Genomic DNA, 122747 nt, shown 5'->3' on the forward strand with positions numbered 1-122747 from the left:
CTTGATTTTCTCTGTTAGAATAAATACAGTGAGTGTGTCTGTTGTGAAATCAACCTACTGGACCTGAGACGAACAAAGAAGGGCTACTTGTGTAAATGAACACACTTTTCAGAAATCTGACAAGTCTGTTTAAAGCATATTTTTAAGTGATCTTATGCAATATACTAATTTTCTGAGGCTGAATTTTGTGGTTGTTTTCTGTAAGCCTTAATAAGCATCAAACTTACAAGAAATAAATGTTTTAGATAGTTTATGTATGGTTTAATTACCACAATAAATGGCCACTTTTACAACGCTACTAAACACCTCCTAACAAAACATGCCAGGTCCCACCCGCTCTAACTCAATAAAAAAAGAAAGAAAGGAAGAAAAAAAACAACAATAACAAAACTTTGCTGGCCAGCACATACTATCTTAGCGTGGGAGAAGTAGACCAACAAGCGCTATAGGTATGAGGATCTGTTTCACTGCTGCTGAGCCTGGACTATTCCAGTTGCAAGGGTGCTGAGCCTCGGGCTGGACAGAAATGCTTTCAAACTGAGCGAAGACCAGAACAGTGCAACGTTGATGTGAGTAATACCTTTCGTGAAGAAACGGATGGTCTGGTGCGATGATCTAAACCCCACTAAAACAGGGGCTGGAGGGGCGCATCTTAAGTCAGTCACAGACGGACTTCCTCATGTGTCTCCAGTGGCTGTTTATGGACTTTAGTTAGCTGCTGCGCCTGGGAGTCTCTGAAGGCTCTTCTCACAGAGCTGTTGAGACTGGCTGAAACGGCGCAGTCATGCTGGCCCTGTTCTGCTTAATGGACTAAAGACCTCCACAGATGTTCCCAAAATGTGTCGGAGAGGGAGGGAAGCATGGTTGCTTCAACCTGTACATCATTTTATTTGAGGAATCATCTGTTTTATACCCTGGGACTCCAATAAAAAGAAAGGTAACGTCCGCGGACTGTCACTAATTTACAATGAATTGTGGTGTTGAGGACAAGACGTCGTTACGTTCAGTTCGCAGCTGCGGTTCTAGTATATTTTAAGGGACCCTGGTTAGCTGTTGTCCGATGCGCTACATGTTTTATGTTGCGGACTTCGGTATGGGTCATACGTGTGGACTTTTTTCAAGGAAATTCTGAAATATTTTTATGTCAACTGAGAAAATATTTCCACCAACGTTGTGTTAACGTAGAAGGCCTGCCCGTTGGTTCAGGCTTATGCTGTGCCAACGTAGCGTAGTTAGCATAGAGGTTAGCTAACGCACAACGGTCTTCTCGTATTTTCCTCCTTTTTATTATTGCAGACTAATATTAGTATATCACACAGACATAGTAACAATGGACAGAGCGAGACACGACACTTGAAATAAGTGTCTTTGTTATGACTTAAAAATAACTGCTTGGTTTTGTTAGACCGTAAAGTAAGTTCCCGTTATGTTTGCTTGTGCTAACGGACTCGGAATGTTTTTGTCAGGTAAATGGCTGAGACTTCGTTATGACTTAAACTGTAAAGTTTCAGAAGACCCAAACATTGTGTGGGAACTGTCATTGAGGTTAAACTGAACAACGATGTGGCTGTTTTTCGATAAATCTTTAAATTTTTTCCTTCGTTCCTTCTGACATCACCTCATAAACGGGACATTTAAGTGTTCTTTACAAGAAAAGGGTACGTTAAAAGAAACATTATACATTGCCTATAAAAAACAGCAAAATGCTTTTTCTTTTATTACTGACCCAAGAGTTGATAACTATATTTTCAGTTTCTGTGGATCTCATTTTTGTATTTGTGTTGTTTGAACAGCGGATGGGCATAGAACCTAAATGTTATCTCCACTGAACATGGAGTACAAAGGTCTCTGACCCCAATGTTTTAGATCAAAGGTTCTCAAACTTTTCAGATTTTCTGTATTTACAAAAGGTTTAAAACAAAAAATGTTTTAACACTTGGCTAAACGTGAGTTATGACGTTTAGCTAAGTCATACAATTTCCTGTTGATACTAAAATAATATAAAATGGTTACAATTATGTTTATAGTTTTTTTTTTTTTTTTACTGAATCAGGAAATTTGATCTTATGAGGAATATTTCGTTCATTAGGTAACTATGTAAACTGGTTGGTAGAGCTTCATTCAGCTCCCTAACAGACACATTTTCTGCTGCTTTGTGAATGTTCTGCCTTTTAGTGTAGTAAGTTACTTTCCCTTGTAATATTCGTTTTAAGTCATGTTTGTGACTTTAGAATACATCCTTACCCCTATGACAGCTTCAAAGAATATTGAGCTTGGATTATTTTCAAATAAAACAAGTGAAATCCTGAATAAACTATAAACAAATAAATTATGTGAACTGGACTGTCAGATTAAGCATGCTTGCAAATCAGATGAGTTATTTCTTGTTCAATAGGTGCATTCAAGACACATTAGTAGACCATTTGGGCAATGCAAAAAGTTCTACTTCTCTTTAGGTAAATTAAGCATGACATCATTGGATTAAAACATTTTCAATGGATACCAACTAAAGGGGAAAAACTAGCTAAGGCCTGATATTCAGGGTATGTATTTGACGTTGTTAACCTGGGAAAATCTTGAAAGTTTTACCAAAGGGAGAGAGCAGGTTGTTGCATAATCACTACTGGAGCCAAAGACTCACTGATGATTTAAAGTTATGTAATGGTAATAGGGGTCTGGGTTATTGTTTTTCAGTCAGGGCTGTCATTTTTCTGGTGGCTAATCCTGAAAAAGCAATTATGTCTTCCTGCTCATAGTGGGAGCAGGAGGAGCTAGTTGCAAGTCTTAGAGCAGCAGGTGTTTCAGTCATAATGGATCTGTTCTTCGATTTGATCTTCATGTGAGAGAATGCAGACTCTCACATGTGAGTGCATCCAAAAAAGAAAAAAAGTTGCAAAGTTTGAAGCCCAATTTCTGAGTGTATTTTTCTAACAGCTTCCAGAGGCGTTGGCTCAGACCAGATGTGCTGGATTTGATTTAGTCATTTGTGAGTGTTGGCATCTTATTTTCAACAGCAGACCTGTCCAGGTTGAGAAGCGTTGTTATTTTGGAGCTGATCTTATCAACATCAATATTGTTGCTCTGCTGTGCAACAATATTAAATATAAATCTATTATTTTTTTAAGTTTCTTTGTCAGCCTGCTGCTTATTATTATTTTTTTATTTAATGAAATTTCAGATTTTTGTGTAATTTTTGTCCAGGTTGAAATAAAAAAACTTGCTTTTTTTGTTGCAGGTTAATTTTCTAAGCTACATAAAAGTAATTAGAAATGCACAGATATGGAAATTTCGGTCAGTATTGATACTGCTGCTATGGCAGAATTTACCAATATTTTACATATATATATTTTTAAATTTACTTACTCGATTTAATCGTATAAACGATTAAGGCCCTGTGGTCATATGGTGGGATGGGTCTGCAGGTGATGTCTGTGGTGATCGCTATGTGAGTTCTGTTCATGTTTAATTCAATTTAGTGTAGAACTTCATCTGAAGCAAAGTCTGACGGAGGGATAAAAATATTTATTGGGGCCCGCAAGGCAGTCACTGCCTCCCGTCTAATGCATGGCAGGCACCTATTGTTCTACACCTAATAGAACGTTTCTTTCTTTATTTTTATTCCGTCACCGTTAATGCGGCTCGTACCGCTGCGTGCATCCCCACAAAAGTATCAAAACATGTGGCTTGATCTCGAGAAGGGAGCTATTATTTTTATTGGGATTCGGAGTTACCATGGCGACGTAATTTGCGAAAAAAACGACACCCCAAAATCCCATTAAAGTCAATGGAGCAAGGAAAAATAAAAAACTTAAAATACCCTATTTTGAGGAATTTCTGTGTCGTCATAAATTGACGTAGAAATGCCATTTAAATTTCAGTTTGTAGATGCGTCCGTGATCTCTTCTAAAGTGATGACGGTACGTCAATACCAGTTACGGTTTGTCAACAACTTTTCTCCAAGCGACCCAAACTTTTTGATTTTTCATAAAAATAGAGTGTAACTGAAACCAACTGCCCCTCCGCTAGAGTGAGAAAAAGAGTGAATTTCTGACCCCAAAATAATTTTTAAATTGCCGCCACAGGTATCGCTCTATCAGTATCAAAGTCAGTCATGACATTGATACGCATGCCTGCTCCCGTAAAATGTTTTCGAAATTTCTCTAAGGCTTATTTTTTTGTTTCAAGGTTCTTTAGTGCAAAGTCATGGGACAGGGTAATCTGACTCTCTCAAGTGTTTTCCATACATTTCTGAAAAATTTCAGAGCTCAGTGCACACTATATTTCTCTCATCGCTGTTATTACTGTGAGTGAGATAGAGATATGAATCGCGAGACTATTTGAGATGACAAATGGCCCTCTCATACTCTTCAAACGGTTTTCAAATACATATTTAGGCCTGTCACGATAACAAATTTTGCTGAGCGATTAATTGTCTAAAAAAGTATTGCGATAAACGATAATATTGTTTCAACACCTTTTGACATCGATTTAACTGAAATGACATAATAATGCATGCTATTTCCTGCCATAGATAGATGCACTTTATTTTCAAAAGAACACATAACACTGGAACTGATCAACTAAATAAACAACACAACCAAAAGCAAAAATAAAATGGATTTTCAGTCTCCATTAACAAAAAACGTACTTGAATAAAAACTAAACAACATAAAGCCAAAGTGGAAATGAATACTGCATTCAACTAAAAGAGTGCAGACAGGCCTATTTATACCAAATAGTTGTTTTACTCTTGAGTAAAAAATAGCTTTCCAAGAAATTAAGTAAAAATTGAAGTAGAGCTACTCTTGAGTACAAGTTTTGACTTTTCTGTGCTCCTCTGCCTATGATGCATCCCTTGCTTGTTATTTGAAACCACAAATAAACCCAATCCTCTTTTCTTGCTGTATAGAAGTTGTGTTCACTTTTGTGTTTCACATATATTAAAATAATTATTTGTCACAATAGACAAATAATTATTTGTTTTAATTATTTCTTTGTCTATTTTGACACTGAATCATGTCTAATTCAGTGTAGACATGATGCCAGAGGCCAGCAGCTGGGATGATGATGCAGGCTTTTATCAGTTAAGGAGAAATTATAACTTGCTGAGAAAAAAATGTTGCACGGAGAAATAGGGCAGGAATCAGGACAGGGTTTTTAGAGATTTCAGAATCACTCTCAGTTGCACTCCAAAATATTTTTGTTTGCACAGGCAGCAAATTGCTTCCTTTGCATAGACTTTATTTTTCCACCCATCACTGTCTGAATTTTGAATTTATAGAAACAGACTTCAGAGATTGGAAACATTATATTCTTAGGGATGGGAAGTATTCTTCATCACTAGACTGTTGTCTGTCATTTTGACTGAAGGCCTCAAAAATGTAGTGTCTTATTTTAACCTGTCAATTTTCTAATAATATTGGCATTGGCTATTCAGTTGCATATAATTTTCATGTGGTTTACTTAATATTTCGCAAATTGAACCGAGAATCCAGATCCCATCACACAGATAAACGCATCTATTTTTTTTCTCTGCAGTGATTAAAAACCACTGACAGAACAATGACAGGGTCTCTCCCAGAAATCTGCTGAGCCCTCTGGTTGGTGCGTTAGGGCAGTCCAGCAGCGGTCCACATGTAACATTTTGGTGTTGAATGTTTAAAAGTTACAAAAATTCAGACATAAAACAATCCAACCGGATCCAGACGGAGACATTGTGTCTGAGCCTGATCCGGTCTTACTAATTCGTTTTAATTAGAGGTCCCAGGCCGAATTAATCCTGGCATGTAATTTTAAGATTTTACTGCTTTTGTTTCTAGATCACAATTTGAGTATGCAGTGCAACGTCCTTTGTTGCTTGTTGTTACAGCAGGGTGTGTCAAGCGTAAATCTTTTATAATATGTGGTTGAAAAGATCCTAGCTCACTTATTACTTTCTGTAACAAGGTAGACGGTCTGTTCCTCCATTTAAGCAATGACAAGATTAGCTCAACTTAACGTTCTCTTTAGTTTTCTCTCTTCTGTATCTACTGTTGGCTTGTTAAATGCGCCACTTCAGCCAAAGTTTTAAATCCGTTTTTGAACCAGGTGCGCTCCACAGTGTCCTACCTCTAACTCTACCTGCTGTCAGCAAGATGCATTTAGTTCAGTGTCCATGTCAGAGTTGATATTTTATACTGTTTGATTCAGTTACCTCTAAGATTACCATTCACGTATGTATGCAAGTAATCCTCTCCCACCATTTCTACTGTTTCAGGAAGCAGTGATATTGTAGGTATTCTTACATAATAAACTTATCATAATATCCTCACCTTCCTAAAATATATATTTTTTGACAAGAAAAGGACTTTGGCCATAATTTTAGGTAGGTGATGGTATATTTCCTTACCTTGATAGTATCTGAAATAACTGTATCAGCAGTTTTTTTGTGTTTTCACTTTTTCTCTACATCTGCCCTGCAGTCGTTGGCATTGTGCGTGTTTTTGTCTTCCCATTGCTGATGTCTGCTATTAAAACTCGTTTCTTTTCTGCTTGTCAGTACAGGTGATGACCTTGATGGTGCCATGTGAATGACCTTAGACCATGAAGCCCACACACAAGCTGCTGTTTATCCTGTGTGCCTTGCTGGTGCTGGGCTTTATTTACTACTCTTCTTGGAAGCTACATCTATACGTATGGGGACAGAAGCCTCGTAAGTCGCTCCTTCAATCTAACATTGAACGTTAATACTCACAAATTCACCCATCTTTCTTTGTAATTTTTTTGTAAAACTTTGCACCGTCTGTTTGAGTGTGAGTGTCTGTTTTGATGTGTGCAATCACTTGTTCTGTTTCACAAAAGCTTGGGGTGTCTTGTTAAATGTCTCAAACACAGTGTAGGTTTTCTTTCTTTCAGCTGGTCAGAGCTGTGGATGTTGCTTTGAGAGGATTGTAATCAGATTTACCCAGAAGGCCTGTGTTAAAGCTATGTGCATGTTACTCACTTTCTACACTGACAGATACTGACATCCACTCCTTCTGAAAGAAGGTGGAGATGACATTCGCAGATTTTCACTCTGGCATAGTCACCGTTATTAATGTAACTGCCGTTAAACTGTATGGAAAGGCTTCCCCTTCCTGCTGAAACACCACAGATTGTTGCTTTTTAAACAACAATTTGTGGGCAAAGTTTTGTGACACATTAACACTGAAATAAAGAGAAACTGGATTTAGCTAAAATCACACTATGGACATTTTACCCCCTCCTGCCATCTAACTTCTCCCCTCTTCTAATATTTTTTATTTTTTTCCCCCAAAGGATCTGCTAATAACTTAACCTATTGTGCTAATAACCAGGTGGTATTACCACAGCCACTTGGTATGAAATGTGGTTTAGCCTTTGAGTTGCAGCCAAAGAGGAAAATCCAGCAGATGGTGGTATCAGTCTGGAGTATGTCTTGCCTTTAGAAGTAACTAACGCCGGTACCTGGTCCATTTACCAATATAGGTATTGGTAAATGGACCTATTAATAGTGTCTTGTGTCTTGAGTATTGTGAGGAAAAAAAGACAAGTCAACTATTAGGTTTTTTTTTCACATTTAGAGCAGTGAAAATTATGCTAACCATTGCATAAAAAACAGTTTTACGCAGGTGTTACAAGGATAACAGGAAGTCTGTTTAGATTACGCCACATTTCATAATTTTATGCTAGAGTTTAAACAACTGATGTTCGTCATGAGAACTCTAACTGCTAGTAAAGCAGTTTAAAAATGTTCTTGATTTTTCATCACTAAACTCCTGTTTTATGAAGCTGGTTCACACATCAGGTTCCCTCAGTGGAACGCTGTCCTGTTGGTGAATCATTGGCAGTTAACAGTAGACAAGCTTGTTCTATTCTTATGTTACAAAATAAATTAGTAATTGAACATAACAGATTTTCAGATTGGTTTGCCAATATTTTACAGCTCAGCACAGTAGCAGCTTTAGGATTGTGAAACTTTCACAAATTCTAATTAAACTACGCTCTAAACTTCAGTATGGTGAAATATTTACTATCGACAAAAGAGTAGTTTCTAAATATTTAATCAGATGAGGTTTGGTCAGTTTGGCTGATTTCCCAGTGCATTTAGAATCTTTAGGTGCATCATGTCCAGACTAAATATAAACTGCCACTCTTGGCTTTATTGTAGAGGAAAAGCAGGTTGAAATATGAAGCACAACTTCAGAAAACAACATTCTTTCTAAAAAACATTAGCCAGACAACTTATGGAACAATGAGATGTTTGCTGCCTTTTTTTGATGCTGTTAAAGTTTGGATTAGACAAATGGGAAACATTAGTGAGGTTTTATTTTTATCCTACATGGCTAAACATAAGTCGATAGACCAGGCTTGCTGTAGGTAACAGCAGACCTATGTACTGTTTTCTGACCTTCTCATTGAATTGTTATGGATTCTTTAGAAATTGTTGAGGTTTCTTTGCTCTTTGGTCCCAAAAACTCCCCAAGCTGTAGATGTTTTGGTCAAATTTACCTGTAAGTTCTCTGTGCTCTAATTATTCCCAGACATGCAGCGTCATGTTCTATTCCAGTGGAAACCTCTGTAGTCAGGCAGCTTCCAGAAGCCTTTGTTGCCTTGTAATTTGATTAGTTTTGAAAGGTTTTTATTTACTTTTTTTTTTTTTACAAACCTTGGTGGTGTTCCTTCTTCAGTCCAATAGAGGGAGCTAGAAGATTGCTCTGTAACTTTATTGGCTTGACCTGCTGCAGACATCATTATGTGAAGAAACATTATAGTCAGAAACAAAGCAGATCATATTTTGATACATCCTTCCATGTAGAAGGTCATCCTGTATGCGTTTCTGGTTGAATTTTGTTTCACATCAGGTAATTTTTAACAATTGAGTTATTCTAAAAAACTAAAGTCAGCCAACATAAATTTTTTTTAACATTGTTTTGGTGGGACAGCTTTTTCTTCTATATATTTTAAATAACATATGACTTCTTTTCTATTTTTTATTATTTATTTTTCCGCCCATCTATTATCTTACAACCATAGTGGGGCTGCCAAGGATGCTGGTGCCTATCCCAGCAGTCAACGGGTTAGAGATCGATCGCCTGTCCGTCAAAGTCATGTAAATAATCATGCATGCACCCACCCGCATCAAAGGAGAATTTAGAGAGACCAATCAACCTGACAGTCATGTTTTTGGATTGTGGGAGGAAGCCGGAGTACCCAGAAAAACCCACACATGCACAGGGAGAACATGCAAAAAAACCCAAAAACCAGGCTGGGATTCAAACCCAGGAGCTTCTTACTGCCAGGCAACAGTGCTACCAACTGCATCATTGTGCATCCCTTATTTATTTTTATTTCTGTTTTTCATGTAACTTTTTCTGTAGACTACATCTCAGCCATTAGATAGCTGCTGAATGCAAAACAGAAAAGTTCAACTGCATGCAAAATAAGTTGAGAAGTCCCAGAATAATGGAGTAAACAACAACAAAAATGCTGGAACTTATCTGTTGAGATTGCAGGAGCTTATTACCTTGTAAAGGGCACCATAAAATGGGCATCTGTACCCACTTTTTTAGTTTTTCTTTTGTAATAGTTCCAAGGAGACCACCTTCGATTAAACCCTGGATCAATACAAGACTTTAATTTGAACCTCATACCAGCTCTTTGTCAAAATAAACTTTATGTGGAATTCAGTCATAGAATTTTAATATTTGTCAAAAATATTTGGCTATTTATCTCCTTTGATTATTTGTTTGTAAACATAGCAGATATGTGCGTGAGTTGGTTGCAGCAAGAGCTGGGCTGGCCTTTAAATGCTCACTTGTTACCATGGTTACCCATATTTATCTCACTGTTTTAACATTATCTAGCTTGTTGTCAGTGTTGTACAACTGTTTATCACAGCATGATAAAATAAGTTATGCTACTAAATTGACCTTAGTGAATGAGATTCGTTTTGATAACCCATAAGCATTGAATGTGGGTGAGCGATAAACGATGAGAGAAAATAGCCCAAACATTGAATATTACTTACTAGCGATATTAAAGCAATTTAACGGTAAACTCATCAGCTCTCAATGAGATTTGTCAAGTCCCGCTATATAAGACAAGCATGGTAAACAATAAAGGCACCAGAATATGATTGTCATTGGCAGTTTATACAAGCAATGAGAATATGAAGGCCTGTCACAATAACACATTTTGCTGGATGATAAATTGTCTTAGAAGTTATTGCAATAAATTATATATTGCTTTGAGACCATTTCCAAGGAATCTAATGGTAATGTCATAAGGCAAGAACACATTCTCAAAGATCAATAAACTTTAAATTCTAATGAACATTTAGCACTGGAACTGGAAGACATTTTAAATATCCAAAATAAACATACAGAAACAAACAAATAAAATGAATTGGTAAGTTTCTATAAAAAAACTTGTCCTTCAAAAAAAGGTACTAGGTGAAACCAAAACACCAAACTGGAGACTTTTGTCATTCAGTCTTTGGTAGAATGAGTGAGAGAAACGCTAAATCGTGCAAATGGAAATTACTGAGCTCATTTTAATTCTTCATGCGATTAACTGATTTACTGCTTATTGCAACAGACCTAATGAACATTAACAGTAGTAAGAAGTGTTCTTTGCTCATAAAATATGAGATATTCTGAATAAGGCATTTCTATTAAAAGAAAATAACATTAATATTATCTAGCTTGTTGTCAGTGTTATACAACCTAGTTTGTTGTCAGTGTTGTACAACTGTTAACTTAAGCCTCCCTGGTAAGGTCTATTCAGGGGTCCTGGAGAGGAGGGTCCATCGGATAGTTGAACCTCGGATTCGGGAAGAGCAGTGTGGTTTTCGTCCTGGTGGTGGAACACTGGCTGTACCCACTTTTTTAGTTTTTCTTTTAGGCTGAAGGGGCTGTGAGGAGGAGTAGTGCTTTCTGTGACAGAAGCTCAGAGACATGGAAACTGCATCTCCGAGGAGGAGCTGTCTCATAGCTGGTACTAGGTCCACCCAGGCGTTTTACAGTCAAATATGCATGAAAGAATCGAGGCAACACTCCAGGTTTGTTTTTGATGAGGAAATAACATTATAACATGATGTAAACCTCAGGGTTTTATGTACTACTGCCCCTTTAATAGTAAATGCGCATTTGTGCATTTTTTTGGTAGAGCTGTGTTTAAACATGGCCAAACTGTTTATTGTCCTATTGTATTGTTGAGATGCAGATAAAAAACAGAGGTCAGAGATCTGGTGGACCGCTTTTGTGAGGATGTGATCATCTCATCTGCAGTGTGAACAAAATGAAGGAGATGACTGAACTTTTCCTGTTTGTCTTGAAATTCACAAACCCTGTTTCCGTCGTGGGAGAAGATGTGGAAGTGGTGGAGTATTGATGTCTCCATAAACACCTGGACAGCACAACAGACTTCCACAACAGCAAAGTTGTCAGAGCGGACTTTACATCTTGAAGAGCCTTAGTTTTACAGTGTTTTCAGTAAGATGCTGCAGATCTTCTCCAAGTCTGTTGTGGAGAGTGTAATGTCTTCTGCCATTATCAGCAGCACCAGAACCAGGAACTTAAGGAAACTAAACAATCTGATAAAGAAGGCTGGCTCTTCTTTATCAGAAGAAGAACCAGTGATCAATGGTTCTGGTGGTCACTGGTTCTGGTGGTCCAGAACCAGTGATGTTCCGGTGATCATTCATCACCAGAACGTAATTGTTCTGGTGGTGAATGATGATCTTCTTCACAACATAGCAACACCACCAGTGTCTTCAGTCAGAGGCGTCTTTAAAGTCGCTATAAGACAGGATGCTACAGGAGAGCCCTCCTGTCTGCAGTCCCTAGCTTCAACAACAACTCATTGAAGAAACTTTGATTGAAGAAACTTTAAATGATCATGTAGTTTGAATAACATCATAATTTAATTACCCTTTTGGAAGTGATGAAATGCTTGAGATTTTTTTGTAAAATTTTGTGTGCCTTGAAGGCTTGATGCAGAATCGGCATCTCGTGGCGATGAAGGCGTCTGGCTCACTGGATTTTTTTTTATTTATTTATTTATTTTTTTTGACTGATGGCTACAGCTTCCCAGTTATATCATTTTTGTGACGGATGCTAAAAAGCATAAAAAAAAGTACCTTCTCTAGATTAGCACAGTGATGGTCATGCATGTATGAACTACTCAAGACCTGGGGCCACATGCTTATTATGCAGCCCTCTAGACTCCAGAGGCACACAGAAATAGAACCTCCACTTTTTGTGAAATTTCCACAAAACCAACAATTTTGAGGCAATTTTTCATAATTGTGAGTTCATTTAAAATTTTTCACTAGAATGGGTCAAAAATATACGGCTGCACAGTGGCGCAGTTGGTAGAGCTGTTGCCTTGCAGCAAGAAGGTTCTGGGTTCGATTCCCGGCCCCGGTCTTTCTGCATGGAGTTTGCATGTTCTCCCTGTGCATTCGTGGGTTTTCGCCGGGTACTCCGGTTTCCTCCCACAGTCCAAAAACATGACTGTCAGGTTGATTGGCCTCTCCAAATTGTCCCTAGGTGTGAGTGTGTGTGTGCATGGCTGTGATGCTCTGCGACAGACTGGCGACCTGTCCAGGGTGACCCCGCCTCTCGCCCGGAATGTTAGCTGGAGATAGGCACCAGCAACCCTCCCGACCCCACTGAGGGACAAGAGTGTAAAGAAAATGGATGGATGGGGTCAAAAATATTGAATTTAAGTGACTAACTCCCACCTGCAGGTGGCAGTATTTCATACTCAGCCTTACTTTATGCCCAGTGGTTCCCAAACTTTTTCTGGTTTCTGGGCCCCCCCTATCAATTACAGTAGGGAGAGATCCTTTGAGACTCCCTGTTATACTCTTCCATCCACTCAACACCCCCCCACCTCATTGTTGTGTGTTTTTTATTTTTATTTTTTTCATTCATCCATACCGCTCCCCCCCGGTAGGCGCGCCCCACAGTTTGGGAACCTCTGATGTAGCCCATGATTGAAACAGCAAGCAACAAAAAGTCACATTTACTATAATACATGATGTAAGATAAATATAGCAAAATTTCTTGCAAATATTTCTAAATTAGCTACACAAAATCAGCGATTTTGATTACAAAGAAAAAACAAAAAACTGTGAAATCCTGGTGGGACTGATCAGTAAAAACATGGTCCATATTTAATTTTAAAAAGCACTTATCAAATGCAGATACATTTATTTGAAGAGTTTTTAATGGGTTTTATATTTTTTGTGCATTGTGGCATAACCTGCCCTTTCATTCATAATGTTGATTTGGCCCAAAATTAAAATGAGCTTGACATGAGCTTGAGCCTTAAACAATCTGTTTATTGATATGGATGTTTACAGCTGTTTTACCACAACAATTTATTTAACATTTTCCTTTTATTGTTGTTAAAAAACACATTTAGGGATTTTTCTGAGGAAATGGAAACAAGTAAAAAAAAAAAAAAAAAAAAAAAACCCCAAAAAACATAAAAGCTAGTCTTTCCACAGCAGTGTCCTTTAGAGGCAGCCTTTCTTATGTGATTTATTGTATTTAAACTTGAGACACTGTACAGTAGGGAAAATATAAATGCCTGTTCCCATTAATCAGAAAAACATAACCTTTTGAAAAAGTTTACTTCAAGTCTAGACCAGTTGTTGAGGCAATCTGTCGTAGGTCACACTAATATTGCTCTACCGTTAGTACGTATGCTTTTCCAGCCCTCTGCTCTGAATCTCATTAGCATTGAGCTCAGCAGCTGCACAAGGAGCCAGCCATAAATATTCTTGACCCCAGCTCGGTTTTCAACATCAGGGATCGCCTTTTCTCCTCTCTAAGGTAGTGATCCACCTATACAGTTTCAGCCGGACCCGTTGAAGTTTACTAATTGGGGGGAATTGGATCTTCCTGGGCTCTCACGGGGAGGAGGTCACGTGGTGATCGTAATTTTTTATAAAAGAATACATGTCTATAGTTTACAAAAATCTATGCTGATTTTTTTTTTCCACTCAGATTTTATGTTGCCAGACTAATCATTGACATGTGGATGAAATGACATTCCAGCTGTTCTTTGGTTATTTTGACTGAAGTGGGGTGTTTATATTTGTCTTTTTTTTGTGGGGAAGCTAGCTCATTAGCAGATTAGCTTTTGCTCTTTCATGTGAAGCTAATGAAGTTATATGAACTGAAACTAAATTGAAGTTTGGACTCCTTGCCAAATTCTTAAAAACATAAATGGTCCTTTCACACATGATGATCATGTTGCCAACATAAAAATGAGCCTTGCAGGATCTTGGTGAGGCCTTCTGGAGTGCATTAAGAATGCAGTGGGCTGTCCATGAAGCATGATGCTCCACCACAGTCCGATGGATTTCAGCATGCCCAAAGCTTCCAAAGTACAATCATTGTGTTTTATTATTGTTGTGTTAGATTATTGGAGTAGTTGGGTGGAGTGTTGGGTAGTATTGGTGGTTTGTTGGCTCTGTATGCATTGTCTCATTCCTGTCCTCACCACCTTGATTGGACCATGAATGCTCTGCTCACATCAACAGCTATGTAATAAATACTGCAGAATGCATACGCCCCTTTACACATGGAGAACGGCGTGCGATTGCTGCCGAGTTTGGATTCAGATGAGAAGCTAACACATCTTGATATGGCGCTGAGGCTAGGCTGTGCTGGTGCTGAAGCCTCACCTATTACCTCCAGGTTTACCACCAACGGGGGGAATATCGGCGCAGGGGTTTAATGTTGGATTTCTCTGATGTGTTCCTAAACAATGGTTTCCAAGTTTAATCTAGCACAAATTAGCACAAAATTGCAAATTTGTATTTATTATTCATTCAAAAATGGGCAAGAGTATCCTTCAGAGCCTTGTTAACAGCACTGGTTCTATCACCAGTGTGTTGGCCAACAGTTGGTCAACCCGGGCCCTGTCCACATGGTACATTTTTGTTGATGATTAAGAAATGATGTACATATGCAGGACAGGACGCAGCACTATTGAAAATGTTGTAATAGGTATGCCAGGCCAAGTGGTGGCACTGCAACTTTACTACATGACTACGCAACACACACCGGAACAACATTTGACAGCGCTCAGGTTTATTTGAGAGCGAGGCACATGGAGGTATGCCATCATTGGTTTCTTAAAAAGACCTGGCCTGTATTACCACAGGGAAACATTATTTTTGAATGCTGAACCTGCAAAATAAAAGCTAAACAGTAACGTGTCTTTTTTTTTTCATAAACCATTTTGTGCTGTAGGATTTGCTTATTTTGTGTAAAGTCATGAGTGTAACTAACATGAGGTATGCTTGGGGCATGTCCCCTGCTTTTTCTTTAGCTGTTACTTTATCTGTGGCATGCAGATAATGTTACCTAAATGATTGGTTCATCTATGCCAGTATAAGAATACAGAATACAGAGGTTGTTGTTTCCTGTTTTATACCCCTTGCTAGTTAGTTAATGCCAGGAATAAACCCACTCTATCCTCTTTAATTCCTTTACAGAACTTCTGCTCAGTGTTGTTTTCCACATATTTAAAATAAATCTTTATCGTCACAGTAATAACAAAGAGTCAGGGAGGACCATTCAGACCAATGGCCCCGATCAGGAAAAAGGCCAAAGCAGGTAAGGAGGGATTAGAACTTGATGAGGAAAAGAGAAGAAAAGGGAAGGTTATGTGTAGCAGTTTCAGCGGTTTTATAAGACCACGTTATGGCAAAAGTAAACCTCAAGAAAATGTGCAACTTTGACAGCAGCTTTTTGAAACAACCGCAACAACCACAAAAATTGCAACATCCTAGAGGGTCGCTTTGCTTTACTACCTACCAGTTAAGAGATAACAACTTACTTTAATGTGGTACACACACTTTACCAGTACAGTCCCCTTAATAATAACCAGCTGTTTTTGGTCTGCCTCCATGGTCAAAACAGTTTTGTTGTTTTCTGGAAAGAAAAGTTAGATGCTCTTCCCAAAGATCACCTGTTTGCAGTTTAAAGAAAGTTTGTCCCAGCTTTGTTAACATTTGGAAGAAAATGTCTTAAGCTCATGCAAGCAAAACCCAGTCTTTCTCCTTCCTCCTGTACCTAGTTTGCTTTGACCACATACCTTCAGACGACTTGTTACATTCAATCGATACCCTTAGGTGATCTCACATTGACTTTATAAACCCAGCCACATTTGAAAATGAAAACAATAAAGGTTTACAAGCTTACCACGTGAAAATGGGTTGTAGTGACATTGCTATGACTGTCAGTGGTCTTAGCAATTTTATAGTACAACATGATCTTCTAGTGCAGAGGTGTCTAACTCTGTTCTGGGGGCTTCACATTGACCTGTTTGGTGAGCAACATAGTATTGCCTTTGCACTGACAGGTTTGTTCCAACTCCCAGGATCCCAGGCTCATTCTAATTTGTGGCGTAGTGGTGCTATTGGTTTCTAATTCTGTCTGAAGAGGTCTTAAGACTGCACCAATACCTAGAAAACTCCTATTATTTCTGTTTGTTACTGTGTCTTCTTTCCTTGTCTGCATTTGTTGTTATGAAGCTACTGTCTGTGTTTTTGCTAAAGTTGTTCATTTGAAGTCCTTTGCATTACTGTGGTGTTGGTCAATGGTTGTTGAGATGACGGTTGCTGTCCAGTCCCAATGGTCTTACTCTAGTGTTAACCCCTTTTGTTTACAGAGAAAGATGCAGAGGAGACGTCTGTAGCGCTGACTAAAGGTGCTGAAGTGAAAAGAATTGCAGGTAGAGGAACTGGGAGCATTTATTCTGCGTGACTGTTTTCAATCGAGTGACTTGACTAATAAGATCCTCTAATATTTGTTTTCATGTTGTCTGAACTTTAAATGCAACAGTTTGTTGTCTAAAATTTCTCATTCTCTCATTTGTTCATTTATGGTGCATCATAATTTACCGTTGTCATAGCAATCAAATGGGCACTAATTGGGTTTCTTGCAGTTAATTTTCCACCTCAATGGAGCTTCTAAGACTTTGCATAAGTTTGACACTCTGAAATCTAATTCACTTTTCTGGGACTGAAGCCACTAACCCTTTATCCTCCTCCACCTTTTGGTTCTGTAATATGGAATAATTGCAGTTTGCCTCATTTTTACAAGTCCAATTTTGCCTCTTCTTACTGAACTCAAATGCTGCTCAATGACCCTTTTCTGTTTCAGAGCTGAAAAATGACATCAACGTTGGACGAATAGTAAGCTCAGGTACATGTGCTGCCATGCAAGCCAAAGCCTCCACCTCCTTGCTCTCTGTGCTCTGCTAGAAAGGAAATGACAAACTCCCACAAAACTCTGGAATAGATACGCAGCCCCATTTGTGGTCAGAGACTAGTTTGTTTTTTATTAGAAATTAGGAAGCTTTGTCAGTGAAAGCTTTGTATTGAAATAGTTTCACAGTTGGTGATGAATCAGACAGACAACCCTGCCCTCTGTTTCCGATTGATAACAAATGCCAGCAGTTTTTCTAAAAAAACATTTTTTCTTATATGTGATTTAATATCTTCCATGTTGCCTCGTCTTTCACCACGGCTGTGTGATGCTTCTCAGTGTAAATTTCAACATAAATGCCCTCACCTTGCTTGTTGTCAGCGACCACGCTCCCTCGGCAGTGCTTCGATTCTTCCTCAAATACTTGCCAAGCATTCCCATTGTCCTTTTCTTCATCTCTGTTTGCCATCTTCTCTTTGAAGGCAAGACTCACACACAGACACACCCTCAGGAGTAATTCTGCGCTATGTTTTACTTCGACTAATGTCACATCTGTTACATGCGAAGGACATCACATTATTTCACTGATAGAAATAATGTGAACTGTCATCATTTTCAATGGAAGGCTGCAGTGAACACTGAAATCTCCCAAATCCAACTAAACTTTTCATTTCACCTCAATATGTTTTTCTTCTGGTTTCTGTGCTCTTCTGTCTACCTCAGTTCTTCAAAACACCTACTGGATACCCATAGGTGATCTCAAACTGTTTTTCTAATGTTTCTTTATTTATTGTTTTATCTCAACAGATGGTTTTTGGCTGGCCTCTGCCTAACCTTGCTTGTTTGTGTTGATTCCTTAATCCAGATGCTTTTACTTTTCCATATGTTGCATTGTTCTCCCTGTGGAAGCCACACATGTCGTTTAAGCTACTGTTACTGAGCTGATAGTTGAAATAATGTAGAATGGATGTCCACAAAACGTCCCCAGCAAAGATGAGCCATTTCAAACACATGTGCTTCACAGACTCATAGACCTTTTTGTTTGTCTTCACTTTGCAGGGTACGATAAGCAGGGCTTTCTGCTGCAGCTGGAAACGAAACTGTGAGTATATTTCGTTCTCATAAATGGTTATTAATTCAACAGGTTCATGGATTCTCCATGTGCTGCATGGGAGATGAGTGATTCAACATCTGGCTTTAAAAAAAAAAAATGGAATCATAACTCTTGGAGGGACCAAAAGAAATCATGTACTGTTTTCCAGCCTTCTGGGTTTGTAGAACATCCATCTATTCAGCTTTTTCATGTAACATTCTTATCTGATGGACTTTAATAACAAAGGGAGGAGGGACAGAAAGCAAAACATCATAGAAGGTAAACAATCTTTAATTTCTTTGTGACCTGAAAATGACAATAGATATGAAAAGAATAATAAAATGTGAGAATCTTAATGATGAAGAATAAAGTCCAACATGCTGATTTACTCTACTGCATTCCCAGCCCATTTGGGTCCAAATAAACAGTCTCTGCTGCAGTGATCAGTATAATGCAACGACACATGGAGTAAAAAAGGAACAAATAATGAATAAATATGTTCTATTCATCTACTTCTATAACCACTTAATGTGGGCTCTCTGTTAATAAATGAGCTGCTATTACTTAATGTGTGCAAATTAAATAATAACAAACTCTGACAAGCAAACTCTCAACTTGTCAGAGTTCTTGGCAGGATTGTGGTGCCATACAGGGTTTCGGTTGCGTTACTTTGACAGAGGCTGCCAGGTGTATCTGTCTGTTATGGATCTAAAATGATCCTGGCATACCCACAACAGGCCAAATGCTACAGCAAAGTAACAGCTAGCTTGTTAGCTTTCTACCGATGTGAGGATGTATTTACTTTTCCATAAGGTAAAAGGAATGGAATTTTATAAAACTTTAGAGAACCTCACTTTAAAAAACCTTTAGGCTCTGCATGCTCACCGCCCCCAGAAATGTGCAAATAATTGGGAGTGCATCTTTGTTTCTATTGCAAACCAATGCAGCTGATTCAACACCAAAGGCAGTGATTTCATATTTGTTGGCAGGCATTGTACATTCATTTCTTGAAATGATTTTATTAAATTTTTTTGTTAATGACAAAATGTGATGCATTGTCATAAATATGGCAAATGCAAACTCATAGTAAATGGGTTGAGTAATCATTTTAGTATTTTGTGTGAAGTGACATATTGCTTGTCAGTGAGGATGTGTTTTAATAGATCATTATTCTGCTGTCACTTTGTCAGCACATCAGTGGATGCGAGTACAGTGCTCTGAATTTGTTTGACTTAATCACTCCAAACTGCAATGGTCAGATCTCCATTACGCTGCTTTTAACTTACTGACCTTCAAGGCGTCTGTCCTCACACACACACACACACACACACACACACACACACACACGCACACACACACACCGTCTAAGCAGTCTGTCAACACACAGTTTAAGGTGGATTTTATGAGTTCAGTTTGTATAAAACAGTAACTTTATGTCTGTACTCTCATTAATTATATAGTGATGCACAACAATCTATTATTCATGAAAAAGCTGTTAATTAGTTTGTAACATGGATCATTTATTTAAGGTTAGTAGCATGGGTGAGGCTTAGAAGATTTCATCCCCACCGATTTATGTATTTTCCAATAAAATTCCAACTGTAAATAACCTTAAACAGAATAGAAATCTTGTCAAGGAAAAAATAAGAGCTGTAAATGATGTGCAAATGAGGCCTAGGTGAACCATTTCTGCTGACATTTCTGACTTTGGACCTCACAACGAGCTCAGACCTTGTCTCTTTTTTTTTTTTTTTCCCCCCTCCCTGTTTATTTGAACTAAAATCACAGCGCACATCAGATTATTAATGATGGTAGTAGTAATCGGGAGGTTCTAGACTTGGCACCACTGGTTTGATTATTTAAACAAGGGTCTCACTGTTTTGTCTCGCCACACACAGATAAGACGAAAAGTTGTCACTGACTTATTCAAGTTCCTAAGCAATCGACAGCTCTGACTCTCCTTGACAGTATTTGACAAGCTCAGTTTTGAAGGTTTAAATGTGTTTCTATTACTGCTAATGAGTTATCATGGTGTGTCTGAATGTTTCCCTGCGTTCTGTTAATGTATAGGCCACCGGAGTTGGCATACAAGTATGGCAACCTCAGTGAAGGGGTGTGTAAACCAGGATATGCAGCAGCCAAGATGACATCCATCTACCCTAAGTGAGTAGTCTGCTTTATCACTGTTCTTTTTATATATGAAACAGATTGCACAAAGGACAGATCCTAAGATTTCTTTATGGATTTGTATCTAGATGTTAATAGGAGATGAGCTCCTTGTTGGGCATACCGAGATGCATGATGTCACCCCCAAAGCCAGTCGGGCCTAAAGGCCTTTTCGTCCGACATAGAAAAGCCTCCACATTCCTGTCCAATCTGATCCTACTATCAATCGTGTTTTTATCGTCTACTTCCCCACAACAAAAACTCAACTGTGTTCTTGTATTCCCCTGGCACACAATAGAACATTTGTCACCCAAACACAAGGTCTCCCATCTTTCCTCTGTCATATCGTAGAGCCTTTAAAGACTTCTCTATGGGCGACACAAACTTCCTGTCCTGATTCACCACAAGCTTTCCCCCAACCAACCCACATGCTCCACACAGTCCTCCAGAGCCTGATGTCATTTGTTCTTTTGATTTTTTTTTCTTTATTCCCTTTGGGCGTCTATTTTCTGTACAGCATCTCAGCTTGATCTATAGGACATTGTTCTATTAGCATTCTATGAGCCAAGCATGGGCAATTTTCCACACTGATGAATAAGAGCCAGTGGCATCACAAAGGAGTACTGACCTAATTAGGGGACAAATTCACTATCCCTATTTTGTGTGTTTTTATTTATTTTTTTACAGAACATTTAAACATTGTCCCTTGAAGGTAGAAACTTTTTAAGATGAGACTCGTAGAAGTCAAACTGCCAAAGAACCCTGCTTTTACAGAGGTTTATAGATTCACTTTTGCAGCTGATCAAGTTTATTTTATTTAATGATTCAAACAACATTCATTTCTTCCACACCTAGTTAGATTTTGTTAAATAAAACAGGCTGTGTTATCCACCTCTGTTTCTTGGTAAAGTCAAGATAATTCTTGTAGATTAAAATATGTTGAAAAGGAAAAGATACTTGTTTTTCACCATGATTTGGTTTTAAATATTGCCATAAAAACCACACAAAGTTATTTGCTTTCATTTTTGCTAGAAAAGAAAGTGTTTTTGGACAACGTTGACGAAGCTTCCCAGAGCAAGCCCCCACCCCTCACCCGACCCCCAAACCTGACTGTACGTGAGCGGCTACGCGTTAATGACTTCATCTAATCAGCTGCACATGTCTGATCAAAGTTCTGTACAGCTTGGAGCCCACTGATTATTACTACCTTCACTACGGTCACACAGGTCAATCAGCAGAATTGATGTTCTGGCTAGTGGAGGCTTAGAAGATGAAGAGTTAGGTGTGGGCTATATTTGTGCAATTTTTTTTTTAATGGACTAAACCAATTAAATGTTTTCTCATTAGTTTTTGTTCCAGTTTGAGAGGAAAATCATTCTTGAACGTTGATCTGTTCTCAATCGTGCTATCCTAACGGTTGTGACCGACAGTGCAGCGCTTGGAGAAAGCTGCTTAACCTCTGGCACTGAGGTCTTGTGGTTCCCCTTCTAATCATCTCCTGCTTCCTCCTTGTTTGTCTTCTCTGAAGCCCCTTGCCCTGCAGAGTCCAATTTATTTTAAAAAGCCTCCCTTTCCCCTCAGCTTCACCCAAAACTGTTTGTGTTGGAGCCCTAAATCAAGTGTTGGCTGTGAACTTCAAGTGGCACGGTTATGAAAATATTGCATGTGAGAGATGGACCCTGCAGAGGAAATGAGCACAATGCATCCCTGCCTTCTGTCTGAGTTGGGAACCCTCACATTTTATTTGACATCAAGCAGCCCCTTGTCCGTCTGCATTGTCAGGATGTCAGTGACTGACTGTTGGTCACGGCTCGGTGACTCATAATAAGTCTTTGTTATTTATTGCCCCATCTGGCCTCACAAGTCTTAAGTTTAACGAATATCCTTTTGCTTTGGCAGGACAGATGTATGTGTGTGTGTATGTGTGTGTGCGTGTTCTTGTCAGGTGATGTGAGGACATGTAAAAGCCAATCTGGGTGCTTCGTCCTTTTCTGGCTATGCTCTCCTCGTTTTTAAAGTTTGGGATTAATTGCAGAAGTCGCCTGCGATGCTGGGAAGAAGTTGAACTTAACTGGAAGGTCTCCCTATAATGTCGGCCTTTATTTAGTTATTGCGTTTCAGAGATCCATGTTTATCACACTGGTCTGTCGCAGTGTTATAACACAGGGATTCCGGTAGAGACATTTGCCGTCTCTACTTTCGATTTCCCAGTTCCAAAAGTCTGCTAGTTAGTTTTGTCTGGAAGTTAAAGGTTGTCGAGAACGTGTGTATTTACGACTCCAAGTGCCAGACATCAGGCCATCAGTGGGATTCGAAAAATGCATCGCTGGTGGTCTGGTTCTGAGAAGAGAACTACACTTCAGTCCTATTAATCAATCTCTGCATACCTTCGGTCATACGCAAACCAATGGATCATCCTTTTAGAGCTCTGTGAAGCTCTAAAAGGATACTTTTTAGAGCTTCACCAAATGTAGTGCATATCTACCAAATGTAGATATGCACCAATTATAACATGTAATTATGGAGTTCTTGTGAAGCCATTTTTCCCCAGACAGGTCAGAACCTTCTGAAATAAATAATGGAATCAGAACCTTCTGAGTTAGAAAGTTCTGATTTCAGAAGGTCCATTGCAGACCTTTCTGCAGTCCTGTATTTCTGTTATGAATGACTAGAATTTTATATAAGAAGCAGAAGAGACATCACACCAGTGTGTGTGTTTGTAATACTACAAGGTAAATACAATTTAGCTAATATTTCTAAGCAGTTAAAATTATTACAGCGAAATTTAAAAAGGTTTTGAACATGCATATATTCATATTGACATTCAGCACTGCTATTTACTGCCAGAAACATTTGTCTATGTAGTCTGTCAATTTAGCTGACGTAAACTGGAAGATTTACAAAACATTGCAAACATTTCCTTGTCTACCTCAGACTAGGATGTTTATAAACCTTCAGAGGAATAAAGCAGAGGAACTTTACTGTAATAAGTTAATCTTTCTGCTGAAAGTGTCACCATCTGAATAAATGCCTGACAAGCCTTCATAGAAAATAATTTAGATTTATATTTTAGAATATGAAAATGGCTCATTTGGTAACAACTTTTGCTCCAGTGAGTGGTGAAGTTAAAACTTCCGTTAGCTCTCGGGTATAGGGTGTTCACAGATTTAAAAGACAAAAAAACACTCAGCCAGTAGCTGTGAGAGGAGATGGAAACACATTTACAGAATAAGTTCTGACATAGCAACGCTCCTTTGCACTGATGAGTCTGTGCCTAACAAAAGTCTGATGAATTTCTGAGGTTCAAACATCCAGCTCAGAAGGAAGGAAACGCTCTACTTTTCTACACTCTACTGGTCTAATATGTGACTCATGTCATATTACAACTTTTACATCTCGTTTATTACAGCCATACATAGGGTCAACGTTTGACAAAAGTACACTTTGCACAGCCTGGTTGATTTGCTCCAGCCAGTAGATGTAAACATGCCTAATTAGCATTTTCTCTTTTTCTCTCTTTTGCAGCATTTAAAGGTTTCACTTAACAATTGGATGGAAGCATAACTAATGAAGCATACAATCAGTTGATTGCGGTCAACAGCCAGTTTCTCAATGCATCCCTACTATAAATTCTGTTTGTAAACCCAAGAATAAAAACACAACAAAATTTGAGCATATTCCCTCCTGTTCACTCTTCTGACAAACTTCCGGTCCTCATAGCAGGTCATAAACACACATCCATCTTGAAGTCACACTTGTAGAAGTGACACACAGTCCAGCATTTGGGTCACAAGCGAAACTGGGAGGAAATTGATTCTTTTGATTTTGAAGCGACTGTTTAAAAAGAAATGCCATAAAGGCAAGGGGTAAGGAAGAGGTTTTTCTTGAAGAAGTTAGTTCTGGAACATCAAAATCACTGGTGGCAAATGGACTTTTAAAATTCACTGAGATTATTTTTAATTGATTTGGTTTCTGTATGAAGTTAAAAACCATTTTACCTCCTAGTCTAATTTAAGATTAAGAAGGTTGTGGATTGGTGGCTGAGTCCAAGGTACTCTGAATTTGCTGCCACACTATCGCAAGACAACAAAGGTCCTGCTGTACTTTTCTGTTTATAAGCGTCATGTTTTATAATGGGAATGAATCAGGATGAGAATATCTCAACATAATTTTGAATATAATGGTATCACAGCTAACACCAAAACTAAAAACTAATCTAATTGCTTATTAAATCTGTTTCCCTACATTTATAACAGAAAGGCAACAGTTGATTATATTGCTTCTAAAATAATGGGATTCATAATGTATCCTAGTTTAAATTTAGTACAAGACAATTGTTATCTTAGAAGTATTTTGCTTGTCTTTATATTAGAAACGGCCCACTTTCTTTGCACCATTTTCCATAGAAGAAAATGTGAAAATGTATCTATGCTCTTTTCTGGCAGATGTTTTTTTTTTTAGCAGCTCTAAATGAATTTTATTTAACTGGACTGTACAAATTGCTCTTTGGATTGTAAAGGTTGCAGACCTTTACCTTAATGTTCCCAAAACAGGAGACTTCAGGGGTAGTGATTAATGCTACTTTTATATATTGCTTGACAAAAATAACATTAATGAAAGCATCTGTACATAGCTTCACACAAAAGCATTCTGCATGGGTGCAGGAATGCTGTATTCCTTGACTGTATGTATGTTGAACTGAAATTTTATCTGGTACTTTATGAATCCCACCTTTTGTGATTAACACCCCTCTGTACGTGTTGTACAGATAAAACAAAAAAAAACTTTAGTGAGGGTGCACAACAGACTTATTATTCTTAAGGTTTTCTGAGTTTGTATTTTAAAATGTCATTATTTGTAGTTTATATCTATAGTAATGGGGTTTTCCTCCTTTTTTTCCTTGCAGGTTTGTGAGAAAAGCACCCATGTTCCTTGACCGGAACTTCAAACAACACACAAAAATCAAAAACTACCTGCCGCCATTTGGCATCAAAACTCAAGGTAAAATATTTTTCTATCTTCCATTCATGTTGATATGCACTGTACTGAGAGCCTCTTACATTGTTTCACTTTTGTTATAGAATGTTCGATGCTCCTCAGACTCTAAAACAATATTGTTTTTTCAGTTTAAGTTTAGTTCTGCCTTCTTTTGTTGACTTGCACATTTAGCAGGAAATGTTTTGCTGCCATGGTTTCAAGCCTTGTCCTAAGATGTGTTAAAAATGAAATGCATTCCTGTAACCCACTTGTACATTTTCCATGGTTTTGTGATCATCAGACCGTAATGACAGCAGAGTGCTTATACATTCCTTTGATTGGTTTATTGATGGACTGTTAGAAATGCCAGGTCTTTTTAAAACAAGAATTTACCTCAATGTCACACGCTCAGTTATTGTTTGACTTTTGGGTCTGTTCCAGTGACTGGCTTCTTTTGGATCTGAACAGAAGTCACAATAAAAAGCACATTTTTGTCTAGTCAGTAAGTCAGAAAACGTCTTATCAGAGCTTGTATCAACAGGGAGCGATTCAAACATAAAGGCTCTTAATTTGAGCAAGTTTCCACATTCATCACGGCACAGTGAGCTCCTGGCAGAGGGGATGACCCTGAATGCACAGTGGTTTTGAGGAGATGTTTGACTGTTGTCCGGTCAGTGTGGTCTGTCAAAAAGCCTCATCACAATGTTGATGACTATGGACACTTTGAAAAGACCTTCTTACAGCTTTTTTCACTCATGCCTTTTTATGGCCACACTGCCAGATTTATGGTGAACGTAACGTTTCTGTTGACACATTCCCCCACCTGAACTGTGGACCTCTGCAACTCCTCCAGAATTATCATCGCCTTAATGTTTGCAGTTGTTCCGAACAGAGCTCTGTGAAATCTCAGGATATTGTTTAATAATCTAACCCTGCTTGGTCTATCGTGTAAAATCCAAATCAAATACACCAATGCTCATTGTTAAAGCAATAAAATGTTACATAATTTAACACATCAAAAGGATAAAAGAATAAAAATACTTCAGCTGCAGTATTTTTGACGGATATAGGAAGCAAGAGAAGGGAATATTGAACAGAGCTGTGATTGTGTTTCCATGTTGTTTTTGCCAGTGTAGTCATGGCTGCTACTGGATCTAGTCAAGCTAATCTCTGTGTGGAAGCAGCACACCTAGCTGCGGCTGATAGGCAGCTCTATTTACAAAAGTTGGAAATGGCTAGAACTCGACCCATACCGTCCCTCCTGGCGTGTTTGTTGATTTGGCCAAATCACAGACTTTGCCTGAATTCATGTCGCATGATTTTAAACCACTGTCATAAATGTTATTTTCCCTTAAACCAGAACAAACTTAAAACCCAGTTTTAACTATTGTTTTTTTTTTTTTTTTGTATATGGTGGTGGGGAATCTTTACCATTGTTGCCAATGATTGGATGTGTACTAGAGATGTGCCGATCAGGTTTTTTCCTGCCGATACCGATCATCCATGAGGGCCGATCACTGATACCAATCACATAATTATTATTATTATTTTTTTATCATAAACGCTACGGGTTACATTATGTGGAAAAAGGAACCATGAATTCACCTTAATTTAGACAAAAACTTGTTTTTAATAACTTTTTCCAAGAAGAAAACTAAACAAAACAGGCATTCTGCAAATTGTACTATTGATAATACTATCTTTAACAGACTGAAAACATATGAAGGCTCTGAAGAAGTTAAATAACGCAAAGAGCCAAAATAAAACCTCTCAACATTGCCCCAAAAAATTCAAGTATAAAACTTAACATTCAAAGGCAAATACAGGTTTCAATACAATAAACAATCCAGAGTTACTGAATGAAAACTTCCTGATAGCATGGCGGCTAGCTGGTGACTGCTAGTTCTGAGTGGCTGTTTCTGACTGAGCGGAGTAATTATGCAGAGCAGGGAGGAGATCGATTATTTTTTTTTAGAGATTATCTGTCTCATGTTAGGACAGAGAAAGTTTTAATACGTATGTAAAATGTATTTTTTTAGGTTAGATGCTGCAGCTTTAAGCAGAGGTTCGGTGTGAGAGTCACTACCAGGTGGAGCAGAAGCAGCGCTCCGTCTGTGAAATATTACTACCTGTAGTGCGTAGCAGCGGTTCAACAGCGAGAGCAGAACCAGCGTCTTACATCGCAGCTCGAAGACTTAAATAATTTTGCGGGTTATTTGTTTAGCTTTCTGACCGTCATGCTAATCCGGGTGAGTGTTTGTAGCTGTGCGCTGCTTTACCTGCTATCTGATCCTCCATATGTCTTTTTTACTGCAGTGAGTCTCGATGTAGCCAAACTCCTCAAGTATGGGATTGTTTTTATGTCGCATTAGCTTTGTTGTGTTGATGCATTTTGACGTGCTTCAATTTTCCACCGCAACACGCAAACTTCCCCATTCACTCAGTGCATTATAGTTCCACATCGCTTAGGATTTGTTGCTGCGCGTTTGCGCAGTGTGAAGGAAAGAGGAGACCAGCTGCACAGGCAGGCTGCGAAATGAGATGCAGGTGATCGGTATCGGCAACAAGAGCCAATGATCGCCGATCACTGATCATGCACTTTTTCACGAAAATCGGCTGATTATGATCGGTGACCGATCGATCGGCACACCTCTAATGTGTACTTTTTCCATAGTGCAGTTAGTGCAGTATTTGATAGCATCATGCTAATCTTACTCATGAAGTATATGAACGTTACTCTTCTTGCCTTGTAAACAACATTCGCTGCAAATCCACAAGTACCCAGAATGCTGCTGGGCTGCTCTCCATCTGTCCTCTTTGCTCATCAGAAGGTTTACAATACAATAAGTTTGGTTTGCCTCTTTGTCTGTGCTGCTAATCAGCAGCATCCTGTGGCAATTTTTACTTTAAATTTAACATAATAAAGACAATATTAAGTCACCAGCTGTGTGTTTTTTGACAAACTTTGACACGCTCATAAGTTGTTTTGATGTCTGTCATTGTGGAGTGAGGCGCTTTCTGAAGAGAGTGTTGTCACATTGCAAACACTCAGTTGGTGTTGCCATCTATTTTAAATAAACAGTGGGACCCTGTTATCCACTTGAGCTGTAAAATTTAAGCTAGTTACTGACAAACCATGTTGCTTATATTACAAGTTATCATACCATGAAAATTTCATAGCACCTACTTCTGCTATCATTGTCAAGCTTCATTGAGCATAGTTGTTAAGTAGCAGACAGTGTAGGTGTCATCTTGTCTTGTTAGCTACTGCCACATGAGTTTGGCTCTTTCCGGACCCAGTTCTTGCATCAGTCGATGTCTAATCTTTTTTCCCCTCAGCAGAGTGCACAGCAAGCTTCTGTTTGTCAGAACTTTTTTAGGCAGTATTTTCAGGATAATTACTTTAGCTGGCAACTTGCTGTTCTTCAACATCCTAGCTGTAATGCTTTAGCCTGAAGAGATTGTTCTTGCACGTTGATCTTAATACACTGCACCACTTCAGATATCTTGCCAGTAGACACCACCATGGGAACTGAGAAGATAACATTAATCTCTTTCACATGTTTCCAATACTTCCTTGCAGAAGGCACCATGAATGTTACCTTTGTGCTCAGGCGAGTTCTTTGCTGTCACTTAAACACTGAAATACACACATTCTTACACACAGCTATTATGAAAAGAGCACTCCCTGTGTGAGTGTTACACCTGGTTTCTGTTTTCTCCACGGACTGTGATGGCAGTGGCTTTTCCCTTTGAGTTGTACTCATGTGGAGAGATGATACGTGTGGATCTTGAATAGAATGCCACAAAGGATTCCAAATTGAGAACATGGAGTGGTGATGGTGGGCGGGAGTTTATTTTTACTACTTATTGTGCCAAGAGGTATCTTTGCCACACGTCCGACGCAGCCTGAGAACAGATTTTCTGTTGCAGTGATTTAGGTTCATTTTAAAATGTATCCAATTTTTTTAATTTGCCCTTTTTTGGGAAAGGTTTCGCTTATCAAATATCCAGCATCATTACTTTTTTATGTTGATAAACTGTTGTGGTGCAAGGCTTAATTTCTTTTTGTTGTTGTTGATTTCCTATAAAAATCTAAAAGTGTAATCGCTCCATTTTGCAAACAAAATGCTGTATCAATATCACTGTCACATGACCAAGCAGAGGTCACACGACCATCCTGCTCCAGAAACATGAACGACAAGATGGAGATGATTATCGGTTGTTAATGTCAGTCCAGTTTTGCTCATCAGACCAATACTCCTATTGAAAAAATGACTAACATTAGCCGATGCCATGTTAGTGCTGATATGCTGTGCATCCCTAATTGACAGTTCTGTTAAAAATGTAGAAAGAAGTATTACAGACTAAAAAATATTCACTGTGGGTAAAGTCAGCAACAAAAATATTATTAGTGTTACCATGTTTAGTATATCACATTTGACCAGTCCTAGTCAAATGATGTTCCAGAAAAATGTATTCGGACACACAGAAAGTTCTACCTCTGTTCATCTGGAGCATTGATGCTTTTAATGTTCAATCAAGAATTAATTCAGAACATTCCTGATTGTTTTGGAAGTATGTAGTAGAGCAATAAGAAATCACTTTCCTTCAGTGCTGGTAAACAATGAATTCTGAAAAGCTAGCAACAAGTTGACAAATATTATTAACCACAGAACATCACCGGACGTTTTGTCATTGTTGTTATCACAAATAATTATAGTACGCTGGCATAAAAGCCACTTCAAAAGACCTTAAAGGGTAAGTTCAGATTTTTTGATGGGAGGTTCTGTGAAGTCATTATTGGTAATAGTTTCCTTGCAGGTAAATAGTAGTGAATGTCACTCAGCTTGTTAAAAATGTAAACAGATATACGGCACCTATTTAGTTGGTTTCAGAAATTTAAAAACGTCAAACTACAAAATTTCTGTTTTAGTGTGATATAATGTTAGTGGATATGACGAGGTTACAGTTTACCAACAGAAATTTTTTTTTTAATTTTCAGCCAAGCAGTATTTTTGTTTCTATGTGAAGTTGCCTTGGTTGAGACTACCATTTGTGTCAGTGCAATTATTATCCACCATTCAATCATCAAACAATGGAACCTTCTTTATATTGTTTAGGACACTCTTTCTAACCCTGTATGTTATTTAAAGCTTCTAGAGTTCTTCTCTTTTACTGTCGAAGAGGTTTGTTTTTTTTTTTCCCCAATCTGCGACCAACGTCTGGACCAGCAGCCATTCGTCTTTGACTCCATCGTGAGATATGCTTGTCTGAAATGTTTAGCTCATACATAAAACAATTAGCCTCTATGTTGTTGTCTGGAGCAGAGTGTGGCCCACTGTGATTTTTCACTCTTAGGCCTGCCTGGATCCAGGTGTGGTCCTCTTGCTTGTGTTTATGCTGCTTGGGGTGATGCTTGACAGCAGACATCGACACCACATCCAAACAGCAAGCTGTGGCTCGGCAGGTTAATCAAGAGGACCTTCGGTTGTGGTGGAGGGGCTGTAATGTCCTACAAACAGCCTTCAGCCTCCTCCCTCTGCCTCTTACAGCCACCTCTATTGTTTGTTTTGGCTCCTCTCTTTAGACTGTGTCGTTCGGGGTCATCGAAATACGCGGTGCAAAAAAAAAAAAATCCAATGTAAATGTTTTATTTTATTTTTGTCTTTTGGGTGGAAAAATAGATTGATAATGAGCAGCAGTTGAATCAGTCGGCCTTCTTTAGTAACTGGAAGTTTATTATGAGTAGCCGGCCTTTACTAATTATTTTTTTTATACTATATTATTTTATATTATCGATTCAATTTTAATACCAGACAGATTATTAGAGTGGGCTTAAAATTTAGTTTTCATGAGGGAGGTATTTCATTAAGGGAAAAGTGCTGTTCAAACCAACCTCCACTCTTCTTTATAGAATTATTTTCATTTGGCCACAATGTAAGGTTTTTGAGCAAAATTTAAGCCTGGCTTTTGACTAGGCCATTTCAAATCTTACTTTTTTTTAAATTATTATTATTTTGAGTCCTTCAGACCTGTACTTGCTGGTTTGAATCAGTAGTTATGTTTTCATCCAATTGTCACGTCTCAAAAACAGAAAATTAGGATTAAGCACATTTCCATGTTCTGCTTTGGAGTGAATCAAAGAGGCTGTGAAAAGCAGAGTTTTGTTAGATGTCAATGTTTGGCATTGCTGTAAAAAACAGGAAGTAGTAGAAGTGGTTGCAAACCAGCATGGGCCATACATCTCAGAAAAATGGTGAGAGGTTTTCAGGAATGCGTTATACTGTAATGTCAACCAGCATTGGCAATGTTGCATTATGTCCAGAGATGCCAGAAACAGCTGATCAAATAACTGAAGAAGTTATTTTGAATTTTGCTGTTTCCATCAACCTTTTTTAGTGTGATTCACACACAGAGCCAAGTTGGTGTGGATTGCTTTTTACTTTATTTAATATAATTATCATGCAAAAACAATTTGTTTTTGTTTTTGCATTATGGGATTTTTAGTTTGGTTGAATTTAAATAGTTTTGAGCTAAAACATTGAAGTGTGCCAGATGACAAACATCTGCATCTTTTCACAGCATCTGTTGAGTTTATCTGTAATGGAATCTGCACTCTGAATTGTTGTGGAAGATGAATTGTAGATTAGACGACCCTAAAAATACAGGCGCAAAAGAATTAAATAACTATCTAATACTGGAAGCATGACTCCAGCAGAATGTCTTGTTGAACATGACAGCTATGTGTGCTATGGCCAAACATCCTCCTTCCTCAGAGCCACGCATGGAGACGAGCTCACCATCACAGGCTGAACCTGGAGAATGTTCTTGTTTAAAAGTAGCATTCCTCCCTTTTATAGGGAGGTCTTACATACACACACATTCCAGCCTAAAGCATCCATGTCTGCTTTGTTCAGGTTTATTCCTCTTTAGAATTTCTATACCTTACTGATCGTTGATTGGACCAGTATCAAAATGAATGAAGTGTCCTCTCCTCTAGTCTTTAGAACCATGTGGTTGGAGATATCGCCATGATTTTGATCCTCCTTGGCATGTTCTCATCCGTTAAAGGAGTAATTTTCACACTTTTTAAACATTTCTTCATCTTGATTTTAGAACATCTGCTTATCTTTTATGTTAAACTAAGATGCTCCATGTACTGCACTGAGCAAAAGATTTATTTCTTGTCTCTAAATGTGCAATGCAATGAGTCGAGGAGTTTAACACTAATGTAGTTGGTTCATTTATCTCTCAAAGATATGTATTTATATACAAACTGAACTGGATAAAAACATACCTAATGTATTTTTAGCTCATATGTTCTTGTTTGAATTCCTAAAATGTTTGTTTTGCAGCGTAGGAAAGTTCTCCATGTCTCCATGTCATTGACTTTTTCTGTCCTTGTTTTGCAGAGAGAATAATCGACAACATTTTAGCTGAAACAAAAAGTTTTGGACTCAGGGAGGACCTCGACAGGTACTCAAAGTCCACACATTACTATCATGTGTGGACTTTTCTCTGAGTTACTGACTTCTGCTTCTTTTCTCCCAGTCTCGGCTGTAAAAGATGCATCATAGTGGGAAACGGGGGGATCCTGTACAATAAGTCTTTGGGCTCCCGTATAGATGAATATGACGTTGTTGTGAGGTAAGACGAAGCACGTATTAACAAGGGTAGAAAAAAATAAACACAGTTTTGTGTTTCCAGCCGCAGTAATCGTCATCTGTCCCTGAACAGCTCTTAAAATTGGGTTGATGTAACATAAAAGCACTGGGATTAGTATTTGAAGGATTAAGCAAAAATACAGAAGTACTGACTGGGAAAGCTAGCTCCAATTCTTTGACTGGTCTTGTTAGAGCAACTGCTAAATAAAAATATATTTAAATTAACCATCAGCAAGTGTGACCACTTTTATGAAAGCAGGGGTCTTGCAGACTGGTGATCTGGCTTTAGCTGTGTGTTATCACACCAAAGTGTAAAGAGAGGCATCTAGGGGCAGTTATTACAGATTTCTGGCCGATATCCGATCTTTAAAAAGCATGAACTGCCAGTCCAGGTGTGTTATTTTGTGTGTGTGTGTGTGTGTGTTTTGATTTTTTTTGTCTGTAATGTTGCTAAATATAGCAACAGTATGACAGAGTTGGCAACATTTTGTCTGTCTATTGTTAGCAGCACCGATGTAGCCATGACCTGTTGGGTGGCTCTCAGTCAGCCCTCTCACCGCAGAGACAGAGGAAACGGGGACAGGCTTTCAGACCTTTGCGGAGTTAGATGAGACTGGTGGAAAAGATCGATTTCACATGTCAGTATTTGCTAATCACCCAAACTTAAAGAATTTGGGGCCAATTTATTGGTGGACCCCTAGAAACAACTGTTTCTGTAAAGTGATCTGGAAAGACCTAAAAGACCATTTTCAAACGCTGAAGAATATTCACAAGTTGGACAGTTAAGACCGTTGATGATCAGCTGTATTTTAGGAAATTTACAAAAACCCAAGTGCCTCACTGTGTCACTGTGCAAACCTCAGCTAGCACAGTAAATATTAAAGTTCATTAATATCATTAGAAAACTGAACAAATGTGACTTATTTCAGGGTTCCCGAAAATATTTTTTTCAATATAACGTAACATGATGGTTTAGGTTAATTGTTCTTCAGGCAACCATCACACAAGTCTAGATGTTGGGATGCAATAAAACATGTTTTTTGGAGAGATCTGAATTAGGTAAAAGAGTCCAATCATGTATTACCGATGGTTAAGCACAGTGGTGGATGGGTGATCATTTCTGAAGGAGGGCTAATGGCTTCATTAGCCCTCCTTCAATCTTAACAAACTGCATTATTGAACTTTAAAAGGGAGAAACAAATGTCTGTAAACGTCAACATAAAGAAACATTTTAAAGAAAAGTAAGCCAATAATCCTCCACAACATAAGACTTCCAAAACAGTTTATATTCTTTTTACATACAGTTTTACTTCCTTGGCTTTTTGCACACAGCTTCTATTCACTAGATATTTGTGTAATACATTGAGTTAAGCACTTTGTTTCAAAGCACTTTACAAATAAAATTATTATTAACTTGCTGAGTTTGCATTTTGCATAGCGAGTGACTTTGGAAGAATTTTATGATTTTGGTTTGAAACATGAAGAAAGTATGGGTATATTTGTTAATATTGTGCATAAAAATATGGAGGTTATTGGTTCATGAAAAAAATAGTCCTATGAATGACTAACCTATGTGGTGGTAAGGTCATGTGATTAAAAAAGTTATTTTTCCTCAGTTTTGAGAATTTTGAATTAAGTCAGAATATTTCAGTTTAGCTATACTTTCTGGCTTTGCGCTTTTCACTTGAATGAAGCCTCCACTGCGGGCACACATTTTTAATCAGCTTTTCTTCTAAATTTGTGATATTCTGTACAACTTAATGAACTGTCATTATAAATTTAGCACATGCACCAATGAATAGACTCCGATTTTCTTAGTTCTGGGTGATCGGCCAATACTTAACAATCTTATCCACTGATCTCATCTCCCTCCACAAATGTCTGATAATCAGAGCCACTGTCCCCTTTTGCTGCCCACCAGGTCACTTCTGCAGTATATAAAATAAAATTGGTATTGGCCAAAATTGGAATTGGCAGGTCAGACTTTTTACAAAATCGTGACCAGCCAAACTGCAATCGGTGTACCCCTAATTTCTACTGTGGGTATCTGTGATGATGTGAGTTTTTTTGACACCATCTAACTCAGACTTGGAGTTCTTATCACATAACGCTAAGAATTTGAGTTTATTAATTCAGTAAGACAGATCATTGTTGTCTTGGACGTCTTGAGAGTAACATTCAGCAGTGTCCAGATTCCCTTACTAGTAAATAGTTGAGCCATAAATAAAGAGTTAATGCATATTGGACTCACTCATGCTCTGCTTTTGTTGACAGGTTAAATGGAGCCCCAATAGCTGATTACAAAAGAGATGTAGGGACCAAAACCACATTGAGGATTACCTACCCAGAGGGAGCAATCCAGAAATCTGAACAGTATGAAGGCGACTCACTCTTCGTCTTTTCTGCTTTTAAACCAATTGATTTTAAATGGCTGAAAAACATGGTCTTCAAGGAAAAACTGGTAAGCAGAACGCCATGTTCTTCTTGAACTAAAATGCCAAATGCTGTGCTGTTTTGACTCTTTCTTGAGCTTAGAAAAAAAAGACATATATAGACATATATAAGGTAGGGGTTTAGTGTTACAGTAATTTCACAATATGATACGATATACGATATTCTGGTCATAATACAATATGTATCACAATATTTGTCGAGCGATACAATTCGATACGGCTTAGTGCATTTTTACGATTTTCTGAAATATTTTAGAAGGACAGAGTGATTTTAGGGACATTTTGTGTTCCATAGACTTGAATTTAGTTAACTGAAAACTTATTAAAAGCACCAACTACACAATACCTGACTCTGATTGGACAGTTTAACAGTCTGCAGCTGGACAAAATTAATCAAAGATGCAGTGAGAGAATTAGTTTCTGTCATTTAATTCATGTGGATTTGACATAAAACTCAAAAGTTTAAACGGTAATCCAGGAGCAAAGTGGGGAGATTATCAGCCTCTGTAGACTCAATATGCAAATGATTGCACTTGTGTTTTTTCTTTTGGACACTGTGGCTGCATTTTGGAGTAAAAATGCAGCCACAAATGCAGTCTTTTGGACTATGGGGAAAAAGGCTTTTCTACCTTGGCTCCCGGAGTTAGCCGTGGCTGTAAGCTGCTTTCTTCTAACTGTTAAAGTAGTGGCTCCGCCTCACCCCGTAGTGATCGACTCCCTGCAGCTAAGCGGCGCCGCTATTCCCCTGCTTGGATCTGAGTAGCTGCCTCTCAGACTGCCAGGATCTCATAGTTCTCTCAGTCTCTGATACCCTTTGTCTGTTGCTAATAAGAATGATCGATCAGCCATTGTTACCATGGAAATCCTCACTGCGCGGCGGATTCCGACTCGGGGGTTTTTCCTCTTCGTCTTTCTGCTCAAAACACAACGCTGCTGCACGGCCGCTTCGGATGTTATCAACCTATGTTCATTCTTCAAGTAATCCTTTATATACAGAACAGAAACCGCTAAGCTAAAAACTAATTACGAAGTAAATGCTACCAGTCGAAATTTGCATTAATTTCGCGATCTCACTGCTTTTGCAGCTGCTCTGTTCGCGCCGCTACTCCTTTCTACTTCTCCGTTCCGCTTCTTTTTCACGGTTACTTGCGCAACTTTACTTCGTTTCTCAGTAACAAAATGCAGCCCATCGTTATTTATTGAAGATTTTACATTTCCAAAACACAGGAATCTAATGTTTCATTTTGTTTTGTACGTTTGGAAGCCCATTCCCTCTTACGTAATCGGAAAAGCCGGGGAATGGTGGTGCTTTTGACATTTCTCTGACATTCGAAAAATATGGTTTACTAATTACAGCATAACTCCGGTTATACTTGGCCTATTAACACAATTTAAAAACTGGTGTGTAGTTTATAATGTGCACTTTAAGCTCAAGTTGAAAGTGAGGCTGAGGGTGGCGGAGTCTTGCTGCTACACCGTAACAAACTAGACGTTAAAAAGAGCTATAAGGCTATGGACCCCGATGGTTTAACGGATCGATACTCGCGGATGAAAAATCGATACTTTCATAGGGCGGAAAATATCGATATATCGCCGAATCGATTTATTTACACAGCCCTAAAAAAAAAAATCTTAAATTAAAAAAGTAAGTTGACCTTTAATATATTAATCACAAGCCTTAAAGAACTATTTAATATTTTCTAAATATTTTTTTTCACTCTGGACTTTCTTGTCATGCAAAGGTTTGAGCTGCACTCAGACATCTTCATTGCGTTTTGTGACCTAAGACACTTGAGGTTACCAGTAACTCAATACTAACGTACCCTAGCTAGTTAGCTTGCTTTTTTGCATCTGTTAGGGGTAAGTGCGAAATTTTTGCCAGTTGGCCAGATGGAGTTTGTCCATTTCTTTGGAGATCTGGGTCTTGGATTCCATTCATAATGGTCTTATGCTTTCATTGGTTGTGGATATATAAACAAAGAAAACATGACGTCGGTGTTCATAAAACTGTATAAATCCTCAGTTTTCTGGTCCATTTCACAAACCGAGTTCTTTGATTGAAGAGTGTTGAGTGAAGATGAGAATTGATGATGCAGCACTGAAGTGAAATGCTGATGTCCTTCTCTTTATGACCGCGGGGAGCTTGAATGTTTTATAAGCATTAACCCCTTCGTTTAATTCCAAAGACTTTCATATCACAAAACTGAGAGCAAACTGGCTGAATTTTATCACTGTAAATTGTGTTGAGCACAGATATTCTTAGAAGACATTGGGTTCTTTATATTCATTGTGATAAATAATCCTATTTTTTCTTTACCCTTGTGGATTGCTGATGCTCCAGCTCTATTGAGTCAGATTACATTAAGTCCACTCAGCACCCAAGAAAAAAGACTTTACAGAGGAAAAACCTACAACAGCTCTTATACTGAAGGTTTTCACCAGAAATAAAGCTGTTATGCATTTTATATGAATAGATATATTCATATAAAATATATCTATTACAAGTAATGAATACATGCAAGTTTGCATGTACATTATTGCGTACGTTTCAATTAATTTAATTTTTAGTTGTGATGGTGCAACAAAAGAGACAAAAACCTACAATCAGAAATGTCTATTTCAGTCAGTTGCTAGTAAAGTTTCCCACTGCAGACTTGCTGTTCAATTAATCACTTTTGCACATTTGGTAGCTTAGTTGATTTAGTTGACCAGAATTTTTCGACGCAGTATTGTTCTTTCTAATCAGAAAGCAAAACGTTGGAAAAGAAATCCACACAGCTGGAACTTTCACAGATATACCAGCTGATTTCTCAGACTAAAACAAAATGAGAATGAATAAGAAAAAGGAGGTTAAAACCAGAAATGTATAACATTCTTATTGGATGGACATCAAAGAAAAAGCCAGTCCGCATAATAGTGTGACTCTGGATTAAAGGACAGGAGAAGGGCAAAGATACAGAGGATAATAGCTGGGAAAAAGAAAATAAGTTGAAGGTAAGCGAATTGGTGGAAAATGGCTTAGTTGGCTGGCTGATGGCCTCTCCAGCCTTTGATAGGGCCCAGATTTTCTGGCTTGTCAGTGGGAGAGGACAGTGGAAATGGCTGCTCCGGATAATTGATCTGGCCTCTGGCGTCAGCCTCAATCTCCTTTGAACTGCAGAGGAAGGAAGAATGTCTCTGGTGGGTTAATAATCAGGGCAGTCTGCAAAAAAAGGAAAAAGAAAATCCTTAAGCAAATGTTTTCTCTTTAAGTCAAGATGAAAGTGTCATTTTTGTACAGTTAGAAATGAATAACCGATTTACCTTTTTGATTTGACTAGAAAAAGGTCTGTTTTGTTTGTCTTGGGACAGACTCAACTATTGCACCACAGTTTGTACTTCAAGATCTGTCATCAGTGTGTGGATGATTCATTATGGAAGAAATTATAATCACCATTGGTCTGATCAGCATTGGAATCAGGATTATTAAAACAATTACTCATTGGGTTATAAAAACAAAGAAAAAATGTAATGGCTGTGACCATAAAATTCTTCCAGATTCCTTTTTGTTGAATCGTGTCTTAAAATAGCTCCATTCCCTTAAAATAAATATATCTGTATTTATTTAGAAGTACCTTTGAAATGTGGCTCATTTTATAGTAAATGTATACAAGTATTGCATTTCAACCATCTATGAAAACTAAAACACAACTTGACCAGAAATGACAAATATAAAAGCATATTCAGTTACAAAGAAATTAAAAGTTTAAAATTTTGAACTAAGTTAACTGCAGGGTGTGTACTTAATGAAATTTTAATGAAAAAACGTATATTGACAAAATCAGCAAAATTTTCAATTCAAAATCTCTTTCCTTCAGAATTATTTCAGAAGTATAAATACTCATAAGTTCCACAACCAGGTTTCAGTGTTTCAGAAAGCCTGGATCATTGATGGACCTTCTTTAGAAATGTGAACTGTGGATACTGACATTAGCGTAAGCAAATCAAAATGCTGTGCTGCTGCTTCATGTTTAGCATTGAGATGCTATTTTAGGCTTGAATGGTTTCACTGATATGCTAACTCCTTTTAGCACAACTTTAACACAACAGTAGTCTTTTCCATTGTCCCATCAGATTGATATTGAAGCAAAAATTAACCCTGATTGGGCCAAGAGAAGTGGCTTTATTGTCCATTGTTGTTCACATGCGTCAGATTTACCTAATACTGGTGAATTCAATGCACTCAGCCAGAACCTTTTTGTTTGTGGAAAGAAAATACAACTAATTGTGTTTGAAAAATTTTAATTGTTACATTTCATCTAATTAATTAATCAAAATTAAGGCATTAAAGTCCTGACCTTTAAAAAAATGCATTATGGGAAAAGTAAATTGTCACAAGTGCCAGTTTTTTAGCCAGTTCTAGTTTGGATTTGATTAATCTTCTGTCAGCCAAAGTACCAAATCTCTTGAGGAGAATTTTTTTTGTCGTTCTAAGGCATTATTGCTGAAGTACTAATCATTTTTCAAGTCAAGTAAGAACAGATCAGATCTTCTGTTTACATTACACGTTTTGCAGTAGCATGAACATATCCACCCAGGAATCCGTAAAAATGCTGCAACTAAGGCAGAAATGATTGTGTTTCCATGGCGACACTGTGTTTATCTATGGATTTTCGGTCTTGGCAAAAACATGAAAGGTGCCGCTGGTATCCTGTCTTCATTGAAGCTGACTTAGAATCATCAAATCAAAGTGCAGTGGAAATATAAAGCGGTAGTTATCTGTCTAAAGGTTTCTTCTGGGAAATGTTCCAATAATAATGACTCATAAATACTTTATTTACTTTATTTTGTGCTTCTTTCTTTCATTAAATATTAAACAGGAGACTGAAGTTTAGGATACAGAGCAGGAAATCCTCACCAAGTCACAGCAAGCTTCTCTCCTTGTTTTTCCATTATGTAGGTCCTGAGGGGAAACACAGTGTCCTTGTGGACAGTTGTCCATCTCTAATCGGTGTAGTTGGGAGTTTCTTTTTGTAACCTGTACATTTACAGTTGGAAGGGATGCTAAAACTCATTCACTTGTTTTACAATGGAGAGGATTTCCTATTTTATTGGTTCGATCCAATATTAATTTTCCATGTGTGGAAGCTTTGGGTTGCAAAGCCGTGCTGTCTGAAGTGACTCAGGCAGCCGCTGGGACTTGACTTTTCTGCACTGTTATGGCTTTTTACATGCCTGGAGTGCAGGGTTGGAAGTCTGAGCTGAGTCCAGTTAAGAGGGGCAGTTTCCCAATCTCTGCCAAACAAACACATGTAAGCTCCCACCAGCTCTTTCATTCACAAACCTGCAAACTGGGGGAGAATATTTTCAGGATGAGTCCCGGTTTGGATCCGATCAGCATCCAGCTCTGTTGTGGACTGCGTACATAATCAGTGGTGCGTCATCTAAAGGCTTCCTGAATCCCTCATTACCGCGGCGCTCAGTAATTATTCTACAACTCGGCTTTGTCACTCTTCCAAAGTCTGACCCGACATTTGCAACAGCCTGCCTGATTGTGCCATTGGATGCTGTTTACACATGTGCTCAAACACCATCTCCACACTCGTTGATACTGAAACTTCTTTTTTTTGCCCAGAATCTTAATTTCAGGGTGTTTTTTGCCTTGAATTCTCACAGGCAGTTAATGCACTTGCAACCACAGCTGTTTGTATATGCGGGGTTATTCTTAAACAGAACCAGCGAAGGATATACAGCTAGTTGTAAACACGGAGTTTGAAGGTGGAGGGTCGGTGTTCTCTCCCTGCTGTTTGTTTACAGGAGCTTTCCCTGCTCACTCCGGGGCCGAAAGATGAATGATGGATGCAGACAATTTGAGGAAGAGAGCACTTCTCCTTTAATAGAAATAAAGGCAGGGGTTCCTCCTCAGAGGTAGCTAAATGTTATTAAAGGACCAGGATTGTAAAAACATTTCCTTGACAGTGTTGTAAAGAGAATTACTGAAAAGTTGAACCAGGCATCACAAACTTCTTGATGAATGTTTGTTTTCTTAAATATTACAATCATAAACCTCTGGTAATCTCCGTGTACTATCCAGATTTTTTAAATTAATAAGCCTGACATTTCTAATCCAAAACGTTGACTATAACTCTTGTCACCGAGACGCAGTGTAGGTGACTAGGCAGATCTTTTTAAGAATAAACATCTGGTAAGCATCTCCAAAAAAAAAACATGGATACATGCAGTCGTAAATATTTACATACTTGTAAACAAAATTTTTTTAGCACAAAACGGCTGACTAACCGCTTTTAAAAATAAAACTCTTGGCGTTTGTACTGAGCTTAAATTTCACAAGCTACACCAGGTACAGTACGAGCTGATGGTTTTAGGATCAACATTTTACACATCATGATGGAGTTACACCAGAGGGTCTAACTGGATTGTGTGCTTTGCAGAAATAATAAAACCATTGGGCTACTTCCACAATTTGTCATTTTGACTTTTACATCATTGACATGTCATAATTCTGCACCAGAATAGGCAGATAAATCTGGACGTAAACAATTGCTTTAAATTGTAGTTACGACATAACAAAAAGTTTTGGCTGTGTGTGTAACTTATTAGAGAACAATTATAGTAATTTTCACCAATTAAGGGAGATCATTTGTAGAAAGGAAATTTTCCCAGTATTAAATTTTTTCAGTTGTACTGAGCTCCTCTAGTTGGGTTCAGAGGTATGGTGCGAATTAAGTTTTTAAGGTTTGCGTTAGAGATATATTTGTAAAGGTCCAGGTTATGGAAAATGTCTGGGTTAAGGCATCAGCTAAAAACAATGGAAGTTAATACAAAATCTTTGAGCCAATAAAAAGTACAAAGATTTTTTTTATGTGTGAATCTCGTCTTACTGCAGCTGGCTTTCTGGATGAAGAGGAAACATTTATGCAGTGTCCAACACACACACCTAGGCTGACATGGTGCCCATTTGTGCTCTTCTTGGTTAAAAGTTCTAATAAAATGAGAAAAAAAAAGATAAAATGTTATAATCATAAAGTCTTACAGGGAAATTTAAAGGTAAATGTCAATGTTTACTTGTATATAAAATAGAAATTTTGTTTTTAAATTTGGATATTTTTGTCATGTACCAAGCACAAATGAGTGGTAATTTTTTTTCTCCAAATTTTTAATTGAAAACCATATGTTCTGTTTCATGATATAGTTGAAGTGAAGTTAACATATTTTTTTTGTATTGTAATATAAAAAGTTTTTTGTTTATTTACAACAGTGGCCATATAACCAAAATATGGGCAGCTTACAACGGTTAAACGACCACGCAACAAAAAGGATTTGAGCCACAAATGGGAATTGATTTTTACCCATTTCCCAGAAAGCCATACTGCACACAGAGGTCCTCAGGATAACAATGTTGTGAAGTGTTTGCTGTGTTTTTACGCTCGCTGTCATGGGAGTGGATTTCACACACCGGATAACCCAGAGAGAGGCAGGAACTGGGAAAGCACTGTGACCTCTGTGGAGGCAGAGGTCATGGTATGTGTCAAAAGACACTAGAGACAAATTGGTGAGTGTTTCAGATTCCAGGCGAACAAAAGACCAAAGATGCTTGGAATTTCATCGCTCTTGATTTCACCAACTGTAATCCCTCCTGCTGTGCACCTGACCTTTTAACACCTTTCTCTGCCCTTTCAAATGATCTCTCTGTAATGATTTCTCTTCAGTGGAGCTCGTATGTGGTGAGAAACTGCACCTTGTAAATCCAAATACTCTCTGCGTACTCACCCCTAAAGACCTCCAGACAACCTTAATTGGGATTGTTCTAAGTTCTTTGCTGCTGTTTTGGTTTTTAAATTGCTTCAAGTCGGCCTTCCGGAATTCAGTCCTCCTCATTTAAGTCATCCACTTCATAAAAAGCCAACACAACCACATCCTCACCCAGTTGTTTACAGGATTGAAGAACGCAGTTAGAGCCAAACAGTTCGATAGTTGTCTAGGATGTGAGCACATCTGCCTCTCCAGATGTATTATCTAATTATTGTGGACAATTTTCAAAATTAGGCCATAACTTTAAAAGCGAACACATACCGTGCCTGGTGTGAAGACGGTTAAGCTCCCCTCCTCAAAGTCTGTTTACAGAGTAAGGCTTTAAAACCACCTGTAGGAACCAGCATATGTGAAGGAAAGCCTCCCTCCCTTATCTGCAGTGTATCAGCCCCGTTCATGGCTGCTGTAATTTTCCCTCAGCCCCAGAGGAGCCATATATTGAGCTATCTGTTTCATTTGACACGGAGGAACATTTTTGTTAAAACAGGAGTCTGGTTTCATTGGCTTGCGCCACAAAGAAATTTAAGCCACAGTGAAACCTAACTACATTTTAAGCTGTAAAAGCAAGGCTAGAAATTGTACAGTTTACTTATTTAGACATTTTACGTCTGTTTTGGAAAGCATGTATTTAATTTTATGTGACAGGAAAAGGATGCAAGGGATAATGGGCATTCCCAGCCTAATTTAGGAACTTCACCAACGTTGTAACTTTTGACATTTTCTTTTACATTTTTTTTCCCCTCGTCACTCTTCCATTCAGGCTGGATCACTGTTTCCTTTGGTTTGGTCGCTGGTTTTGCTTCTCCTTGTAGGATTTTTACCTCACCCAAATTATTGTCTCCACTAATCCTTTGCTTTAAAGTCTTTATTTGATGGTTTCTGAAGCTTTGATTGTCCTCTAGCTTTGAGATTGCATGGCAGGTACGCTTGGCCTTTACAAAGCTACAGCTCTCGATGACAACACTGCTATAGAGGAACTCGAGTGTTATTAGATACAGTTTGGCAAACACAAACCATCTTTATTTGTGTAACTTTTCCTCTTTGAAGACTCCACCAATGTTAATGGTGATCCTATGACTGTCACCGTTAAATGAAAATGAATAAGGATAATTAAAAGGACACATCTTTAGATATTGCAAAACTTGTAAACAGCTTTATCCTGTAAATCCTCTGGCAATCCCTTTATTTCCAATAATTTAACACAGATAACAGTGAGCCTTTTCAAACCTGCTAAGAGAACTTCAGTGCTCCTGAACAGAACATAAATTCCACTTGGTGAAAATTTTATGGTATAGTTAATTAATTTTACTGTAGCAAGTGGTTTATTTGTGTTTGTTATGGTAGACTGTGCCATTGTTGGTATCATTGGATGACGGCATTTGACCAAAGCTCACATTTTCTCACCTTCCTCAAAAAGTGGCCTATGATTTGTCAAAAGGGATTTTTAGCAAAACAACACCTCTTTGTTGCCAAAAGACAATTTTAGGCAAAAAAAATAGTTATTACTAAAGTGACAATTTGAAGTTCTGTAATGCCGCGCTTGTGTGCAGCATGCTTTAATTACAGCAATGCAACTAATCAAGCTAGCGATGCAAAAAAATCACCTTACTTCAGATTGTTTGTTGCCTTTTTCGGTAGATGCTTTCACACAGACAGGAGTGTTGATGTGGAATCCAGCGTTTCCTTTCTAGATGAGTCAATCTCCTTGAATTCATTTTCTGAACTGAAGCTGTAAACCTTGGGATTCATTATTTGTTCATACCAAGATATTTTCTTAGTTCTAAATTGTTGACTTGTATTTGTCAAGCTGGAGAGCTAAATGTTCTTGCAATCTTTCTACAAATGACACTCATTAATCTAGGTTTAACGTTCTAAGCAGAAAACTGTTGGTGTCACATTCTTGTGGGCAATAAAACCTCAATGTGGGTTTATCCTCATGACTTTCTTTTTTAAATTTAATCAGGAATAAATGCATCACATCACACACCTTGGTGATACACAGATATGAAAAAAACATTAGGACATCCTATAAATCGTTATTTTTCTAAAGTATTTTAACAATTAATTACTAGAATAAAGCTATAAAAACTGACAGGTATATGTGAAATTGAAAGGAAATCTGCAATAGAATAAACGTGAGGCTTTATGTTATACGTTTCAAGCCAGAGATGGAAGTACAGCGATAACTCATCAAGCTAGCGATGCTGAAGTATCACCTTAATTCAGAAAAGGTTAATGTTGATTGCTCGTTGGCCTGGCGAATTGTAATAAAATCCTTTTACCAGGTGCCTAAGATTCCCATCCCTCATCGGCACTTGGCATTTTAAAGAAATCCCTCATATAGAACATGCATCAGCGGAGAGGCTAGGATTCTAGCCAGATACCCCTGCTCGTGTTCTCTCCACTCCTTTATCCAACATTTTTTATCACTTAAGAGAATTCACCAAACTCTCTCCATTTCCTCTAAATTGTCTGCCAGGTTTCTTTACTCTAAAGTCTCATAAGGTATCGCAGGGCTTGAGGGGCAGTTTCCTTCTGGAATCTGAATACTGCTGAGTGGAATTGGTGTGTGTGGTGTGTTGCTGCTGTTGTCTGACCAGACACCACACACTACGACCAAAACCATTTTACCTGAGATTTATCGTCATGTGTTGTCTGTCAGGTTATGAAAATGAAGTAGTCATTTGAAATGACAGGGGCATTTACTACCTGTAATAGTTTTTAGTCATATTTTCATATACAATGGAGACATTTTAGATCAATTAATAGAAATATTGAGCATAATGTGATTCTAAATTAACTTTAATTCATGCAATTTGTCACATTCAGCTCAATTTTCTGAGCTGAATTTTCACTGTCATATGTAGAGCAATATTTTGATTTTTCTTTGTTTGTTTTTTAGCTAGTAGAACACAGACGAAGATGGGAGTCTAGAAGTGACAGGGCAAAAATATGGATGCAGGTGAGGAAGTTGCCAGGTGATCTGAGATGAGGCCACAAAATGATTGTCATGTCAGTAGAGTTCACATGTTTCCACTTCATTGTGTCATTCAATAGTTAAATGTTCATAAATGTAGTTATTCACTCACTAGTAGTGTACTGTTATGTTTTTTTAATAGCTTGTTCTCTACTTTTTATGAAATTCAATAATTACATTTTCTTATGTTCAGAATGCAAGGATAGTGATCAAGATGAAAAATGGGATAAAGTACAAGATTGTCGAGAATAAGGTGAGGAATAGAAGAGTGATGAGGTAAAAACACACTGTTGCCTGTGTGTGTGTGGAGTTATTGAGATCGTAGGAGATTGTCAGTGTTCATTCAACCAGTGTCAGATCAACTGAGTACAAAAAAGATCCTTTCAGAGTACGACATGTTTAACTGGCTGGAATTATCAGTTGTAAGTCATACATATGTCACAGATAAAAAAATAAACAGGTAAGATTTGAAGAAAATGGGTAAATTAAACTTTTCTTCTGCAAACAGTTACATGAAACGACCACTAGGTGGCAATATGTGCGCCAACCGGTTTATTGAATATTACTCCTGCAGTGTCTGTCACCATAGAGATTCTGTAGCATCGATTCGAGAACACGGCTGATCATTTATCAAAAGAAGCTTCCTGAGGCAGTGGTCAATATGTACTGTAAATGTGCTAAAATTGTCCAGTCATTTTAAATTTTGTTGGGGGGGATCTTGTATTGGCTACATTCACACTGCAGGCTTTAATGCTCAATTCTGATTGTTTTGTTTTTTTTTGTGTGTGAATTCTGAGTTGGAAAAATAAAGAAACTTGTCTAAAAAAAGAAATGCTCAGTGTTTGCATAAGTAAACACGGATGCTAACAAAGGGGAGGAGCTTATCTTAGGTGTTTAACATTGTTCAACACATTAACAACTTAATCCTCATTATGGTTCGCCATGTTTGTTTATTTTGCCGCTTGCACATATTAGGATGCAGAATAGTAAACATTTGTCACGTATCAGTAATATTCAGGTCGGATGAATGCAACCTGGCCGTACAGACTCAGGTCACATTTAAAAAGTTTGTATATGTATTAGATTTAAAACACATGTCCAAGTGGCTTGGGTCGCATAAAAATCTGATCTGTGTTGTTCAGACTGTCATGAAAAGAGCAAAAGAAAATCATATTTGGGTCACTTCAGGCTGAAGTGGAAACGTAGCCTTGGAATGCATTTGAGTGTAATATGTATTTCATGTTAAAAGGGAGTTTGTGATGAATGGTCGCTGTTTTTTTGACCTGACAACTGGCATTACTAGAAGGCAGAGTGTAGTAATTAAAGTGTTTATATATTTTTTCTAATGCAATGTTATTTGAAAAAAGTTGTATTTTGCTGCCATGAACGATCTGTGTCTGCCATTCAGTAGCTTGCCACCATCAGAATGTGAATGATTGATTCATTGAATGTAGTGTGAAGCACTTTGGGTTCCTCTGGACTTGATAAAGCACTATGCAAGTACAAACCATTTACAATTTTATACTCAGCTGAGTTTGTTTTCACCATCCAAAAGTGTTGCAGCTACTCCAAGGGCATTGAATTCTGGCACCAATCGAGCTCAAATGGTGTTTTGACTGCAATAAACCTCTGGTGTTTTTTACTTCCCTCGGTGGGGCAGTTCCATTAACACAGTACATAGTCGTCTGTCGGTAGCAAAAACAGAGGAGCCTTGGTCACAATTTTAAATTCTCTTGTAGGGCTGCGCTGACTGCAGTTTTCTGGTTGATCGCTGATCACCGATCTTTAAAAATCCTGACCTGCCAATGCCAATATTGGACGATATAATTTTTTTTTTTGTCTGAAATGTCACTAAAAGTGGCAAGAAAGTTGCCGAGTTGGTAACAGTGAGACTGTTGTTAACTGCAACAGTGCATGTTCAATCAGTCAAAACCTCTCTCACAGCAGAACAGAAGACAGTGGGTGATTTTTAGACCTTTGCTAAAGTAGATGAAAACAGTGAATAAGATCGGCTTCTCATGCAAGTATCGGCCAATCACCCATCTCCCAAAATTAGGAAAATCGGCACCAATACATCAGCTGGCCAGTAAATCTCTTATGTAAAAGAAGTAAATAATATATTTTCCGGACTATAAGGCGCACCTAAAAGCCTTAAATTTTCTCAAAAATCAGCAGTGCTCCTTATAATCCGGTGTGCCTTATGTGTGCACTGAATTCCAAAATCTGTCCCTGACAGAGACGTAAAGTGTACAGTACGTAAGCTGGCAGCAATAAACCAGCCAGAGGACATTTTGTAATATGTAAAGTACGTACGCCAGCAGCAATAAACCAATCAGAGAATTGTTGTCTGAGTTCTGCAGCATACGCCTCCGGTAAAAACCGGATAGGTTTTTTGCACGCATCACCATTGCGACTCCATGCGCGCCCATCTCACTGCTACTGTGAAAAAGGAAGTGAAGCAAACTAATTTGGAGTTTGCCGTCGTTCCGGGAGGATTAACAAAAGAACTCCAACTGCTTTACATTGGTGTAAACAGGCCGTTCAAAAAGAAGTTGCGAGCGGCGTTGGAGCGATGGATGACAGCCTGCGAACACACGTTTACGAAGACGGGGAGGCAGCGCCGGGCGAATTACGTCACCATGTGTGAATGGATTGTGGATGCCTGGGCTAAAGTATCTGCCTTAACTATTGTCCGAGCTTTCATGAAAGCCGGCATCGTTATAGCCACCTGGCAACGAGACTGACTCCGACAATGATGAGAGGAAACCTGGCATGTTTGATGGCGAAATTGCCCAGCTGCTCAATTCAGACACAGAAGAGGAGGACTTTTGATGGATTTGTGGAAGAATAATAAAAAATAACGTGAGTGTATTGTTACATAGTCGAATAAAGTTCAAATAAACTTACTGTTTTGTTTCTGTTACCTTTTTTTTTTTCTTTTTTGTTGACCGTATATTTTAGCATGCGTCTTATAATCCGGTGCGCCTTATAGTCCGGAAAATACGGTACTCATAGTATGTTTTGCTGACTTTAACAAATTAATATAGCAGCGGTATGTTTTTATTTATAAATGTTCTTTTGCCTTGCTGACAAGACATTTGCTGTGACTGCACTTGTTTTTTTACATAACTCATATGTAATAAAATTTTCTATAGCATACCTAATAGAATGATCAAACAAACAAAATACAACAATGTATTAGTTTGAAATATGGATAGACACAGACTTGAAGACCATTTTTTTGTAAGGGGGAACGGAAGGAACAAGGCGTTTGGGCCCCAATGTTTCAATACCCTAAAAACATCCCGGGGGGTGGTGGGGGGAGAGGGTACATTTCCCCTCCAAAACTACGCTTACTTCACCTTAATCCTGTTTGTGTTTTTGAGAATTAACAACCTGCAGCTTTTTACCCAAAACACTTCTCTTAACACTACTTTTATTTTAGATTTTATTTTACTATATATATATATATATATATATATATATATATATACAATCTCCCTCCCTGCTAACAACATTGAATCATTCTATTCTAAATGTCCCCATAATTCTGAAAACCACCTGTACCTTCGCTTTTAAGTCTTCAAAAAGATTTCCGCCCTGTGATATTTGTCTGTGTACGTTGGGTCATTACTCTGTAGAGCTTACGGGTTTGTGTTGTCATGAGTTTCTCTCCTTCCTAGTATAAAGGGGAAAAAAAGCAGCATCACTCTCTTTACTCAGTGCACACAGACATTTAAGTAGTGCAGCTAAAGAGATTCCTGGCAAACACAAGCTGTGTTGACAGGAGAGATGAGCTGCTGTTCCTGTTGCAGCTCGCAAAAGGCTCAGAGCTGGGCGCACATTCAAAGTGAAGCCACAAAGTCAGCAGACTTGTTGCTACTGCCTGTGTTAACCACCATGCACACACACGCACACACACATTTTCTCTCTTATCAGGAGACGTACAGTGTTGTATCAAAGGTGGCACGGTGGGTGCTCAGTTGTTTGAACAGGTGATTCCCATTTACATGTACTCACTTTATTAGCTTTTTGCCTTTAGGAATCCACATCATCAGGAAAGATGATCACACAGTACCGGATTGTTCCCAGCTCCTTTCCCTGGACTGCAACAAATTTGACAACTAAACTTACATTTGATTTAAAAAGAATAAAAAAAAAATATTAAAAAGATGTTAAAATGAAGAGCCAGTGAAATTATCACCAAAGCACCTCCCAGTGGTTATGTGTTGGCCAGTTACGGGTACGAAAATTAAAAAGGTTTTAAAAAGTTACGATTTTAAAATGGCTGAAATGTTTCATTCCTGTGGTTTAAAGTCACTTAAAGGAAGTTCCAGAGAACATGTCGTAAGTGTACTTGTATATATGTGTATATGTGTACATGTGTGGATATGTATACATATGTGTATGTGTACATATGTAGATACATATAGATCCATCCATCATCCATTCATATGCTCTTTGGCTCTGCAGAGACAGAGGACTGACTGACAGAACCGCCCACCAGGTCATGTCTGCACGTGTGCTGTCACCTATTGTCTCCCACTGTTGCCAACTAAGTAACTTTTTCACTGTATTTAGAGACTTTTATGACAAACAAAAAAAAACACCAAAATTGAAATCAGCAGTTCAGGATTTTAAAAGATTGGTAATTGGCCAGAAAACTGCAGTTGTACACTGAATTTCTAGTCATATTGAGAACTCAAAAAGCTTTTACATAATAATTGGTACGTTCAGTCTTTTTGTCTGTTTTGTGTTTTGCTATACTTTTTAGACATGTGTAGCAGATCAAGGTGAATATTGTTTTCAGGTTTCTGCTCTGTGAGAAAATCTGCAAAATCTTATGTGAAAAAGCCTGAATTTGATTGATTGGTTGTATTAGATTTCACTAAACCAATAGTGTTATAAAAATGAATTGGATTGAAGTTGATAGTCAAATTTAAGAATTGTGGAGCTGCATATCATCAATCTGAAGTGGTTGATATGCATGGTATATTCAATGACTGTCACCTTCCTAAAATAATAGTCAAAGTAATTTTTTGCCATAAGTGTCTCTGGCTAAAAAACCACCACCAATCTTTGCCCACCAAAATAAATAAATAAAATCACTTTTGGTAAAAAAAAAAAAAAAAAAAAAAAAAAAGCTTTGACCATTATTTATATTCAAGAAGCAAAACATTATTTTTTCCTCTTAGAAATTAGTGCCAAGCCAAATTCAGAAGAGTAAAATCCTACTGTGAATTTATAGAGAATAGTTCATGTTTAGCAATCAGTTTAGACATGACAAATGCCAGGTGATATTTAAATTTGTGAGCAACATCAAAAGGTATAGTTTTAGAAGAATGGGAATACATTAAGTACTTATTATTCCTGAGCACTTTTCTTAGTCTACTAAACTTTTAAAGGATGTTTCTGTATTTTAGTAACTTCTAAAGCCTCCAGGATGTTGGCAGCCCCCTCAGGCTGTTAGACGTATTTTCTGACAGCTCATAATTACCGATGCCCTGTGTGTCCTCCGTCCTTACAACATCCATAAAGGCCAGAAAGCCATTTCCTTAATGAGTAGTAGAAAGTCCATGGCTCCTGCTTAGCTTCTGTGCTTTATGTCAGTTCTACATAGGTAAGTGTGCTGTCATGTTTTCTCAGTGAACCTTATCGCCTGTCTACAGTTGAGTCATGTTTCTGGGAAAAATGTTTCAATTTGTCTGGCTGGGACAAAAAGTAGTCTACCACTGATGTTCTAAATGACTAATGTACAATATTTTCTTTCTCCCGTTTCCTTTTCAACAATCAAGAGTCGTATGGATGGCTTCTGGAAGTCTGTAGCTCAGCATGTGCCTCGGAAGCCAGCTGAAATGAGGATCCTCAACCCATACTTCATCCAGGAGGCTGCATTCCAGTTCATAGGCCTGCCATTCAACAATGGTTTAATGGGCAAAGGGGTAAGATGCTCAGAGTGCCAGATTCACATCTTTTCACAGTTGTAACACTTCTTTTAATTGGATACTTGAAGTATTTGTGTCCCTTTCAAGGGCTGAACCTATATGCTCAGAGCGGTCATAATTTGAAAAGTCATCAAACTAGCAAAAGAAGGGAGAAGGGAAACATTAGCAGCGTCAGTCAACTCATTCTAGGTAGTTGGAAAAAGTTGGGAATGAAACTGCACCAACAACCACTAAAGGAAACGACAAGCTCAACTTCCTCCTTCATAAAATGTAAACAAAAATGGTGTTGCGTCAGATTTTAGTTGTAAGATTTATTTGTACGTGGGCCTTTACATCCTCGTCACTCCATGCCTGACCACGAGCCATTTCTCCTGCTAACACTAGACAGACATGCGTTTGTTTTGGTTGTATTTACCCAGAATGCCCTGTGCTATAGTCGGCTTCCTGGTGTTGGAGCGGTGTCCGGTCCGCTTGGCGTTCACATATGCATTGGAAGCGCACCAGAGTTCACTTAAACCAAATGGAGACCTGGTTTTTAGGTAGGCCACACTTTGTTTTTTTTTAGTCTCTGTCAGAGTTTGATTCTGCATTCACGCCTCCCAAAACAAACCGGACTTCATAGGTAAATGAGCTAGAGTTTGATTAAAATGGACTAAACAGGGCCGGTGTGAATGAACCCTTAAGAGTTAGATACAGACACGGATGGAAAAACCCATGATGGGAGTTTTGTTACTCGGTGATATCTACTTTACCTTGTAACTCAACAATATGAGTTTTGCTGTTATGGCTCACAGCAATATTCACCAATATATATTTATTTTTATATGCACATCAGTAACCTGTCGACATCTTTAAAGAAACGACCACACTGCTGACTTCACCTCTGCTTCAGTTAAACTCCCCACAGTCCTGCTCTGCACCGTCATATTACCAAACAAACACGTGATCAATCTCCTCCCCTCCAGAACAAAACAACAACCAGATTCAAATAAAATCCAGTTTTATTTATCATACTGATACTAATAGGTGTTAAAAAAAAATCACTAATACAGGCTGATACCAATATTAGTGCCATCCTTAAGGAAGTGATTTTTAGCCTACATTTTCATACACAAAAATAAATTTAGCTTAGTGGATAAAAAATATGAAGAAATTTGATTTGTCAAATAAGTTGATCTTTAGTTAGTTATGATTATTTAAAAACGTTTTTATTTATTCTGCAGTTCTTCGATATTTTCAATTTATGTCCAGTTTTTGTTGTTTTGTTTTTTTTCCCAGAAGATGTTGGACAAGTATTAGTTTTATTTTTTTTAATAATGTCTTACATTTGAGTAACACTTTCAGCTACCGTATTTTCCGGACTATAAAGCACACCTCTCTATAAGCCACACCCACAAAGTTTAAAAAAGAAAATAAAAATTGAAACGTACATAAGCCGCACCAGACTATAAGCTGCTGGTATCTCCGCTGCTCAAGGACGCAGCAGAGAGGGCTGCATCCTTAATAAATCAGCCCTGCGTCTCCAAACCCGAACCATGGATTTGTTTACGCCGAGCTTACGTGCAGCAGCTATCGATCTGTCCTGCCAGATCGATTGCCTTCAACTTAAAAGTGGCATCATATGAACGTTTTCATGTTGTTTCCATGGTCAGGGGGTATGAGTTTGAAAACATTTTTCCGTCGTGCCTGCTGCTAGCATGTGCTTGTTCTAAATGAAAATCAGCACTTTGATTTCCAATTTTGACTTCCAATGATTCACTTCCTGCTATAGAGGCCTCTTGTGCTTGAAGAAAAATCCACAGAAAAGCCGCACCGGGCTGTAAGCTGCATAGTTCAAAGCATGGGGAAAAAAGTAGCGGCTTATAGTCGGAAAAATACGGTACTTTGAAGAAAGGTTGTATAAGAAGTTTCTGGGAAAAATGTCATATTAAATGCACTGTTCTCTATAGCAGAACAAACTCAGTGAAGAATAGTTTAAATAATTGTGGGTTCAGAGTTGACCGAAATAATTTTAATGATATTTCTTTTCCTAATAGAATTGTAGCATATGTTCCATTTGCAGATGCTTGTGTGTGCTCTGCAGGGGGATATTGTTAAAGAATTAGAGGCAGCATGAGGAGTGTATCACCCTAACACTGCCCTGTGGGGATACCACAACACCCCTACATGAACTTCACCCTGCAACATGTGTTAAACATGTGGCTTTATGCTTTTGTGTGTGTACGTGTGTGTATGCGTGTGCGTGTGTGTGTGGGGGGGGGAGGAGGAGATAATGAGTTTGTGTTTGCACGTTTGTGTGTTTGCTTTGCTGTGTTGTACACTTTAGGCTGCAGACTTATGTGATCTGGCACATTTTGTTTTCCCCAGTAACACTTCCCAATTTCTCCTCTAAACCCTGTATTAAGTGTTTATGGACATGGAAATTAATGAGGAGATCTATTTGTTCTGCATGTGTTTGATGTTGAGTGTGTGTGTATGTGTGTTTAAAATAATCGCGATTAGAACACGCAGTAGGAGGTTAGCCAGCTGTTGGTCCAGCTCCACCAACCCTGAGGGCTGCAAATCAGGGTAATGATTTAAATAGGACCTCCTTGCACTCTCTCTGCTCCACCTGCATGTTTTAGTCCAAGGCCGATGTTTTTTTTTTTTTGTTTTGTTTTTTTTTTCCCCCCCGTCCTTCATCCAATGTCCATTCCCTCAATCATGCACACAAAACATGTGTAGAGCCAGGATCTCTGGCAGCCCAGGGCGGTTAGGAAGCACACTTCAACCTTGTACATCACTGTGTTGGTGGGGGGTGGAGGTGAGGGAGGGAGAGTGGGAGTGTGGGGGCTCCAGGGGTCACACCTTTAAGGTAATAGTTAATCACCAAGTGCTCAAATTCAGTTAGCAGCAATGGAGCAGAACAAATCCAGGAGTGCACAGCAGACACAGAAGCATATCTGGCTGCTTGATTAAGGCAGAAATCATTGTCATAATAATTTTTAGTCTGAATGAAAGCAGAAAGTTTTTATTAATCTTTCACTTTGCTATGAGTGGAACTAAACCTGCCACAGCCTGACTGCAATTTCCTTTCAGCAAAGCAACGAAGGCATACCGCTCCAAAACACTGGGACTTTCTGGGCTCAATGTGCAAGTCTGAACTAAAGTTGTAATTTTGAGAAACAACCCAAAAAGAAAAAATAAAGCTTTATCTCAGTTATCTAGATGTCATAATTAGAATTGAACATAAGAAGTCATAATTGCTCTGTCTTACAACCAGATGTGGTTATGTGGTGGCTAGTCCGCCTGTTTGCTTGCAGGATTTATGACTGATTTGCATGAAAATATTCCTCAGGGGGCAGAGTGGAGCGGGGTGTGTGTGATTAACTTTTTTTTTACTTTTCCAGCCTTGGTGAAGGCATGCAGTTTGCATGTTATTGTGCGTGTGTGTGTGTTTGCGTGTGCGTGTGTGTGTGCGCGTGTGTGCGTGTGTGTGTGTGTGTGTGTGTGTGTGTGTGTGCGCGTGCATGTGTGTCTTTCTCTATGCCTGTGCTGTAACCACTTCTCTGTTTTTACTGCAGAACATTCCAACTTTGGGAACAGTTGCTATAACCATGGCGCTGCATAACTGTGACGAGGTGGCGGTGGCTGGCTTTGGCTACGACATGACCTCTCCTCAAGCACCTCTGCACTACTATGAGAGCGTCAAGATGTCTGCCATTAAAGAGGTGAGTTACAACTTCTCTACCATTTTTATTCTGAACATGACAGAATTCTTTGATTTAAATCATGGAAAAATGGGAAGGCATATTACTTCTCAACAGAGTCTGCAACCTTTCCAATCCAAAGAGCCATCTTATCCCTCAGTCCAGCTAGATAAAACCTGTTTAGACCAACTAATGTTATAAGAGCTTTTGGAAAAAGACAACATAAATTTGTCATCTCTAAAGAACCACCATGTTATTTCTATTTTTAGGTTTTAAAATGAAGAAAAGTATAAAACATTTGCAAGAAAAAGCATTGTTTTTAAAATTACAATTTTTAATCTAATGACAAGTTAAATGGATGTAACTAATATTACTGGCACATTTAGTCATTCTATTGTGAAAATGTAAAACAATAATTCTATGAAGAAACTAGAAGCTGATAAGACCTGCATTTATGTTTAACAACTATAGCATAAAACAGTCTTGTTGATTTTTTTACCATCTTTAGCAAAGCAATTGAAGTTGTAACTTTTATTAAAAATGTTTTTAGCTTGTTTTGTTAAAACTGTCTATGTTGGGACAGAAGGACAGTATAACAGGAGATAGATCAATAGATCATCTGTTAAAAAAATCAATCAGTTAAGCAATGTGCAAGCTTTTGTATTTAAATAATGCATTCAAAAAATGTAAACCAATAGCCACGCACACATTCTATAAAAAAAATAAATAAAAAGATAAAATTCACAACATAATAAATGAGCAGATAGACCAGGAATGGACTCCTGTGGCAAAGCACCTTAAGAGTCCTTATATAGACAACGTTCTTACCAGTCTGAATGATGAATTGAACTTGCTGCTCTGTTTGATATCTAGGTTTAGTTGGAATATATTTTTGGACTGATTTTTTTAAAATTATTATTTTAAGTGAGATGACATATTGTAAATTGTGCTATATTAATAAACTGAATTGAATTTGAAAGAATCTGTGAGATACAGGATATTTCAGCTTAGCTTGTCCATGTGTTGTGGTATTGGTCTAAATTTATGGTGATCTTGAGGGCAAAAAGCTATTAAGGTTAAGATTAACTAGTTAATGTTTCATAAACTCGATGCTTTTCTTTTAGATCATTTCTGTTCAATTTAAGTTGAAGGTTGATCTAAGTTTGTTCATAATATAATATGGAAATGATGAAATTCACTGGAAATCATGAACTAGTCCTGTAGTGCTGATGGGGAAACTTTTAGCCTTTTTTTTTCCCAGTGCTTACAAATAATTCAGAAATTGTTTAACCAGTTTCCCAGTTTTGTTTTGTCTTTACAAATTCACAAATGTTTCACAGATGTTCGTGTTAGAAGAAACTTGTATGCGACCAATCAATTTTTTTTAAATATCAGTGATCAGACAGAAAATTGCAATGGGTGCTGCCCTCACCACTGTGCATGTGACATGCATTCCATTCATCTGAATTCTTTTGTTCAGGCCATAAGTTTGGAACTTTGAAGCTTCATATCCACCATACTGGAGCTGTCCAGGTTTGGTGCTGGTGATCAGAGGAGAAATCCTAAAAAAGCAGTTATCAGATATTTTTTATTTTTCTCACTGATGTCTTTATTTCTTTGTATTACTACCTTTTAGACATTCAGACAAAGCTAACAGGTTAATAAAATGAGTTAATAAATTCCACAATGGCAAATCTGATATCAGTTTTCTAATGAAATGAAAAAGAGCAACAGATGGAATGATTTCCCGGGGATCTTTCATCAGCCTTTATAACATTGTGTGTCGTTTGATCACTCTGAACACAATCAGTCAGTGTTTCTCTGCATGTTTACACTGGGATGCAGGGGAATCGGAGATGTCACCCATGTGCTGATGAGTGTAAACCATGAGCTCAGTATGATGATAACCTTTGTCTAAACTCCCCGTGAACCTTTGGCATTTATTATCGTCGTCTTCATCAACACTGTCATCATCTGCCACAGGAGGCTAAATAATGGGAGCGCCTTTGTTTGGAAGCTGAAAAGCCAAACTTGCAGCCACTCAGTGGGGTTATTATCTGCTCCTAAGGAACCACGCAGCTGTGAAACCATCTGCGTAGAATGGAGCTGTTTGTCACAGAGGGCGATATCCTGACCCAAATATCGGGATCCCACTTACTTCATCAAACGCCGATATGAAAATGTTTGATACTTCAGCTTTGACTCTGCGGTACAACATGGACGCCATGTGGAGTACGTGACGCTACGTTTGATCCACAAGCTTCTGGAATCAGTTCATAGTTGATACAAAGTCACTTTCCAGTTCATCCAGCTGTTTCAAAACAAATGATGTGTATCAGTGTAAAAGGCGATTAGATCAGTGTTCTGTCATCAAGCTACACCACCCTTCACTGTTCCTTCATTCCTCTTTGCTTTCTAAGCATTTAGCCTCAAAGCAATGCCCTTTTACCTTATTACAATGTCATAATTCTTTTTTTTTTTTTAAAGATTATACCCAAATAAATAATTCTAGAATAAAAGCTAAAGCATCTCATCACTGCACTGCATAAATGAAATAACATTTACTTCGTTTCTCTCTAAGCCTGATCCTTGATGTGATAACAGCATATTTTCTTCAGCATAGAGCAGAGAGCGCAGCAGCTTGTGTTGCCTTTTCAACAAGTTAAATAAACGAGTTCCACCTTTGGATTACTCATAAGTAATTCATGTGGAAGAAAAATTATGTTTATACAGGATTTTTGTAGTGGTGGGACTTTATTAAAATTTCTTAATTAATCACATTTTAATTAAACTAAATATTGACAAAATAAGCAATATTTTCAATTCAACAACCCTTTTTGTTGCTGAACTATTCCACAAAAGGACATATGAGCTCAACAACAAAGATTCTTATTGTTTTTTATCTGTTATTTGGGTCATTTAACCATCAGATTGATGCAAAATGAGACTATACCCATTCAGTTTTCAAGTATTTCAGGAACTCTGGATTATTATTTGGGGAAAATACTACTTTAGAAATGTAGATTGTGGACGCTGACATTAGTGCTGGGGATGTCTGTGCTGCTGCTGCATGTTTAGCAATGAGATGCTATTTTATGCTTGAACAGCGTCACTTACAGACTAACCTCTATTAGCACAACTTGAACACATTAGTCTGGATGAAGTTTGTGTGTCAGATTTATAGACACTAAAAACGAGCTAATAGAAAAGTTCCAGCCCGAATTAAAAAAAAAATAATGATAATCAACCCAAAATTCAGTGACGCATCACTCACTCAGTGTCCCATGACCAAACAAATCCCACATGACCAAACCCTCCCTATGAACACAAACGCCAAGAACATGGAAATAAATATCAGTTGGTAATGTCAGGCTTACTAATCAGTATAGTATGGATATGTTAAAAAACGACTAACATCTATGTGTTCATGTTCACGATGTTCATGCCAATAAGTTGTGCTTCAGTTGTCCATAGTGTCCAACTAGTGGTTGGTTTTTGTGCCTCAGAAGAAACCATAAAACATATTTTTGACTGATGAAAAAATAAAGACATAGAAGTTCGGAAATTATGCTGTGTAATAATGTGAAAACGTACCGAGACCTTGTTGAGAAAAATCTGCTGCCACCTACCAGAAACATGATGATGAAACGAGCGTGGACATTTCAACAAGACGGTGATCCCAAACACAGAGCCAAGGAAACTCTTCAGAGAAAGAAAATACAGTTGCCAGGATGATGAAGGATGGCTCAGTAAATCACCTGACTTGAATCCAATTGAAAATCTATGGGAAGAACTAAAAATGAGAGTTTGTAGAAGAGGCCTACAGAACCTTCGAGATTTAAAGACTGTGTGGAGTAATGGGCTAAAATTACACCTGAGATATGCATGCTGAGCGTTTCTACATGCAGGAGGCGTAACCAACAAAAGCTTATGTACAAAGTATTAAATAAGTATCAGTAGGTTTGTTCAGCAATTTTCCCGTCTATTATTTTACACATAACGTAATTTTTGAAGTTATTTGTTTTGGTTTCTTTCTATGCATGGATTACAGGGGTTGTTACCAACATCTGATGAACATTTCATGTCAATAGCACCTTTAAAAAATTTTTACTAAGGCAAATTGCAATGTGTTGGATACTTATTTTACCTGTTGTACATAGAAATCCCCACATCGTGAATAAATGGGAATAATGAAATGCTAAGCTAACCCAGAGAATTGTAGTCTAAGGCATGTTCAGAACTTGGTCACCTTCCTTCTGGACTTGTGATGCTGAATCCACCTAAATCTCTTTCCTGACTTTTTCCCCTTGCAGTCTTGGACACACAACATAGCCAAGGAGAAGGAGTTCCTCCGCAAGCTGGTAAAGGCCAACGTTATCACAGATCTCACCAAAGGTATCTGAGTTTACACCCAACTCCAGCCGCCTTCCGCCATTTCTGCCGGAACAACGAACTGAAAGCTGGATTGACTCAAGAAGCAGAGAACTGATCCCCCTACCCCCTTAAGCCAGGCCTGCTCACTGCCGGGGGTAGAAGAGGGTAACTATCAAAGAAGTTTCTAAGAGTTTTGTTGAAAGATGCACTCATGTGCCTTCAGAACCAAAGACCCCTGCTTATCAAAGCAGGGGCAGAACAGGCTGCAGGAGGATTGGATCTGCCTGGCACCTGTTGAAGTATTGCTGTGCTGGGCCCATCACTATAAAGTATCACACACCTGAAATGGAATGGTAACAGTGAGAGGACAGCTGAAGGAATGAAGCGAAACTGAACAACGTGTGGGGAATGGGTCGAGTATTAGCAGTGCCAAATGTACCTCGCAAAGGGGAGAAGACTCCCCCTCTCCTGTTTTGTCTGAATGTATTCTCTCTGTAAATATCAAAGATTTGTACTGTGCTTTTTACCAAGCTGCAGTAGCTCCGTGATCACATCCGCCTCCTTCCATTCATTCACTCATCATCTATTCATCCTTTTCTGTGTTCAAGTGCAAGTCCTTCCAAGCCCACTGGCATCACAACACCTGCTGCGTAAAGCGGCAAAATCATAACGGAAGGCATAGTGAGAGGTACGGACTAGGGGTTGCACAGCTTCATGTTTGTTAAAGCTGATGTCGGTATGATAAAACTTAATTCGACATCGACTGATCACTGACGTCATAGAAACACAAGAGAATCTGCTTCACATTAGCTTACAGGCTTTACTAGCCTGTAAGCTAATAAAACTTACTGGCAGTCTTGGGCACACAGCATATTCAAGGAGAAGGACTGATGTCTGCAGGAATATTTGTCAATGTTCACAGCAGATATTGACAAAAGTCCACTTAGACAGAAGTTTATTATGATGAATTAAAGTAACAAAAAAAACAGAACATCATCTCGAACTTCTTCGGCGGCAGCAGAGCAGAGCTGCTGTCGGTCACTGTGGCAGCAGCTCTGCTGGTACTGATGAGCAGGATGATAATCTTGAATAGTTGCAGAAAGGATGTTGCAACCTGCACAGACGTCCATGTTCAGATATAAGCTAAGTTTATTATAAACAAATCACGGATTCTAATGAATTTACAGTTTAAATCATTGCGCCCACCTGCTGCTCCTCCACCCCAATGCGCAGCAGGATCCTCCAGTTACTCAGGGCAGCAGCTCTCTGACTTTGCAGGATGAACCAGCACATAGACAACAGCAGGGATAGACTGTCAGGTCCTCAGAATGCAGCTTGAACTACGTCTCCAGGTGTTCTAACAGTATTTTTTATAAGCGTAAAACCATTTATTTTAAAGGTTTTATTGGCTCTAGTGGCCTTTATTTGATAGTGAATTGACAGGAAAGTGGTTTAATGAGAGAAGGGGAAGACATGCGACAAAGGTCATCAGGCTGGGAATCGAACCTGCGATGGCCTCGTCGAGGACTAAGGCAGAGGTTCCCAAACTGTGGGAACCTCTGTCCCCTGCAATGCGCCGTGCCATTGCAGGGGACATGCGGGAAGCCATCTGAATGAAAAAAAAAACAAACAATGCTGTATACGCTCGGTTTTTACCTTAGAATGGGCCAACTCTGTTATTCCTATGTCAATTTGATACAGTAGGGGCTTCCACACTTCCCATATCTGTCTCCTCTGTCACTTTTATCAGCAGTTAAAACTGTTTAATCCGTTGTTAACATGTCTTAACCTGTTTTTCCGAGCCGCCTTTAGACGCAACATGAGCGCTACGATGCTCACGCTGGGTTTACACCTTTGCGGCAGTGAATGAGACCTGCTGCTGCTGTGCAGGTGTGTGTTAGAATCATGACAGCAAACCAGCAAAACGCAAAGAACGTTTCACAGTTTTTCCCCCAAACTAACAGACTGTTGAGTAAAGCTGTTGGATGCAGGTGAAGTTGGCTAAAAGACGACTAGCTAATATCAATACATCACCTTAAGCTTGTTAACAAGTAGCTTGTAGGCTACTGGTGTTGTCTATGTTCAGCTACGATTCATTTTGCCTCCTAAAAAGTTGATTCCCCCCCCCTTATTTGTCTGGAGTCGGGACTGAGTATGACAGGGAGTCTCTAAGAATCCGCCCCCCAACCCCTTTGCTCACACACATCGTTCAACCAGACAGCTATTTGTAAGCCATAGGGGGGGCCCAGAAATAGTTTGGGAACCACTGGGGGGTCCAGGAAAAAAGGTTTGGGAACCACTGGACTAAGGCCTCCATATGTGGGTTGTGCTTAACTCATGCACCACCACAGCACCAGGTAAAAACATTTTTTTTAAGAACAAATTTGGGGCAGATGACATGTGGCAAGGAACCGAAGACGAGAGTTGAACTCAGGACAGCCGCTGTCTGCGGCCTCTGTATACGGGCTGTCTGCTCTAATCACAACACCATGCGACGGCCTTATTCCGGTACCTCTGCGTTAAATTAGTTTGGATTGTATTTTTATACAACTCAAACTATCTGACAAACTCACCTAGTTCCTCATCTTTCTTCTTCTTGGAAGTGTCAGTTTTGTCACGTGATTGCGATTAGTTGACTAGCCACATAAAAGGAACACGGCAGAGTAAGGAATCAACTAGTTGGTGCAACCCCTAGTTTTGACCCTTTGCAGCTATGTCACCTCATCGTGTTGAGACACCATGACGGATATAGGAAGTGAGACACGGGAGCATTGAACAGAGTTATGATTGTTTTCCCAAGTTTTTTTTGCCAGCATAGCAAAAAAAAAACTTGTGCTTTTACTTGTTCTAGTCAGGCTAAGTTTGGATTTCCTTCTTGTCAGTTTGTTATGCTTGTGCTCAGCACTCTGACCATTTTTATAGTGAAACCCACAACGTGAACATGATATTAGGTTACAAACTGTTTTTTTCACAAACTTTACAGGAGTTACCATGTGGGTAGGTTGTTTTGACGTCCGTCATGGCAGAGTGTTACGCTTTCTGAAGAGCGTGTCGTCACATGCAAAGGGTCATTTATTCAAAGACAAAAGTTTGGAAACTGAAGTAAATTCATATCCATGTTTTTCATCTGAATTGAACCAGAAACCTGAACATTTCTCACTCTCAAGGACAAGTCTGTTCTCATTGGAAGACCCTTCCTGTTGCAGCAGATTCATTATTTAAGAGAATTCTCTGTCACTCCTCCAGAGCATTTAGCCTATATATATATATATATATATATATATATATATATATATATATTAATATCTACTTTTAGCCACATATCTGAAAGGTTAGATGCCGTCAACATCCAATACTGAAGAGTTATGACTAAGCACTAAGGTAGATCTTTGTTTAATGAAGAAACTGTAACGATATCTATTATGATTTGATTCATATCTTCATCACTGCATCAGCTGTAAGCGTTCCCAACCAGATCAGTCAGAGCTGCACCCTGCTCACCGATAAGACGCATGTTTCAATTCCCCTACTGCTGCAGGTTTTGTGTTCTGTATTAAACGGTAAAATCTTGGGTTGTAGAAAATAAATATATATCTATTTTTTGTTGTTGTTGGGTTGATTTTGATTATTTATTTTGTTACCAAATCCCTTTTTTGTGGTCACAGGTTGACCTGCTTCCTGCTTCAAGAAAATACGAGCAGCTTTGAATTTAGGGAATCTCGATTCACAACTGTGCTTCCTGAAGCCACTTGGTGTGATCTGTTGGAGACGTAGCGTTCTGATGGAACCCGTGTCCTTTCCAGTGTCCCGCTGCACTAGAGAGAAAAATTGAAGGAATCGGAGGTTGATGGAGCTCCAGTTGACTCAGTACTGATCTGATCTGTGCATTCTGGCAGGTTCTGCTCCACCTCAGTATTTTAAAAGAAACTGTCATGTTGTCGCAATCAAACATTCTTTTTTTTGTTTCTGCTGAACGTCTACACTTTTTGTTTGTTTGTTTGAATGCTTTAATCAGCTTACACGGCATGTCAGGACTGCTTTTATAAAGCAGTCAGTCTGTTTTCAGGTTTCAGCTGGTGTTCGGTACATCGTTTACATCACCTCAGATTGTCTCCTCTCAAACATTAAGCTCTTGCTGCGTCTGTTGTCTGAATATTCTGTTAAGTTTCATGCGGCAGTGTGTACTCTGGCGTTTGGTGGAGGTCCTGGATGGGACTGTGTTTAGAACAAAGGTACATCAACAGATGACCTTTGAACTGTCACAGTGCCATCATCGGGGACCACAGTTAACTCAGTATGTGAGGCTTGAACGGGGCGGAGCGCTTAGCATATCTGCAGCAGGTCTGTTGTTGAACTGGCGGTGTCTTTAGCTCGCATGTTACAAATTGAAGCTCTGCAAACAGGGTTTCTGTTTTGTGCCTTTTTATATATGGAAACAGGAGCAGGAGGAATGAGAACAGGTCAGAGCGCAGTCTCCTCAGACTTCTGGGTATTGGCTCTAATTGGAGTAGGATCAGTCTGACATGTTCCCTAAAACCAGCCAAACGTCCATCACCGTCTGCAAAGCTCTGACCTCTTAAGAGTTAGCTTTTCCTTTTTTATGGATTGAATCTGAATCACCCCTTCATTGTGCCCCAACCGCTCATGGATTGTCTGTAATGAGGTGGAATGTATTTGCTTGATTTTTTTATTTTATTTTTTTTTTCTGATCATTATATTTATAAATCTTTATTTTTCAACATTGCAGCATAAGTGGAAAGTGACAAATCAAGTATTTCTCTTTTTGTACAGTTATACAGTTCTGTATAACAGCTTTAAACAATTCAATAAATAAGTTCAAACACATGTTTGTCTCTTTATGCTTCACAAAATTATTCAGAAATCATGAAGTACTCACATTTTGTCAGAAACCTTTAGGTATTGGAGTGGAATTTTAGGACATTTTTTTCATATTTTGTCTTGTTTCAATCGCAAACATCCATATGTTCTGATGTGATTGGATTTGATAAATCAGCACAGTAGTCCATAGCTGTAAAGTGGAGACCAAAATCTAGAGGGTGATGTTCATTTGTATTCAGTCCCAGCGGGTCAGTACTGTGCAGAAGCATTTTTCGCTGTAATTCCAGCTGTAAGACTTTTGAAATGTATTTCTACTCACTTTGCACGTCTAGAGACTGCATTTGGAAGGAAGAATTGACCACTGCTAAAGTTCAAGCTTCAGTTGAGTCTTCTTCCAGATCGTCAATTTGGATTTAGGTCCGAACTTTTTCTGGACTGTTTTGAAGGGTCATACAATGCATAACAGTTATAGTGCCTAAAAAATATATTTTTTCCAGTCATTTTCTGGCAATAAGTTAGATTTTTTGGTACCTGGAAAACAATCCTTTCAAAACGTTTCCAAAAATAACAAATCAGTGAGTACTGCCCCTCATCTGGCAACTCGAGGGGAGCTCTGCTCACTTCATTATTTGTGCAATGGCTGCTGGAAAAGGCAAAAGTGTTTAGTTGTTGACTTACCATCCAGAAACCACTGCTGCATCCTTGATGCTTGTGTAGTAGTCTGTAGTCCTTCCATTTCGGGTCTGACTCGATGTTAAAGATTTATACACGTCTACCACTGCATCTCTATGGAGCCATTTACATGTGAATAAAGCACCAGTATAAACATTGAGTTGGGGTTGTGGCCAGCAACAGATTATATGCTGGTCACAGCAAATTCAAAATACAAGTAACTGCAAAACAGTTGGAGGCACTCGGTCCTGTTAGTCTGGGGATAGGAGCACGCCTGCGCCATACATCAAAACAAGTTAATTATAATAAAAATCTTCTACAAAAGAACATTCACTTCAATATGTTAAGTAACAATTATCTACATTTTCTGGTGCCCCCAACTAGGAAGTGCATGGCAATTATAACAACCTTTATATTTTTGGAGTAAAATCAAAGTTTGAGGCCATGTCATGGTCATGTCCCTTCAACATGCACAAAAGTCAGAATTTTCATAAATGTATATCTCCAGTGCCTTATGAGCAATCTGATCAATTTTCAAGCCAAAAAAATCAAAGCCTCTAAGATTTCAACCGAATAGAGGCTATGAATGACCAAAATGTTTCAAAATTCCAAGTTCATTCCTGGTGGATGACTGCCTGTTTGTTGTAGACGGTGGGTGTAAGACTTTTTATGTAGGTTTGGGAAGTTCTACAAGTGTATCTAGTTTCATATCTCTATGATAAAGGGTGTTTTGAATGTTGCTGTGGGGCGCTCTTGAGGTATTTCTCTTTAAATACTTAAGTTTTCAGCAGGTTTGATGTGTTTTACAACATTCAGTGAGTTTTCGTTTAGGCCTCCAAAACACCAACTAATTTGTGGAAGGAATAAAAAAAACACTGCAATTACAACAGATCTTCACAACGCACCTAAAAACCTCAGCTGCTTACCTTCCACTTTATACTTGCTCACTACTTTGTGTATGTCTACCACAAAGACAATAATGCCAAAAGCATGCATTAATGCTTGTGGTTATGACACAAAGTGGAAATGTTCAAAGGGTCAAAACTATTGGTTTGTGTAAGGACTTTGAACTTCTCCTGTGTGTTCTGGCTCCTTTCTGCCGTGTGTCATCTATCTGACTGCTTGAGGCCGTCACATCTTTTGCAGAGAGTGTGGCCTGTAGCTGGACAGCCTCATGGATCGGGTATAAACCGTCTGTCAGTCTGTCTCAGAGGTGACAAACTGCAGGAAGCTCCGTGACGACGGAGCGATGGGTCGAGCAGCTCACAGAAATCCAACCTGCACTGCTAGGAGAAATCATTTTGAAGTTCTACACAGACTCGGCTTCCATCTTCAGGTCTTCTTCCACACCCTTCACCCTGTTCCTCACAAACATTCCTCCTCTTTTCCTCATAATCTCTCATTGTGTTGTTGTCGATCTCTGTTTTTCTCAAGGCCAAGTAGCATCTTGTTTTACTGAAAGCCACAAGGAACCCATCTGAGATTGTTTTACTCAATAAACAGAAGGGAACATCCTTCTGCAGCCTTGAAACTTTCACCAGCCTGCTGCATCATTAGGAACCAACCGGACTCTACAGAGAGAGAGGGCTGACCAGCTGCAGACGACTGTTTTTGAAATGAGTGGGCAGGATGCAGAGGACTCCTAAAGCACCTCTGGACCGTCCCATCCTGCCGTTAATGGGGTGCCAGAAATGTTCAGCCCCAACAAAGTCACGCCTCACCGCTTGCCGCAACCACCAGGCTCCGGCTACACTGACCTGACAGATTTCCTGAGCTCCACAGGGTGGGATCGAATGCTCGCTCCCTGCAGCAGCAGAATATTTGCCACCTGGGATCTTTCCCCGAGGCAGCTGGCCAGGCCGGCTGGCTGGAGGCGCTCGGTCCTGTTAGTCTGGTAGACGGGGGTAGAAGCACGCCTGCACCTCCTCAGCCGGTGAGCCTGTTATTCTCTACGACAGGTTTCCCCCTCCTGCCCCACCTCTTCTCAGAAGGGCTGGAACTGAGAGGCCACGACCTCCGGGCCTGAAATTGAAACTGCTCGTAAAAAGAGTTGGGAAGGGAAAAGAAAACACCCACCAAAATAATCCAACAGACCTTATTATTTATCTTTGACTCTGTTTACCTGTTTCTGGATCAGCTGAGATGATCATTTTACCTCCTTTACATGCAGCACACCTACAGGCCCATCTTGTGTCTGCAGCAACTCAACCGAATGAATATTTATTACTTAAAACAATGTTGATGTCTTTGTCTGCCAAAGACAAACCCAAGTTTCAAAGCTGGCAGAATTATTTAATTGACATGTTTTAAAGGGGCATTATTGTGTATTTTCTAGACATTGTTCACATCCTCTAACATGACTGCTACCCTGTGTACAAAACCAGGTTCATAAAAACATGGATGAGAGACTTTGGTGTGGAGGAACTTGGCTGGTCAACACACAATCCTGTCCTCTACTTGAAGGAACACATTTACGGTTAACTGGAGGAAGCTGTGAGGTCCAACATCAGTGTCTGACCTCACAAATGTGCTTCTGGAAGAATGGACAGAAATAAATTTCCATAAACACTTAAACTTGAGAAGTCTTTCCAGACAAGTTGAAGCTTTCCAAAATGCCGTGGTGGACTGAGCTCCTTCTCTGAGCTGCAGTTTCCAAGCTTCTGACTCACAGAGCAGCTTTCTGCCATGACTCCCCCGCTCAGCTCCTTCAGACTGGCCAGTAGCAATTAGCAAACCCCCAGAGGAACTGCTCATCTGCAGAGCTCATTCAAGCTACTTCTCAGAGCGAAGCTGGTAAAAAAAATGTTGTTAAAGCCTTAATAAAGGAGCCATATTGTGATTACTTTTTGAAGGCAGAGTTTCAGAAAGAGTAGGAGCTTTTAAAGAGACAGAAGCCCAATTTCAAGATATTACAAGCATAATAATTGTAGTTTACGATAACGAGGATTCACAGTGGCACAGTTGGTAGAGCTGCTGCCTTGCAGCAAGACGGTTCTGGGTTCGATTCCCGGCCCCGGTCTTTCTGCATGGAGTTTGCATGTTCTCCCTGTGCATGCGTGGGTTTTCTCCGGGTACTCCGGTTTCCTCCCACAGTCCAAAAACTTGTTAGGTTAACTGGTCTGTCTAAATTGTCCCTAGGTGTGAGTGTGTGTGTGTGTGCATGGTTGTTTGTCCTGTCTGTCTCTGTGTTGCCCTGCGACAGACTGGCGACCTGTCCAGGGTGACCCCGCCTCTCGCCTGGAACGTTAGCTGGAGATGGGCACCAGTGACCCCACTGAGGGACAAGGATGTAAGAAAATGGATGGATGGATGGATGGATGAAGTTGTTAATGTGCTGGCTCCGGTTGGACAACTTCAAGCTACGCTCCACCATTATCATCCATGTTTACTTCCGCAAACACTGAGAATTCTTCTACTTTACGGAGGTTAGCAACACTGAGCATGCTCACTATGTGTGACATCACCACGCCCTCTACTGCGCATGCGGGACACTTTTAGATTGTTTGCGGTTCACACAGGGGATCACATACAAGTCACAAAAAATTTTAAATGTGAAAAACCACGCAAAAAAAGTGAATTTCAGTGTGAACATAGTCATAGTTACTTGATTGTGCTATAAAAAGGCAAATGTGTAAAATACAAAATATTGCCCTTTAAAGGTTTCACATCACATCTGGAGGAGCAAAGCTTTTCTTTCTCCTTTCTATCCTTCCTCCAGCATCACCAACACCGCCACGCCCTTCCCACATATCCACCCTGACCTCTGCTTGGATGGATCAGGCCGCCCAAAAGGCCCGGACCTGCTCCCTGTATCTATAGAAACCACCGTGCACATCCCAAGAGGTAAGAACATTTCGGAATGCAGAGTGAAGTTTCACCAGATGCACAGAGAAAACACAACAAGTCCAACAATCATGATTCCAAGTCCAATTCTTTATTCTTAAAAGGAAATGAAACATTCCTCCCCGGCTGTTATGCTGCCGTCGTTTGCCAGAGAGGCGGCCTGTTCTGGCTCCGTGTGTGTGGCTGTGTGCATGCGTGTGTGTTGCTCGCATGGGGTTAACTGTGGGTGTAGGAACAGTGTCACGGTGCAAATCCCTTTCAGAGAGCCGAACAAGTTCCCCAGCATGGCTCAGAGTGTCGCATGACGGGGCACCCTTCACACCAGCTCACACACTTCATCCATTTGTGCTTCCCTGAAATTCTGCCATCTGCTCTTTGAGGCAGCTTATTAGGAGAACTTTCAATGATTATATCCTTTATAAAAGAGAACTTTAAAGCTGGAGTATGTAACTTTTATAGAAAATATGTTACAATTTCATTAAAACTGTCACAGTGTCATGAGAGAAGTAATTGGTGAAAAGATGGATCCACCTCCTCCTTGAGCTACTATTGCCGCCTGAATAATTTCACCAATCCCGAACAAAAGAGAAGGGTCTTAGCGCTGTCAATCAACCTTGTGTAGTCACTGCTGAAAGTGCTTATGGTGGAGAAACAACTTGAGGTGACAGAAAAACTGTTTGTCCACAGGCCCTGGTAGCTAGCCTTAGCATTTACAACAGGCTCCGCTAGCTCCAGCATAGCAAAGAACAATGGAGGGGAGGGAGCGATGGGGTTGAGCAGCCACACACAGAGTGATTTATAGCGCTAAGACCCGCCTCCTGACTCTGATTGGTTGTTTCTAGTTGGCACTGAGAGAGCGCTGTCATGGTGACAGTTTTAACAAACATGTAAAAAATTGCATACTGCACCTTTAAGTCGCATCAGTTGGACTTCAGCGTTCAGGTTTGAAATTTCTATAAATTGACCTTGAAGCGTTGCTAAAGTGGTAGAATTGTCCAACCTTTGTAGGCTGTTTTTGCACTCATCCTCATTATCTAAGCGAACATTCCTGCATGTCAGCCACCTCAGCTGTGTGCATTGTTGCATTGTTGCTTGCTACTATTATTAGTGGCGTGGAAGAGAGCAGGGAACCTCCCTGCATTTGTCTGTGCCTCAGCACAGAGAGTGGGCCTGGAGACGGCGGCTGAGGAGCTGTTTACCCAGCCTTTGTGCCTCCATGTTTGCCCAGCAGGGAGTGCCGGGGCTCAAAGGCCCTAGCATGTGGTCCGTCTGTGGGTGGGTGCTCAGAGAAGAGAGAGCAGAGATGTATGGGACGAGCCGTAAAGGTGGCCAGTGTGTGACACTTTCCTACTCCATTCGTCCATCCTTCAGGTCCCATTGCAGGTGTTGGGGTCAGAGGTCAAAGTGTCTGCTCTCAGTTCTTTACATAGGTGAAGTGTATCATTTATATACAAAAGTGCAAAAGCATTTTCTTAGTTTGTAAATCTGAATCTTTAAGTTTTTAAAGAAATGAAGTATTCTCCAACAACCAAGGCAAGCTGATACTTTCACTATTGTTCAGCTTCCCAATAAATTTGAAGATTATTGAAAAGTCCCATTTATTTCAGGAACCTTATCACTAAGTGAAACAAATTACACTGATTAATTAAACATAGATGGATGTTTGAAAGCTTTTATTTCTGTTAATTCTGATGGTTTTCAGCTATTAAAAATGATATTTAAAATTAAAATATTATATTACACCAATAATATAATATACTATAATAATATTTTCCAATAAGCCCATAATGTAATATTGAAAAGTATGTTTAATACCTCATTAAAGGTTGTCGACTTTTAAAAAGTGCTTTAAAAAATCTGAAAAATGTGGCATGCATATGTAATAAATCCCACTGAGTCAATAATCTATTGAACTGCTTTGTTTAGAATAAATCGGATTGAATTGAGAGCATCTGTAGAAATCAGATTCTCAACTGGACTTTGATTAGACCATGCTAGCACATGAATGTCATCACCACTGTTTCGATTAAAACCAGCGTTATCCAAAGTTTACCTTCAAAGGTTTTTTTCCTGACAGTTTTGATGTTTATTTGTCAGCGTGTCAGAATCAAGCGGTCGGTTAACTAAGCCATTTGGAACTGCGGTGTTGAAACAGGATCACATTTAAAATATTCACCACACCGACCCTGGAGGAGCGAAGCTGGGAAGCCTCAGATGTGAACCATCCCACAACCCTAGCTTCATTTTCAGGCTTGTCCTGCTGGATGTTGAAACTTCGCCCCTGTCTTAAGTTTTTTTTAGCTTCGAACAACTTTTCTTCCAGGACTGCCCTGCATTAAGTTCCTCCCATAACTCCCATCAGCTTCCCTTTCACTGATGAAGAAAATCCTCCTACTGCTATATTTCATGCTTAGCCTAAAGGCCAGAAAGTTAGAATTTGATCTCACCTGTTCAGATCACCTTCTTCCACATATTTCCTGTGTCATAAGCTGTGGTTTTGGTAATCTACAGCAACCAGGACTTCTTTATGCTTTTTGGCCAGATTTGCAGATCACATGACCAACATTTTTTTTATTTATTTATTTTTTTGGCATTCTGAGTTGTGGATTTCTGCATGTCCTCTGGTGTTACCATGGGCCTCTTCTCTGATTCTCACTCAGTGAAGGTGAACATCCTTGTCTTGGTCTGAAGTGGTTCCATCCTATTCTTGTCCAGATGATGGATTGAATAAAGCTCTGTGAGTTGTTGGAAACCTACTTTAAACTTCTCCATAGCTTCACTGACCTGTGTGCTGTGGTTTTGGTTTGCATGATGCTGTTTGTTCTCAAATGTTCTTCACTAAACAGCTGGATTCACACTGAACACAGTGATGTTAAATGCATTTGTACTGCACATTTTAGCAACAAGGCAGTTCAAAGTGCTTTGCATTATAAAAACACCACAATACAAAGACATAAAAAAACATAATGCAGTCCTTGATTATGAAACAACCAATAAACTTCACATTAGACAAATTTCATCATCAAAATCACCAAGCAAATATACATCAAACATAATTAAAGTGTCCAGTTATTATTAATGAAAGGAAACTCTAAGCTCTTCCTGAATCCTTTTCGTCCTGGTCGTGGAACACTGGACCAGCTCTACACCCTCAGCAGGGTCCTGGAGGGTCCATGGGAGTTCGCCCAACCAATCTACATGTGTTTTGTGGACTTGGAGCAGGCGTTCGACTGTGTCCCTCGGGGGGCCCTGTGGGGGTACTCCGGGAGTATGGGGTACCGGGCCCTTTGATACGGGCTGTCAGGTCCCTGTATTACCGGTGTCAGAGTCTGGTCCGCATTGCCGGCGGTAAGTCGGGCTGGTTTCCGGTGAGAGCTGGACTCCGCCAAGGCTGCCCTTTGTCACCGATTCTGTTCATTACTTTTATGGACAGAATTTCTAGGTGCAGCCAAGGTGTTGAGGGGATCAGTCTTGGTGGCTTTAGGATCGCATCTCTGCTTTTTGCGGATGATGTGGTCCTGTTGGCTTCATCGGAACGTGATCTGCAGCTCTCACTGGAGCGGTTCGCGGCCGAGTGTGAAGCGGCTGGGATGAGGCTCAGTGCCTTCAAATCCGAGGCCATGGTCTTGAGCCAGAAAAGGGTAGAGTGCCTTCGCCGGGTCAGGGGGGTCGTCCTGCCTCAAGTGGAGAAGTTCAAATATCTGGGGATCTTGTTCACGAATGAGGGAAGAAGGGAGCGGGAGATCGACAGGCGGATTGGGGCAGCGTCTGCCGTGAAGCGGGCGCTGTACCGGTCCATCGTGGTGAAGAGAGAGCTAAGTCAAAAAGCGAAGCTCTTGATTTACCAGTCAATCTACGTTCCCACCCTCATCTATGGTCATAAGGGGCCATGACCGAAAGAACGAGATCACGGATACAAGCGGCAGAAATGGGTTTCCTCCGCAGGGTGGCTGGGCTCTCCCTTAGAGATAGGGTGAGAAGCTCGGTCATCCGGGAGGGACTCAGAGTAGAGCCGCTGCTCCTCCACGTCAAGAGGAGCCAGTTGAGGTGGCTTGGGCATCTGGTAAGGATGCCTCCTGGACGCCTCCCTGGTGAGGTGTTCCGGGCACGTCCCACCGGGAGGAGGCCTCGGGGAAGACCCAGGACACGCTGGAGGGACTATGTCTCTCGGCTGGCCTGGGAACGCCTTGGGGTTCCCCCGGAGGAGCTGGAAGAAGTGGCTGGGGAGAGGGAAGTCTGGGCCTCCCTTCTGAAGCTGCTGCCCCCGCGACCTGACCCCAGATAAGCGACAGAAAATGGATGGATGGAAACTAAGCAAAAACTCAGTGTTTCCACTGTTCTGCAGTTTTCTGGAAGCTTGTTCCAGATTAGTGGTGCATAGAAGCTGAATGCTGCTTCTTGTTCAGTTATTTATAAACTACCAACAGTATTTTTGTCATGATCCGTGTTTCTGTGTATTTATTTTTAGGGTTTTCTGTGTTCAGTTTCTTTCCAGTGAGTCTCTGTCTTTGTGTCTTCCCCATTGATTGCTTATCAGATGTGTCTCATTCCTTGATTACTCATTCCCTGTGTATTTAAGTCCACCTGTTGTGTTTTTCTCTTGTTGGATCGTTGTCGTATGTCTCATGTCTAGCTCTCCAGTCGCACTGTTTAAAAGTCCTGGTTAGCCTTAGCTCCCGATTTCAGTCTCCTTGTTAATTGCTGACGGTTATTAGCTGTGTGCTATTGTTTCTGCCATGCTGCCTGACTGTACTGTTTATGAGCTACATTCTTCATTAAATTAATCATCATCTTCATCTGGGTTTCCTGCGTTCATCCTCACCACCTATCAACCACCACACATGACAATTTAAACAATTTTTCTCTCAGTGAAAGACTTTAGAACTGGGAGATCTGCTCTATCTTCCTGGTTTTAGTCAGAACACCAGCAGCAGCGTTCTGGATCAACTCCAGCTGGAGGATTTTTTTTTTTTTAGCCAGACCTGAGAAGACACTCCTGCAGTAATCAATGCAACTAAAGATAAACAATGAGTTTCTCTAGATCTTGCTGAGACATTAGTCCTCTAATCCTGGAAATGTTCTTCAGGTGATAGAAGGCCGATTTTGTAGCTGTCTTTATGACTCTGAAGGTTCAGGTCAGAGTCCATCACTACACCCAGGCTTTAAATAACACATGGGAGACTTTATTTATTACTCACTGGGTGACTTTTTGAGGCACAGAGTTTAATTTGGGGGTATCAGGGAAAAAAAAGTATGCAACAGTTTCCCTGATTTATTGTAGAGACGTTTAGCGTGCTGCTCCTTCTCGGAACTCTTCCTGAAGTGTGTTCCAAGTATCCAGAGACTGCCATCCGTTTGGGGCCTTGAGTCTGTCAGGAGTCTAAACGAGCAGCTGAGAAAACAGTCAACAACAGATCCGGAGTGTTTAAAATTGATGCAGCAACGACCACCGTTCAGTCTGGAGGTTTCGGCTCAGCCCTGCACAACACACACAAACACGCGGGGGCGCGCGCTTGATCCTTGGAATGTGCACAGGGTCCATCCCGTACCGCTCGTGCGTGCGGAAGCCAACGCGCTCTACATTTATCCAGATTGAGAGTATAAACAGTGAAGGACAGATGTCTGCTGGCAGATTCTTGAACGAAACGCTCCCTGACTGGTCCGTGTGACAGCTGCCCCCCGCCCCCGCTCCCAGCAGCAGGAACAAAAAGACATCCGAGACATGTGGATGGGGAGGAAAATTGAGAGCACTTTGTGAGGCCGCCACCGCGCTCGGGTTTCATAAGGTCTCTGTCTGTCAGGCGAGGCGCGCTGTTTTTACGCATCGCATCCATTCCTCTCCGTAGCCGCGCCGAGCTCTGCTGGGAGAAGACAGAGCGGCGGAGCTGTCTGTAGATTCACACCAGTTCAGAACTTTTTTTGTGTGCTTAATTTATTCATGTGTTTAATTATAGATGCGTGTCTTTCTACGCGCGTTCTTGGAGATGAGGGGAAAGAGCTGCGTAAAAGACGCGATATGGGCAGATCTAGGAGAATATCTTTTGCAACCCTTTCAACTTCCCAGCTCAGATCGCCACCTGATGCGTGAACAGGAGAAACGGCGGACTTCAGAGTGATCCTGGCACGGCGGCACTCCGTACTCGGACACCCAGAAACCGATCCGAACTGTTCTCCAGACAGACGCGCGGGGGCCATTATTAGAGCCGTGTTGTTATTTACTCATTAAGCTCTGTTAGAGGCAAGACCGAACAGGTTGCTGGAGGTAAAGAAAGAGGGAGCCTCGCCTGAAAAACTGGCTTCAGTTCATCAAGCGATGGTGAGACGTGAGTCACCGGAGCGGCACAAGTAGATTGGGGGTAAACAGTTTTTTTCCTCTTCTGGCTGTTTGTCTGTCTGTCCTCCTACCTCCAGGTCCACCTCGCGCTCTGCTGGATTGTTTACGCCGCCGCAAACAAACTCTGGAAAACTGAAGTTTATTGGATATAAACTTGGATAATCGTCCAAAATTCCCATCTTTCTGATTCTATTTCCTTCTGAAATGCAACTTGAAATTTACATTTAAAAAAGAGTGGAAAAAAAAAACGCAGTGAAAGTTTCAGTAATGATATACAATTAGTCTCTCTCTCTCTCTCTCTCTCTCTCTCTCTCTCTCTCTCTCTCTCTCTCTCTCTCTCTCTCTCTCTCTCTTTCTCAGGGTGCTGAAACTCAACAGGCCAAAGAGGGGAAAACCGCATTCTGGCCGCGCGCACCAAGGCGCGAGGAGGAGGCGCCTCTTCGGCTTTCTCGATGGATTCTTCCAGCCCGCTTCTGCCTCAGATGAGAAACGCTCTGCCGTGGACAGTAGCGAGCCGTGACGCCACGCTGTGAAAACATGACGCACCGCAGCGCGCGGAGAGCCGCAGCAGGCGCGAGCGGCTCTGTTCCTGCGCACCGGGAGCGGATTTTCCACGGGACAGCCGGTAAGGCTTTTTAAGGTCCGGGGACCACATCATGTAGCTGGTTAGCGGTGCGGTTTTGTGTGCGCAATTGTTGAGTGTAGATCTGTGAAAACACTGAGCCGATTGTTTGATGTTTGACTTCCTTTCACTTCAGCGACTTCTCTTGGCTGAAGCCGGGAAGCTTCCTGCACGCACCTGCCAGCTGCGTGGGACTCAGGGACACACTGACCTGCTGTTAATTGAATGCAGTTTTTGTGCTCGGTTTGCATGAGTTCTAGAAAGAAGTGTTTACAAGGTGCGAGTGTGAGGGCTGTGAATTGTGGGAAAGTATAAATCAAAGTGTGTGTGTGTGCGTGTGTGTGTGTGTGTGTGTGTGTGTGTGGGTGTGAGAGAGAGAGAGAGAGAGAGAGTGAGGCTTGGAGAGTTTGTGTTCTGTGGTAGGCTGCAAATCCACGAATCAAAGTGTTGCTAATACACTCATAGGTGGGATCAGAGACAGATTAGGCGTTTTTAATGCTCTGGCTTTAGCTAACCAGGGGCAGGGATGCTGCCTGGGGATGTTTAGGATCATGTTGTCATTATCACACCCACCGGGCTGAGCTCCGGGTTCTGTCTGTCCAGAACACACCAGATTTATCTGCGTCAACATGGTAAAGGAATTAGATGATGCCTCACTGAGTCACATACTTACAGATGAACTTTCATACTTGTTCCCTGACTCAGTGACCTGCTGACTCATTCGGTCATGTACATACACACTGTCGCTCACACACACACACACACACAGAACGTGGCTGACCTCTCTCTTCTTTGTGTCTTAAAGCTGTGGCACTTTTCAAACATGCCTCTATCATTTAAGCTGCTTCACATTTTGTCTTGTTACAAATACAAAGTGTAGGCGACTGAGCCTACACTTAGAAATCTGAATTGTGTGGCAGGCATTTTTCCAGCCCCCTTAACTTTGGTATTGTGTAATGAGATACAGTGCAACCGACTTATTTCAGAAGTTGAATTGTCATTATTAAATAGAATCCTCCTGTGCGTGATTTAGGTTCAGAACACACCGGATCCGCTTTGGCGTCCGATCCGACAGAAAATCAGGTCAGATGATGTGCAGCAAACAGAAAACATTAAAGTCAGTGGAGCCTGGCAGATCGCTCACGATTCCCTGCGACTGCGTCTCCGACTGTCTGACCACGACACACCTGAGGTCCGAGAGATGCAGTAGTTTGACGGGAATGTCACGAGTGAGTCAGGAAGTCAGCTGAAGTAAAGGACAAAAACACATCTGCTTCGGGAGAAAATGCAAACTAAAATATTTTACTTTCACAAAAATTAAGTACACTTTTCCAGAAGTACACAGAAAAGGTGAAACAGTGTTGTTGTTTGAGCTTAATGAGACATAGCTGTCGATTTGAACTCAGGCTGAGGAACAAGAGAATTAGTCTGATTCTTAGGTGGGAGAATCTGCTGCCTGTACCAACTATTAGTTTGACTAATTCTGACTTTTAAGGAAGAGTGACGAGAGGAGAGGCAGTGTAGAAGTCCACCCAAATAAGTTCTGTTTAAAGTTTACTTTAAGCCATGTAGGGGGACACACACAGCACATGTGGAAGAAGGCGTCTGGTCAGAAGAGACCAAAAATTATTTTTAATTGTCTTTTATTCTATCTGAGCTGGAAAAGTAACACTGAACATTGCCGAGGAGAGTCATGGTGATGGCAGCTTCATGCTTGTCTTCAGCAGGAACAGGAAGGTGATGGAAATCTGCTCCATCCATCCCGCTTTGCTTCGTCTCTTCCAGTTTCTTACTCAGCAGGTCGGAAGAAAAAAAGTCGGCAAATGAATGTTCTGCCTCCAATCTGACTGAGCCTGGGCAAAGAAAAAATATCAAAGTATTTAGTCTGTAGTTGTTCAGAGTTTCCTCCAGAAAAGCTGCTGTTCAAAAGATTAGAGACAAAAAGTTGTACTGACAGAAAACACGTCTCAGTTCTCAAACTCTATTCACTACAGTTTTGGAAAATTATGCATCATTTCTGTCCACTTCACAGGGATCCAATCCAATCACATTAGAAAATACTGACGTTCTTAGTTACAAAACAGAAAACAATCCAGGAGTCTGAATACTTTAGCATCAGCTGAGGCATGTCACACATTCTTCACTGAACGTCTGTGAAATGCATGCAAGCCTGAAGTAAACATGCTGTTGTTTTCCTTGGTGCTGCAGCCTGTTCCCATGCTAAACAGGAGGACATGCTCCTCGCTTGGGGCATCTCACACCGCCCCGTCACGCCGCCGCAGCCTTTACTTCCTCCAATCAGAGGTCACAAGGTCAGCGGCCCCGCTGAGGGTCAGGTACAGCAGACTGGCGTGTTCTCCTACCACCCGCCTGCTGATGTGTGGTCTGGTTTGTTTTAACTGGCATGTGGCTTTAGTAGGGTTAGTGGTGCTGTTATTTGCCGTTATGGGTTTAACTCTTTGTTGCTCAGTTGCTGGTCAGAGTCACAGAGAGCGGCTTCAACTGCAGACATGAGCTCTTCTTAAGAAGCAGCTGGCGGCTCTGTGGCTGTGATGAGGCTGCTTCTGGCATCTAGCCTGATCATTTTAATCCAAACTCTAAAGGATTCATCTGAATTCAACACAAAAAAGGGAATAAGAGATACTTTTGTATTAAACATGTATTAACTATCAAAGCTTTAAAAGTCAGATGCACCAATTGCAATCTTCTGGCTGATGTTATGAACCAATTTTAATATGAAGTCAGATCTGCCAGTACTGATTTATTTTGTATAAAAAGTCATTAAACATGGCAAGAAAGTTGCTAAGTTGGCAACAGTGTGTTGATTATTGTTAATCGCGGCGCAGACGTGGGTCAGTCATCTCTCCCTCTCACTGTAGAGCAGATTTTCATACCTCTGTGGGGGTCTTTAAAATCGGTTTCACATTTATTGGATGTTCTTCAATCTTCTGAAATTTGAGAAATTGCCACTAGTTTATTGACTGGCGGATTTATCGGTGCAACGCTATTTAAAAGGTTCTGGTTCTCAGTCAAAGAAATCCTTCACCAGAGTATTCTTCAGTTGTATGAATAGAGAAGGGCAGTGCTGCCCCTTCCCTACCTGTTGCTACACACTGCCGGTCAGCTAACTGAAACAATGCTCCTAAACTTTGTGACTCACAGTTACAGTTAGTTTGGCCATTTCAGTCACAAAGAACAGACAATCAGAGCACCACTCATCAGTGTTGCTATACTGACTGCAAACTGACTTCCTAAACACACTGCCTGACTGTTGACATAATATTTAGCAGGTGATTATTTCATATTTTTTGCTTAACTTTATTTTTAAATTCAAAATAAACAGAAAAAAATGTTACAAATTAAATATATTTTTGCAGGTAGTAATAATCACACATTATATTTTAGCTGCAGCTGGCATTTAGATTTAATGCAACAAAACAGAAAATTACATTTTATTAAGAAAAATGGAAAAAAAGAAAGTCTTTAATTATGTTTTTTGATGCTCCACTTTTAAAATATTCCCTCTTGTCTTCCCCCACTAAGGAAATAATCTTTAGTACTAAACAAAATCTGACATTTCTGTCATACAAATGTTTCCATCAAAGATAAACAATGATAATTTGGATGTTTTATGTCAGAATACAAGCGATGGCAGGTCAAAGTAAAAACACTGTCAATTATACAATATGACTAATGTAGGAAAAAGAATAATTATACAGATAAAAATGTATAATGCAAAATCTATTGTGTGGAGTTTTGGGCTTTTCTAGATCAATGTTTCTTCTACTTATAATTTCAGAACATAGTTAGTTTTACAAATACTAGTGTGATTTCAAGCTTTTTAAAGGCACAGCATATTAACCAACACATCATGTGTAGCTGAAAGCTGCTGATATGCATTAGCTTAGCTTCATTATGAACTGAGGACAACCTGAAATCATTTCTCCCTGTTTTGCATCTCCTGCTGCTGGCGGGATTATAGAGATTCACGGGTTCTGCATAACGGAGAATGAACACTTGCTTCTTGTTCACAGTCATCAGTTGTGTAAATATTTTCCACGTTTGGTGGTTTCCATTCAGAGCCAAAATCATGTTGTGCTTCCAGCTTTGTGGCTATTTTTGTTAATTAACTTCCTACTGAGCGACAGACATGGTTTCAATTTGGACATGATGCATTGACCTCGTTAACATATAACTTCACGTAAAGCCTTTCGCCCTGTAGCCCTGGTTGAAACATACTTTATGTGCAAATTTACATGGTTTATCTTTCATTATGTCATATAATTCACACACACAACTGAAAATCTGTAAGTGGCACAAATAGTAAGTCGTGCAAAAGCAACAAAGTCAAAATCAAAACTAGTTTGAGAGTTAAAAGGAACCACATTATGCAAGGTATTATTAACTTAATGTGCTGGTAGAAAAAACTGAAAGTACAAGCTGTACAGTCTGATTTGACAGTAAGATCCCTCATGGACATGATGAGGATCAGTCAGGAATTCATATTTATTCAACAAAAGGCAGTTTTTCAACAGGAATTATATTTTCCTATCATGTACTGTGGCTGTTTCTGTATCAATTTACAGTTTTACACCAGATATATCCAGATTTTTTAGCCAAGCTATCATCAAAAGTTATGCATGAGGTTTAAAAATTAATTTCAGCAGGTTTACACCACAGTTCACCTCACAATGCTCAATTATTTGGGTATTAAACTTGTAAGTAATGAAGAACCTTTAAAGGGGAAACAAATCCCAGCAGTGCTACATGGAACCCAGTTTGAAAACTCGATAATTATCAGTACGGTTTTTGGTATCCAAATTTATCCAGATTCATGATGTGTATGTTGAGTTCAACTGCAGTAGTAGGAACCAGGGGTGAAAATTTGGATTCTTCCCAGAATAAAGCAAATAATTGTGATCTGGATTATGATCTATTATGAAAAAAATAAATTACAAACCTCAAAATCTTAACAGTGCGGTTGAACTTTTTGCTACTTCTATTTCAACTACATTTTCCACAGTTGATTCATGGTATGGACATTTATCATGTCATTCATCTTTAAAAAAAAATTCTTATCTTGCTAAGAATTTTACTTATTGTAACAGCAATGAATTCCTCCTACTGATCTCTGAAATCCCCCAAAGCCTGAGTACTGACAGGATTGCTACTTTTACTTTTATTTCTACTGTTGGATCCATCAGCAAAAAAATCTATAAAATCAAAAATAGGATTAAATGCAGTTAGGGTGTGATAAAAGCCAATTTCAAACTGGGATTTTTTGTGTTTGTCGGGTTTTGACTGCAGTGGCATCTAGACGTGCTGTAGGTACACAGTTACTTAAAACAACAGCAAAACATTTTCCCTTTCATCTTTATTGCAATAAATACTAAAAATAATCAGGAGTCCAAGACAGAATTGGTTGATTGTTCGATAGGTTTAAATAAATGATTGAATACAATTACTGTGTTCTGTTTAGCAGTATAGTTACTCTATTCAACATAACGTTGTACTGAAGCTAACTCTGAATCTGTATAGCTTTATTTTGAGCAGTTTTGTTTGTGACACTCTTACACACTCCAATGATTAACCTTTTATCATCCCTCATCTTGCTTAGCTTGATTGTATCCATAAAAACAGGTCAATATCATTCTAATACTGAAGAGCTACTCCGATGCTGATAATAAGGCACAGGAGGTTAACAGCTAAACACATTGGGTTTGTCTAAATTCAGGCCTGCAACATTGGAAGGTCGCCTCCGAAGGCCGATTACGTCACTGCCATGTTGTGAAGGCTGTCCAAATTCAAAAACAACTCCAAATGCGTCCTTCCTTTTCCCCATGTTTGAATGAACAGGTCTGGTGTATCCTTTGCAGCTCACTCTACCCCAACATTCAAGTTTGGTCAGACTGGATATTTTTGTTATAACGTTGGCAGACAAAGGGAAAGAGGATATAATATAGGCTTAGTAGCCTATATTAATATCTGGTGGTACAACAATTGTGTTGTTAGGCTTTTGTCATTTGCATAGATATGTTTTTAATGTCATTTCTGAAAAAGTACATTTACGATTAAATAAGTACCGTAATTAAAAAAGGAGGATTTCATTCTCCATTTTTACCAGTGTTGTGTTTAGAGTCGCCATTGTTGCAAGACAACAGGACATGTGCCGAAATACAGGAAAACTGCACCGCCCAGTTTCACAGCCGCTCACTTTCTTCAGTAGCCGGGGATGAAGCACCCGACCTGCGTTGACTGAGTATCCTGGGTCCTTTGGCTGGATGTGACCCTGAATCTCAACACATTCAGTGTTTAGCCAGCTAGCATCAGCTGAATGATACGCTTTCAGTGTGATTATCTGCTAGCATAAAGTGTTTCTACTTCAAGCTGTAGCGCAGTATGTGAATGGTTATCAAGATCATAAAGCAATGCTCATTTATTAAACTTCCCGAGGTTGTTTCTTCTTTACTTGGTGAAATGTTTTAGCTAGGTATAATCTAGTCTCTGTTGGTATAAAATCCGTTTGAGCCCGGGAAAGTGCAAGGTGTTTGGCACACAAATATCCAAACAGAAGGAACTTGAAACCAAAACACTAAAAGTATACTGATTGCTTAGAGGCATAAAACTATAAAATGCCATTTTAAAAAATCCTCCAATCAACAGATTAATGTGCTTGGTTCATTCCACAGCCAAACTGATGCCATAGAACATTCAACAAATGAAAGTTGGGCAATGTCTTTGCAGATAAATGGAAATGTGTCAGTAAAAGATGGATGCGTGCGTCGTGTTGGGAGCCTTGTCTTTGGCTGTGTCTCAACTTCGGTGTGTAACGTTAGTCTGGCTGTTTTGCCCCACCATTAATGGAGAGCACTCAGTGAGAGAGATTGATTATGCAACCTGAAGTGCCACAGGGCAGCTTCAATCTGGAAGTGCTTAGAGTACACAGCCAACCACAGTGATTCCTGCAGGGCAAATTGTAGGAGGCATGATCTGACAAAAAGGAATTTCAATTTGTTAGCTGTATTCCTTCAGACAAATGCTTCCCATGGTACTTCTGTTTTCTGCCCCTTGCTTTGTAGCAGTGGACAGTCTTTTTGCAAAATCATGAGAGAAAAACTTTCTGCCTGTAATCTTGAGTTGTTGTGTTGATGTTGGGCTCTTTTCTTAAGTTCAAACAGCTTAAATTGTTAAGAACAAAGCAGCAGTTAATTCTTTCAGGGTTGCTGATGAAACATGTCGCTTAGTTCTGACCTTATCATGAAATCGGCCTCTTTAAAACAATTTTTTTCTTTAAAATACAGAAGAATGTTAACTGGCTGGGTACCGCTCGTGTTTTCAGAGGACTTTTCGATACAACGAGCTGTATTCTTCTGAAATTAGCAGGTCACGTTCATTAATCATAGTGTTTGAGGGCCGCTTTGAACTATCGGGCTCAGGTCATTAAACCGAGCCTGTCTGGGGCACGAGCGGGCGACACGGAAACTTTCTGGGTTCGGCCAGACGCAGGACACACTCATAACGATCTGGATGTGTGAGTGTCTGACTTATGCCCACTTCTCAGAGCACAGTCTCAGGTTCAGTGTGGGATTAATTTGGAGAAATAATAACACAAGTTGGGAGCAAGAAAAGGTTGAAATGAGGAGCGAGAGAGGGGGGCTTGTGTGAGAGGAGATTTCAGTGCATGTGCGGTTTTCCTGAGACAGTTTTACTGGATATATAACTTTTACTCTGTGCATTTGGCAAGAAAATTCTGTGACAACGGTATGGTTGTTTTTTTTTTCTGTCCATTCCCTCTTTATCCTTATCCGTTCTCCCCTGGTGCTCCTCTCTTCCAAACACCGGAAAGTGAAATCCTACCCTGTGATCATTGGTCCAACATAGCTAAAATGTGTTCCCATTTAAGGTGAGGCTCACCCAAGTTCTCTCTGTGTGGCTTCCTCTTAAACCAACTTAATCAGGCAGGAATTTGGGTTATTAGGGTCATGGACACTGGGAAACAGCCTGAGCGGGAAGCAAAGTGCAGAGAAGTGAGACGGTGAGGACACAGATGTGTCGCATCAGAAGGCTTTCTGAATCACAGTGTTCATGGGAAAATGGACTCTGCCAGGTGGACGACGACGTCCCGTTTAATTTACCTGAGTGGGTCACAAGACCCTTGTGAGTCTTGTGACCCCCGGACTGTGGATTTCTGGGTTGTTAATTAGAGCTAACAGTACTTGAACTAAACTTTCCAGTGACCCTCCTCGGTAAAGCTGAAGTGGAAAATCCAAACACTCCTAAGCCTGAATTCTGGCTCCCTCTCTTTGTTTGGGGAGTTTGCAGGTTTTTGGAAAGTACAAAAACAGAAAGGTTCAAAACCTCTGCCAAGGTCTTGAGAGAAAATGGTTCAGGACAAACTGCAAACCATGAGGGCAAGTTTTTTTTTTCCACTCTTATCTCTTCAGTCTTCCAAATATTGGAACAATAATGTTTTTTTTTATCCTTGAAGGTTTTCAATGCACTTTGGAATAAACCTGGATAAGCACAGAAACATTAAACAGGAAAAATACTCTAGTTTTTAGACTCTAATTTATATTGTATTACCTGCTTTAAAGAATCCAAAATGGATACATTTAAATGATATGGGTTTTGAATTAGAGTTGCGTTTTCTTGATTAATGTAATCTGAGGTAAGGTGAATGTACTTAATGTGAATGTATCACAATATTGTAAAAAAAAACTGCTGGAAAATCAGTTTGGAAATCAGAGTCTGAAAAAGAACAAAATAGAGCAGAACCATGAGCATGCTGCGCGATGTTGTTTTTGTTTTTAATTAACTATATCATAGAGTGGGAATATACAGCATTATGCAATGAGATACTTTTTTATCAGAGCTTCATAATTAGCTTATTAGGATCTCCATTGAATTGTGTCCCTTCTGTTTTTGTTATTTAGATCTTTGTCAGACGGTTTAAATAAAAACTCATAACTACAAGAAAAACTGGAAAGCAGAGAAGGTACGGAAAATAATCTTGAAAGTTCAGATTTGGGTTTCAATTGGATCAGAGATGGCATAATTATCAAAAAAAATATTACCTGTAGTATACTACCCTCTTGACATCTTCACTTTAAAAAACATGGATTTGTTTTGCAGCCAACAGCCAATCAGAAATGTTAAGAGTAAACTCGCCATCATCATTTGTCTCTCATTTACAAATTTTATTATGTTCTATATTTTATATGAAATAACCAGCACCCCTCCCGACCCCACTGAGGGAAAAAGGGTGCAAGAAAACGGATGGATGGATGGATGGATTTTATATGAAATAGTACTTTTTATCTTGCTTGATGGTGTTGTCTTTTAATGACGCTGATGTTTAAAAATATTTAAGATGGCCCATGTGTGCATATTGTTTTGAGTTTAGTCACAGTGTCTGTGACATGCTTTGATGCATAAATGGGAATCATTTTTTGTTACACTTAATTATTGAGTTAAACAGAAGTTTCACAGTTTTTATGTTACTTTTCAACTATGGCTGCTCAAACAAAGCCAATGTTCATCCATTTAGATTACTTCTAAAACCTACTTCTGGGTTGTTTTTCATAAAACACATCTCCTTTTGTCTTGACTATGCACTAGATAGCAATTAGCTGAAAATAAAAAATTTCTTGTTATAAACATAATGTAGGTAACATGTGACTGGTCATAATCTCTTAACAGAACCCTTTTACAAAAAAAACTGCTTTCTCCCATAAGCAGTTTTTGGTTAACGAGCAGGAAAGATTTTCTATTTGTCAGATAGACCACAGTGTTTGTGGTTTTAAAAAAAAGAAAAGTTACGAAAAGAAAAGAAAAAGCAGCTGGAATTATCTTGAAATGAGATTTGTGAAGGCACCTACTGAACCAGAACTGTAAACATGTAGCCCCTTTGATCCAAAAAGGTAAAGAAAGCTTCAGCTAAGTAAATATTAAATGTGGAACAGAAGGAAACTAAGGAGTCTGATGGCATGTCACGACAAATTGGACTTAGATTGGGAATGGATTTTGTTCTCATCATTTATCAAGTTAAACACACTAAATTAAGATTTCCTGCAGAAGTCAAATGTCATATGCATTATTTTGGTAATTTAGTTCTTTTTAAGCATAGGGAATTATAGATTTACCTCTAGAAAAATTACAGTTCCACCCCTTGGTTTGCTTTGTTGCTACTCATTTGTAATAAACCCTTTTGATATTTTTTAAATTGACCCTATGGAGGGTTGCTTTGAATGATATTAAATTTGCAAAACAAAATTTGGGTATTGTTTTTCTTTCAGATCACTTGGTGAATAACCCTGAACCAGTTCAGCCAAGCAATGCTGACAGATTGAAGACACTGGCTTACGATGAGAGAGGAGCCCCGGGGAAGGGTTGCTTGTGTGTCAACCAATAACATTAACAGCAATGTGAAAAATTTACCAAACAAGTAGTGATTACGAAGGTATGTGGGAGAACAAAAACATGTGAAAGCGAAGGGAAGAACCTGATTTGACTATCTGGGACATAACATAATGTCTGAAACATGCCGACATCTAAAATAACATCATGCTTTTTGGAAGAGGTCTAAAATGTAAACTTGTAACCAAAAGCTTCCATAAATCCATTCATTTTCTTCTCCTGCCTAACAATAAGCAGCCTTGCTGAGGTTTTGGAGGCCGTCCAGCTGAGAAATGTCTGCAGAGTCCAGCAGTGTGTCTGCAGGTTTCTCTTCTATGCAATGGTGAAACTTCAGCTGCCTGCTTCACTTTTCCAACATGTGGGGTCACTAGTGGCATTAGGTGGTTCGGGTGGTTGGCATGGTGACAGTTTTTCCCTGCTCTTTCTTCTTTAATAAAGCCATCAGAGGTGCAGCTCCCAGCTGCTCACGGCCCATGAAAACATATTTTATCGCTTTCTCACCGTGACCCACTGATCCCAGGACCTTGTCAACTTGCAGTAACTTTTCTTTGGCAGCCCTAACCTAAACGTGTAAGGGCAGCAGTCCAGGCCTGTTACACTTCAAACACATTGTTCTTCACTGAAAGTGCTTCATTTATCCCACCGAAGAACCATTAGACACGTTTCGTTAGAGCTCCGCTCCTTTGTTCAGAAAGAAAGCTGCAGGGTCAGCGTAGGAAATAACGTTTCTTTAAGATTTACTCCTGGGCATCCAAAAGGTTTTCCTATCTTTCTAATGAGAAACAGATTAGTGTTAAAAAAAATCTGCACAAAAAATATAGGTCTAAAGACATTACTTGTTTTCCCAGAATATGAGTCTTGTTAGCTCAGTTCATACAGGTTAACAACAAAATGATATGCTATAATTTCAGCTTTATCTCCATGTTTTATTTTTCTGCTCTTCTTATTGGTATCAGAAATAGTAACTAAGTCTGTAGGGTCCAGTACATGGCCAGGGCTGTTAACATAACCTGCATGTACAATGCTATGCTAGCTTGCTAGCTTCACTCAGAAAGTGGGACTGTTTATTCTTGTTCTTCTCTATTGTTTTTGCTGTTGTTAGCTGAAGGTTTTGATCTGTTAGCTATGACAGTTACTATATTTAATATCACAGCTGGGCATTGATTGCTCATGACATTGATTTTAAATCTGTGAGAGCTGCAGATAATTTGAAGCTGAAACTTGAAATGCTGATATATTCACAAGCTCTGGTTTGGGCAATATGGCTCTTCACCCAGGACGTCATGGAGCCTCTATTTACTCCTGATATTAACAGAGCTACCACAAATAGAGTTTTGAGTGGCACTGTATATATCCCACACTATATATACATATACTGCTCAAAAAAATAAAGAGAACACTTAAACAACACATAACTCCAAGTAAATCAAACTTCTGTGAAATCAAACTATCCACTTAGGAAGCAACACTGATTGACAATCAATTTCACCTGCTGTTGTGCAAATGGAATAGACAACAGATGGAAATTATTGTCAATTATATTTCATTCATTCAGATCTAGGATGTGTTATTTGAGTGTTCCCTTTATTTTTTGAGCAGTGTTTATATATATATATATATATATATATATATATATATATATATATATATATATATATATATATATATATATATATATATATATATATATATATATATAGAGGATCCTTTTCCTGGATCCTAAAGCAACAGGTGGGGGAAGGGCAGCACCAGTCTATGCTAAATAAAGCCAGAGAAAAGTACAGTCTCTCTGCTTTTTCAGTGGCTAACACCATTTAAAACCAGCAGAATATTTTATGGACATTTTTGGGCTGTTGAACCATGACTCGTGTTCGTGTGTGTGTATGTTTGTGTCTGGTATGTGTAGGGTAAAAATTTTTGACTTACTTTTTGTGTTCACCAGATGAAGGGCAAGGTGTGTCCCCATAAACACTCCAAAAGGCATAATGGTGTCATAAACCACAAACGCATGCATGCGTGCTTGCACGTGTGTGTGTATGCGTGTATGCGTGTGTGTGTGTGTGCGTGTGCGTGTGTGTGCCTGTGTGTGGGATATGCTCCTGCAGAGGCATGTAAATTATTTGGTGGATGAGAAGGTTGTGTCATTAGGCCTGTGGTGGGAGATGGGAAGGTGATGAATGCCTAAGTAACCCACGGCAACTGTTCATATACTTTGTCCTGTCATTAAGTTTATAGAGTTGTTTTATTTTTTCCATTATCTTTTTATTTGACAGTGATATTCATATCCAGTGACACCATGCTGCTGTGTGAGTGAACAGTAGCTTTACCATTTTAAAGTGTCTGTAGCTTCTAATTTTTGCAGACAGGCCAGGCTAACATAAGAACTGCAGTTTTGTCAGTGCTACATTTGCATTCACTGGTTGAAAAAACAGGTTTTTTGAGCCTCCCAAACAGCTGGTGACAAGTCAGGAGGGGCCAATAAGGGTAAAGATCATCTGATTCCATCATGCATTTTTCCTGTGGAATTTTAATCAATATGAAATATGAATGAATACAGCATTTCTGTAAAATTAGTTTTTCATCATTGGTCATTTGGGGGAATTACACCTTTCATTAAACCCACGCCAGCACAGCTCGAGTTATTCACAGGCACCCTGCTCCTGACAGATTATTCAAACTCCCTGCCTCTCGCCCGGCCTGATCCTGGCCTGAAACACTCTCCGACACCTCCACACTCACATGTTGTCAGTCAGTTAATAAAACCACCTGGACGGGTGAGATCATTCAGATTCCCCTCTTCTCTTCACCATCCTCCTCCAGGCTCTGTGACGTCCACATCTCTGATTACCCTCGGGCCTCCCTCTTGTGTGTGGCCTTGATATTTAGCAACGAAGAGAAATTAACAGAAAGTAGAGACGTATCTCTTGTTTAATATCCAGAGAATGGAGGTTGCTGACAAAAAGTGTGTGCACACACATGCAGGGAGTTGAAGAGGCCGGGGCCCTGTCTAACCTATCTGAACCGAGGCATGGGACCTGCTATCTGTTTCTCATTTAGCTTGCACTCTGTGGTTTTCCTGCAGTGACAGGCCTCCGAGTGGAAACTGGCACTAACGAGCAATTATATCCTGCCTGCCTGGCAGGGATTATGGGATTACAGAGTGATCGGCTTCAGTCTGCGCTCTCTTTCTGCACTCTCATTTTCCCAATCACCCTCTTCCCTGTTTTGGCCCTTATCTCTCCTTTTGGATTCCCCCCGTTCTGTGGCTCAGTTATCCTTCCCTCATTTCTCTTTCCCCTGGACATAACTCGTGTTTTGAACTCTACTTTCGCTTATCATATTTTTTTAATTATCTCATTCTCTTTATCACTTCCCCCATTTTGCTTTTTCACCCTTGACTTTGTGGCTGCCTTACATTATTAAAACGGAGAGATTCATGTGGTCCAAAGTTTAAGATAAACACTCGTAACGACTCAAAAACACAATAAAAGTTTAATAGGCTTTACATCTGATTTGTGAAAATAGGACACTTCTAATTACTCTTAAGGGAGAGTTATCTCAGTTTTTATTGTCCTGAGCAGCCCTTTTTCCTGGAGGCCACTTCTTAGACTCTTTCACTACATCAGAGTACAAATTTAACAGGTGATGTAATAGCCTAGAGCTTCTTGCATACCATGTTTATGGAAAGTACTTCAAACCCTGTCAGCAGAGTGTCATACGCTAGATTAAAGCAAAGCTACAGAACCAGTTTGTACGTCTCTGTGCTTTTGGAGCCCCAGCAGATCTCCTCCAGCTTCACTTTCTGGGACCTCCCCAGGTTTCCCGGTGTCTGTTAGTGATCAGGCGGCTCTCCGGGTGTTCAGCCTCCCTCTCCTCCATCTCCTCTTACACCGCAGGTGTCTTTTATTGAGCCGGCTGTGATTTACTACTCTGTTTTTTGTTTTTTTCCCTCCCTTCTCCTGGATCCTGCAATCAGGCACCACAGTAGTGACAGGTTGAAGCTGGAGGTCAGAGCATTTTACATACATACATACATACATCCACAGCAGAACACAGCGCGTCCCTAATGGGAGGTCATTACCACATATATTAGACAAGAGAGCGCTCTTTCTCTGGAACAAGGTGAGAGGTTTATGAAAACTCTGTGGGCACAGATCAGCTCTGAGGGGGTAACTGCACACAGATCGGAAACACACTGAATTTATTTTCCCATTTAGAAACAGCTTATAGACAAAAAACACATGTTGCTTTTATCATCTCTAATGTGATGTTCGGGAAATAACATCACATTAAATGCAAATGTTTTAATTCAACTGAATGTTTTAATTCAAATTTTCATTTTATGTTGTTTAAATGAATAATGATGCACTCTAAAACACATCACATGTTCAGGCCTTTATAGGTGCTCAAGAAATGAATTAATTGCCATTGACTGAAATCATTTGTAGAGGTTAACCTAATATGCTAGAGATGAGACTTCATCTGATTACAAGATGAGAAGTTACAGAAAAAACTTCAAATCCCCATTTATTGGTTTGGAAAAACAGAGCAAAAAGAAATCACAAATTTTGAGACCGGTTGCATCATCTTATATGTTTGCATGACCTCATATGTATCATTTCTGTAACACTATCAATTTATCTCAGATTGTTCTCAATTATATCCAACCAGTATGACATCAGGCAGTATTATGTGTTTTCCAGGCACATAATGCCAATTTATAGCACAATCAAGAAACTATGTTACATCTTGTTATAAAATTCTGTATGTACAAATACGATGTAAAAAAAAATCTGACTTTGTAATTTAACGCCTTGGGCTCTTTAAAACTTCTTGCTCATTCTGAAATGCCTTCAGGAAGTTATCACAAGATGGGTCCTCTACTAACTCTTTAACAAGATTTTTTCCAGCATTGCACTGAGAAGTAGCTAGTATAATGAGTTCAGCACATGCACAGTTTCAGCAGGTGTTTGCTAATTGATGCTGGCTAGTATGACGGAGTTGAAAGAAGAGTCACCGGGGAGGGCTTCAGAAACTCGGAAGCTTGGAAACTGCAACTCTAAGGAGGAGCTGTGTTTTTAAGGCGGGGCTAGGTCCACCCAGACATTTTTCGTTCAGCTGAATGTTTGCTACGGGAGATTAAAGTGTTTCTCAAACATGCAAAAAAGAATCAAAGCAACACTCTGGGTATGTTTGAGGAAATAACATTATAACGTGATGTAAAGCTCATTAAAGTTTAATTTTACATAATACTGCCTCTTTTACGCAACTCTTGTAACTGTAGGGCTTCTGCTTTCAGGGAGTTTATCCTCTAAACAAACTGTGAAGAGCAACTGGACAGCAGCGGACCAACAGTGTAAATGGGAGTTGACAGGAAGTCTTTTTCCCTGCAGCGGACATGCAGCCTGATGGATAAACCAAAGGCTTTAATCAGCTAAACAGGGCAAAAAAACACATGCTTGGCTTCTCTAATCACACGTAGAGACATTCATAAACACCATCAGCTCCATAGCAGCTAAAGAACTGACACACTCCATGTTCCCCCCCAACTCCCTTAACCTCACCCTGAAAAGGCTGCAGGCGTGGGGCTGTAAACAGCTCCGGAGTGCTGGGCTGAAATGAACCAGCAGACCGGCCGGGGTAGACTCCCAGCTCATTGATCTAAAAGCAGCTAAACGCTCCCAGCTGTGGCGGTAGGGACTCGGACATGCAGCATCAGTCCCAGCTCACTTTGCTGCTCGGTTTTAAATCAGCTCAGGGACAGAGCGGGACGGGAGCCACTGAGTCAGCAGTCTGCTTTAAGTTCGCCTTGATGGCATGCAGGTTGTAGGTCCTAATTTTGCTCAGTTTTGCCTTTTCTTCTAGTTTCTTCCAGTCAGCCCCCTCAGTTTGTGCAACTGTACTTCGTCTGGACTGGATCACCACAGCTGGGACATGTAGGATTGCATAAATGCATCAGCGGCTCTTATCGTGAGCCGTGATCCATAACCTGTTGCCAGTCTTCCGTCCCGTTACAAACACACAACTGCTGGGATTAATTTTGACTGTTAAATAAACAAGCTGCGGAGATATCGCCGGGGATCTAGAGATCTGCGAACGGTTCGCGCCGCCGGGTGCTACATCTAGCGCGCAGCGCTGCCTCAGTTCATTGCCAAGGTTAAACAAAGCCTCACACAGATGATAGATGTGGTTTCAAAGATGGTGGCGGGAGTGCTGTTTACTAAAATGTTCATGCCAGATTTAAACAAGTGAGATGTTTAATGTTGAATGGATGTGATTATTGGCGAGCGAGCAGGTTAACTTAAAAATAGCAGAGAGAAAGAGCTTTTTTCTCTTTTAGTTTATAAAATCTTGCTCTGTTTTGGCTGGCGCATTAGCACCTTAATCTGCTTTTAGCCTGAAATCAGCTCTCTTTCTTTCTCTCTTTCTCTCTCTCTCACCGCTCCACAGTACTCCTGAGGGCCGCCTCTGGAACGTTTTTTAAGAGTGGCCAGCTGGGGGCCACCAGAACCAAAGCCTAACCAATATTTCAGGAATGTCATGCTGTTAAAGGAGCTGAGAGACACAATAGATCTTCATGCTCAGGTGCAATTTCTTGCTGAAATCCATGTGTGTGTGTGTGTGTGTGTGTGTGTGTGCGTGTGTGCGTGTGCGTGCGCGTGCGCGTGCGCTTGTTTGTGTGGTTCTACTGATAACTAAATGCATTCACAATCAGACTTCTACATGAATGACTTATGTCCCCAAAGTGACCTGCATGTGTAAAAGAAGAATATAGACGGATTGATCCATAGACAGCAGCGCCATTTATGGATGGATATAAAAGTTTATCAGCTTTGGGTTGGATTTGCTTTTGTAGTGTAAACACAGCCAGTCATTTAAAACTGACATGTAAAAAAGGCAAAATCTTATGAATAAATGTTGCGAACTACTGAATTTGTGTGTGAGAGAAATTTAGAAAGTGAGCAATTTCGATAAATGCAACTGGAATGCATCTGGAACTTTGCACATTCTACCCCAAATCAAAATATGATAAATATATTGCATTTTGTATGAATCTAAAAACAATTTTGGATAAATGAATATTAAACAGTTTTAAAAAATAGCATTGTCAGCATCTTCAGAAACTGAAACATTTAGGGCAGGGCTGTCAGAAGCCTGGCCCACCCTCGGCTGCATTTCAGGAATGGAACAAAGTTGGTCCTCTAGCAAGTGGAGCTGTTGCAGATGGAAGCTTTTTGTTGTTTTCTGGTTTGAGATTTTCCATATTCTTAAATGGAAGAAAGTTAGGTTAAAAAACCCAGTATTTTTCTTCCATTAGTCATTTGTTTTTTGTTTTTGCTTTGATTTTATTATAGTAAGTCAGGCCACAAACATCTATTGACTTGTTACTCAAAAACAGACTTAGGCATTCATGGACAGTCTAGTTTAATAGAGCACTGGGTTTAGTTGCTGGAAATGGACTAAAAACATTTTATAGACCAACAAAGTGGAAAAATTTGGATCCAAAAAGTTAGAAAACTACACCTTTCCTTTGACTAAAGCAAATGTCTGAGACTCTTTTTCAGATCTACAGTTTCATTTGTTTCTCCTTTATTTCATTGAAATGTTATATTTAATGTATTGCTAAAGGTAAAAAGGAAATAACTGTCAGTAAAATTAATTTGAGGTCTGGCCATTGGACTGACCTCTTAATACTGTTAACCATGTTGGTCTGGAACCAATCAGAAATGGCAACTTAATTGCACTTAGGTCACAAAAATAAAAGACTTCAGACTTTGGAATCGTGCCCTAAAAACTCGAGACTTGGCTTGTACTCGTGGTCTGAGACTTGTGTCTTAACAGTTTTTTATCTCATGTAAGGAAAAGTGAAAGGAAACCGGAATGTGAGCTACAGACTGCAGCTGCTGCAGATTGTTTACCCTGAAGGTGTGTGTTTGTTTTTTAGCCAGTGACGTTGGTGGATTATGGGATGTTAATGGCTCATAACAATCTGTTCATGTTATTTGTAACTTTATAACAATGACCGCATGAATGTCTCTCCAAATAAACACTGCATCAAATGACTTTGGATCATTTCAGACCAAAATAAACGTACCTGTTAAGCTAGCTGCAACATTGCAAGGACACTTCTGACTTATAATATGAAAATAAAAGTGTTTTTTGTAGGTGACTTCTGTGATCTATGGCTGAGTCTTTGACATGTCAGCTTTTCTTTGCTCGATTAAGACCAGTGGTCTCAAACCGCATTCCTCGAGGACCAGAGTCCTGCGACTTTTATATGTGTCCTTTGTCCCACACACTTAAGTTAAATGGCTAAACTGCCTCATTAGCATGCAGTCAAGCTGCTAATGAGCTGATAGTGGAGCCTGAGGCAGAGACATCTAAAGGGTGCAGGACACCGGCCCTTAAGGGATGCAGTTTGAGACCTCCGAGTTAGAAGTTCCTTTCTTTCTTGGTCCAAGCCTCTTTGGTCTTGGTTTGTATTTTAAAGCATTTGATTTGAGATTGTTTTATCTTTACTGTGGATCATTTTCTTCGCTCTAGTTTTATTTAAAGTATGATGCTCCTCTCAATACTATGAATTAGCTTTATTCATGTTTTCAGAGAAGATATTCTACAACCAGTATAAAACACATGTACCTGTATTGGCCCATCTGTATTTTACAGACTGAACATCCTCACCAGCTGAAGTCATGTAAGGACGCACCGATCCACGTTTTTCCCTTCAGGTACCAACATCAATATTTGAGGTTTAGTATCAGCTGATACTGAATTGACTTAAACACAGACCTAAATATATTGAATTACAAATTTATTTTATATCTCTGCACCAGTACAGCTCACTTAAACACACCAACAGCTCCACAAGCTTGGTCAAACATGTGAAAACAACTTTCATTTGTTTTTTACAAATTAAAGTTGTTTTTAATTTGTTAGGAGTATAAAAACCAATGTGAAATAAATTACAAAGAAACTGGCAAAAACAAATAGATCTGCCTTCATAGATCAAGTACATTATCACTGATACCCAATCTAGATTTGTTTTTTTTCAATATTGGTACCGATACAGGTATTAGCATCAGTGCATCAATGCATTTGTACTTTCAGTTAATGATTCAGTTACACAGTAACAGGATGTCAGTGTCTTGATGGTTGGCTCTGTTGGTTTTCTTTTACTCTACTACATCTAGTAAACTGGTCTGCAGCATAGAACTATGTCTACTAGAACCAGTGTGGATGTGGTTGGTGATTTTGAACACAATTGTACGTATTAATTGGAAACAGCTTCCAGATTATCTATAGATTAGAGAAATGCTTTTTAGATTACAGACATAAAGTCACATCTGTGTTCCAGTTCTCTACCTGTTCCATCACATTCTCACTGTTTAATGTTCGCAGGCCAGAAGGAGCAGCCAGCTACTGATTCCTTCTAATCACTGTTTGCATGTAGAAATGCTTCATTAATAAACACTGAACAAAGTTTGCTGATGTTGGCTGAGAATGAGTTCGAACTTACAACTCTCCCAACAGTGCTGGGATAATATGCAGTGATATAAATCTGTGTGTAACCCCAAAGTTTTTGTTGTTTTTCTATATCTACTGTAAGCTGCTTGGCTACATGCAACACTAATATTTTGCTAATAACAACACACCAATGGGCATTTCCCCGAAAATACCAGGGAATGGATCAAAGAAAAACTGCTGCTTGCAAACCTCTCCATTAAAAGATATAATGGACTGTATTAGGGCTGAAACAATTAATTGTATGAATAGTGATGAATCGATTTTTGAAGGAAACACTTAATTTAGTAATCAATTAATTGTTAACTGAAGTATACAGAGTCAAAAAAGGTAATGTGCTGTAAGAACAACACGGTCAGAGCAGTAATTAAGCCAAAACTGTTAAAAAAAAAGGATATATTTTGCATCTATATATATATATATATATCTCCAGTGTCATAGTTTCAGCTTCATCTGGTTCAAATTTTGGGAGAAAAAAAAATCTCCTGTTGAGCATATTTTGGTATTCATTTATTAATGGGCTTTTCCAAAAGTGAGTCACCAGACCAGCCCCTCACTGTCCTGATGTCAAGTCCAGGAGAAAGGCCTGAGCTGTTCAGGCTGTTATCTGTGATGACCATGAAAATCTCCATTAGAGAAAAATGTTTTTAGCTGCAGGTGAATCCTTTCCTACAAATGATCAAGTGCTCACTAAGGGAATGCTGCTGTTGCATTTTAGGCAATAAAATGTTTATTTTACTGTTTAAAAAAGAGATTGAATTGTTTATTTGCATTTTCTTATGTGTTTCTAATATTGTATTAAAGAATGGTTTAAAGGAAAAATCTGCAAATTGTGCCCATGTTTTAACTCAAATTAATCAATAGAATAATTGATTTCTAAAACAACTTTTAGTCGCAGCCCTAGGCTATATGCTGCATTCTTATAGAAAACACTTTCAGAAAGTTTCTACATTGCATCATAACTCCAACCTATTCAAAGTCCTACCAAAGACATGAAAAATTTAAAGTTGTTTCTGGTTCATATTCTACTTGACATGCACCGATCAGATATTTCTGGCCCATTACCAATCTATATTGTTCGCAAATACCAGATCGCAATTATTAATAGAATGCTGCATGTTTTTTCATATGCTCTAGTATATATAATCTGTTATGATCAGAAACTTTCCTCCGTTTTGAATGAAGACTGAAATCATTACTGTTTACTTAAGCCTTCCTTTAAACGCCAAAGATTTCCTTATTTCTGTCACAGTTTAGCTTCTTTTTGCTCCAATTTTTTATTTTACTACTTTTTCTTATATCCGACCATGTCTCATGTATTTTTTTGTATGGATATATTATTTTTTGAGAATTCACAACACATTAAAAATTATGAGTAGTGTACAACAGTACATACTATTTCTGGTTGAGAAACAAGTTACAAAAGTAAACCTCACCCACCCCACACATTCTCTCTACTCAGCAATACATGCAGTACAAATTTAATGTAGCATTCCATCCATCCATCCATCCATCCATCCATCCATCCATCCATCCATCCATCCATCCATCCATCCATCCATCCATCCATCCATCCATCCATTTTCTTCTGCTTATCTGGGGTCAGGTCGCGGGGGCAGCAGCTTCAGAAGGGAGGCCCAGACTTCCCTCTCCCCAGCCACTTCTTCCAGCTCCTCCAGGGGAACCCCAAGGCGTTCCCAGGCCAGCCGAGAGACATAGTCCCTCCAGCGTGTCCTGGGTCTTCCCCGGGGCCTCCTTCCGGTGGGACGTGCCCGGAACACCTCACCAGGGAGGCGTCCAGGAGGCATCCTGACCAGATGCCCGAGCCACCTCAACTGGCTCCTCTCGACATGGAGGAGCAGCGGCTCTACTCTGAGTCCCTCCCAGATGACCGAGCTTCTCACCCTATCTCTAAGGGAGAGCCCAGCCACCATGCGGAGGAAACCCATTTCGGCCGCTTGTATCCGTGATCTCGTTCTTTCGGTCATGACCATAGATGAGGGTGGGAACTTAGATTGACCGGTAAATCGAGAGCTTCGCTTTTTGGCTCAGCTCTCTTTTCCCCACAACGGACCGGTACAGCGCCTGCTTCACGGCAGACGCTGCCCCAATCCGCCTGTCAATCTCCCGCTCCCTTCTTCCCTCATTTGTGAACAAGATCCCCAAATACTTAAACTCCTCCACTTGAGGCAGGATGACCCCCCTGACCCGGAGAAGGCACTCTACCCTTTTCGGGCTCAAGACCATGGCCTCGGATTTGGAGGCACTGAGCCTCATCCTGGCATTACATTTCACACAAATATCTACAAGGCTAGAAATATGAGAAAAAAATTAATAACATTAAAATTGATACAAATCATCCCTCTGGTCCAATCTCATTAGAATGGAGTCCATGTCCAGTCAAACTTTGTTAATGCCTGAACTAAGCATCACAACAACAGTCCGTTGATCTAACATTTCTGGTTTGGAGATTTTGGAGATTTCCATTTTTTATTGCCGCAGACGACGCCACCAAAACAAAGTATCTTTTGCAAGGACATAATTTCAGGGACTCAAAATCTCCAAGTATCCAGATCTTAGGATCAAGATCCAAAGAAGGTCCTGTCTCTCCTGTTTTGAGAGACAGGTGACTGTCTCTCAAAATAATTCATGAGTTTCAATTACTTTCACAGACTAAGTTTGAAACATTTAGAAGATAATCCTTTTTTTTTTTCTTTTTTTTTTTTTTTTACAGGTAATAATTTCAATGACGTTTGGTTTTTACAAAAGCCGAAGCGAATGACCTCATGTCACGGTTGCTCGACCGACAACAGTATCTTCAGCGGCGCACGTACTATATATAAACATCTGCATCAGTTAGATTCCTTATCAGCTGCGGTGCCTCTCTGCGGTTTTTGTCTGGGACCTCCACGGAGGGTCCCGGCTATGCCTAGTTTCCCCTGCTTGTACCTCTGTCACAGAAATAGCCCCAAGAATGTCTTTGACAAGACTATCACAGATGCTGCCTTTTGTTGCTCGACCGGGTCTGTTTCCTTGGATGTATGAGCCGACAAGCCGACACTAGCCGCAGCTGTTGGCAGAAAACACGTCTCTTTTTCTAAAAGCAGCAACAAAAACACTGTCCTCATTGCTCTGAGGACGTGATTTATGTGACATGCTGACTTGTTCGGGGGCCCGCGGGGCTTTTCTTTTCTTGGTTACAGTATCTGGACAATTGTGAATATATACAATTCACACTACCCATTTGTTGCGCCTTGGGTTTATGTTTGTCTTTTTGGTATAAAGAAAGCTGACGAGGTGAAGCCTTGTTCTTGTTCTGAAATTCCTCTCTGCCTTTCTTCCTCTGTTTCTCCAGGTGGGACCAGATGGAGGGTTTGGAGGAAGGATAGACACATTTCTTCTGTCATGTCAGCAAAGGCCAAGGTTTGTCAGGAACATCCTCTCCTTTATCTTCATTTTGCGCTCAGTCTAGTTTCCTCACTCTTCCACTGATGTAAGAATAACAAAGTCAGCGAAAAAAGTTTATTTGTACAGTGCTGATTCACAACACGTCATCACAAGGCACTTTACAAAGTGACACATGTATGTGTCAATTCGGACCATTGACACATACATGCTAACATACAAAAAAAAACAATACAACAAGTTCAGTTTATGATTAAAATTAGTTTAAAAGTTTTCTATCTGAGGAAACCCAGCAGATTGCATTGTGCAGCAATCTATCATACTGAGCATGCATGTAGCCACAGTGGAGAGGAAAAACTCCCATTCGAAAGGAAGAAACCTCCAGCAAAACCAGAACCAGAACCAGAACCTGGCTCAGTGTGAACAGCCGTCTGCCTCCACCATCTGGAGGTTGGAGGAGACGGAGCAGAAACACGAGCACTGAGGAATACTTTCTGTTAGAGAAAAATAAGATGTAGTCTCTACAAGAAATAAAAAAAGGAAAACATAAAGTTAAAAGTAAGCCTAGCCTTAAAAGTAGAACTAACTAAAGGCTCTGTCTCCCATTCTAGTTTTTGAAGCTCTAGGAACCAGCATAAACCTGCAAACTGAGAATGAAGTGCTCTGGTAGGAACATCTGGACCAATCAGATCTCTGCTGTATGATGGAGTTTGATTATTAAGGGTTTTATATGTGAGAGGGAGACACTTCAAACAGAACATGCGAATTCATATCAAGAGTTTTTAAGGAATTCTGTCAAGGACAAACTTTTCGCCTTGCTTTTTTACCTCCTTTTTTCAGAATTTATGTTAAATTATTTGTTAAAGTTTTCATGATAATGAGGATGTTACAGTAGAGTATCAGAGCCACAGTAAGAAAATGCAAAACATGAAATTATGAGAATAAAGCCATAAAATTACAAGAATAAAATCATAATACAATTTTATTCTCAATATTCTTATATGACTTTATTTCGTAACATTATGGCTTCTCTTAATTTTACTTGTTGAATGTTTAATTTTTTATTAGCATATCCCTAATACTCATCATCATAAGTTTACCTACAGTGGCTTGCAAAAGTTTTCACAGCCCTTGTTTGTGACGTTGCAACCACAAACATGAATGTATATCAATGAAATTTAAGTAAATAATTTCATGAAAGAGTACTTGTTCCATTGGCAGATCATTTCACTTATAACGTGAAAAACATCTTGTTATAAGTTAAATAATCTGCCAATGGCATTAGTACTGTGTCGTTAATATTAAGAAATTATTTACTTAAAACAAGCCTCTATATCTTGCTAAAAAGTTACTTTTAAGTTAATTTGTCTTATTTCAACTTTACTAAGATATTTGCACTAGAAACTAGACCAAAATCACTTTTTTAAAAACATTTAGTGTTTTTACAGCGTAGCGTTTTGGTGTGCTGTGTGGAGTTAGAGGTGAGTTCTAGTTTGTATTTTCTGTGCTCAGGTCCTGCTGTGGGTGCTCATCTCCTTGCTGCCTCTGGTGGAAGGAGCTCACATGAGAGCTGCTGCTGCTGGTGGTGGACTGGGATCAGACCTGAACCATGCTGCAGGCCTTCTGGAGGCTCAGGAGGGGAGAGACTTTCCGGTCACGCTGCCAGAGGTGGTGGAGGACAAGGAGCAGGAGGAGGACAGCAAGCCTTACCCCACATGGCACGCTCTCTACGGTACTGCAGACAAAGCCCACTGCACTTGATCGGAGTCTGGGCTTTAATGGAACATGCTAATATAATGCCATGTAAATGTGTTTATGCCCTTTAAAGCTGCAGTGGGTAGATTTTTTTTTTAAACCCTACTTTTTCACATATTTGTTGAAACTGTCACTGTCGTGACATTATGAGACAGTTAATCTGTGAAAAAATGGAGTTACTCTTCCTTCTCTAAGTGCTAACTAGAAACAATCAGATGCAGTAGGCGGGTCTTAGTGCTGCCAATCATTCGTGTGTGCACCCAAGAAAGTCACCAGTTTTTAGAAATTGTGGCCAAATGATTGACCAGACCTACAGTTATGAAAGGTATGTGGCAGAGAAACTTTAAAAAAAAATCAAGTAAACACAATAAGAGCACCTGCAAGCAAGTATCATGGACACGATGAAGTGGTCTTTAAGGCCCAACTTAATATGTTCCTACATATTATATCTGGTTTTTCTGCAGAACACTTCTGAAACAGTTATATTCAAAATAATCCCAAATTGGACTCTGGTGCTTTCTCTCTGCTTTTCCTGGCGTGACGCTCTGCGAACGCTCATTACAGTTTCACTTGCAAACTCTTGTTTTTATTTTTATATCGGTTAGCAAAAACGTTTCTTTTGCATTTAGTTTTTCTTATTTCCTTAGTTTTGATTAACGATAACAACCTAGAAGAGAAGCAGCCAAGATGCTCATGCTAACGGTTTGCAGTTTGCCACAAGCTAAGACGAGAACACAGCAAACATGGAGGAAGGTGATCTGGTCAGACGAGAGGAGAACTGAACAGAGTGGCAGAAAGCTTCTTTGAAGAGATCATTCATGCTGCCAACACCACACACGATGGTGGCAGCATCATACTGTGGAGAGGATTCCTATGGCCATTAACCAGAGGGCATAGAGAATTAAATTCATAAAGCACATACATGTGTAGTGTGGCCTAATCAAAGTCTGGCTCTACGTCCAACAGAGAGTTTGTGGTAAGACCAGAAAATTGAACTTGACGGATTCTGTCCATCCTGTCTGGCTGAGCTCGAGTCATGTTGTGTAAAAATTGTGTTTGTCAAAAAAGAAACGGAAGCAACAAAATGCTGACTCAGGGGAGTTAAATGCAAAAGTGTGTCACACTTCTCAAATTTCTATCTATAAAACTATTTGAGAACCATAATTTTCCTTCGACTATGCAATTATGCCCTCCTTGTGATGTTGTGCCACGTAAAACAGTGAGAAAAAGACACAGAGTAAAAGCTTGGAATGTGTCAAAGTGTTCAAAAATATTCCTGATTCAAATTCAGATGTTTTCTCAGATATACTCTACTTTGGGGTGCGGTTGCCACCAAATATATCATGTATCCACTTGTACCGTGTATTTTCACGTTAATTACACTTGAAATAAACCTAAAGGTATTTCTAATAAAGTTTCATATAAATATCAAGCGCAGCATAACAGCTAAAGTCATAACGCTCCACTTGTGAAAGTAAATCTGCAGAGCCTCACATTGACACTCAGACACCAACTCTGAGCGCCGCCGTGCGGGACAGGACACGATAAAAACATTTTAAAAATTCACCAGTACAAACAGTTTTGTAAAGGTTTGTATTTTAGATCTGAAGCAGCGGGCCAACTCCACTCCAACACACCTGAATTCTCTCTCCAGCAGTGGTTCAGCTCTGTTCAGCTCTGTTCTTAATAAATCACCTGGTTAAATAAAAGAATCCTGGTAAAGAAGCATTCATTTGATTCAGGTGTGCAGGAGGAGTGAATCTAAAAGCATCAGGATTGTAGACCTGAAGAACTGATTATGTCAGTAACTACACGGATCCAGCCTGTGTGTCTTCTGTCATTCTGTCTGCTACATCCTTTTGTTGTTTTTTTCAGAACCCTTTGTAATGGACGAGCTGGATGACCATCCCAGTGTCCGCTGGGCGGGGCGCTCCCCACGCTCCTCCGACCCCACAGCACCTCAGCCGAAGGGGTCGCAAAAGAAGAAGAAGAGGCGAAGGAAGAAAGGAGAGGACGAAGGAGAGGAGGCAGGGAACACGGACAGAAGGGGGAAAGGTAAAAGCCGGCCCCCAAAGCAGAGCAGCAGGGACTGCCGGGTGGAGAAGAAAGAGATGAAGGTTAGGGACCTCGGACTGGGCTTCGATTCGGACGAGATCGTCCTCTTTAAGTTTTGCGTGGGCTCCTGCCAGAGCGCCAGGATAAACTACGATCTGGCGCTGAACGCGCTGCTGGAAAACGGCTCCCTTCCGCGCCGCGTCGCCCGGAAGGTGAGCAGGAACCCCTGCTGCCGGCCAGACCGCTACGAGCCGGTTTCCTTCATGGACACCTCCACCACCTGGAGGACCATAGAGTCGCTCTCAGCTGCCAGCTGCATGTGCATCGGCTGAACGGACGCTCGGCGCTGTGTGCAAAAAAAAAAAAAAAAGCCCAGCGGGAGGCACTGTCACACATGGGAAGTTACAGAGCCGTGTGTTGGGCGCAGCTGGAAGAAAAAGGGCTTAAATCAGAGACTAATGTGGAGCAGCAGCAGGGAATGAACAGACTGTTTTCACATCCATGTCGGACACGGGATTCAGGAACCTGCGGGTCCCAGAACTCCTCCGAAAAAAAAACCAAGCAAAAACAAAACTCCTATCTAAACCTGTTTTGACTTTTTGTTGGAAGAGACCTGAGATAAAAGAACAAAAAAGCCTAGTTAAAGGACTGACACTGTGTTTATACTGTAACTTTAACTAAACGCTTACTGCAAACAGTGAAACCAGCACTTCCCAAAAAACCCCAACAGTCTTTTTCTTCCCCCAACCCCCCACGTCCACCCCTCACCCCACCCCACACACACAAACAGAGACCTCACATTGTATCTTTTTCTATACGTTCAGGTGAACTCAACCTAATGGATGCCATGCATCTTCATGTATTACTGTGTAAGAGTAAAATATATTTATTACAGATAAATTATTTATTTATTATGGCTTCATATGAGAGCTGTTTTATATGGACTCTATAATGTAGATACAAATATATCTATTTATTGCCAAGATTCACATTTCACCCTCGCAGCTGCTTTTTGTTGACTCCGTCTCAGTGATTCATTTCCACATTTTTCCAAACGCAGGAACACAAACCAGACAGTTACCGTAACTATAGTTACTGTCTCTCTCACACCGTTCAACCCAACCAGCAGAACGTAAATAATCCTCCATACTGTCGTAATGATCCTGATTTATTTTGTTTTACCTCAACGTCGCCTCTCAGTCTTGATTCTAACTTGTAGACATGGGCCAGTAAAAAACTCTCATAACATGAAGTAACAACAGCACAGCTCCACGGTATTAACACAAACTTTTAAACAGGACATGATCTGTTCCCCTTTAACTGAAGAGCTACAGGTATTTCTACGGCTGCTAAAATGAGCCGTAGATATACGGCTCAAATACGGCCAAATATTTATTATTGTTAAAAATCCAGAATGAACAACTGGTAATGTTAGGGCCAGAATATTGGACATTTTTCTGGTCTCCTCCTTAAAGCAAATTCAAGAAGCTGGTTTTAGTTGGTTAGTTAACCAGGCTTCCTGCAGGTGGAGTCTCCAGCGGCTGTTTAACACGCATGCCTCTTGTAGCTTGTCAGCCGTACTTTAAAACAGCATTACTTTGAAAGGAGTGCTGGGTGGTTCTTCTTCTTCTAGTTTCTACACCATGACTGCAGCTGGGTTTGTCTTCTGTGCGAGCCAGGAAGCTTTGTGAGGGTAGAAGCCTTCTTTCAGCCAGCTGACCAGCAGTCGCTGCTGGATCTGAAAAGCTGTGTTTATTGTCGTTGGCTGTTGTCATCATTTTTGCTTTCTAAAACAAACTTAGTATTTGTTTGTTTTCACAAATCTGGGCTTGTTGCAGCGAAGAGGTGTGGGTATGAGATGATCACGTCCTTCAAACTATTGAGTTTGTTTGTCTTTTTAAAGGAGACGTTGCACAAGTCCTGAATACCTGAATGTTTCACTTCTACACATAGACGCCTTGACAACTGAAAACACCTCACACTGATAGGAGCTCAAACATTTCTGGATGGGATATCATTTGGCATCTATTCTTTCAGGCCATTAAAAGCCGAGATGGTGACCAGGCCACTGTAGTAGCCTGTATATAGTATATATATAGAGAGATGTGCCACCCCTACGAAATTTTCTGGGGCCGCCAGAAAATTTGAAATTGCGTAACAAAACCTCCAACTGTCTTTCATGCATTGTAGTGGTTCCATAATTCATATGACACTTGCTGTTACCTATTATTATTATTATTATTATTATTATTATTATTATTATTATTATTATTATGAAATGTTCTATTTTTTCTATGGCATTATCCTCCTAGGGAATAAAGTTTTCAAAATCTAAATAGTTTCATCATTGTACTGCTCAAACATCTGTGGTCAGTTTCCTCGACTGAATCATTTTTGGAAACCTGCCGCCTTGTGGATTGAGGTTGCAGCACCACCTGGTGGCCGAAGCTGAAAAGCACCGATTTAACCTGGGAGGTTTGCGTCGTAGCTCGCACCTCTGCACACAAATAAACCCAAACGACAACAATCAGCCTTAAAGTTTTATTCATTTATTTATTTTTCCTCACGACCAACAGATCCAACATAAATCTCTGAAAGTGTCTGATAAGTAAGACATTTTTCTGTGTGTGCGTGCATAAATCTTAAAAATGAAAATATGCAATATGAATACCTAGCAAATGCACAATGTTTACATTAAATACTCCACACATAACAAATAAAGCAGTGCTGGAAATGAGAGCATACAGATCAACAGCAACACATGATGGATGAACATCACAGTGGATGGCACTAACATTTCCACTTCGAGCATTAATCTCTGAGGATCATACACAACTTGTACCCATGGGGTAGAATAATATAATATTTCTGCGCCAGTGCTTAGAAGAAAAAAAAAACAAAAACATTCCTAATCACAGATCCATTCTGCAGCAGATTTTTTTCCTGGGAAGATTTCCGTCCCTGGCCAAAGTGGAAATCGTGTTCTGCTCTGCTCTTCACTCCACAGCTTTCAAATTCGCCAGTTCCACTATGCACAGCTTCAGACCTTACATTCTACTACCTCATTTTGTCTTGTGCTTTAATTTTGGGAGCTATGAAGATATCTGGCAGATGCTGGTAGAACTTTTTCCCAAATCCAGTTTTAGGCTGAAGAGCAGCATGTGAGTCAGCACCACCAGAAAACACTGCTGGTTCGACTCATGGTTAGTGGCTAAATGCAGGATTTCCCATCATCCTGACCAGGCCTTGCTCATTGCATGAGGTGGTACAGTGTTTTTAAGATGTTCAACAAAATGTCCCACATTTTGGTCGGACACTTTGCTGTGATTGGGCTGAAAACACAGAAAACTTAACACTGCTAGAAGAAGAAATACAACCAGAACCATAAAAATTAAACATTGGGTTATAAAAATAAAGTACAACAAGAAACTAACAATTATTGGGGAAGTGATTCCAAATGAACTATATTTAACTTTTGTAAATGTCTAATTTAAAACATTACTCTGTGTGGTATTTTATGTTTTTTTTTTTTTAATTATTAAAATTTTGTTTGGTTTTGCTCCACAGTTAGATATCAGAGGTCTGCAACCAGGGCCACATTCAGTGGCTTCCCATGTCTCTACACAAACATACAAATCTCACTGTGTTTCGGTTTCAAATAAAAGTTACAAATTGGAATTTTACTTTCCAGTATAATGCAGTGTGTGAAACAGCTAATACTTCATTAGCTTGTTAGATCATGAAACCTGCTGGCAGAAACCTGTTTTTTTAACATTGCTGAGGCAATCTGCTGAGAGGAAACCTTTGAAAAATGTCTTTTTTTTCCACATGTAATGAGATTTTTCTACATTCTAAAGCATGAAACATGTTGAAGTAAGACTTACAATAACCAGGAAAAAGAAATAAAGATATGGTCTACTAAAATTCTTCTTAAAGGGACAGTGTTATGTGTTTTCCAGGCACATAGTGTAATTTTATAGCACAAGCAACTATGTTAACTGCCATTGTCATGAAAATGATTTATGTATCAAAAATAACATAAAAGTAATATGACTTTGCAGTTTGATGCCTTGAAATTAGTCTCTGTCTCTTTAAGAAGCTCCTATGCTTTCTGACACAAGTCCAATCAGGAGCTGTGTGGAAAACACATCACTTGGTAAGAGCAAGTGTTTATGCACCTGACTGGTTGCCCAGGGAGATTCAAGGATTCCTCAAACATGCATGAAATAATCAAGTCAACACTCCAGGTATGTTTTTGAAGACCAAATAACAGAACATAATATAAAGCTTAAAAGAGTTGATTTTCCTTAATACCCAGGTTAATCCCAAACATGTCTTTAAATCTGCCTTACTCCCTGGTTGTTATGGGGACTACAGCTGCACAATATTGAAAAAACTGACATTGTGATTTTTTTTTACCTCAATATGAAAAAATACACAATTTTTAAACAGATGACTTGAATAACACCTTAAGCTATGCTATCTTCCTGCCATCTTGTTAAAAATGAACCTAATCCTTTGTATTTGAGAGTTATTCTTAATGATATGGCTGCAAAATATTAGAAACCTTGCAAAGGGGATATCCGTAATACTGCAATGAAGACATTAGGAAATGAAATTACATCAAACTTAAATAATGCTATCTAGGTGACTAAATATGACATTAGCATGAAAAATACAAGTTCATAACACTTTGAATATTTTAGCCAACAATGATTGCACTCCTTTGTAATATGAATATTGCACATACTGCGATTATGGCATATCGACTACGATATAATGTGCAGCCCTTAGTGGTGACGCACATTCCCCTTCCTGCAAAAATGTCCACCTTAACTTTCTTTGACATCCCATTGTTTGGTCACTTACAAGCCTCATCTTACTTTATCTTACTCCAATATGCTGATGGAGTTGGTTTCCATTAATCCAACTGACAGCTTCAGCTTGGTCTCAGACTTCCCAAAACATTTCTTCCCCTAATTATCCACCAGGGAATTTTCCTCTCACTCTGCTTTCTGGAGCAGCTTTGTTTTGTGTTTTGTCCTGGACCTGGACAAACATGACTGCTACCTGCCTCTTTAGTAGAGAGCCACAGGTTTACAGGGCTAACTCTTCACTAGACTTGCACAAAAACACAAATGGAATCAAGTCACTGAGCTGTGAGTCAGCAGGCAACAGCAGAGAGAACATTCACCTGGTTGATCTGGAAGGCTTCCTCACTCCCCTGACACCACACACACATTCACTCCTCCACAGAAGCCCACCTTCCAAAAGAACCTTTTAGAGACAGGCCAACACTGCATCCATAATCACTGTACACTATTTCAATTCAGCCTTGACCACTGTAAACATTGTGCTTTTCATGTTTTCCTACATCAGGTCGTTCTGAGACACCAAAATGTTCCTTTTGGCTGTTTCACAAATAAAATAAAGATTTCATAATAATGTTCAGTGTAGATCAATCCAGCTGAGGTCCGACTGATCAGTCTAAATATTTGAGGTTTTATTTCCCAGATGTTCTGACTACTTTAAAACACATAAACACTTTAACTTGGCTCCAAATCAGAAAAAGTTAAATGACACTAATTCCAGCCTCAACGTTTTTCATTTATTTATTTTTTACAATGCTTTCTGTTTGCTCACCACAAGACGGCGCCCATGTTCACGGACTGGTTATGCAAATAAGCAATAGAAAACCTGTTCAGAGCCTGATTTTCTTACATGCTGTTGTGCCAACCTCGTCAGAAAGCCTTCCTGTTTGTATCTAAAACCGCTGAAAATGCTCAGCACCCAAATGATTTATGAGTATTTTTATTTTTTGTATTTATAAAATTCAGCTGCATTCTCTGTCACAGACTATCTGTAAACATTCTGACACTTTGTCCTGTTTATGAGTGCAACTAATGGCATAAAATGCAGAAAGGCCCCACGACGACAGGAGGTGAAAAAAATAATAATGTGGTGTCAAAGCACAAATCATTCCTGGACATTATGGACATAGTTGAATAAATAAAAGTGTTGTTTTCCTTTTGGAAGTTGCAGACTGTGTAAAAATTGAGCTTTAACATTTTATATGATGTTTGATTATTTGGGGCAGAGGTGTCAAAATGATTTTAATTTTGAGACACATCAAGATCATGAATGTCCTCAAAGATCCGGTCAAAGTAGAATGTATTGATGAAACTACCCATTATCAAACTGTTGAAATATTAATAAATATCTCCTCTTAAAAATAAATATTGAACACATTTAGCAGGATACTGATCAAAACTGTTTTGATGTGATTAATAAAATGATATTTAAGCACCCGACTGTTGTCTTGAACGTACCATTGTGTGGACTCCTAGAGTCTGGAGGGCCACATAAAAAGTTATGGCGCACCAGATTTGGCCCCAGGGCCATGAGTTTGACACATTTGGTTTGATGAAAGGAAGTAGACAAATGGAAGCAAACAAAAACAGATAGAAAAATATATGCAGCCATCTGGGGAACAGAGACAGGGTGAGTGGAACTGAGCAATAACCTCAAGAAAACCTTCAAGAGGCACTTATTGGGATGCTTTAAATCATATCGGTGTGTTGTCTTTTTTCTTGACTAAAGCCTCTTTCTTGTTGCGCCCCTGGCTCATTAAATGTCTCTGGACGGCCCTGGAGCCCACCCTGAGGGCATCAGAAGCATTTGGCAGACTGACTGGAGCTCGGGCTGCTGAACGTGCAGGTAACGATGTCCACTCTGCGGACGTGCACCACGCCGCCCCGCCCCGGAGAAGCCGTCTCCGCCGCGTCCTGTCCCGGGTGAGTCGCTGCTTCTGCTTCCTCTTCGCTGCCGATGATCGCCGCGGACTCCACGCTGAACGGGTGGAAGTTGACCCGCGCCGTGTCGTACTCCCACGCTTGTCGGAGAGCAAAGTCTGTGAAAGAGGTGTTCTTGATGGACAGCGGGAGCCGCGGCTCGTTCCTGTAGCTGGCCGTGCGCAACGACGCGTAACTGGTGTCGTTGCTGTGTATGGATGGGGGGGAGTTTTGACCCTCCACCCAGCTCTTTTCGTCCCCACGGCCGTCCTTTGCCCGGGTGATCACACTCTTGAGCCTTCCGCAGCCTTTCAGCAACAGGTTCTTTCTGCACAAAATGTAGACCCAGGGGTCCAGGATGGGGTTGAAGGAGGCGAAGCGGATCGCCAGCATGTCGCCCTGGTAGTCAGGTCTCCCCCCAGCAGACATGTAGGAGGGGTCGTAGAGCTGGTTCACAAAGATTCGCACCTGGCAAGTAAAAAGCAAGCAAATAAAATGTAAACAGAAATATGTTTTTTTTTTTTTTTTCACAATAGAACCATGCTGAAGATAATTCAAACTTACCACTAACGGAATGGAGCAGACCAAAAACACGATGGTCATGAAGACCAGCAGCCAGAACATCTGGATCTCTGCGGCAGAGGTTACAGAAGACAGCCGGGGGAAGCGACGCCGTAACCCGCTGTGCTCACACAGCTCCGTCCTGACGATCCCCGTCCTCTGGTTCATCCCCACCAGAGACCTGCACACCGCCAGGTTGCACATGACGGTCACCGCGATCAGCAGCAGCATGACGCCGCCGTACAGGAAGGAGTAGCACGCGCCAACCGGATCCACCGACCTCCAGTCCAGAAAGCACCAAGTGCCGGGGAAGTGCCTGACGTGCTGGCCGAAGCCAAAGCTGGGCATGATGCACAGCACGATGTTGGCCAGGTAGATGACCAGGAGTGCAAAGCGCGCCATGGTCCGGTCTATGTGCTTCGAGTAGAAATACGCGTGGTTGATGGCCAGGTATCGCTCCACCGCCATTGCGCAGAGAATGGACATCCCGGCCGAGCCGAAGAACAGCATGGAGAAGGAGAAGAAATGACAGAGCAGCGCGCCTCCCGGCCAGCGGCTGGCCACGTACGTGGCGATGACCACCGGGCTGGTGAAGCACGTGCCCAGCAGGTCGGTGATGGCCATCCCGCACACCAGCGTATAGAAGGTTGTTTCCTTCTGCTCCTTCTTGGAGACGCACAGCACGACGATGGCGATGAGGTTCCCCAGAACTCCCACGGCAAACATCGTGGCTGAAGTGACCAGCGACTTAGAATCGAGTCGGAGCGCGGGGAAGGTCGTGAGGTTGTGGTTGAGGAGATGAGAGTGCATCGGCTCAGAAACATTGGTGTCCAGTTCCCCAAACGCAGCAGTTCCGTTAATCATTCTAAAAAAAAAAACAACCCAACAACAGCAACTAAGTTGGAACTTTGAGTAAAGTGCAGAAAAAAAGTTAGGGGGAAAAGCTAATCCATGCCTGCAAAGTTTGTGAATCATAAGAAACTGTTCACTTTAGTCCTCAGCATGGCCACATGAAGAAGCAGCCGCTATGTTTACTGGTTCAAGCGCGCGAGGTTGCAGGTACTTAAACCGCGTGCTGATGTCAGCCGAGTGACGTGCGGGTAGTGCGCGCGGCGAGACGGGTTTCCAAGAAGCCCACTGCTGCAGCCAGAGTGGGATTAATATTCAGCTTTTTTTTCTTTTTCTTTTTCTTTTTGTGAGCCTACAGCTCAGAGGTGAACACGTCATCTGATGACACGCGTGAAAGCAGCTGTTGGAAGGAAATCTTTATAACCCGTGGAGGTGAAATATCTCTATCAACTACATTTTTGTGTGTGTATATATATATATATATATATATATATATATATATATATATATATATATATATATATATATATATATATATATATATATATATATATATAGCGCCACCCGGACCAGAAGGCGGATAATAATAACACAGAGACCAACATGTTGATGATGGACATATACTAACAAAACGAAATGCATTATTTAAGTGCTTCATGCGTGAAGACAGAGAAACGCGCCTGAGCCACGCTTCAGCACCAAGGTCAGCGGCCCCTCCTGGAAACACAGCCTGCAACTTCACCTTTTCACCTCTAGGCTGTTATTGATCTGTGGTGAGTCTGAGCCTCTCCTGGCATTTAAAGCCGGACCTGCAGACAAACAGCCGTCTGAACTAATTGAAACCTTCCCCTCTGCGCCCCCCTCCCCACCCCCCCTCCCAGCTTTCTCTTTGGATGCCTCATCTTGTTTATGCGACCTAATGTAACCCACACATCACACTGACAGAACTACCACTTACACAGAGCAGAGATTTGTACATGTTATAAACCTTTGGACAGTGTTTTCCAATTGCTTCTATTGTAGTTGTTGTATTTACGGCTCCAGAGACCCCCTGTTTATCAGCAGTGACCTCAGCGTTTTGGTGTCCAAACACATAATTCACAAAGAGCCAATCTGCTCAACACATCTGAAATGCCATTCAACCAAAAATTGCTACATGTCTTATTTTTAAGCTCACAGAAAATCTACTGTTTATTATTTGCCCTCTTTGTCGATTTCTCCTTCCTGTTTATAATACGAAAAGGATTTTGCAAATGATGATTTCGTTTCTTAAATGTTATCCAAACCAACTTGGCCCTATCTGAAAAAGTAGTCATCTGTCTTTGTTAAATCATTAGTTAAAACCTGTCAAAGCTATTAACGACCAAATGTAATTCACACAGTAGCCTACATAACATCTTTTACACACTTTCTTTAAAAATGCATTTTATAAAATCATATAATAAACATATAACAAACATCTGGAAACCAAAATTTTTGCCCATTCTTCACGCTGTGAAAGCACAAAATCGCCCACATTGTGTCGTTAATTTTACATCAATCCCTTATATTGACCATATATGTGGTGACAGTGGACAGGAAAAACTCCCCTTTAACACGAAGAAACTTCCTGCAGAACCAGAACCTATAGCTCACTGTGACCAGCCATATCCACCACTGACTGAAGGCTCCGTCTTTAGTGGCTCTGAAGTTTTCCAGCAAAGACATGTGTTTTTGCAACTTGTCCATTAAGGACAAATCTCTGAGGTGCACAACAAACAGTTGCCATGACAACAGATCCACAGCTCCCATCTGAGCTTTGGATCTCAACAATTTGTGCTGGCCTGTTGGCTGCTTCTCTTAATTAAACTTTTTTAAGTAAGGCCTCTTCTCTAAGTCCTGTTCTTCAGTCATCTGATGAACAACTGCATTCATAGTGAGATTACATTCCACATGTTGGATGACTTTGCTTAAATGTGTCAGAGTGAAGGGGACTGGCCAATAATCCATGTCAGCTAGTCTCTGAAGTTTGACGTGATGCAGAGATGCGTTCATGTCGAACTACAACTCTTCTTTTAAATTAAATTAAACAAAACATTAGATGTCACATTAAGATTGCAGTGTGAAAGAAATTTGCATTTTGATGTTTATATTCATATAATTTCCCTTTGAAATCTGTATTATTTGAAATATGTCATATGTGAAAATGAGTTATTTCAGTCACAGTTGAGTAAAAGTACAACATAGAAGCAGAAGCATTAAAGTTGAGTCTTTACCTCCAAACAGAGGCACACACACAGCAGCTGTGGAGTAATCTGATCAACAGAAATGAAAGAATTCATCATACGCAGCAGGGAAAAAGTCTGCTTAACGGCAGGCTGCGGCGCTCTGTCTCTGTCTGTGTAAGTGGATTCCTCTCCTCCTCTGTCGGACTCATGCCTCCTGGGAGTGTGTGATTGTGGCTCTGAGTCTGGTATAAGGCGAAGCTTTCAGACGTCAGAGGCCCCGATGCCCACTTATAGAGAAGGGAGACCGTTTCTGTCAAGCACCACATCATAGCTGCTGCAGCTTCATTAAGGGACTCTCTTTGTGTGGGATCCCGAGTTTGTATGCGTGTCTGTGTGTGCGTGTGAATGTGTGTGTGTGTGTGTGTGTGTGTGTGTGTGTGTGTGTGTGTGTGTGTGTGTGTGTGTGTGTGTGTGTGTGTGTGTGTGTGTGTGTGTGTGTGTGTGTGTGTGTGTGTGTGTGTGTGTGTGTGTGTGTGTGTGTGGGTGTGGGTGTGTGGTGTTCCAGCCATATGTAATCCTACAATTTTTGTAATTTTTTTTAAATTTATTTTGCAATCAATACATTTGGATATTTAAAAAAAAAAGTTTATTCAATTAACTCCATCACTAGTGAAACATTAGATTCATTACACATAAAAAATACTAAATAAATTGTTAATTACGATGTTTTTTTTTCTTTTTTTCACTTGCAGCTCATGAAAACACAACATTTAAAATCAGAATTACATCTGAGCAATAAAAAGCACTTAATGCAGAAACCTGGGCTTTATGAAAGTATGTCTAATACCTTCTTAATGGTTACTTTCGCTTGGTGCTTTTCTTTCGGCAACAAGCTTTATCAGAATTCATACTAATTTATTGAACATTACTCTAGGTCTCACTAAATTAAAAATACATAAAGAAAAGAACATGTACAAGTAAACATAATCAATTCCAAAACTCGGAAATCAAACAGAAGTAAAGCAGAAAGGGAGTAATATCATTTATAAATATGTTTATTCTTTTATAATAACACAGTTGAAAGCCGAAACAATAGTTACACTAAGCTGCGGCCCATCTCTCCCAGGAAGAAACTATTAATATTATTTTGTAACTATTTACACATTCATAAAGCTGGAACTTAGACATTTACACTGATTGGGGACATCAAATGTCTGTCAGGTCTTTATGACACTTAATTAGACAACACTTTTTCTGACAGTCAATTAGGATTTTTTCCATTTGCTAAAAGCCAGAGTAATGGGAGATTTTTTTCAAAATGTTTTCTTGACATTATCCCCTTGACTTGGGTCAAGCATGTTGTGTAACAGCTGGATCTTGAGCTTTGGACAATTCCTTCTGACTGTCAACTGAGTCAGGTTTGTATTCATATCTTTTCAGATCTGCCCAAAAAGTATTTTGTGGTGGTGAGTTTAAGGCTTCGTGATGACCGCTCCAAAATATTTACTTTGTTGTTCTTATGCCACTTTGAAATGAACATTTCTGTTTAGAGTCGTTCTCCATTTAGAGGACACAGTTTTAACTTCTTGGCTCATGTCTTGAAATATTTCCACATAAAGTTCCATGTGTGATGAGCAGCAGTCCCTCCTACAGTAAAATACCCCCTCAGCATGATGCTGCCACCTTCTACACAGTTGGGATGATGTTCTCAAACTTGTATCTCCTTTTCCATCCATCCATCCATCCATCCATCCATCCATCCATCCATCCATCCATCCATCCATCCATCCATCCATCCATCCATCCATTTTCTTCCACTTATCCAGGATCGGGTCGTGGGGGCAGCAGCTTCAGATGGGAGGCCCAGACTTCCCTCTCCCCAGCCACTTCTTCCAGCTCCTCCGCGGGAACCCCAAGGCGTTCCCAGGCCAGCCGAGAAACATAGATCCTCCAGCGTGTCCTGGGTCTTCCCCGGGGCCTCCTCCGATCATTATAGATCATTATAGATCATTATAGATAAACATTGTAGCAAGTAACGACTTCTTCCATGTTGAGAGGCATCTTGGTACAAAGGTCATTTTACTGTGAATGATGATTCTTATTTACTTGCTTCATCCAAATATTTAGCGTTTTTCTTGGGTCAACGCCAGTGGTGTTTTTACTGATGTGTAATTGGTTGAATCAAACATCAGCTCTCTTACTGATTTTTTCGGTCGCAAAAAGAAGTAGCATGTTTGTGGTGCCGTCTCATCATGCAACCACAGGTGAGCCTTTATTTAACTGGAATGTTTTGCATCCTAATCTGGGTTTTTACCAAACTCTGTAAAGGCAAAGTCATTTTAGTGTATGCAAACTTCTGAGCTTGAGGCAAGTCTGTCATTATCGAACAAACAGAAAAAATTGTCATCTTAACCAAACGAAAACAGGAAAATTCTGATTTAATGCCAGACAGGCAAGGCAAGTCACTTTTGTGTATTATTATAATTCAATAAATGTGCACACACTTACTCAATAACGTCTAATGTATTTTCAGAAGAGATGTACTGGACTGCACTTTCAATATAACTTATGAGAACACTTATGTTTTGTAAAAATGTTTACTATATTTAGTAACCGTTTACAATGAAACAGTGGAATGTCTGGTTTATTTACTTCTCCTATATTATGTTTATGATCAACATTATTAATCTGGGTTCCACTCTGTTCATGCTGAAAAAAAGTTTTACAGCATGAAAGAGATACTACCAATAAAAAAATCTTGTAGATAAAAAAATACATTTTAGATCATTTATCATTTATTTAAGTTAAACATGATCAGGACCTTAAAATGACTGACAGAATGAGATAAGGAGGTCTGGATGGTCTTTGGAGAAACTACAGAGCCGTGAGGGAACGCTGCTAAACGTTTAGGAAGAATAGTCGACATATGAGGGAGCTGATGGTCCGTTTAAGTGGCTCTCTGCTTCTCACCAGGCAATAATGCATAATAGCTCTGGAAACGTAAAGCTGCTTATTGCACTGGAACCTCTCCGTTCAATCACCTCCATCGATCTTCTGTCCACAGAGGATTCAGCAGACCGGCTGGGTATTGATCAAAGCATGATTTGGACCCTGCCTTTGTGTTGTTATGCAGATGTTCACACCTGTGGCTCTTCCACCAGACGACTGAAGCTAACAGGATCTATACGTTTATTTCTGATGACTCTTTGCTTTTCTTTTCATTTTTTTCAAAGAATTTATCTGGAAGTCTGTTGGGGAAACTGTATTTTCTCAAAGAATGGCTTCATCTGGATGTCATTGTGTCTGCCGCAGTTTGTCAAAGACGTTCAATTGATTCAACAAGCAACACATTTTCATGTCTTTCATTATGGCTGCGATTGTCCAAACAAACCCACGAACATGGTGCCCACGCTTTATATCACTGCTGTTTTTGCAGCCCAACCAGAATTAGTCATTCTCAGACTTACCTTGTCTTTCGAAAAAAAAGGGAACATCAGGCAGACTTCAGCAAAAAGGTGTTGATTTTGCTCCAATGTGTGGGGACCTTGGTCGGTTTTACGGCTCCCAAGGAGACCTGTTTGTTTCTTTAGAGGGGGGATTTGTCTCCAATTAACAAGTCAAATGGATTACGTGAATACTAAGAAATGAAGCAAACTTGAAGACAAATGGGGAAAAAAACCCAATTACGTCATGCTTGTCTCTAGGTGACTGAGATTCCCTCCTCCTGGAGTAAAACCTTGGGTTGATGTCACTGTTTTGTGAGGTCAGAGCTGCTGTGGTGATGCTCTGCCTCATTTTCCTGGGATGTTACCCGGTTTCTTCTGACTTTAGTGTCTCTCCACAGATAAACATTTCTGCAGCCTGCCAGGCTCTTCAGAGGTTCTATTGGTCCCTGTCGCTCGCTTCATCCACTCTGTTCGCTGCTTCGCTTTGTCTTTTCTGGCTCCCAATTAAATTGTCAATGACTAATTATATTTTAATGCCTCAGCCATCAGAGCAGAATTGTATTGCTTTAGCTGATTTATTTATTTTTCTCCATGAAGATGAATGTTTGTTGAGCGTTATTTTCTCACACAGAAAAGTCCCATAGAGCTGCAGCGCTGATTTGTACTCCAGTGGTGGAAATTGTTATTACAGAGTAATATCTTACCACTCTGAATCTGATGGTCATGTTGTGTTTTTATTTGAATGCTTATGAACTTCCACCAGATGAACCTGCCTCAGCTCCACCTGCAGCGTTAGCTGGGTGTGGACTAGTGGAGTTATATGTCTACAGTGAGAATATTTAAAGGGCAGCATGAATACTAGAGATGTTGGTTGATGCCTTCGCCTCTCATTCCAAGGTTGCACACATGATGGAGGTGGATGCAGGACAGACTGCATTGGATTTGGCTGATAAACTCAGTAAGTCTTAATCCTTAGCTTGGTTGTGCAATTAAAAAAATGTCTTTTACAAATTATATATCACAATAGACAACATGTGACCAAAATTCTAAAAGCTATTTCTAAATTTGAGTATGAAGCTTTTTAGCAACATAAGGCACTATGGAATGGAAATGAGTAATTTATTAAATAATTATTTGTATACTGTACATATTTTGCTCCTTAATGTTAAATATTAAGAAATCATGTGAAATTTAGGCATAATTATAGAAAAAGTAAATTATGTTATGTTTTTTTGATTACACAACTTTGAACCAAAATATTACTTTAGATTCATGAATAAATACTTTTCATGAGTACACAATCTCATACAATATATATTTTTCTATAATGAAGCAGGGAATAAATGCTTCTAGTGAATTACAGTAAAGGAATTTTTCAATATTTAGCTGTACTGGAAACACTGCAAGCTAACAACCAGTAACAATCAATGACATTTTACATTATTTATCTGTGTTTGACGTACTGTAATGATGAAAAACATATGGTGGTTCTAAAACATATATTTTTTACTCAATTTGTTTGAGTATTAGCAGCATTAGTTAATCAACATGCTAGGATTGGACAGGTCTAATTAGCATCATATCTAAATTTACACTAATAAGTGCAATATTCAAATTTATAATTGCTAAGTATTTTAATATCAGACAAACAGCAAAAACACAAAAAAATATTTTTTGTACAATTTATAAATGCATTTGGGGATTAAGAGTACTTAGATACAGTTTTCATGACACTCCTTAGAAGTTTCTTCTGTTTTGATTTTTTACTAAGCTTAAGTTTAATTCAGATTTTTAGATAACCTCAGTAAATATATCAAGCTGTTCATGTCATGTCATCATCGTAGTTATATGGTCATGTGTGAAATGTATATCATGTTTATCTACCAGCCTGAAAAAGGTTTCAAAGCCATTTTTAAGAACTATTATTCACAATGGTTAAAAGATGCAACAAAAGTGAAAGGAAAGAAAAAAGATCTTTCCAGTGGTAGTTGGTCCACCGCCCAGTGATGGTGTCACCATGGAACCCACAACTAAAGGTAAGACTGTTCATGTGCAGGTGATGAATTATTTCAAGTATCATTATAAAGAGTGCAAAAACAAATCAACACCTAATTTTTCCTCTCTCTTAGTAGATATATGTTTTTTAAACTATATATCCTTAAACTTAAAAAAATGCTTGTTTCTGTTGGTCTATTGAATAAAAGCCCTTTGAAATGACTTAGAGTCTGTGGCTGCGATGTGACCAGAGGTGAAAAAGGTTGGCACATGGTAGCTGCAGGTTAATTGGTCACTCTGAGTGTGTCCACATGATTTTTAGTGGATGATTGCAGCACAAATTATGACTAGATGACTGCAGGAAAGTGTTTAATTGTAAAAGTGGCACTAATGTCTCCCATGCTGTGCGGAGAACTATAAACTGTGGGTAATTTGTTTGCCACTCTGGCTGAAATTATATTTAGAGATGAAATATTTTATTTGAAATAAAGAGTTACTGGTGCTCAGGACTGGCTTTAGTGTGCATCGTTTGTGGGGAAAGTCCAGGGCTCAGTGTGTCAATAGTTAATAAAGAGGTTGACTTTCCAGCAACTATCAATTTGTGACAAGACTTAAGGAACCTATAGTCAAAAGAAACATTAAGGTAAAAATAAATGATTTGAACCTGAATCTGTCAGGCTTTGATTCATTTGGGGCTTACAAGAGCTGAATATGTCCAGTTATGACTGGGTGAGTGAAGTACCTCAGTGTTTTTAGTTTTGAATTTAATTTTGATACAACATTTGGGAGAAGTTTGTTTCCTTACAGGGGGGATTTTCCTCCAATTAACAAGTCAGGTGGATTGTGTGAATACCAAGAAAAGAAGCAAGCTTGATGCCAAATGGGAAACAAACAATTATTTTCTCCTTTTTTTGGGCGGGGAGCTTGGGTTTACTTCATGCTTGTCTCTGGGTGACTCATGTTCTCTTTTCCTTTGGCATAACATTTGGGAGAAGTTTTACCTTATAGAGGCTGCACCTCCCATAAACACAAACCTGTGATAGAAACATATTCATGAACCAGCGGTGTGAAAGATGTATTTGAATAGGAGGGTGGAAATACAATCTAAATATGCATTTGAATAGAATTTTATATGATAAAAACTAATTGAGATGAGTTGACTAGAAGTAGTTTAGATAGAATGAACATTTTTTGCCTCCTTTCCCTCTTTTCCACACCAAAAGTCGCATAAAAAGAAAAATAAATTGAACTGAACTGTAGTGGTTTTAGCTCAGAGTATTCATTAAATTCATTGCAAAGAGAAAGTTTGTTACCTCATTCCCCCCACGCCTCCTCTCCCCTTCTTTATATTCTTCTCATAAGAGGTTCCGCCTGCTCAGACAGAGTGCAGCCATCGGCATTAATGGTCCTCCATACTGTGTTTTCACATAATGCGTCAGGTGGTGCTCGGATATTGCACATTTTCATCATGCAAGCCGCTGCTGTTCCAGCAGCACAGATGAGCCAGCTGATGTTCAACAGACGTGTGCCAAGTTTCTGAATAACACATGCAATGTTTCTAATGTGTGTGTGTACTGGCAAGTCTAATTAGTGAGTAAAGTCCTGGTTTGGGAGCAGAAAGGGAGCATACAGGGTGTTGGAAAACAGCATCTAGATTCAGATCAGAGGAGTGTGTGGAAATGCAGGTACTGTGTGAAACAGCATGAGAAGACAGCAGCAAACAGCAGCTTTCAAACTCAAACAGAAAAGCAGACAGGATTGTCTTGGGTGATGCAGTTTGTCTTGGAATAGATTTCAGTTGACTTATAATTGTTTCCATTTGTTTGTTTTTTTTCTCTTTTTTTGTAAAAATGATGAGTATCAGCGAAGTCTTTTGTCGTTCCAGGAAAAGACCGCACCTGTGGAATCTAATAAAAGCTTGATGTACAGCAGTGGGACACGGTGGAATTGGCTGCTGGTTGTTTGCTGGACTTTTGACCCAAGGGCTAAATTCAATTAAAACAAACAGCAAACCCTTCAAAATCAAAAGAGTATTGGGAACCAGCATGTGTTACTAGCTGCATTTACATTACAAATATGCACAAGTTAATTTTGATATTCTGCAATTCTGCAATTTTTAAATTACGGTGTTTCCATTAAATTAAAAATTCAATCAAATTTACACTTGAATAATCGTGTTCATAATCAGTTCATGAAGATTATGAACTTTATGAACTGTGTGATGCTGTGAGAGAACTGGTGGAGCCAGCTTCACATTGTCTGGAAAAAAAAATCATCTTCCTACACTTCCTGTTGTCGACTTCATTGCTTCTGCTGCCAGTAGTAACATCCGGGTGTTGCTCATTGAACTGGTGTGATGCGAACAGTGTTTCTATTGCAGTTTTGTTTTTGCTAGAGCATCAAATAACTTCTATTAGAGGAGTTTAATCTGTACAAGTGACCTCAGTAAAAGTATTAAGACTTTTTTGATCTATCTGCATTCATCCAGTTTCCAGCGCAGGTCAGCAGAGTCACACAGGACAAACAACTATGTATGCACGCACACACACACCTACACACAAACACTCATACAGACCTATGGGCAATTTAGAGCGTCCAGTCAGGCAACCATGTATGAGTCTGGGCTGTGGGAGGAAGGCAGAGAGCCTGCAGTCAACCCACACATGCACTGACAGAACAAGAACTCCATGTGGAACTCCAACAGATGACCTTCATACTGCTGAGCAGCAGCGCTAACAACTACAGTCATGTTCAGTCATTTTTGAAAATTATTGGAAAATTATTTATTATTAATTTCATTAACTCATTTCACTGAGCGGTAAACATTACACAGCTCAATTAAACACTAATTTATCTCCTTTCAGGTCTGTTCAAACCTTTATTTCTGTTCATTTGATTATTTTCTGCCTACAGCTAATGAAAACACTATTTAAATTAAATATTACTCCAGATCAATACAAGCATTTTAATCTAGAAATGTGGGCTTAATAAAAACAGCGCTTAACGCCTATTTAAAGGTTGCAACGTTAAAAAAGAAACTTCTAACCT

General features: G+C 39.7%; 3 protein-coding genes across 20 annotated transcripts; 2 read left to right on the top strand and 1 right to left on the bottom strand.

Moving 5' to 3' along the window:
- The first annotated feature begins 420 nt into the window (after positions 1 to 420).
- st3gal3b (ST3 beta-galactoside alpha-2,3-sialyltransferase 3b) lies at positions 421 to 65232 on the top strand. 15 transcript variants are annotated; one of them, XM_008433403.3, is made up of 16 exons: positions 423 to 937; positions 6544 to 6691; positions 15573 to 15638; positions 16696 to 16758; positions 17190 to 17231; positions 18294 to 18336; positions 20398 to 20490; positions 25400 to 25494; positions 32886 to 32949; positions 33025 to 33120; positions 35412 to 35598; positions 46305 to 46364; positions 46573 to 46632; positions 52175 to 52321; positions 52744 to 52863; positions 55888 to 55977. In XM_008433403.3, exons 2-15 carry the CDS (start codon positions 6583 to 6585, stop codon positions 52837 to 52839), a joined length of 1221 nt encoding a protein of 406 aa, XP_008431625.1. In that variant the 5' UTR covers positions 423 to 937; positions 6544 to 6582; the 3' UTR covers positions 52840 to 52863; positions 55888 to 55977. The 15 variants fall into 15 exon arrangements, with proteins under 15 accessions (XP_081454844.1, XP_008431625.1, XP_008431617.1 ...); XM_008433395.3 differs by lacking the exon at positions 52744 to 52863 and adding an exon at positions 60327 to 65232 and having other exon boundaries at positions 433 to 937; positions 6539 to 6691; positions 55888 to 56034; XM_008433396.2 differs by lacking the exon at positions 52744 to 52863 and adding an exon at positions 60327 to 65232 and having other exon boundaries at positions 433 to 569; positions 6539 to 6691; positions 55888 to 56034.
- A 9688-nt stretch (positions 65233 to 74920) lies between these two features.
- LOC103479139 (uncharacterized) lies at positions 74921 to 106186 on the top strand. 4 transcript variants are annotated; one of them, XM_081598719.1, is made up of 6 exons: positions 76612 to 76700; positions 86993 to 87156; positions 93564 to 93698; positions 99991 to 100058; positions 101553 to 101772; positions 103671 to 106186. In XM_081598719.1, the coding sequence occupies exons 4-6, from the start codon at positions 100041 to 100043 to the stop codon at positions 104180 to 104182; spliced, it is 750 nt and encodes a 249-aa protein (XP_081454845.1). In that variant the 5' UTR covers positions 76612 to 76700; positions 86993 to 87156; positions 93564 to 93698; positions 99991 to 100040; the 3' UTR covers positions 104183 to 106186. The 4 variants fall into 4 exon arrangements, with proteins under 4 accessions (XP_008431611.1, XP_081454845.1, XP_008431612.1 ...); XM_008433389.3 differs by lacking the exons at positions 86993 to 87156; positions 93564 to 93698 and adding an exon at positions 74921 to 76097 and having other exon boundaries at positions 76436 to 76700; XM_008433390.3 differs by lacking the exons at positions 76612 to 76700; positions 86993 to 87156; positions 93564 to 93698 and adding exons at positions 93750 to 95039; positions 95781 to 95842.
- Positions 106187 to 110009: 3823 nt separating this feature from the next.
- On the bottom strand, positions 110010 to 112491 carry ptger4c (prostaglandin E receptor 4 (subtype EP4) c). Its single transcript, XM_008433388.3, has 2 exons — positions 111206 to 112491; positions 110010 to 111109 (listed from the first exon to the last, which is right to left on the bottom strand). Exons 1-2 carry the CDS (start codon positions 112175 to 112177, stop codon positions 110519 to 110521), a joined length of 1563 nt encoding a protein of 520 aa, XP_008431610.2. The 5' UTR covers positions 112178 to 112491; the 3' UTR covers positions 110010 to 110518.
- Between the last annotated feature and the right edge of the window lie 10256 nt (positions 112492 to 122747).

This window comes from Poecilia reticulata, chromosome 17, assembly GCF_904066995.2.
Source record: "Poecilia reticulata chromosome 17, P_reticulata-male-v2, whole genome shotgun sequence".
NCBI classification, from domain to species: Eukaryota; Metazoa; Chordata; class Actinopteri; order Cyprinodontiformes; family Poeciliidae; genus Poecilia; species Poecilia reticulata.

Bases quoted from the DNA above. Each gene is read 5' to 3' on its own strand.
- st3gal3b (XM_008433395.3), top strand. From the start codon at position 6,583: ATGAAGCCCACACACAAGCTGCTGTTTATCCTGTGTGCCTTGCTGGTG. The intron at 16,759-17,189 runs GTAGAGGAACTG...TTTCTGTTTCAG, and splicing joins TGAAGTGAAAAGAATTGCAG to AGCTGAAAAATGACATCAAC. The intron at 20,491-25,399 runs GTGAGTAGTCTG...TTTTCCTTGCAG, and splicing joins ATGACATCCATCTACCCTAA to GTTTGTGAGAAAAGCACCCA.
- ptger4c (XM_008433388.3), bottom strand. From the start codon at position 112,177: ATGATTCACAAACTTTGCAGGCATGGATTAGCTTTTCCCCCTAACTTT. The intron at 111,110-111,205 runs GTAAGTTTGAAT...TTTACTTGCCAG, and splicing joins TCTGCTCCATTCCGTTAGTG to GTGCGAATCTTTGTGAACCA.
- LOC103479139 (XM_008433389.3), top strand. From the start codon at position 76,613: ATGACGCACCGCAGCGCGCGGAGAGCCGCAGCAGGCGCGAGCGGCTCT. The intron at 76,701-99,990 runs GTAAGGCTTTTT...CTGTTTCTCCAG, and splicing joins GATTTTCCACGGGACAGCCG to GTGGGACCAGATGGAGGGTT. The intron at 101,773-103,670 runs GTACTGCAGACA...TGTTTTTTTCAG, and splicing joins CACATGGCACGCTCTCTACG to AACCCTTTGTAATGGACGAG.